The sequence below is a fragment of the Musa acuminata genome, chromosome BXJ1-1 (assembly GCF_036884655.1).
Source record: "Musa acuminata AAA Group cultivar baxijiao chromosome BXJ1-1, Cavendish_Baxijiao_AAA, whole genome shotgun sequence".
Lineage (NCBI taxonomy): Eukaryota > Viridiplantae > Streptophyta > Magnoliopsida > Zingiberales > Musaceae > Musa > Musa acuminata.
This window is the reverse complement of record NC_088327.1, coordinates 1,856,135-1,993,334: the sequence shown is the minus strand read 5'-3', so window position 1 is coordinate 1,993,334 and position 137,200 is coordinate 1,856,135. Positions and strand designations below refer to the sequence as shown.

The following is a 137,200-nucleotide window of genomic DNA, read 5'->3' as shown; positions in this document are numbered from 1 at the left end:
CAAATCATCTGCCGACTTGATAAGGGTAATAAAAGCGACAAGACGCGCATGACGTCAGTCGTCCTAAATAAAGCCTCACACCCCCAAGTCAACGCAGATCGGGGCGTCGATCGAGGCACACTGACGTCCTGCTCAAGCTCGGTTCTTCACGCCACACCAACATCAATGTCGGACGCTACCAGCCTGCCCCCAGCAAGCGGGCAAATCAGGAAACGGTAAGCTTCCCTATAAATACCCTCGCATTCTGAACGGAAAAGGGGGATTGAAACTTCTACTTCTCCATCTAAATCCCACTCCACATCGACTGACTCGATCGTCGGAGGGGTCGGGCCGAACTTCCGACCTGACCTTTGTACAGGTGCGAAAACGACGACTTCCCGCTAGGCACCCAAGCGAGGAGCCGTCTCCCGGAGGAAACGGCGACCCCGTCCCGATCGGACCATCGCCTCATACCACATCGGCGGACCCCGAGGCCACCTGCAAAAGATCTCCCGTCATCCAGACTCGAACCGAGCCACATCGGCCTCTAGGCCACGGCTCAAAGTTGTTCACCGCGACACGACTCTTGTTGGATTTGCAGTTTCGGGCTCCAGCTTTTACGCTACATTGCAGGTTGTTTATGCGTGTATCATTTGATAGTTCAGCCGTGTAATGTTGGTTTTGGTGATTGACTGCCTCTTTTGCAGCAATGTTTATATGATGCAGTCGCCCCATGCAGAATTTACTGTTTGGAGTCAATTTCACCACTAATTTGGAGTCTTCTGGTCATGTTGGGATCGATACACTCCCTATCAAGCTTAAACAACTCTAATTTCTCTTTGAAATCGATAAATCTTGCATATAGCATTTGACTTAGTCCAAGCCCACAAACTCATCGTCGTTTGTACTGGGCTTAATCGAGTTGCCTGCCGAGCTGAGCCGATCTGAACAACTTGGTTCAATCATCGAACTCTTTAGTTCCTAGTTTCAATCAATCACCCAATCAAACCCTTTTAAATTCATTTTGAATTCTCGCCATCTCTCAATTCTATTTCCTATCGGCCACCCAAACGCACATAGAGACGAAGAACTCTTTCAAGGCTCCTCGTGCCCCGTGCGGGCATCTAATTCCGAACCAGAGAAGAGAGACAGTACGAATCTCTGATGACTAAAGTAATTGCAGAACAAACCAGCGCATATTGTTTGTAAGATATGATGCGAAGGAGCTACCTGTCATGCCCGGTTGGCTTGCACACATTCCATTAGTCTAATCGTGGTTCCGCAACTCCCCGGATTTCACCGGATCCGCCTTGCATGGACAACAGACGCACTCACGCGGGATGGATGTGACTTGCAACGAATCATGAGCCAATTTGTGGCCTTCAATTTTGATGAATTGACGAATACGCATGGGCTGGCTTCTCTCGGCAAGCTCACTACTAAAAGGTTAAACAGTATGGCGTTGGTCATGCTTATCCGAGTTGGTAGAAGATTCACTCCACCGCTCGTGCGCGCCTTTGGTTTTCCTCTCTTTCTTTAATGGATTAGTTTGTTTAGTACTCTAAGCTCACCCAACCCCGCCCTCGTTTAAGAACTGCCGGCCTCCGACTCCTCTCCCTCTCATCCCTCGCTCCGCAAGATACGCAGAAGGAAAAAGAAGCTCAACTTAAAGAGATTGGAGATCAGGAAGCGTACCAGGCCAAAGGAGATGGTCTCAGGATTTCACCGTTCCTTGTCTCTGCCGGGCTCGAACCGCCTCGATGAGCCCTGCCACCTCCGCTCCACCAGCCTCCCCTGCCGCTCCCACCCGGCCCTCTCCCACCTCATCGACCAGATCCGCTCCTGCCCGGATCCCTGCACCCGCTGCTCCTCCCCCGCCGCGGGGCTCGGCCGGATCGACCGCCTCCTCGCAGCCCTCGACGACCTCCTCCGATTACCTCGGGCCCAGGACACGCTCCGAGGCGGACCCGCCTGGGCCGACCGCCTTCTCGACGGCTTCCTACGCCTCGTCGACGCCCACGGCTCCCTCCGCTCCGTCGTCACAGCCCTCGGGCAAGACCACGCGGAGGCCCGGGCCGCGATCCGGCGGCGCGACCCCGTTCGGCTCGCCTCCGCCGCGCGGTCCCACCGCCGGGCGGAGAAGGAGCTCGCCAGGCTCGCCTCGACCGTCAAGGATCTCGCCAGATCTCGGTCCCTGACCCCGGGGCTGTGGGCGGAGGAGGCCGAGGCCGAGGTTGCCGGCATCATCGCGGAAGCGGTGGCGGCAACGGCGGCCACGTCGATGGCGGTTTTCTTGGCGATCGCGGCGGTGTCATCGTCGGCCGCCTCCTCGTTGTCGAAGGGTTCTTGGACGGATCGGGTGTTGAGGAGGGCATGGAAGAAGCGAAGCGAGGAAGGGGCGATGGAGGCGATGGAGGAGAGCATGGAGGGATTGGAGGAGGGAAACGGGAGGGTGTTCAGGAGTCTGGTGAACACGCGAGTCGCGCTTCTTAATATACTAACGCCCTCTTTGTAGAGTTTGGCGCCAAATCTTAGAATTTGAAATCAAATGAGAAATGTACAGTGTGCAAAATAATCATCATATCAAACAAAAGAAAGAGAAAGAAAATGAGGTCTTCTCTTTTTTTATTTTTGGAAAATATTTGGCAGTTTTTAATTAAGGAAAATAATGCTTCCTCTTTACTAATATTTTTTTGATAATTTCCCAAGAAAAGCTCTAAGTTTTTGGATTTATTTCACGCCCCCATTTCTATATTTCTCCTAGAGAATATAAGAGGACTAATAACACGGTAGATGAGCTCAAACTACAATCATTGTGAAGCACACCATTGTGTTGCCAAGCTATGCTTGGTGGTGAAGGTAATGAAGGTGATGGTCGAAGCCGAGCTCGTGGTGGCTGTGGCCGTGCTGGGGGTGCTGCTGCTGATACTCCACTGCTTGTGCAAGCCCTGACCACCCTTGCGGATCTCGCGTCACCTCCAGCAATGAGTCCCTCACTCGATCTGCTTCCACCACTTCATCATCTCTTCTCTGCATATGGATCGTCTATGGATTTAATTAAGCTCGATTTCCATGAGACTTTAGCCTGAGAGTTTGATCATATTACCTCAACTCTGAAGACGTTCAAGACTAGGCTCCCGTACGTGGTGACACTGACATTGGTTACTTCCAGTCCCAGGGAGCTCATCGCTTCCAGCAGCCTCGAAAACCCTCCTTGCTTGTGCTCGCACAGCACCTTCAGGAAGAACTCGTTCGCCTCCAGTTGCCTCACCTCCACCTGTGGCTGCTCATGTGCATCAAGATGCAGTAAGGAGGGCTTTCTAGTGTTGCAGCGGTAGAACATGTAAAGACGATCGATCACCTCCATCTGCTGACCCTTGTCGGATGATGGCTTGTTATCGTCGGCGGCGGCTGCCGTCCTGGGATTGTTCCCAGAATCGTCGTGATCCAGCCACCCATTTGGGATCGGGACATCCATTTGGCTGTTGCTGTTGCGGAGGTTGCTTCCGATCTGCTTGTCGTGGCCGTCGTCCTCCTGATTCGTCTCCTCCAGTTCGTCCTGCAGATCCTTCACTTGCTTCTGCAAATCCATCACGTACTCGATGGCGTCTCCTAGTATCGAAGCCCTGTCCATCTACCCATCGCCAACATTTCTGTCATTAGCATCGTTCGACGAAGTAAGGCTTATGATCCTTCGGCTAGAAGATGATTTGCAACCTTTGTGATCTTTGGAACCAATGCGCGCAGAGCATAGAGCCGATCGTTGAGCTTCTTCCTTCTCTTTCGCTCCGCGAAGAGGTTCTTCGAGCAGTGTTGCTTGCCCGACCTCCTCGCCGGCCGGTGCTCCTCGTCATCGTCGCTGCCTTCCGAGCCCGACTCGATTCGGGCATTGCCTTCCATCTTCAGGGACTCCTTACCGTGACCGGCGATCTCCCGAGTCACTGACGACTCCGCACCAAAATTGTGGCAGTGCAGATTGCTCGCGGTCGTCAGGAGCGACTGCTGATACGCCAATGCGTCTTCCGGGAAGCCATTAGCGACCATGGACTCCGACAGCGGAGGTGGAAGATTGCCGAGAAGGAAGAAGTTTCTGGTAGAGCCATCGTGCAGGACGTCGTCATCCTTCGTCCTGTCGAACAAGTTCAAGTGGGAGGCGTAGAGATCCCAGGGAAGAGCTTGAGCGCCCGTCGCCATTGCCTGCGGGGCAAGCCATGGCTGGGAATCATCACCACCACCAGCACCCGAGTCCATATTGTTATCAGCCATGGGTATGTCGATGGAGCGATCGTAGGAGTCCGAGGTGCACTGGGACATCATGAACTCTCGGGTGCGTTGGCCATCCGTCATCTGTGCAGAAGATTTGCCTCAGTGAGTGCGAGACATGCAAAGCATATTTAAATCTCTTTAGAACATAAGAGTGTTCTTTAAAGAATGAACAGAATTTGGTCATTCGGATGGTGTGTGAGCTCTCAACAGATTGATCGAGGAGGAAGTTAGGAAACACTTTACGTGCTCTGAAACGAACAGCTCAACACGCCCACCGGGCATGGGAACCAAGAAGACATTTGTTCTAGCTCTCGCTCTACTCTGCGAGTCTGATTACCACAGGCTAGGAGAAGCAAAGGGTAAAGGTAAATTGCATGGAAGAAGTGACCAAGAGAAATGAAACCTGCGGAGCAGTAACAGCAGTAAAGCCTCCTCCATTCACTGCACCAACAGTCATTCCAATGTTAAGAACTTAGGACATAGGAGTGACAGATGATAGCTCAGCAGATCATACCCCAAGCTAGAAAGTCTCTTGGATTATTTGTTAGAGAGATATCCCATGCCAAAACATGTAATTTCTCTGCGTACAACTTCCAAAACCGGCTACAAACATAGGAGGATATGGCTGTCTGTCAGTGAGGGAAGAGAGAGAAAGAGAGTAAATATCAAAAGCAAAGTTGTAACTGTGGTAGCAGAATCCTTGTGAGAGAAGAGGGGGAAGATTTGTCAGGGGAATCTTACGCACCACTAGTGTAACTCTTCCCCCTTCTTTTTGACCTCTTTGACCGTCCTGAGAATGTAAAGAGAAGGTAACAGAACAGTAAGAGAACACGAAAGGAAGAAGAGAATCGTCTGAAAGCTATAGATAACTGCAGCATCCTTTGGAGGACAAGGAGGATACATATCATCTTATTCACCCTGCTTTCACTCTCTTTGCCGTCGCAAGCAGAGAATGGATTGCATTGCTTATAGAGGACGCCACTACTCTCCGTAAACTACTGCTCGGTTCCGTTGACCTGGTCAAGAAAATAAGCGTGGTTGACTTACAAGCGAAACGATGAACTGTCGATAAAAGCAGAGTCGAAGTCAACGAGGAACCACGGTAGCACTTCACCACGAATCACCAAGTCTGTCATGCTGCATGTTCGGCCGGGCAAGCCATCGTATCGGACCTGCTCGGCAACCTGCCGTCTGGTTTTGGATGACGCCGCAATCGTCGAAGTCATCGTGCCACGACACACTAAATTTTGTCCCGCGGAAAACAAGATTATTATTACAGGATAGCGGGAATTAAGAACTCGAGAACATTGTCGAGTGACAACAGGCACAGGTAATTTATCCTGGGCTGCCACACATTGTGGCGATAAGAGAGGCGGCTGCTTTATTTAGTACATCCATCATGCAGCTGAAGCCGACACACATTTAGCCTTCTCGACTCTCGGATAAGGAGGCAAATCCAAAAGGCCTCTGGCCGTAGCAGTCCAAGTTGTCTCCATAGCTCACTCCCAGGAGGTCACAATACGTCTTGTAGAATCCGATCCGGTCCGCAACCCGGGCATCGGGCCCTATCCCGCACTCCAACCCTCCGTTAATGATGTTGGTGACGACACCGTATCCCGGCAACCTCCCTGCGGACTGATCGGCGGTCGACGGGGTCCACCGCCCGGTGATCACGTCGTGGCACGACGGCTTCGGCGACTGCGGCGTCATCCAGAACCACAAGGCCGTCTTGAACGAGACGACCGGGTCGGTGGCGACCAGGTCCGGGTTGTTGAGCAGGTCGACGCCGATGGCTTGCCCCGCCGGTCCGTAGTTGTAGTTGCCGAAGCGTGAGGTAGTTGTTTAGAGGAGATATCCACTGCATGCTTACAAGAGGGGGGGAGTGCATCAACTTACAAGGAGATCTGCATGGGTCCTCGGCCATAGTACTTCTTGCCGGGAGCGCATGGCCACTCCGGCCTCCATTGGCAGTGATCCGATGTGTCGGATTGTTCCGTGACATAATAGTAGCCCGAAGCATATGGACCGTCAAGGGCCGTTGCCCACCCACCTTTCCGACATCAACAGTTTGTTTACCTTATCATGCATGATTCAGCTAGCGAAGCTTAACATGTCAAAAGCTCCTTAATTACCAGTTGTTTCGTGGGAGGTTTGGGCTAGGAAGGCGGCGATTTCCCTCGCACGAGTGGTGGCATCACCGGTCGTCCCGAACCCGCTGAAGGAGTTCGCGGCGGCTATGAAAGCGTCGTACTTGTAAAAGGGGTTCCGATGCTTCAGCATTTGGTCGAAGAGGGAAGAGCTGATGATGGAGGCCACGTTATTGTGATGTATCTCATATATAATTAATCATTTTTTCTGGTATATATCGCCGGCTCAAATGTTAGATGTGTGCAATCCAAATCATGTGATGTATAAATCCAAATCATAAGATTTTGGGGGAGAGTCAAGTTGGCATCGACTCTTCTTAGGCACATGAACTGTTCGTCGAATGAGAGTATAAATACACGCATCAAAACATAAATCAAAGACAATTACGTGAAGATTAGTAGGGGGCTATATGTTATATTGTCATTTATGATCAAGTAATTACGAGAGATTATTCATGATATGATTGCGTCAATAATGGTTGACTGGGTCAATATCCAATGGCCGGTGACCACGACAATGTGACAGCCCCGATTCCCAGACCCAAGCCCACGCGCACCGTCATCTCACGTGCTAACTAGTCGGCTATGACGCCGAGGGAACCGGAATTTATTGCATGATGTTACCACTCATCCCGCCATGGAAAGAATAACAACAATGAGTGGAACGGCCATCGAAGAAGATCCGCTGCAAAAGTGGTCTACTTCGGCGTCTGACAAAGAGGAGATCAGACGGCTGAGTCGCGTTCTGCCGATGACGTTCTCTTTTACGTATTAATCCTTGCAATGTTCACGTATTCGATAAACTTAAAATGGAAAGAAGAAAGGAAAAGATCACAAACCTTAGAGGGTTGTAAATGCGATTTTGCAAACTGCCACGTGGGGGGACATCGTAACACGCTCTCCGTCCAAGACGACCGCTGGCGGCACCGTCCATGGGGGGGCCCACGCGGGGACCACGTCGCCAGTGGCGTTGATTCCGCCGTTTCTGTCCGTCGGCGGGATTTCCCTCGGAAAGGAGGGCGTACTTGTGACGGCGTTTCGCCGCCGCTGTCTGATCCGGATTCAACGGCGGCTGATGGCGGGGATGGAGGATCTCCGCGTTTGGTTGGTAGCCCTACCTTTTTTGCGTGGGCCCCGGTGGTCCCGTTCTTTGCCAGGGAAGGCGATCAATGGGGTCACTTTATTGTTCTATTTGAATGCGGTCAAACTGGCTAATAAACAAATTCGAAAATCGTGCAATTACTGATGAACGGTTTGATTCAAACACAAGACGAATGAACGAATCTCGAAGACACTATGCTGGTCGCACGGATCTGGGAGCATGGTGGGCGGCGGGTCCGACAAGCGTCGAACCCTGATGTATCTTAATGATGAGAGCCACGTCGACGGCAGCGATCGCGGTATCAGAGGCCATCGAGTACTGAATGGAATCAGTGTACGGTGCAAAGGTTGCCACGCTTCCCGAACCGCTGGGGCCCCACGTCGACCGGCGTACGGTCACCCCTTCCTCCACCGTGTTTAAATCCTGGTCACGCGATTGGCTCCCCCGCTGGGGCCCTCGAGCGCGTCAGAATACGCGTTCTTTATACAAACACGCGAAACACAGCATAAGAATATAAATAAAATATACGAACAAAATCCCTGTTATACGACTTATACCGATTGACATGTACGTTTATAATAGGTTCGAAGTCCCGCAGACATAATTATATATTGCAGTTTTATAATGGCTAAATTGACTTGATGTGATCTTAGACGCAACCGATTCGAGCCACAAGATGAAGTTGCTTCGGAAGGAGGGAATCCGTAGAAAACCAGTGAGTCGTGGTGATACACGTCGTTCATCGGTCAGCCTTTTAATTTGTAGTATGCTCTGGTTTTGTTGATATGGCAGCCACTCATGTGAGGAGGAAGAACATTCAACGCTGAGGTATATTTATATGCATTTATCATAGCTTTCAGCTATTTTACTCCACTGTGGTACTCTGGCTTTAATTCCCATGGTATGAAAGGTCTCCAAGACTGTGTTGTTTTGTTGCAGAGATATGAAATGAGGTCAGAGATAACATGAGAACCCCCCATGCAGCCCTCCAGAGGGAGGAGATACAGAGGATGACAGCGATGGGGATGGAGAACAAAACTGAGAGTCCACTTTCCCTCTCACTGTCTCCTTCGCCAGCCCTGTGCGAGGATGTAGCAAATGAATGATTCTGCTTTATTGAATTGAACCTCCCCTGCCCTCCTCTTTCGGTAATCATCCAGCTGTTGTGTCCTGCATGCCTAGCTGACTTGCAGTCTACCATGTAGCTTCTGCTTCTGCCCAAAGAGTTAATGGAGAGACAGAGACGCGCGCACACACTGGTGCAACACATACGACAAGTGCAGTGGGAGATGTAGGCGTGCAGAGGGAAGAGAACAGTTCGGATGTGCGAGTTTCCGAGGGAAGCGGACGGCCTACACGTGCGGATGACTACGGAGGCGTGATTGCCTTGTGCTTTTGTGCTGAGAATGTCTCTCTCTCTCTCTCTCTATAATGCACATATGTACACACACACAACAACATTCGAATCTTCTGTATTCTACCGTGTATTTGAGCTTGCCATACTGTTATCTTCCGTGTTCCGAGAAGTACGCAAGAGAAAGGAGCTGAGAACGACATATGCATTTACGTGGGCTGATGAAACACCTCACTTTCGTTCTTTCTCTCTCATTTTTTTCTTCCCGTTTTGTCTTTGGTGTGCAGGGCAGTGGAAAGATCAAAAAGACAGGGCCAGGAAAGGCTTATATATACTGGTTCACATCTTATCAGAAGCTCTCTTTAAGGCAGGGGCCAGTGAAGGGATCTCGAGAAGAGAACTGCGGTTCCCAAGCCACAGCCAGGCAGAAAAGGAGGGGGTGGGGGATTCTCGAGTAAAAACCCTGTTGGCGTGGTGGGAAATGGCGGAGGTGAAGTTGGGGAATTCAAGGTTCAAGCGGGTGTGTGTCTTCTGTGGGAGCAGCACAGGGAAGAGGAACTGTTACCAAGATGCTGCCGTAGAGCTGGGAAAGGAGCTGGTAACCTTTTTATGGTGGTCTTTGTTCTACCTACTTCCTCTGCGCTGCTGCGCGCAGCTGCTGAGGCCTTCTTTTCCTTCCTGCTCAGGTGGCGAGGAAGGTCGATCTGGTGTATGGAGGCGGCAGCGTCGGGCTGATGGGTCTGGTCTCCGAAGCTGTTCATCATGGTGGTGGCCACGTGATCGGGTTAGCACAGACAACACCGTCTCTCTCTCTGTCTCTCTCTCTTCCTTCAGATGCATCGTCTCTAACCTTTCGTCTTCTTTTTCTTGCAGGATCATCCCAAGAACTCTGATGGCCAAAGAGGTTGTCGTTCGCTTCATTAGATCCTTCTCGTTAATTTCCATGTCTGTATGAATCATTTCTTGCGTTTGTATGGCGATCAGATTACGGGGGAGACGCTTGGGGAGGTGAAGCCGGTGGCCAGCATGCACCAGCGCAAGGCCGAGATGGCCCGCCACTCTGACGCCTTCATCGCGCTGCCGGGTCCGACCCCCCTCCATAAAACTACTCCTCTTTTCGTTACCCACCACCTCTCGATCTTATCTCCTGCTCTGAGTTCTCTTCAGGTGGGTACGGAACCCTGGAGGAGCTTCTGGAGGTCATCACCTGGGCGCAGCTCGGCATCCACAACAAGCCTGTAAGCATTCCCAACCCCCAATAGCTCCATGAGAGAGATGACGCTAACGCAGCAAGGTGTTTGTGAAGGTGGGCTTGCTCAACGTGGACGGCTACTACAACTCCCTGCTGGCCTTCATCGACAAGGCCGTGGAGGACGGCTTCATCCAGCCATATCAGCGCCACATCTTCGTCTCCGCCCCCACCGCCAATGACCTCGTCCAAAAGCTCGAGGTAATGACTTGGTTCTCCCCCAACCCTCTCTCTCTCTCTCTCTCTCCTCCCCTACCCTGTCTAATATAGTATTCCCTCGTACCCCTTTAGACTGTAAGCGAAAACACCACCCATTATTCAATGTCATACTGCAGGAATACGTGCCCGTGGAGGATGCTGTAGTCGCCAAACTGAGCTGGGAAATGGAGCAGGTCGGCCTAAAGTCCACCCTCCAAGCTGAGATCACTCGGTAGTAAGAAGCCATGCTGATCCCTGCTGTGGTTTGGTCCTTAGCTATTTTGTCCCCCCGACGGGGATGAGGAGAGCATGGGAATTGCATGTACTTATCCACTGTATTCCCCGCCATGGGTCGATCCTTTTTTGTTTCTGCCTCCTCTTACAACTATAATTGTACGTACTGCTAGCCTACTGCTGCAAAACTCAGTGATGTCTTTGCTTGCTGTGCTCTCCCTCCTCTCTCTCTCCCTCTGTTGCTGAGCTCGTAATGATGACCATGGGAGCAATCATGGCGAGGTAACGAACAAAGGGGTAGGGGTTTCTGCTCGTTGAATGGTCCTGGATCTGCGATGATCCAAAGAAAAGCTGGAGTCGGGTTTGCTTTATGTGGCATGCACTGTGCTGCGCCGTGTGGGACATGCAACGGGGACGACAAAGCCCCGGGCGAACCGCGTCTGAAAGCGGTGCATGACGGTGAGGTTGAAACGGAGTAGCCTTCCGCTGTGTCTCTTTGTCTGCACCACAGGATAAGCTCGAAAAGAAGAAGACTTCTTCCGTGTTCTTCCACAGCGGAAGGGCATCGATAGTACATGTGAGTGTGGCAAAGCGTGTTCTCAGGTGCCCACTTGGTGTACCAGTTGGATGTGTAGTAGCGTTCGATCCACGTGTGTTGGATTACTGGGTTACGTCTCGTGCCACAGTAGACGTCCAATGATAGGCATTTTAGGCCGTCTACGGTAGCCAGCCTGGTATTTTTATTTACTGTTTTAGGAATCCTCGTATCTACTAAAGAAAGAACACCTGATCCTATTGGATTCTGGAATCGGTGGTTTTGGTTCCGGAATCGATAATTGAGAATCCTTTTGGGGTCGATTTGGAATCGATTATATATATATCAGAAATCAAGATTATTAGTTTAGCTCGGTTTTGATTCCAATTCAATTCAGTTTCAGTACATAATAATAGTAGGAAGAAGAAGAAGAAAAAATATATTTATATAGTAATTTAAATATTTTAAATATAATTAAAGTTTATGATAGATTTGATCATGGATACTTGGATCTTACTGAACCAGACATAATGTGAATGTCCGTACGTGGATCAAAGGATAAAAAATTAAGATGTATACATCTCATATAACTCACAAGCTGATTCAAAGCCAATGATTGTTCGAGAATGTGACAAATTGTATGACAAATGATTATGTCGGTACGTGGATCAAAATGATTTTTCTCCCTCCATTTCTTTTGGTAGTCGGAAGACTTTGGTCGAAAAGGATTCTCATTTTTTAGGGAGTGGAAGGAGGGTTGATAGTCACTCTCGAAGGTGATGATCTTGATAGAGAAAGAGCTAAACTAGTAAGGATCAAATTGTCACTCGAAGGTGATGATCTTGATTGAGAAAGAGCTAAACTAGTAAGGATCAAATTGTCACTCGAAGGTGATGATCTTGATTGAGAAAGAGCTAAGCTAGTAAGGACCTAATTGTGTACTGTTTGTGGTCGCTTTGAACGATCGTAATGATCATTATTAGTTTAGTAGAGAGGCGATCGGGAGGTTGATCCAAACACAATACTCTTTAAATTAATCGGTATATATGCTTACGATTTCTTCTTCTGCTCAATTTTTTTTCATATGATATTTAATAAATTTTATGATCTCATTATTTTATGGTAGAAGATTAATTTTTTCGAAGGACTTTTTTTACGTAAATCTTATCTCTCGATTTTGTTAATAATTCAATTAACCTGCACTGTAAAATTATTTATAATATATTAAAAAAATCTCTCTGTTTTGTTGAGAAAATCCTCTATTTGTTGAGAAAAATTCATCCTCTTAATATGTATAAATAGGAGATGGACATGTTAATATATTTAAGTTTTTTTATTTATTCAATAATTATTTTTATTTTATATTATTTTCATCATGGTATCAGAACGGTGAGAAAAGCGAAACTTCGCTCTTGCCTTCGGCCAGCGAAGTTGGTTGCTGCTACAGCCAAATTTCTTCTATTATTTTCATTGGTTCTTGCATGTCCACAACAGGAGCTCTCGAACCTCAAGTGTGAACTTCCTTAGTTTAATTTCACATCGGAATTCACGAATTGAATTGACCTACAAGCAGAATTAACTTGTACAGTAGTCAGCAAGGTGGGACTGTTCTTTGTCCTATTTTAATCTGTGTCCTTCACATCATTATTATTCACCTAACACCTTCCTCCTGTTTTATATTGTTCGATCCACATCACTTGTCTTCTACTTCTTATTCTTCTTCCCCTTCCTCCACTACGAGAGTGAATGAGATTTTTCTAAGGAAACTTGACATCACTCGATTCTTTCGATTGACTGTTCTTAATTTTCTTTGAAGGAAAAGTGGACCAGTAAAGTGGTGGATTGAGACTTTATGTTGCGGAGACAGACGTGACTTGTGTTGTTCGCAGGCAGGCACGAGAATAACATGCGTGTCGTGTGAATGAATCATGGATTAGGTTGGCAATCAATTGACTTCAACTTTTTGTTTACTTGCATCTGATTTAATTCCATCTCTCAACGTTTCCAATTTCTTTGCTGACGTTTGATCTGATTCGTACTCAAAATCAACTTAATTAAATCCATTTATGTCTCGACAGGACATTTCTGATAGTTATATGCACCAATCACGAGTTTGTTTATCACATTCCATGTCCTCTTTTTCTTGATATTTTTCACACAAAAATACTATGTAAATTAACTTTTTTTTTTAATTTAAATTTTAAACATATTTTAAATGATAGGATCTCACATCACGCAATCAAATCTTAATGACATGTTTTAGAACCACAAAAATTATAGGTCTTCAGTGCTACCTAACGATAGATGATGCTCCGTTCGACACCAGAGTCAATATTAGAATACGAAAGCTACTCTAAAAACACGTTAATAACATGAATCAACAATGATGAGTAGGAACCTTGTAATCACCATCTTAAGATATATAACAAAATCAATAATAAGATATGTACAAATATTTATCGGTAAGTTATAATCGATATCAAAATATTCGATCATAAATTTCAATAACTAGTCTCGATAGTATGTTCAATCTCAAATCGTATGAAGATTTGGCATATGTCGGACTCTAGTTGAGCACTTTTTCAATAATGAATGAGGATGCTTTGTTCGTTAGATTCTATTTTCTTTAAACAGTAGATAGAGAGAAACTATATTACACTCCCGATCGTAGATACTGTAGTATGCCTCACCTGTCAATACATTCCTTCGAAAGGAACTATCTAACAATCATCTCCTACCAATATACTGGCCTTCTTGACCATGGATAAGTTCCACGACTATCGACATATCACATCAAATTCATATGCATACATTAATAATATAAGAAGTCATCTCTTAATCAAAACTTCAATTGACTTGCAACCATAGTTGATAACTTGATCTGGACTCAGATTCGACTAGGATCTAATTGAATCAATCTAAAATTCTCATAGAAGTAGTCTGGAATCTTCATATTTGATTATATCTAATTTAGGTTAAAGAGGCTTGAACCGATCAAAATCGATAAAACCGGTTTGGTTCAGCCTCAGTAAGTGGTCACTTCGGCTCTCGCTGGGCTAAAACGGTGACCACAGAAGCTGTGGGCTGAATCCTGGCGTCAACCCTGGCCGAGCCTGCAAGGGGATGAAACCGGCGGTTGTGAGCCGCACGTGCTGATCACAAGAGGGGCTGTCGGCTGGGCTCCGCTGGCGCTTAAGGTGCTGGGCCGTATCGGCCCGAACGGGGCCACACAGGACTGGGTCGACCCGCGCCGGCCTCTGAGCCAGAGGCTCCGAGATTGAGCCGAACAGCGTCGGGCCAGGATGTGGGCCGAACCCACGTCGCGCCCGTGTCCAGGCTGATTCCGGCTGGGTTTGCCTGATCAGACCGCGCTTTGGTTCGGTCCGGACCCGAACTCAAATTAATTTTTTTACGGAAACTTTTGTAATTCGAGAATAATGATTTCAATCATACAAAAATACCAGAAATAACATGTAAAATTTTGGGGAAACAATATTAGATGATCCAGTACGAAAATATAATCAATATTAATAAACTATTTTTCATTAAATTAAAATATTAATAAACTACTATTCCAATTTAAAATTTTAATAAATAATGAATATTTCAGATACAATCATATGAATAAATTTTATGTGGTAAAGGCTACATATGATCTGAGTCTTAATTTTGGTGAATTCAAGTTGGAGAATATATCAAGTCAAGTCCTCAAAGAATATACTTACGGGACTTATTTGTAATATGCGTCAACTGATCATTAATGAGTCGTGGGATTATACGTCGAATCCGGTAATCGTTAGCTAAGTTAGTTTTCCCATCAATGTTGTATAGCATACCTCATGGGTCCCATATAACACGTCGGAAAGCAAGGTGACGGATAGGTTAAAGTGGCGTGTGGGACAAGTGATATCTTGATGGTCGGTGGCTGCCTCTCCCATATCTATCAATGACTGCATAGGACTCTTACAACAAGCAAGAAATATATCGACAAGCCTGAGAACGAGGCTTACCTTGAGAACAGGTGGGAAGATGGCATCGTTTCATGCAGATGTACCTCGAGATCCAGAATTAGCCGGTGAAGCTCGAATATAATAATACCTAGGAACCATTTATGATGAGGAGACAATCCTGCTTTGAGATCACTGCAAGAGGTGCATTCCCCAACTCATACATGCAGCTCATCCTGCAAACCATGACAGAGGCTGGTTAGAGAGACTTACAAGAGCGTTGGGCAGACAAGCAGGCACACAGCACCTGTGCATCATAAACAAGTACTCACTTAAAGCAGTTCATTATGTGTACACTGCACCTGTGCATCAGATTCTCCCTGTGGTTTTCGGTTGTACCCACCAATAATAATTATTGCCAATCTTGTCTTGCTTCTTTGCTGCCAACTGATGAAACAATGAGATGCTGGGTGATGGCACAAAAATCACATTGCAAGCCAAGAACCACATTGGCATCACATGACAACTCAAGAAAGAGGGATTCTTGTTGTCCCCTTCGTCTGACCAACCTCTGGGTATCCATGCTGGTTTATAAGAAGAGGGAGTCTGAGGATGAATCCCCATCGGATACACATATTTCCTCTGATCATCTTCAGCAGTCACACAACTTGAGTGATCCCCCCTACTTTTGGCCAGGAGCAAATATGACATCCCAGCCTTGCAATCTCCGTTCCATTAGCATGCCTTCCAGACCTCACCCTGTGATATTTAGAGTTGAAGAAGATCTGTGCAAGCTTAGGACTTTTGTAGCAACATCTTCTCCTTCATCGCCACAGATGATCTCCGATGGGCTAAGAGAGCTTGCGGCTGTGTATGAATCTATCAAGGAGGTTCTTCGCTTGCCATGCAACCACTGTTCCTTGCAGAAGAAATGGCTGGAAGATGAATTGGATGGGTCCGTCAGATTGCTGGACTTGTGCAGTGATTTGAAAGATGGCTTGGCTATGATCAAAGAGCACATCAAAGACCTTCGGCTGGCGCTCCGAAGAAGAGATGTTGCTGCAGCAGAAAGAACAGTGAATGCTTACCTTCGTTTTACCAAGAAGGCAGACAAGGATGTGAAGAACTGCTTCAGATCATTGAAGGTGGAGGGAAAATGTGCGCACAAGGACTGTGGAAAACCAATAGTGAGCAGGCTCTTGATGGAACTGAAGGCGATCACATTGTCTCTCATCCATCTAGTGCCGTCTTTCTTGTCATTGCAGGCAGGACGACCAAAGACAGGAAGGTGGTCGTTTGTCTCCAAGGCATTGAGCAAGAAGCAAGTGGCATGCGAGAGGGAGCAGGAGGATGGAAATGGAATTGAAAGATCAGATTTGTTCTCACTGCATGCTTCGCTGGAGTACATATCCTGCAAAGATGTTGGTGACGGCAGGGTAGTAAAATTCCACGATCAATTGCAAATGCTAGAGGACAACACTAAAGATCTTGAGAGTGGAATAGAAAGTTTGTTCAAGCAGCTAATTCAGAGCAGAGTCCATCTTCTTAACATCCTAAGCTCATAAGTAGCTCATGAAACCTTGTATGCTATGATCAGCATCCAGATTTTAGGAGATCTGCTGATCAGTGTTAACAGTTTTGTACAGTAATCTGTATACTATTAAAATCCAATACGATCTTCTTGTTGTCTCAAGAATTCACTCAGATTTCTTATTCAAGTCACTGCTTACACTGGAAATCCTCAAGGCATCGCATTTACTTCTCTATGACTGAAATTATAACTTCAAAAACTCTGATAAAAAACAGTCCAAAGTCCAAACATCCCATTGCTTAAATTTTATGATTGCCACACATGTACTTAAAAGACACATACATGGATTCTTTTACTAATTTCTGGTTGTTGGTTATTGCCTTATTTTCTAGTTTGTAGTCACTAGGATACTTGATCAAGTGCCCTTGCTTTCTGGTTATGGACTATTGCCCTTTGCAAATGTGTCTTGTAATTAGTATACATGATTATTTTCCATTTAATCTTGACCTTGGCATCAAGATTCACCATACTGCAGAGTACCGCCCAGTATGGGCAGTATGTTCTGGTCCAACAAAGGATCGGTATAGACGGTACATACCGGTTTGTTGGTACGCTCCACCATATCATGTGTCGGTACAGTTTGGTAAATACCATACCGATGACCGATTGGTACATCGGTACGGACCGATAAGATAAACCATGCTTGGCATGAAGGTGTAGCCTAGAAAGCAGACATCAAACTCATGCAACTTAGATTAGTACAATAATCAATATCAAAACTACAACACTAACTCACAAACAATGGAATCTAACCTGTTTGAAGAAGGTGTCTAAGATCTAGACTACAATCATGTTTAAAATATAGGTGGTGAGGTGTATCATCACAAGCCTGACACGTGCATGTGGAACTAAGTAGTACTTAACAAAGGAGAAATGAACATAACCTGTTCGAAGAAGAGGCTACAAGATCCAAATTGCAAGCTTCATGTACCATATTGGCTAGTTAAATTCCACTAGCCTCACATCTGCTTCATGAAACTGGGTCTTTAAGTTGGCGAAGTTCCAAGCTCTTTCACATCTTCACATCCTTCTTTTCCGTAGTCTTCAATTAATAATTTATTCCAAAGGCCTTCCAAGAACATACTGATATGTATAGCTGGTCCTCCTACAACACCAATCGGTGTTACCATGTTTGTACCATCAGCAAGCCATCTATAGATCACCCTCTCATGCTAAAAGTAGAGGAAGAGCTGCAGAAGATCAAGTCTGAAGGTTTGTACAAGTGCATCGAGGAGCTTCTTGGCTTGCATAGCAGTAAATACTCCAACATAGAACAAAATAAATGGGTGTAAGTGGACTTGGATGGGTCTGTCAAGCTGTAGGACTTGCTCGGCTCCATGATAAATTGCATGGTGACAATAAAGGAGAAGACCAGAGATCTTCAAATAGCCCTTAGAAGACCAGGGGCAACAGTTGCCTAGAGCAAGATGCATGCTCACATTGCTAAAAAATATTGAAGTAGATGGATGACACATCTTATGTTGACACATGACATGGGCAATGATCAATGAACATTGGTGATCAGGACTTCAAGTGATGCAAAAGTGAACATCAATATTCTTCTTCTATCCATCTTTATCTTCTAGTCCACATGCCAAGGACAAAATGCATAGCTACCTGATGGTCTCTTATTGGCATTGCAAAAAGATAAAAAGAAAAAGCTTGTGAGCGAAAGCAGAAGAACATTGAAGGTAATGATGGGAGGATACATAAGGCACAATATCAGTTGCAGACATTACAAAACAGCATTGAGGTTAATGAAACAGGATTGAAATGCTTGTTTAGAACACTAATCCAAAATAGTCTCTATTCACAATATCCTACTGTTATAATAATCGGATCAGCTTTTCTGCAACGTGTGTCATTAGCAACTGTAGTTAGTATACATGATTGCCAGTGTCTTGTCCTTAGTATACAGGATTGTTCATGGATTTATTCTTGACCTTTAAAATGTGACCTAACAAGCAGACAAATGACAACAGTGCATCTTACATTATTACAATCCACATCATGGCTAGAAAGCAAAACCATAGACTTAAGAATCCAATGTGTTTAAAGTGTTAAAACTCAAATGAAAAACATGTATATAATAAAGATTATGAGGTGTTCCATCACAAGCCACCATATGCATGTGGAGATGGAATAACTTTAAAAAGGAGAAATAAGTCAGACCTGTTTAGAGAAGTGGATACAAGGTCTAAAAGCAGTGAGAAATCAAGGGTCATTCAAAGATAGCCATCCTGTTTGCTCTACTAGTCCACAGCTGATGGTACTTGCTGAAGCCTTTTGGAGATCTCATTGTACAGCAAGGAACTTCTTTTGCTAGCATAGCAGCAATCAGATCTTCTTGAAGCCACAACAAAAGAAATCAGTGGAAGTGGAGTTGGATGTCTGTCAGGCTGTTGGACTTGCTTGGCACCATGACAGAGAGCATGATAAAGGAGCAGATAAGAGACCCCAAAATGACCATTAGAAGATGAGGTGAAATAGCTGCTCAAAGCACGAAGGTGCATGCTTACATTCATTATGACAAGAAGGCAGAGAATGACCAGAACCAACGGCTGATAATAATTATGAATACACAATTTTCAAGACTGATGCAAGAGAAGGTTCATGACTCAAAAACAGGAAGAAAAAAATTGACAGAAACCTTTTTTTTCTAGATTGCCCACAAAAGGGTGCATGATCAGGTGAACTCATGTTAAATCACAGGCAGGCTTACGACATTTCATACATTTTAAATAAAAGCATACTCAAAAGCCTGTCTGACATCCCGAGATGTATGATTCATAAAAGCAGCAACCGACTGGCTTAGATATATCATTACAAGATCCATCATGAAAAGCAGTGACACACATGTACAGGTTTGATTAGCCGACTCTTATCGTCATTATTACTCTTCAGTGTACGTGTTATCTGACTATGTTGGAGAGACAGGCCAGCATATAACACTCATAATAATTATAAAATTGCTAAATTATTTGAGCCTAACAATTATAAGATTGCTAATGACGTACTTTGCAAACTACATGTGGTATTTGCTGCTATCTATTGTTTTTTCCACTCTTTTTTATATTTCCTGTCTGGTTGCTGGTTATTGCATTATTTGTCAATGTGCCAAGTGACCAGTATAGAATATTTAATAATGGATTTAGTACTGACCTTATCTTCAAGGTGTAAGCAAACAAGCAGACAGATGACTCACGCATCTCAGGGTAGTCCAATACCCAAAGTTTATCATTACAAAACTAACGTAGTTTGGAATGAGCTACAGATTCAAACACCACGCACAGTTTATCACAAGCAAACACATGCATGTTGAGCTGGAAACAGTTAAAAAAAAGAGAAATATGTCAGACCTGTCTGGACAAGAGGATAGCAGATCCAAATGCCAAGCTTCACATATCATGTTGACCTGAGCTGGGGAGATTCTATTTGCCTCCATCTGCTGTATGAAATTGGGTCTATAAGTAGATAGAGTTCAAGAATCAGTCACATCTTCCCATCCAGTTTGTGCGACTCTGCTGATAATACATACTGAAGGCCATCCAAGATCACATTGTAAAGATGGTTGATTCTCCGGCGACACCGATCCAGCCTTTCCATGCCCGATCCACCAGCATGCCTTCTAGAGATCATCCCTACATGCTCAGAGTGGCAGAAGAACTGCAGAAAGTCAAGTCTTCTGTAGTTCAATCCTCTTCAACTGCCCATGTGATATGTGAGGGATTGAGAGGAATTCAAGGTCTGTACAGGTGCATTGAAGAGCTTCTTTGCTTGCCGAGCAGCAACCAGATCTTCTCGAATCCACAACAAAGGAAATGGGTGGAAGTGGAGTTGGATGTATCTGTCAGGCTGTTGGACTTGCTTGGCACCTTGAGAGATAGCACAAACTCTATAAAGGAGCAGATTAGAGACCTTGAAACGACTCTCAGAAGACAAGGAGAAACAGTTGCCCACAGCAAGATGCAAGCTCATATTCGTCCTGAAAAGAAGGCAGAGAAAGATGTTAAGAATTGCTTCAGATTCCTGAAGCAGATGGATGACAAATATGCCTTATGTTTTACGGATGATAAGGAATCTGATTCATGGATGCTGGTCAGAACTCTGAAGGAAGCAAGAGAAATCACCATCTCTCTTCTTCAGTCCATATTTAACTTCTTGTCCATGCCAAGGCCGAAAACCAAAACTAGCAGATGGTCTCTTATGTCAAAGACATTGCACAAGAGGAAAGTGGCCTGCGAGGGTGAGCATGAGGATATTGAAGCTAATGATGGGAGGGTACAGAAGGCAAAGGCACGAGATCAGTTGCAAACGGTACAGAACAGCTTTGATGGTATTGAAGCAGGACTAGAATGCTTGTTTAGAAGCCTAGTCCGAAATAGAGTCTCTCTCCTTAACATCATAAGCTTGTAATGAATTCATCAGCCTTCTCGCCATATGCCCTCATTAGCATCCACATTTTAAAGGAATTGCTAATGCATTCATATTGTATCATTTTTGTGAAATAGTTATAACACTACACTGTTTTCTAAAGCATGGTCCACAATAATTTTGCTTTCTATTCTTATCAGAGTTTCCTTTACTTTGTTTAATTATTTTACAAGCCAGTAAAGCTAGTGCATAGATCAGAAAACTGTCGATAGTTTAACAGTTTCATTAGTAGGGAAAAAAAAAAACAAACATATGGGAAGCTTGGTAAGAATCTCTCTGCGCATATGAGCCTATTGTAAAATCTTTTTCAATGTGACACCTGTCGTAATTTGTAAAATTATCTAAATTCCACAAGTTTGGCATTCACAAAGGTGGGTAATATTGTAAACTGAAAATGAAATTTAGTACTCATTACATTCTCATAATGTATTCGAAGCAAAAACACATGGTTAAATAAACCATTTTTTTCACAATTCTTTTCAGTATCAATTAGAAAGAATGATTTCCAATTATGAATAAATATTAATCTGTTTAGATAATTAATGTGAAAAATCTTCAAAGCTAAATCCAAAACCATTGACAAATTTTATATTAAAAAAGTATTCTACAAACATTGATCAACATACTATTCAGACAATCATTGTCACATTGCAATATGGCTGAATGCATGAGGCTCTTGTTTACATGGTGTGTGGAACTGATAGATGTACGCAGTCTTATTCCTACAAGTAGCAAGATTATTTCACCTTATTCCTATAAGCTGCACATGAATCTCTTGTTAATGGGGATCCCAAGCGAATCAATGTACATAGCCTATTTCCTACAAACAGCAAGGCTATTTTGCCTTTATTTTATAAGTAATAAGAATATTTTCATGACTCAAATCCTCATAACTCAGACTACGTAGGAGTAATCTTAATGTTGTACCAAAGCTCACCCTAATTTTAACACAGTAAATAATTTATACAGATATTCATTGTATTAAATCTTGTCATCAAAAACTAGATTATTCTCCTTTCATTGCACTAAAATAAACATGGTCACCTTTGGAAGAATGTGATCAGAACTGCATAACGTGAATTAGTTAATCTAGAAAGGAATTACCAAAAAATGTTGTTTCCCAAATGTAACCCATACAAGAATACATCTTGTTTTCTTACTTCTCATTTGTTAAACAATGTGATAACACAGCCACCATCATAAGCTTGTTTCATCCAGTTGTTGATTATTGAGTACAACAATATTTCATGCAAAAGGGTGGATAATCATTCAAACTCATGTTAGATCACAGGTGGACTTATGGCATTTTATACATTTTAAATAAAAGCATACCTAAAAGCCTGTCTCAGATCCCAAGATGTATGATTTCTATAAGCAGAAACTAACTTGCTTATATATGTCATTCATTACAAGATCCATCATGAAAGGCAATGATGCACACGTACAGGTTTAGCTTAGCTGACTATCATTGTCATTATAACTCATTTTCAGTGTACCTGTTGCCAGATTGTGTTGGAGAGACAAGCCAGCATATAACACTCATGTAATAATTATAACACTGCTAAATCGAATCAGCCTAATAATAATTCTAACTCCATTTGATATCTCCTGTTATCTATTGTTTTTTGTACCCATGTATTGTGTTCCTGTCTGGTTGCTGGCTATTGCATTACTTGCCAATGTGTATAGCGACCAATATAGAATATTTAATAATGGATCTTATCTTCAAGTTGTGAGCTAACAAGCAGACATGACACTCGTGCATCTCAGGGTAGTTCAATACCTTTACCCAAAGTTCATCATTACAAAACTAACGTAGTTTGGAAATGAGCTATAGATCAAAACTACAAGCATGTGTATAATAAAGATTATGAGGTGTTCTATCACAAACAAACACATGCATGTGGAGCTGGGAAAACAGTTAAAGAAAAAGAGAAAGTCAGACCTGTTTGGACAAGAGGATACCGGATCCAAATACCAAGCTTCACATATCATGTTCAGCTGAGCTGGTAAGATTCTATTTGCCTCCATCTGCAATATGCAATTGGGTCTATAAGTAGGGAGAGTTCAAGGGTCAGTCACATCTTCCCATCCTGTTTGCAACAGTCAGAAGCCGAAGGCTTTCCAAGATTGCATTGTAAACATGGTTGACACTCCTACGAAAACAATCCAGCCTTTCCATGCCCGATCCACCAGCATGCCTTCTGGAGACCATCCCTTCATGCTCAAAGTGGAAGAAGAGTTGAAGAAAGTCAAGTCTTCTGTAGTTCAATCCTCTTCAACGGCCCATATGATATCCGAGGGATTGAGAGGGATCCAAGGTCTGTACAGGTGCATTGAAGAGCTTCTTTGCTTGCCTAGCAGCAACCAGATCTTTGTGAATCCACAACAAAACAAATGGGTGGAAGTGGAGTTGGAAATGTCTGTCAGGCTGTTGGACTTGCTTGGCAAATTGAGAGATAACATGATCTTGATAAAGGAGCAGATTTGAGACCTCGAAATGACCCTTAGAAGACGAGGAGAAGTAGTTGCCCAAAGCAAGATGCAAGCTTATCTTCATCCTGACAAGAAGGCAGAGAAAGATGTCAAGAATTGCTTCAGATTCCTGAAGCAGATGGATGACAAATATGCCTTATGTTGTACTGATGATAAGGAATCTAATTCATGGACAGTGGTCAGAACTTTGAAAGCAGCAAGAGAAATCACCGTCTCTCTTCTTCAGTCCATTCTTCAGTTTTTGTGCATGCCAAGGCCAAAAACCAAAACTAGCAGATGGTCTCTTATCTCAAAGGCATTGCACAAAAGGAAAGTGGCCTGTGAGGGGGAGCACGAGGATATTGAAGCTAATGATGATGGGAGGGTACAGAAGGCACGAGATCAGTTGCAAATATTACAGAACAGCATTGATGAAATTGAAGCAGGACTAGAATGCTTGTTTAGAAGCCTAGTCCAAAATAGAGTCTCTCTCCTTAACATCCTAAGCTTGTAATAAACTCATCAGCCTTCTTGCCCATACGCCCTCATTAGCATCTGCATTTTAAAGGGACTGCTAATGCGTGTATGTTGTCTCATTTTTGTCACACTATACTGTTCACCGTAAAGTGGTCCACAATGATTTTGCATTCTATTTTTAGCAATGTTGCTTTTTTTAAAAATTATTTTAGAAAATGAAAAAGCTAATGCATTGATTAGAAAACAGTAGATTGTTTAAATATTTCATCAATAATGTCAGATAAAAGATAACAGATGAGAAGCCTGGTAACAATCTCTTTGAACATGGTGCTCCTTGGTATATGAACCTATTGCAAAATCATTTTCAATGTGACACCTCTTATAATTTGTAAAATTGTTTAAATTCCATACAATGTGGCTTTCATGAATGTGATTAATATAATAAATTGAATTTGGAATTCAGTAGTTATTATATTTTCATGTCCTCAAAGCAGATAAACATGGTTAAATAAAATCCTTCTTCATATTAGTTTTTCAATACTGATAAAAAAGATCAATTTTCAATTACAAGTACTCCTATTAATCCATTTAATATGATTGATGTAAAAATGCCTTCAAAAGTAAATTCAAATCCTTTGACAAATGTCTTGCTAAAAAAGATGTATTTCCGAAGAACCTCATCATGTAGATTTTGCTACCATATGCACACCAAACACACAGATATATATATTCACATATGTAATTTTTCTTCTTCTGATTCCTTGTCTGATTGTTGCTTATCGATATATTCACCAGTGTGACTTGCAGTTAGCATACACAATTGATCATGGATTTATTCATAAACCTTATGGTCAAGGTGTGACCTAAAAAGCAGACATATGACACCCATGTATGTTAGATTAGTAAAATGATCCAACAAGGCTAGGAAACTAGCTCACAGACTTCAGAATCCAATCTGTTTAAAGTAAGATTTAAAAATTCAAAAAACAAACATGTATATAATAAAGACTATGTTCAAGGTTTGACCTAAAAAGCAGACATATAACACCCATGTATGTTAGATTAGTACAATGATCAACAAGGCTAGGAAACCAGCTCACAGACTTCAGAATCCAAATCTGTTTAAAGGACGTGTTAAAGATTCAAAAAACAAACATGTATATAATAAAGATTGAGGTGTTCTGTCACAATCTAACACATGCATGTGGAGCTGGAATATAGTAAAAAAGAACAGAGATATAAGTCAGACTTGCCTAGCAAAAAGGATACCAAATCCAAATACCAAGTTTCACATATCAGGTTGAGCTGAGCTGGTAAGATTCCATTTGCCTCCCATCTGCTCCAAGTAATTGAGTCTACAAGTAGGATGAGTTCAAGGGTCAGTCACATCTTCCCATCCTATTTGTTCAGCTGATAATAAATGGCAAAGGTTTTCCAAGATCACATCGTAAATATGGTTGATTCCCCTGCGGCATCAGTTCAGCTTTTCCATGTCCCGATCCACTAGCATGCCTCTGAGAGATCATCCCCTCATGCTCAGAGTGGAAGAGGAGCTGCAGCCGGTCAAGTCTTCTGTAGTTAAATCTTATTCAGCAACCTATATGATATGGAAGGGATTGAGAGGGCTCCAAGGTCTGTACAGGTGCATCAAGGAGCTTCTTTGCTTGCCTAGCAGCAACCAGATCTTCTTGAATCCAAAACAAAAGAAAATGGTGGAAGTGGAGTTGGATGTGTCCATCAGGCTGTTGGACTTGCTTAGCACCATGAGAGACAGCATGATCTCAAAAAAGGATCAGATTAAAGGCCTCAAAATGATTTTTAGAAGACAAGGAGAAACAGTTGCCCAGAGCAAGATGCAAGCTTACGTTCATCCTGACAAGGCAGAGAAAGATGTAAAGAATTGCTTCAGATTCCTGAAGCAGATGGATGATAAATACGCCTTATGTTGTATTGATGATAAGGAATCTGATTCATGGATGGTGATAACAACTTTGAAGGAAGCAAGAGATCTCACCATCTCTCTTCTTTAATCAATCTTTAACTCTTGTCCGTGCCAAGGCCAAAACCCAAAACTAGCATATGTTCTCTTATCTCAAAGGCATTTCAAAAGAGGAAAGTGGCCTAAGAGGGTGAACATGAGGATATTGAAGCTAATGATGGGAGGGTAAAGAAGGCACAAGAGTGGTTCCAAACATGGTTTGCAGTACCGGTACGTACCGCCCTGTAACGGACAAACTTCTAAACAAGATGTTGGATGTAATGCTTATGTCTGTCCGTTGTCTTTTGGCATGTTCATGCCTTGTACAGCAGATAGAGGGGCGGCGAAGGCTAAATAGTCCCATGTTAGTTGGGTTGGTGGCCTTTTTAGGCTTGTAAATAAAGGTTGTGTCAAGTGGACACGAGCGAGAGCTTTTCGGTCTGTAATGGACCATTTTACCCTTTGTTGTGCAACTATTCAGAGCTTGTAAAGTCTGTTTGTAATTTGCATTGTCTATGAAGTGTTTTTCGGACATGTTTGCTTGTGGATCCCGATTGAGGCGTTCTTTTTAACCCGTTCTCTCTTTTGTTGGTCCTAAGGGACAATGGGAGGCTTCGGGGAGGCTGACCTTTGCGGACGGACGCGCGAGGGTGCCGCACGCCTTAGGCAAAACCAGCTAAGGTCGTGACATTATGGTATCAGAGCGGGACAAGCACTTATAGAAACACTTGACATGCAAACGTGGGGGACCTAGCGGGGCTGCGTTGAGGGCAGTCAGCACACGCGCGACCGTTTGAGGGAAAACGGGCATGGAGATGTAGGGAAAAGAGTCGCTCAAAGGAGCGAGCATCCGAGATTGGCATTCAGAGGAATGGCCAACCCTTCGCGCAAGAGGCACCACGAGAACAGACAAGCTTGGTTGAATTTGGAGCGCACAAAGGTTGGGATGGTTGAGTTTGAGCTACGACTCAACGTTGACAACTATACTTGATGGTGCTCTAGGCAAGCGAGGAGCTTGGCAAGAATGAGACCATCCAAGGTGGAATGAGTTGCTCAACGACCAAAAGAGTTATGCAAAGCTCACAGAGGTGAGGGGAATTGCTAACTCGAAGAATTTGGTACTCATGCATGGGCTTGTATGCGGACGATGGAATGTTCGTGGCCATCCCAAGGCGACCGAGACTCGGCACCATGGAGCATTGAAACTTTCTCTTCGGCATACGAAGGATACGTCCGGAGGAGGCTGAAGTGTGCAACGAGTTCAGCATGTTGCTAGACCTTGAGGGGTGCAGCGGTGGTTGTATTGACGTGGAGGCGCAATCTAGCAAGTGCGTCTGCAGGAGGCAGAACAATGCACAGTTTGTTCAGCAGATCGGAGTAGTCCAAGGGGATGGTGGTCTCCGAAACGAAGAGAGATGTTGCTCCAACGGGACGGTTACCAGGAGGGATAAGTCTCGGCACTCCAGAGGGAGAATCATGTGAGACAGACTTCACATGTTGAGGAGGAGTACCTCACAAATAACAACTCCACGAAGCTCAATGGACCGAGCAAGCAGCGAGGAGTTGCCGCATGATCTCGCTCGAGAGAATGCATTGGTGGATGCATTGCGAGATCAAGTGGGGGAGCGACCTGAAACAACTTTAATGAAGGCACACTTAGAGCTGATATGGAGATCGGACTCAAGGGAGGGTTGACCCGTGGAATGGTGGGCGCGAGGGCCACCATCGACTCAATGCAAAAAAGAGGAGCGGAGCAACTCGGGTGTAACTTGGCGAAGTACCCAAGCCGCCTGAATGGAGCCAGCAGAGAAGTTGGAACATGGAGCAGAAGCACAGTGCTTTCCTTAGACAGAGGTCAAAGACATGAACTCTTGCAGAGGCAAGGGTAGGATCATGTTGTTCCATGGGTCCTTCATTCTGACGGAGCGGACTCATCTTGCATGGTGCCAAAGACGAAGGGAGCTTCTGGGCACATGCACCTTATCTCGGAGGAGCATTTGATGGAGGAACTAAGGCGGCTCAATTTGCGGAGGCGAAGTTGGGTTCAGGAGGCCTTAGCACGGGGCAAGAGGACGCAGAGGCGGCTACTCTTGAAGAATATGCCACAGTGTTTCCATTCAAGTTGCCATGAAGGAAGCAGTGCGCAGCGGAGATTGTGCTGGTAGGGGCAGAGGCCCATCCAGACAATGGTGCACAAACTATAGTGAAGTCGGTGGACTTCGGGAGCTACTAGGCGACGGACTGTCCTAGAGCGGTGCTTCATCTAGGTGTGACCCAAGAGTGGGTGGATGAAGGTCGATTGCCAAAGGAGCGAACAAATTCGAAAGTGGAGGAGACCCTGCGATGTATTGGCAGAGGCCACACATGGAGGGTTCACAATTCAAGTTTATTCCACAAGGATCAGAATGCAATGGAGATGTCACCAGGAGGCGACATGGTGCAGCGGATCGTGGTGGAACAGTTTGTGGCAATGCGACGCACACGACATTGTCCCGTGAGGGATGAGATCATATGGAGGTATGATCGGGAGTTACTGGAAGCTCCACTTCGATGAACAACACGACGGCAAGAAGGGCTATGGATTCAAGGAGTGAAGGCCATGGTACCGCAGAGGCGGGTCTTCCGGGCGTGCATCGAATTTTGCATCGGATGAAAACCTTGGTCATCAGCATATGGGGGCTTAGTTCCACCAAGGGAAAAGTTCGAATGCAAGTACCAGTGAGTTCCATGGGAGGGACTTGATCATGCAGAGGTATGATCGAAGCAACTGGAGAGTTGGATTGCTCCAAAGCTCATATTCGCTTAAGGGAGCCCGACAAGTCAGAGGACAAGGTCGAGTAAGCGAACGTTGCTACCAAGGAAGCTAAGGAGAACAGAATCGGTGCAAACTCTACAACGTGATGGCAGAGGCCATGCATGGGAGTTGCAGTCTGTCTTTCCATCGACCAAACGGACTGCTTGGAGAACACAGAGGTGTTGAAGCAGGGGGTCGAAAGGGGCGAGGAAGCGACGATGAGTCCAAAGGGACTTAGCTACCCAAAATCAAGCATCAGTTAGAATGGAGGTGGACTCAGAGGAGTGCCACGGAGACATCTCTACTGATTGTGAAGAAAAGGGATACAGAGGCGAGGCGACGGATAGTAGGGCCATGGGCATGGCAGCGCCATGGTACCGCAGAGGCGGGACTTCCGTGCAAGTCATTGATCCCTTGCTCTCATGGAGGGAGAACGCTTGGTCGTGAAAGGGGCAGAGGAGGTGGAGCATGCAGAGGCAATCTCCAAGTACCGAGACAAGGCTGAAGGGCAGAGGCCAAGAAACTTCGTAAGACCGGTGTCAACAAGTTTCTCATCAAGATAGCCGTAAGTGAAGGACTTCGGGTCATGCAAGAGTGCACGACCAAGGAACGAAGCAGGCAGTACGCGGTGCTGTACCTTTGCTACTCAGTGGAGTAGGCGGCAGGGTTGATGGAGAAGACGGTACAATCCCAGAGGCGACCTCATCTATCAGAGAATTACTCCAAGTTGGGGTGAAAACTTCTTGCATTCCAGAAGTTCAATGGCATTGAGAAGGTGAATCACAGTAGCTAACTCAACGCAAGGAGTGCAAACACTTCAAGTGCTTCAGAAGTGTGAGCAAAGAGCAGGCGAAGGCCAGTAACCAGCTCGATGCATGAAGTACAACCTCGAGGAGGCGGGCGAAGTCAAGTAACTTTTGCCTTCTCAACTCTTAAGAGAATGGGCGAAACTGAGTACCCCAATTCTCTTATCTATCCAGCAGAGGAGCGCTGCACAAGTTCAAAGACCCTTCGAAGATAATGGAAGACAATAGTTGTCAAATCCTCACCAACGGTGATCAATGCTACTGAGAGTAGATTGTCCGCCTCATTTCCCTACGAAATGCCAATCGAAAGCGGAAGTGATGCGAACCTACTTGGATGTGACAACTAACTGAAAGAAGAGTCAATGAGCAGATTTTGTGGAGGAAGGACCCAAAACTTCAGAAGTTTGCGAGGCGATGCTCGTTAAAGCTCCAACAAGCATCCACCAGTTCAAGCAGCATGTGGAAATTTTGAGAGACTGGCGCAGTAAGGATGGTCTTTTCCTTCATTTGGTGGATCCGTAGGAATCAACAAGGATCAACACAACTTAGCCAACCCCCCACACCAGAGTCAGAGTCATTGGTGAGTTGAAGCAGCATGGCGGATCAAAGGTTCGACTACTCAGATACAGCAGCGGAGAGCAGCTGGGAGCTAGGAGGCGCATTGCAGCTGGAGCGGAAGATTGAAGACTCAGCAAAGGCGAAGAGTTGCAGTGTTCACAAAGGCTTCGACGAGGACGTCGAAGGGATAAGTGGGGGAGAATGTAACGGACAAACTTCTAAACAAGATGTTGGATGTAATGCTTATGTCTGTCCGTTGTCTTTTGGCATGTTCATGCCTTGTACAGCAGATAGAGGGGCGGCCGAAGGCTAAATAGTCCCATGTTAGTTGGGTTGGTGGCCTTTTTAGGCTTGTAAATAAAGGTTGTGTCAAGTGGACACGAGCGAGAGCTTTTCGGTCTGTAATGGACCATTTTACCCTTTGTTGTGCAACTATTCAGAGCTTGTAAAGTCTGTTTGTAATTTGCATTGTCTATGAAGTGTTTTTCGGACATGTTTGCTTGTGGATCCCGATTGAGGCGTTCTTTTTAACCCGTTCTCTCTTTTGTTGGTCCTAAGGGACAATGGGAGGCTTCGGGGAGGCTGACCTTTGCGGACGGACGCGCGAGGGTGCCGCACGCCTTAGGCAAAACCAGCTAAGGTCGTGACAGCCCGGTCCGACAGACTTTCGGTACGCGGACCATATGTTACCGTTCCGACACTGTAGCAGTACTGTAGAACTGTAGAACTGCTACAGTGCTCGGCACGCCTGAATATACCGCTCGGTACACCCAGGTGTACCGAGCGGTATACCGTACCATACCAGTATCGAGCCCAGATCGAAACTCCGGTACGGTACGGTATTGCGAACCTTGGTTCCAAACATTACAGAACAACATCAAAGATATTGAAGCAGGACTAGAATTCTTGTTAAGATGACTAGTCCAAAATAGAGTCTCTCTCCTTAACATCTTAAGCTTGTAGTGGATTCATTAGCCTTCTTGCCCTCATTAGCATCCACATTTTAAAGGAATTGCTAATGTGTGCATCTTTGTATCGTTTTTGTGAAATATTTAGAACATACTATATTGTTTACAGCAACATGGTTTACAAGAATTTTGGTTTTTTTATTTTTATCAGTGTTGATAAGAAGAGTCTACTACAAACCATATTCATTGAGCATAGTGTTCTAATACAAAAAGAAATGGCTTCTAACAGTATGAATTTCCACATAATATTTGGAATATCATATAGATTGAATATGGATGTCGGACTCAAATTAATAAAGATTTAAATAAGGGTTAAGGTCCATTTTAGCCTCTATGGTTTTGGCCACGGACCACTTAAGTCCTTATGGTTTACTCGTGTCTAAAATAACCTATATATTTTCATAAACGTAGTATATAAGCCCCTCCCATCAAGTCTGAGTTAACAAATGTTAAGAGTATGCTTACATGACATGTTGACTCATAATAAATAATTAATATAATGACACATTTAATTTAAGTTTAAAAAAGGGTTGAGGTCCATTTTAGCTTATATGATTTTGGCCATGGACCACTTAAGCACTTATAGTTTACTCGTGTTTAAAATAATCCATACATTTTAAAAAACGTAGCATATAGGCCTCTCTCGTCAAGTTTGAGTTAACAGACGTTAGAGTTTGCTTACGTAACATGCTGACTCATAATAAACCATTAATAAAATGACACGTTTAGTTTAAGTTTTAAAAAAAGTTAAGGTCTATCTTGTCGAAGAAGAGGAAGTGGCGGAGGTCGTAGTGGTGGATAAAGGCGGAGAGGCAGAGGTAGGAGAGGTCGGAGGCGGAGGTGACGGAGAGCTGGACCAATATGTTGTAGGCACGACGGGTGGGGGCGTAGGAGAGGACGAAGTGGGAGGCGGTGAGGACGAAGACGCCCAAGAGGAGGAAGAGGGGCTAGGAGACCACTACGTGCCTAGTGTCGGACTGGTCGACTCACATCCACTTGAGGCAGGACTATAAGCTCCTAAGCTCGTTGTCAGCGTGGGAGAGGCTGCATGCGTACAATGCCCTACTAGGTAGCAATGACTTGGTGCTGCTGCTAGTGGTCATTTCCACGACGATGCCTCCTCTCGCCACTGATGGTGATCTCAGTTTTTAAACTCAAATTACATATATCATTATATTAATGATTTATTGTGAGTTAGTATGCTACGTAAGCAGATTCTAATGTTTGTTCACTTAGACTTGACGGGAGGGGCTTATATGCTGCGTTTTTTAAAATATATGGGTTAATTTAAACACGAATAAACCATAAGGGCTTAAGTGGTCCATGACCAAAATTACAAGAGCTAAAATGAACTTTAATACTTTTTTAAATTGAAATCACATGTGTCATTATATTAATAGTTTATTGTGAGTCATCATGCCACGTAAGTATACTCTAACGTCTGTTAACTCAAACTTGATGGGAAGGACTTATATGCTACGTTTTTTAAAATGTAGGGTTATTTTAGATAAAAGTAAATCATAGGGGCTTAAGTGGTCCATGGCTAAAACCACAGGGGCTAAAATGGACCTTAACTCTTTAAATAAATATTTTTATTTTGTTTAGTTAAATTAATATAGAAATATCAAAAATTAAATCTTAATCAATCTATAAATGTTTGTTAATATATTTTTCAGTTGATGTTTGTTAGTGTTATTAGGGGTTCTCATTCACGGAACATCTTAGAATTCAACCCAGTAAATAATTTAAAGAGAATGGTTTCTCTCTAGAGAGAAAGAGTGATTCATGTCACTGATTTGTGTAGTAACTGCCAATGTAGCAATACATAAACTTACAAAAGAATACCTTACAATTTCATGTTTCTACGAGTTCCTCCAATAGCTTTATAAAAAAATAGACCAATCTTGTTCGAAAGCTCCAAAGTAAATATACTCAACTGGAACCATAATGCCAAACTACTTAACAGAAATCAGTCAATCTCGGATAATATTGAAACTGTAGCTTCTTAAAGAACATCTTCCTCACTTACCTCTGACAAAATCTCTCATTCGTTTCTTCATGACTTGAGATTTGACCACAACTGTGGTTTGAACAACTCTGATAGCAATTCAGAATTACCTACTTCAATTTTATAGGACTTGAATTATCTACTTCAATTTTATATGGTTCTTGAATTACCTTCTAACAATACCCCTCAATATACCTCAATGATGAGAGATCCCATTGACGTTGTTTTCCGGTAGAACTTCGATCTTCAATCTTCGATGAGAAACATAGATTTGTATCAAGATCATTTACTATAAACGAATCACAGACGAATTAGAAGAGCTTCCTTGTCATCATCCAACGTTGACAGATATGTAACAGATGGAGGAGGTTTCTTGCCTGGGGACGGAGAAGCGGAGAGGAGACGGAGCTCCGATGGCGTCGACGTTCGGCACCAGGAGACGGAGGGAAACTGGCGGCAGCGACGGTGGTGGCGGTGGTGCAGGGGAGGGGATCCGAGTTGGGAAGGGAGAGAGCCGAGCCTCGAGGCCATTGGAGATCCTCTCTGCCTTTGCTGTCCCTTATTAGAGGAGCAACTCGTTGTTCGAGTTTGCTCGTTGCTTTCGCTTCTCCGAGTCCTGCATGTAACGGAGCGGAGGCGAGCGTGGAGAGTGGTCTGTGGCAGAGGGAAGCAACTCTTTGATCTCAATAAAGCCGCGTCGAACTCGATCAGATCCTCTCCTTAACTGTGTTTGATATAATGTGTGTGGGAGCTGTTATTGTTCGGTGCCAACACGAGGCAAAAGGTTGGTAAAAGAAGACTCTGCTCATCTCATCCGAAGTGGGCTTTGAACTATATTATTTACACGGACTGCCCTCAAAAACCGCTGATCCAACGGGCGAGATCTGAGCCTCTAACTTCTCTTTACTGAGGCAAAAGAGTGAGCACCTCGTAGACACCGTCAGAGGGAAGAGCGAGCAAGGGAGCTCTCATGTCATCCCTCCTTGCCTCCAAGCTTCTTTCTGAGCCGTCGCCTTCCTCCTCCTCTCGCTCGTCCCTCTGCTTCTCCTCCCACTCTCCTCCCTCTCTTCTCCCGCGCTCCGTCGCCTTTCCTTTTCCTAAGCGGAGCAGATGCCGCTTGAAGCTCGTCCGGGCCCAAGATTCCGACACCGTCGCTTCCGGCGGCGACCCCAAGCCCCAAAATGGCAACCTGGTACGCTCTCGCTTTTAACTTGGAAATGATGACTTCTCGAGGTGATTCTTATAGTATTTCTTGGTCTTTCCCTCTCCTTTAAGGTCGTCTTGCATGCAATTTTCCGTCTCTCCCACTGGGGACCGGTGTTGTCATTTCATCCGCAGTTGTTAGCGTTTGAGATCGAAAAGGAGGAAATTATCATGCTTCTGTTCGTTGTTTGCTTTGGACGACATTTGAAGCTGTTTGGGCATGTTTACTAGAAAAAGACAAATATGCATCTAGGATTGTGTGATTGCATAGAAAACATTAGGGAAAACTGTTTTCCTTTGTAAATATTTACCTCGATGTTTGTTTGCTAGGAAATTGAGAAAATCTTGAAATTTATTTTCATGTTTTCTAGTAAAATTTAAATCATTGCCTTGTTTTCCATGTTTATGTTGGAAGAAGAAAAGAGATGTTCTCCAAATCATTTATTTTCAGTATTGCTTACCATTTTTCACTTAAGTGGGAAGAATTGTTCCTTAATGCTGAGCTTATTCCAGGTGGTTCGGTCATGTACTTTTGTCCCGGTCCATTTATTAGTAGTAAATCATGTTCAGCAATTTTCTTGCAAATGGGAGTAAAGGTTTCTTCATACCCAGCTTATTGTAGGATATTCAATATTGTATTTGCGTGCTAGTCTCGATATTTTGTTCAACTGGAGTCATTTCATTGATTTCTGGGGTTTCATCTGTGACCTGTTTGTGGCAACTGATGTTGATTACCAGAATTCTTGTCATTTTTTTGTAGGCTACCTTGTGATCACCATGACTTTAACATAGCATACCTAAAGGTTGCATTCTTCGGTGATTTCTGGGTTTAGAAGAGTGATTGTGTATTTCCTTATTTTGTGTAGGATTCAAGAATAGTGCATCTTTCTAGAAAGTTAGAAGTGACTGGACTGCCTACGACATTCCATCTGATCAAGTTATTAGTTGCAGATGTCATGAAAATATACTGTAAAAAAATAATAAGATAGTACTCACTTTGCATAAATGACCCAAGAGGACTAAATTAGGATCAATATGCAATATTTGAAAGGTGGGGTGGGTGGGGTGGTGAAGGAAGAAGGAAGAGGAAGGAGGAGAAGAAACAGAAAGGTCTTAGTGAGTCACTGTCATGCTTGTCTATATTTTTCATGGCAGTTGCATTGGTTTCCTGCCACTATTTATGTGTTTTTATTAGGAGACCATTCTGTTAGTCAAGAGCAATCATGTGGATGTATTACATGTATGCTTAATCACACCTGCATTGTTCTGATCTTGAATATTATCAGCCCAAGAACAGGAGGGATGTTCTTTTGGAATATGTGAAAAATGTTCAGCCAGAGTTCATGGACTTATTTACAAAAAGAGCACCACAACAGGTAAGTTATGATCTGATATATTATAGTTATTATTTTCCTTTGTCGTAATTTAGGAAGCCATCCTTCATTTGTAACCTGCTCTGAAAGATTCAAATATATTATTGGTTATTGTGGATCTTGTTTCGCTCTTTGTGACCACTGGAATTGGAAAAAGAACCTGTGCTTATTTAGAATTATATTTCCTTAAATTAATGTCCTGTTTTCTTTTTTGCTCTTGGAGGTTGTCGATGCCATGCGCCAGACTGTCACAAATATGATCGGAACACTTCCACCTCAATTCTTTGCAATTACTGTTACTACGGTATGGTACTTTGACTCTAAATTCTTCTATCTGTTTCATTGGTAAAATGGTAGTGAGATCATCACATATATGGTATAGCCATAATTTTGAAAGATTTCCCTTGCAACCATGAGTTTGATGTTTTGATTCTGATTTTCATGTGTATTTTGCTTTGGATTCAGGTTGCAGAAAACCTGGCACAACTTATGTATAGTGTTATGATGACTGGTTACATGTTTAGGAATGCACAATACCGTTTGGAATTGCAGCTAAGTCTAGATCAGATAGCTCTCCCTGATCCAGAAGAGAAGAATGTATGTCTTCTTAAACATTATGATCTAGATGAAGTGTGTAAGGTTTTGACACCTCTGGTGCCCGGTCTTCTTGATATCTGCTTGGAAATTTAAGCATTTTTTATCTGGATAAAGCGTAGGGTATTGATACCTGTGGTGGCTTTGTCATAATATCTGCTTGAAGATTTGATTCTTATATGTTCTTATTTTAAAGAAATGGTTGCACCATTTCTTTTCATTTTGGTAAAACATACCATTTTGAGTTGTGTATAACTTTTTCAGTAGCTTAATTTTGACATCAATTTTAACTGGTTGGCTTTGTTATGTAATATAGGAATTTTTTTCAATGGTACTAGCATGGTAGTCTTATCAGTCTGTACCGGTATATCGATCGACTATCGATATGGTATGTACCGAATCGTACCAATGTACTGACACATGGTACTATGGGGCATACTGACAAACTGGTATATACCGCCCATACCTGTCTCCTGTTGGACCAATACATACCGCTCACATCGAGCGGTATGCTATGGTACAACAAACCTTGAATAATAGTAGCCCTGAAAACCTTTATTTAACATGATTATGCTAAATAGCTGCCTTTTTATCTAGCTGTGTTAACATATGAAACAAAGACTTAAACGACACCTAACAAATTGAGTTGAGAGTAGACAACATAAACTGAATACATTTAGATCCTCTAGTATAGGTTGGAAATTTCAGGTGTCTCGTTTATAGTTTGCAAAAACAGAGCACAGATATTTTTAAATGTTTTGAAGCTCCATTAAGTTGCTAAAACACATGAAAAACACAAAATAGTTTTGAAGAGTTGATATAGTCAATTTTGAAGCATCGAGTGTATTTCGCCAAGAATGGTGCCTTTGTTGTCATGTTAAATAACTATTGTTTTTACTTTGTTTTTTAAAGGATCATTTTCGCTATCACATATTTTGCGAGTGGCATCTTGGTAGCCTCATAGACTGTGTTTCTTCTGAGTTTCGATTGGCGGAGATGACTAATGAGCTCCAAGTAACACAATCCCAGGGCCCTTGCTGAGGCTCCCATCCTAACTATGCTAGGAACAGGGTGGATTTAGTCAGAAGTTAAAATTATCCTTTAGCTCGGACCAACCAAGATTGGACTCTCTTTTATGTAGGAGAAAATTTATTCACTGTTGAAGATGATCACAAAAGATCTACTTTCTTTTGTACCAACTTCAATTGCAAAATATTTTTTATTGAGTTTAAATCTATATTTCTCAACTCTCCTGGAAGGCTGGAACAAATAGAGTAAATATATTGTCTTAATTTAATTTTTCAGCGAACACTAGTTTGTTTGGAAAACTTTCTCACAAATGGATCAGAACTGATGTAATTTCTGAAGCTTTATGGTTTTTAACTTAAATTGCAAATTATGTTGTGAAGCTAGTTTACATGAAGGCTTCTCTTTGGTGAACTAAGTGTACATAATGGTGCAAGGATCTCAAGCTAGCAATTTGTTTTCATGTTTTTTCTTGATCATGTGGTAGTCGTCGAACAGATATAAATCTTTTAATTGCATATTTGATCATCATCCTTCGAAGTCAACCGATATTGCGTTTTATATGTTATCCGGGACTAGTCTATGCTGCTACTAAACAACGCCAGAGTCAGATTTAGCTTCATGAGCATTTCCCAGTGCTGTTTAAAGAAAGTGTGATTAGAAAACGGATATCCTTGTTTTGTAGCAAGCAAAGAATTATTTATGTTTTTGTAAAATTATATAATGATTACCCTCCTCATGGCTGCATCCCAAGATCTATTGCACCTTTTATATGGAGTCATTTTGACTATAAATTTTGCTTAATTTGCCCTCTTAAATGGTGTAGGCAGTTCCAAAATATGCACCTGGTTCACAGAAAAAGGTGACTGGAGAAATTATTAGGTGGAACAAGATTACTGGCCCTGAAAAAATGGATGCCATGAAGTACATTGAATATCTTGAAAGAGAAATTGAAGAACTAAATCGTCAAGTTGCAAGGAAATCTGCAAATGGACAGAATGAACTTTTGGAATATCTAAAATCACTCGAACCTCAAAATTTAAAGGTGATGACTATTTTTTGCTTGCTTAAATTATTAGTCTTGTGAAACTTTTCATGCAAGTATTTTTCTTTTCAAGTACCTTCTATCTAAAGCATTTGTTTCCAGTGATATAGAATTATTGGTGAAGCTACTTGTAGCAGTAGTTTTCTGTTTCTGGAATTACTGCCTATCTTTTCTATCTTAAAGGTATATAATATTTGTGGGCTGCAGGATGAGCTATCTGAGCTTCGGCATGGTAGTGACCTTCAAACTATAAGATGTCATGCTGTTTCAGTACCCAGTATTTTCCCTCTTAGTGTGTGGCAGAGGCACAAATAGATGTTTTTTAAACATTTGACAAGCTTTATTCAGCCAGTAAGAATGCCCTTGTCCTGGTTCAACGAATGCTAGTAGAAAGAATCTTTCAAAACATTCCAATATGGCTCGGGTTACAAGGTTCATCATGTTTCTCAAACTACAAATCTGTGCCTATCATATTTGTGGTTGAGACTAAGAAGGTTTGTAGCATATAGAGTATGGCTATGTTAGTAAAGGGGACTTGCAGTTCTGAGGTTGGTTGAACTTGAACATACTGTTCTGATACAACCTATCACTTTTTATACAAACCCAAAAACACAAGTTGCCGTTCATGTTAATGGAATTATGAACCAAAAGGTAGCACAAAACTTTTATGCTTCTAAAATTATCAAAGGAAATTATTCTTTATCATACAGTACTGGATCTCAAGGAGTCATTTCCTCTTCATGGAGTGCAAAAGATAGTTTTCTTTGATCTGTAAGATTATTTTTTATACTAAAAGATTCAAAATCTGTTCAGTTGAACATCGTGATATTGGATAAAGATTGGTTTCATAATGAAGGTATACCAACTTTTAATTGAGGTAATTATTACTATGTCCTTCAACTGGATAGTTACCTTGGAACATGCTATTGTCTGTATTATCAACTACAAGATTATGTGTAAATGCATCGAAGTGAGTTTGTGTGTCATATTTCAGGCCAGGGTTTGTCGTACCGAGCCGTACCGCTCGGTACGGGCGGTATGTATCGGTCCGACAGATTTTCGGTACGCGGACCGATGGTTACCGGTCCGAGGGACTGTAGTAGTTACTGCTACAGTGCTACAGTACTCGGTACACTCAGGTGTACCGCTCTGTAACGGACAAACTTCTAAACAAGATGTTGGATGTAATGCTTATGTCTGTCCGTTGTCTTTTGGCATGTTCATGCCTTGTATAGCAGGTAGAGGGGCGGCCGAAGGCTTATAAGTCCCATTTTAGTTGGGTTGGTGGCCTCTTAAGGCTTGTAAATAAAGGTTGTGTCATGTGGACACGTTCGAGAACTTTTCGGTCTGTAATGGACCATTTTACCCTTTGTTGTGCAACTATTCAGAGCTTGTAAAGTCTGTTTGTAATTTGCATTGTCTATGAAGTGTTTTTCGGACATGTTTGCTTGTGGATCCCGATTGAGGTGTTCTTTTTAACCCGTTCTCTCTTTTGTTGGTCCTAAGGGACAATGGGAGGCTTCGGGGAGGCTGACCTTTGCGGACGGACGCGCGAGGGTGCCGCACGCCTTAGGCAAAACCAGCTAAGGTCGTGACATTATGGTATCAGAGTGGGACAAGCACTCATAGAAACACTTGACATGCAAACGTGGGGGACCTAGCGGGGCTGCGTCGAGGGCAGTCAGCACACGCGCGACCGTTTGAGGGAAAACGGGCATGGAGATGTAGGGAAAAGAGTCGCTCAGAGGAGCAGGCATCTAACATTGGCATTCAGTGGAATGGCCAACCCTTCGCGCAAGAGGCACCACGAGAACAGACAAGCTTGGAAGAATTTGGAGCGCACAAAGGTTGGGATGGCTGAGTTTGAGCTACGGCTCAACGTTGACAACCATACTTGATGGTGCTCTAGGCAGGCGAGGCGCTTGGCAAGAATGAGACCATCCAAGGTGGAATGAGTTGCTCAACGACCAAAATAGTTATGCAAAGCTCACAGAGGTGAGGGGAATTGCTAACTCGAAGAATTTGGTACTCATGCATGGGCTTGTATGCGGACGATGGAATGTTCGTGGCCATCCCAAGGCGGCCGAGACTCGGCGCCAATGGAGCATTAAAACTTTCTCTTCGGCATGCAAAGGATACGTCCGTAGAAGGCTGAAGTGTGCAACGAGTTCAGCATGTTGCCAGGCCTTGAGGGGTGCAGTGGTGGCTGTATTGACGTGGAGGCGCAATCTAGCAAGTGCGTTTGCAAGAGGCAGAACAATGCACAGTTTGTTCAGCAGATCAGAGTAGTCCAAGGGGATGGTGGTCTCCGAAACGAAGAGAGATGTTGCTCCAACGGGACAGTTATCTAGGAGGGATAAGTCTCGGCACTCCAGAGGGAGAATCATGTGAGACGGACTTCACATGTTGAGGAGATGGAGCTCACAAACAACAACTTCACGAAGCTCGATGGACCGAGCAAGCGGCGAGGAGTTGTCGCTTGATCTCGCTCGAGAGAATGCATTGGTGGATGCATTGCGAGATCAAGTGGGGGAGCGACCTGAAACAACTTAAATGAAGGTACACTTAGAGTCGATATGGAGATCGGACTCAAAGGAGGGCTGACCCGTGAAATGGTGGGCGCGAGGGCCACCATCGACTCAATGCAAAAACGAGGAGCGGAGCAACTTGGGTGTAACTTGGCGAAGTACCCAAGTCGCCCGAAGGGAGCCAGCAGAGAAGTTGGAACATGGAGCAGAAGCACAGTGCTTTCCTTAGACAGAGGCCAAAGACATGAACTCTTGCAGAGGCAAGGGTAGGATCATGTTGTTCCATGGGTCCTTCATCCTGACGGAGCGGACTCATCTTGCATGGTGCCAAAGACGAAGGGAGCTTCGCGGCACATGCACCTTAACTCGGAAGAGCATTTGATGGAGGAACTAAGGCGACTCAACTTGCGGAGGCGAAGTTGGGTTCAGAAGGCCTTAGCACGGGGCAAGAGGACGCAGAGACGGGTACTCTTGAAGAATATGCCATAGTGTTGCCATTCAAGTTGCTATGAAGGAAGCAGTGCGCAGCGGTGATTGTGCTGGTAGGGGCAGAGGCCCAGGATCCAGACAATGGTGCACAGATTACAAATGAAGTCGGTGGACTTCGAGAGCTACTAGGCGACGGACTGTCCTAGAGCGGTGCTTCATCTAGGTGTGACCCAGGAGTGGGTGGATGAAGGTCGATTGCCAGAGGAGCGAACAAAATCGAAGGTGGAAGGGACCCTACGATGTATTGGCAGAGGCCACACATGGAGGGTTCACAATTCGAGTTTATTCCACAAGGATCAGAATGCAATGGAGATGTCACCAGGAGGCGACATGGTGCAGCGGATCGTGGTGGAACAGTTCGTGGCAATGCGATACACACAATCAGTCCCGTGAGGGATGAGATCATATGGAGGTATGATCAGGAGCTACTGGGAGCTCCGCTTTGGTGAACAACACGACGGCAAGAAGGGCTATGGATTCAAGGAGTGAAGGCCATGGTACCGCAGAGGCGGGTCTTCCGGGCGTGCCCCGAATTTTGCATCGGATGAAAACCTTGGTCATCAGCATATGGGGCTGGGTTCCACCAAGGGAAGAGTTCGAATGCAAGTACCAGTGAGTTCCATGGGAGGGACTTGATCATGCAGAGGTATGATAGAAGCAGCTGGAGAGTTGGACTGCTCCAGAGCTCATATTCGCTTAAGGGAGCCCGACAAGTCAGAGGACAAGGTCGAGTAAGCGAACGTTGCTACCAAGGAAGCTAAGGAGAACAGAATCGCTGCAAACTCTACAACGTGATGGCAGAGGCCATGCATGGGAGTTGCAGTCTGTCTTTCCATCGACCAAACAGACTGCTTGGAGAACACAGTGGTGTTGAAGCAGGGGGTCGAAAGGGGCGAGGAAGCGACGACGAGTCCAGAGGGACTTAGCTGCCCAAAATCAAGCATCAGTTAGAATGGAGGTGGACTCAGAGGAGTGCCACGGAGACATCTCTACTGATTGTGAAGAAAAGGGATACAGAGGCGAGGCGACGGATAGTAGGGCCATGGGCATGGCAGCGCCATGGTACCGCAGAGGCGGGACTTCCGTGCAAGTCATTGATCCCTTGCTCTCATGGGGGGAGAGCGCTTGGTCGTGAAAGGGGCCGAGGAGGTGGAGCATGCAGAGGCAATCTCCAAGTACCGAGACAAGGCTGAAGGGCAGAGGCCAAGAAACTTCGTAAGACCGGTGTCAACAAGTTTCTCATCAAGATAGCCGTAAGTGAAGGACTTCGGGTCATGCAAGAGTGCACGACCAAGGAACGAAGCAAGCAGTACACGGTGCTGTACCTTTGCTACTCAGTGGAGTAGGCGGCAGGGTTGATGGAGAAGACGGTACAATCCCAGAGGCGACCTCATCTATCAGAGAATTACTCCAAGTTGGGGTGAAAACTTCCTGCATTCCAGAAGTTCAATGGCTTTGAGAAGGTGAATCACAGTAGCTAACTCAATGCAAGGAGTGCAAACACTTCAAGTGCTTCAGAAGTGTGAGCAAAGAGCAGGCGAAGGCCAGTAACCAGCTCGATGCATGAAGTACAACCTCGAGGAGGCGGGCGAAGTCAAGTAACTTTTGCCTTCTCAACTCTTAAGAGAATGGGCGAAACTGAGTACCCCAATTCTCTTATCTATCCAGCAGAGGAGCGCTGCACAAGTTCAAAGACCCTTCGAAGATAATGGAAGACAATAGTTGTCAAATCCTCACCAACGGTGATCAGTGCTACTGAGAGTAGATCGTCCGCTTCATTTCCCAACGAAATGCCAATCGAAAGCGGAAGTGATGCGAACCTACTTGGATGTGACAACTAACTGAAAGAAGAGTCAATGAGCAAATTTTGTGGAGGAAGGACCCAAAACTTCAGAAGTTTGCGAGGCGATGCTCGTTAAAGCTCCAACAAGCATCCACCCAGTTCAAGTAGCATGTGGAAATTTTGAGAGACTGGCGCAGAAAAGATGGTCTTTCCTTCATTTGGTGGATCCGCAAGAATCAACAAGGATCAACACAACTCAGCCAACCCCCCCAACAGAGTCAGAGTCATTGGTGAGTTGTAGCAGCATGGCGGATTAAAGGGTCGACTACTCAAAAACAGCAGTGTAGAGCAACTGGGAGCCAGGAGGCGCATTGCAGCTGGAGCGGAAGATTGAAGACTCAGCAAAGGCGAAGAGTTGCAGTGTTCACAAAGGCTTCGACGAGGACGTCGAAGGGATAAGTGGGGGAGAATGTAACGGACAAACTTCTAAACAAGATGTTGGATGTAATGCTTATGTCTGTCCGTTGTCTTTTGGCATGTTCATGCCTTGTATAGCAGGTAGAGGGGCGGCCGAAGGCTTATAAGTCCCATTTTAGTTGGGTTGGTGACCTCTTAAGGCTTGTAAATAAAGGTTGTGTCATGTGGACACGTTCGAGAGCTTTTCGGTCTGTAATGGACCATTTTACCCTTTGTTGTGCAACTATTCAGAGCTTGTAAAGTCTGTTTGTAATTTGCATTGTCTATGAAGTGTTTTTCGGACATGTTTGCTTGTGGATCCCGATTGAGGTGTTCTTTTTAACCCGTTCTCTCTTTTGTTGGTCCTAAGGGACAATGGGAGGCTTCGGGGAGGCTGACCTTTGCGGACGGACGCGCGAGGGTGCCGCACGCCTTAGGCAAAACCAGCTAAGGTCGTGACAGCTCGGTATACCGTACCGTACCGGTACCGAGCTCAGGTCGAAATACCGGTACGGTACGGTATTGCGAACCTTGTTTCAGGCTGTCTTTTTCAGACAATTTGAATCATCGTATTACATGTATCAAATTGTATTATTTAGCAATCATCACTTAGTGTTCTGAAGACTGAACTTTGATGTACTCTTTTTAAGTATCTGCGACATAGATATCTGCATTATAATTAGGTTGTATGGTAAATCTATGCAGGAACTGACAAGTAGTGCTGGAGAAGATGTTGTTTTTGCTATGAACACCTTTATAAAGCGTCTTCTGTCAGTTTCAGATCCTGAACAAATGAAGGTTTGATTTCATTTCTAACTACTTTTCCATTTTCCATGTTATTCTATTGATTAGGTTCAGATGCATCTTTAAAGATAATGTTTCATCAGTAATTATGTTATGCAGAATTAATTTCATTCATAGTCATTTTTTCATATACGAAGGTGTTGAAATTCAAGTCTCATGTTAACATATTGCTTTTCCACTTACAGCAAGTGGAAGACAAGACCTACTGTGGGTTTTAGAAAATAGTAACATATGCTTTTGTTATCCTTGGATCTGCTAATGCTGGTATCCTGGTGCCTGCATAATGCATAATATAAAGGTAATGATAACTATGTAGCGGGGATGGGATTCTAGGAAGGGCTTTATCCTGGTATCCTCTTTCTTATCCATGTGTAGCTCTTTATGAAGGCCAATCTGTCTCCTTCTCAACAGAGCCAATTTCAAACTTCTCTAGTTAAAAAAGCTTTTTCTCATGATTAATTGGACATCTAGGATGTATGCAACAAAAAATCAAGGTAATAGAGCTTTGTAGGACTTGTCATACAGGTGCAAGGGCTGTAAAGAGATTTGATCTTGGATGCAGTTTTTGGTTATCTTCTCTTGGTTAATTTCATAAGTAAAGATATAAACTTCATACTAATCATGGAAAAGATGGAATTCCACTTATACCTATCGAAACAATAGAAGCATCAAACTATAGAAGTTTTCATGTGGTCCTCGAAACGTCAACAATGTGCATCTATGTCTTAGAAGTCTCACCGTGCCTCAAAAAGGGCATATATCCAGAGGTTTTGTATGAAATATGGAACTTTGCAGAGCAAATGTGGAATTTGAATCTTGAACTAACAACTAATTTTGAATTGTCAGGATCAAGCATTATAAGTCATGATAAGTGTTTAAATTATTTCTAATATTAGGATTAGAAAATAACTTTTTTATAGTTGAAATAAAGATCATTGTATTGTATTTTGATCTGTTTCATCAATTCCTTCTTGATTTCTTTCACTGTTGTAAATGGATTGGTTATTTTTTTTTAAAGTTGTGCATTAATCAGGTTTTTTTTCTTTGAAGTATCTACCAAATATGTTTTTGTAATTCCGGTCTTTTATCATCATGTTGAAATCAACTTAATAATGAAATCCAATAATTCTTGTATGATATAAGCATGTTTTAAGGTCTTATCATCATGATGATGAATCTTATGTCAGTAACTTCAGTGATGTTTTATAGAGTGATACTCAAGTAACTGCTTATTATTGCCGTAGACGTCGATGACAGAAACAAGCGCTTCTCAACTTGCCAATCTGCTTTTTTGGATGATGGTAGTTGGCTATAGCATTCGCAATATCGAAGTCCGCTTCGACATGGAAAGGGTGCTTGGAACTTCTCCTAAGCTTCCAGAATTACCACCCGGAGAGAACATCTGAGGGCGCAGCTCAACTCTTGCAGTAGTGAATCCCAGACCTTTGAGGTTGCAGCACATTGACCTATCATCATCTTATGCGCACTGATAGTAGTCGAGATGCCTCCATATTTGTTGGCCTGTACAAGACTCAGCATTAGAAGTAAAAAAATTGTTGTGATGCAAACGAGTAACGGAATACGAATTACATTAGTGTTAAATGGTTCTTTTTTCCTTCGAGTTATTTTTTGTTAAATGGTATCCACGATCATTGCGATCATTGCGAAATGGTGGTTTTATTACAGCATATTTCCTGTGTAGCTTAATGGCAAGTATGCAATGAGTTGCTTGCTTATTTGTTTGGTTTGAGATGTTCAGCAACTGTGAAGTGGCACATCCCAAGCTTCTCCTTCGGCTGTTGTGATGGAGTGAGTGCAAATGTGCATGAGATGCGATTAGTGCTGAACCAGAAGCCTGCAGAGACAAATGCCCATGGAAGGTATAGCTTTCGAGCCCTCTTTTCTTTTCTTTTCATCAACATGGATATCTACTGTCTCATCCAAAGTATTTATCAGTGCTGTCCAATACATTCTCTGTCACAAGCTAAGATTGTTCGCACCATTCATGATTGTTGACACAACAATTCGGCAGCATGCCGGCCTTGCTGAAAGGATTACAAATCTAGCATGTTGATCTTGCTAAATTATATGAAATAGGACAAGAGTTGTTTCATTTTACTCGCATCTTCAACACACAAGTCATAGCTCCCAGCAGCTAGGCTCTTGGCTCTCTTGTTGGCACCAAGAAGCAGCATCAAGGATACATGGGCACCAAGAAGCAGCTAGGCTCTTGTTGATCCTTTGCCCTCAATGAAGAAGTAATCATAATCATGTAACTTAAGAATTTAAGGAGGAAAACAAGAAGACTATGATAGGCAACACCTATCTCACTCTAATTCTCGCATCAAGACGCTTGAACATTGGCGCATTCTTCAGCACCATAAACCTGTGCTAACACAACCACAAACAAAGTGATCCCACGCAGACTGCATTCAATGGATACAAGCATGCGATAACAAGTTGGGTACCATCAATTTACCTTACTTAGCTTCGTCGGACAAAAACATACTCCAGTCGCGACACTTTCCCTTCCCATCACAACTCAACCAACAAAAAAGAACATTTACAGTAACTCCTAACGTATTGAAGCCATAGAAACACATGAACTATTTGAGATCAATTACTGTCATCACATGGAGACATGCGTCTTAAAACATGAACATTGCGATCTTGGAGTCGAACGACGACAGTAGATCAAAACCAAAGAGGGAAAGAGAAGATCTACAGGGGTAGCAGAGTTAAAAAAAGAGGACCTTGGCGGTGCAAATGATATTCCAGAGCTGGCAGTTCCAGTCGTCCTCGCCCTCGATCATGATTCCCCAATAGAGCACGCCGCTCTTGAGCTCCACCCTCACCACGTGCCTGGCCGTCTCGTGCAGAGGCTTCACCGGGAGTCCCTGGCTCCGGCTCATTCTCACCTCGTCCCCTCGCCTTCTGCTCTCTCTCTCTCTCTCTCTCTCTCTCCCCTCCCTCGGCTATCCAGTGGTCCTGCTGATCCGCTCCCCCGCCCAATAGTCGCTCGGCCTTTTGTCTTAACCCTAATCAGGCAATCAGGCCCGGTCCAATTCTATTTGATTCAAACTCGGGCCGGTTAGCGTGATGGTTATATGGCTTAAGCTTAGTCGCAACTTAATATCATCACCTAAGTCGCTGCAGAAGCAAAGCTCGAAAGAGTTTTACATGTAGCGTTGTCACGTCCCGACATAAGAAACTACAAAATATGACCTGCTGATGTGGCCTGAGTCGTTTGCCCTTCTCTTCTTAACCCGCGACACGGAGCACTTCCTTTTTTCCTAACTAAAGCTCCTATTTCCCGTATCTCTTCTCGCTACTCTTCCCGTTCCCAAAGCCAATAGCTCCGTCGTTTCCGTATCCCATTTAGATGCGATTAGATGAAGGTCTTGAAGCGGGCCGTGCACATGTTACCCAGGCGAATCAGTGGGTTGATAAAGCAGCGTCGCTCCGAAGGTGTTCGACGAAATGTCTCAGCGAGTTTAGTGCCAGCATTCTACACGGATCCCGCTCGGTCGACCGAGCACGTTGAGCTTCCGAGGAGGCGACAGAGATCAGAAAGGAAGCCGCTCGTGACGGCCGTCAACGAGCTCAAACGGAGTGCAAGATCCGAGAGGCAATCGAGGCAGGTGGTGAGAGAGATCACGCTGCGGCCGCCCGAGAATGGGCTTTTGGTCAAGAGATTAGTTCCCGTGGCACATGAGGTTTATAACGCAAGGCAGGTGCTCTTCGGCTGCGCTTCGAGGGTGTTGGGCAATGTCCCCGTTCATGTGTGCAGGTAACATTTGATTCTTACACTTACGATTTGCTGTGCACCTATGAATTAAGAGGTCAGTGTTGGCTTAAATTGTTGATTTGGTTTTCTGCAAATCGGTGGTAAACGTTGCAGAGTGTGTGGAGAAGTTCATGTAGGAACAGTTCCTCATCTTATACGCACATGTGATGTTGCTGGAAGCCTGGCAAGCAAAGAGCACAGCTGGGCAAGAGGAGGAATCGAGCATGTTCTTCCTCTGGTTGAGTCCTTTCATCTCTATGATAGATTGGGCAGGGCAGTCTCACACGAGGAACGGCTGCTGGTCGATAGGATTCCAGCTGTCGTAGAGCTCTGCATCCAAGCAGGCGTGGATGTTCCCGAGTACCCTACAAAGAGAAGGATCTTTCCAGTCTATAATGTTGCAGGAAAGATGATTGATTTTGAAAGGAAGTTTCCTCGAGATTATTCCAATGGAAAAGATATCCAAACACATGGTTTTTGGGAGAAAAAGAACAGCCAAAGATGCAGTGTTTCTCAACCATTCCCATATGCTGATAGTGCACAAGGTTTGTTCTACATTGATACAGTGTTTCATCTAACTATTGGTAGCTGTCTTGTTAACTACATTATATGAAGAAGACTATTCCGGTCTGCAAATTGAAGAAATATTGTTTTATAACTCTTGAATTGCTTGAAAAGTATATTTTACTTTATCGATGAAGAACGAAATATTGATCATCATTTTCTTTTCTCTTTTCGTTGAATTCACAAAGGCTCGGTGCAGGTGGTTTCTACCAAGGATAAATGTATCTCCCAGTCTTTTCAAGTTATACAACTCTAGAAAACTCAAGGACTTGTTTTTTTGGTTGAACCTATATTGAGCCCCTTTAAAACATGCTTAATCTTTTGTGCTCATTGCAACCAGAATTGATAGGTATTATCTGTTTCATAAATAATAAGTATTTCATCATCAAGAATGTAGCTGTACCAATATGATGCTGGTAATAATATAGTAAAATCAGTTAATCTTCGAATCCGATTCCGATCGAACAATGTATATAGTGGTGTCTGCAGTTGATGTTGCTTAACCTTGTTTCTGCTTTCTGTATGATTCTTAAATTGAAAATTTGTGGCAACTTTAGTAGATAGAGGTTTTGACCAAGTAATCATTTGTTTCCATAAAGTGATACCATGTTTAGGCCTAGAATCTGGTTGGTACAGCCTGTTCATACGATCCGAAAGCCAAAGTATTTGTGGAATTTGTGTTGAACTCATTGTGGCTTCTGATATTTAGTGCATAGTGGGTGATCTGTTGGTCAATTTTTAGTCTCGCATTCCATTTAATCTTTTGTTAATTTTCTTGGACATGTAACACACCATGGTGCATCCTTGTTGCAGGTATAGCTACACAGGGAATGGAAGCATGGGAGAAGTTGCGGTCAGGTGTTTCGAAGCTAATGACAGAGTACATTGCTCAAACATGTGGATTTTGCCCTGAGGTCCAGGTGGGTATCAAGGGCCATCGGGCGAGGATCTGCCAAGCTTACAAGCACCAAATGCGAGATGGACAACACGCTTGGCAGGAGGCCACTTTGGACGATCTCGTGCCACCGGTGTATGTATGGCATGTGCCCGACGCATGCAGTGGCAAGCCACTGATGAATGAGCTGAGGAGGTACTATGGAAAGTTACCTGCTGTGGTTGAGTTGTTTTCTCAGGCCGGTGCCAGTATCGACGAGGCCTATCGCGGCATGATGAGGGGAGATGTGAGCGTGCCAGAGTTGGATGAAGAGAAGTTGGTCATATGAAATGTGAAGCTGCAGCTGAATCTTCTACTCGGATTGTTGGAAGATGGCATGTATCCTTAATGCTGCTTCTTGGTGCCAACAAGAGCCAAGAGCCAAGAGCCTAGCTGGGAGATATGACTTGTGTGTCGAAGATGTGAGGAAAATGAAACAACTCTTGTCCTATTTCATATGAATTAGCAAGATCAACATGCTAGATTTGTAATCCTTTTAGCAAGGCCGGCATGCTGCCAATTGTTGTGTGTTTGGAACTTTCGATCGAGTCAAATCGTATCACCGTTCACATATACATATAGGTTTGAGTATTCAATGTCCATATAAACTATATGAATTTAAAAGAAAAATACAGAACGAATTAAAAAACTCATCTTTATAAAAAAAAAGGAAGAAAATTCTAGTGTTGCCAGACCATTCGGTGAACCACTTGTGAGTCGCGTCTCTGACGAGGGTGTCGTTCACCTCGCAGAACATCCCGGCCTAACCCCTGGGTTCAATTGGCTCCGACCCAAGGTCGGGCGCCCGATCCCTCGACCCTAGGTTGGTCGTCTCCTTCCAGTCGGCGACGTAGGTCGACGCCCGTCGGCGGAACTTGGCCTCGAACTCTGATGAGGGCAATAATGACGATGGGACGGGGGTTAACGTCAACTGCGCCCGGATGACGCATCGCGCCTCGATTGACCTAACAGCGCCTGGCCAAAACATACTGGAACGCCGACCGAGGCACATTAACATCCTGCACGAGCCCGGTCTTTCACGCCACACTAACACCGGTGTCAGACGTTACTAGGAGTACGATCTTGCTCCCTACAAGTGAGCACATCAAGTAATGGTAACCTTGCCTATAAAAACCCTCGCGCTTAGAAAGAGGAGAGAGGATCATGTAGAAAAAACCCCCTAAGACTATCCACTGACTTGATCGTCGGAGGGGTTGGGTCGAGCCTCCCGACCCGACCTATGTGCAGGGACGAAGGCGGAGCGCCTCTCACCGCGTGCCCAGGCGAGGAGTTCCCCTCCAGAGGAAACGATTGTCTCGTCGCGATCGGACCACCGCAGTCGGCCACCTCAATAGTCTCAAGGGTCGCTCAGGAAGATCCTCAATCATTCGGACCCGAACCCAACCGTGTTGGCCCGAGGCCACGGCTTAAGGTTATTGACACCAACATTTTGGTGCTAGAAGGAGGGCTTGAATGTCGAGGGATCGACAGATCAACTTAGACGAACCCGCAGCTGAGGGGTCACACCCGATCAGGGCTCCGGGGGAACACTCCCCGCATGGAGAACCTCGAGATGAACTCCCTGCCACGACCGCATAGCGTTATTGGCGGATATTCAATGACCCGGGCTTGTCGCCACCCGACGGTGCCCCAGCCGACCCGTCGCCTATGTCGTCCGAGGCCTTTCAGGGCCTCGCTCATTAAGTCCGAGCTCTGACGGGTATGGTGCAATCCATTATCCCACTTGTTTCTCGTCCGATGCACCCGCCTGCGATCCAACCGCTGCGGCAACAGGAGCCGCCCGTTCAGGCTCACACGCCACCTTCGGAGCTCCCCACTTCGCCTCGGGTCCGATCGGCCCCACTTGGGGATCGGGTGATGGCAAACCCGAGCGGGCGCCCGGAACTCGAGGCATTATCTTCGGATTCAGCGGACTCCTTGCGAGCCCAATTACGCTTTATTAGTCAGCGGCTCGACGAAGTGCAGAAGGAGGTTCACAGGTCAAAAGGAGAGCTCGGGGAGGACGCGCACCAAGGGTCTTCGTTCGCGCCTGAGATACAAGATCAGGCAGTCCCCCCGAACTTCCGCCTCCCCTCTCTCGACGCGTACAATGGCGCCACCGACCCAACGGACCATGTAGTCGCCTTCCGTGCCCAAATGACGCTTTACGGAACCTCAGACACCCTGATGTGCAAGGCGTTCCCCACGGCTCTGAGGGGGCCAGCCCGCGCATGGTATAGTAGTCTGAAGCCCGGGGCGATCACTTCCTTCGATCAGCTCGCCAGGGACTTTGAGCTTAACTTCCTAGCCTATGCCCGGCCGAAGCCATCCATTGCACTGCTCCTCGGACTCAACCAAAGGGAGGACGAGCCCCTCTCATGTTTTGTGGATCGCTTTGCCACGCAAATCCGGGGTTTGCCGGATGCTCATCCATCTCTGTTAATGCAAGCGTTTATGATAGGCCCGCGACCTTCCAGATTTTCTTGGTCCCTCACAGAGCGACCCCCCACTACGGTACCAGAGATGCTCCAGAAGGCTAGCCAGTACATTGCGGTCGAGGCCTGGATGGTCGTGAGGAGGTGGAGAGACTTTTAGCAGCGGGCTTCATAGAAGAGGAGGGCGCCCGAGGACCAAGAGCACACGGCCTTCCTCACCGAACAGACTCCCCGAGACCACCTCTGCGCGGCCTGCCCGCTTGAGTCGTGCTCCTCGGCTGCATGTTGCCCGAGACCACCTCTGCTTGGGCTGCCCGCCGGAGTCGTGCTCCTCGGCTGCATGTTTCCCGAGACCACCTCTGCGCGGCCTGCCCACCCGAGTCGTGCTCCTCGGTTCCAAGCTGCCCGAGACCACCTCTACGTGACCTGCTCGCCTGAATTGTGCTCCTCGGTTACATGTTGCCCGAGACCACCTCTGCGCGGCCTCCCCGCCTGAGTCGTGCTCCTCGGTTGCATGCTTCCAGAGACCACCTATGCGCGGCCTGCCCGCCCGAGTTGTGCTCCTCGGCTGCATGTTGCCCAAGACCACCTCTGCTCGGCCTGCCCGACTAAGTCGTGCTCCTCGGTTGCGTGTTGCCCGAGACGACCTCTACTTGGCCTGCTCGACTGAGTTGTGCTCCTTGGTTGCACGTTGCCCGAGACCGCCACTGCAGCCTCAGCCCTCCTCGATTGCTAAACTCCACGATTCCCACACCCTTGGTAACGGATCGGCTACCGCCCGACAGGGACAATTTCTTAAAGCTGAAGCCATGCCTCGGACCCCCCCTTACAATAACCGACGCATAGCTTCCTTCGGGGGGAGGGGGGAATATTATGAGGGCAATAATGGCGATGGGACGCGGGTTAACGTCAGTTGCGCCCGGATAACGCCTCGCGCCTTGGTTGACCTGACAGCGCTTGGCCAAAACAGACTGGAACGCCGACCGAGGCACATTAACATCCTACGCGAGCCCGGTCCTTCATACCACGCCACCACAGGTGTTCGACATTACCAGGAGTATGATCCTGCTCCCTGCAAGCGGGCACATCAAGCAACGGTAACCTTCCCTATAAAAACCATCGCGCTCAGAAAGAGGAGAAAAGATCAGGTAGAAAAAACCCCCCAAGGCTATCCATTGACTTGATCATCGGAGGGGTCGGGTCGAGCCTCTCAACCCAACCTGTGTGCAGGGACGAAGGCGGAGCGCCTCCCACCGCGTGCCCAGGCGAGGAGTTCCCTTCCAGAGGAAACGATAGTCCCGTCGCGATCGGACCACCGTAGTCGACCACCTCAACAGTCTCAAGGGTCGCTCAGGAAGATCCCCAATCATTCGGACCCGAACCCAGTCGTGTTGGCCCGAGGCCACGGCTTAAGGTTGTTGACACAAACAGGCCGGCGGGGAGGGCTGGGGAGGTGGCGCCCATATGGAAGAGGCAAAAGAGCTAGGCGCCACCGGCTGCGGCAGAGGAACTATTAAGAGGGAGGAGGGGAAGCACCTCCCAGTCAGGGAGGAGGACGGAATCCATGGGAAGAGGCGATTGGAGGCGGCGAAGGGATGCGGGGAGCTCGTGGACGGCATGGTTCATTAGGCGGTCGATGGGCTGCGTCAGGGTGGCGGGGTTAAGTGCGGCTGGGGGGAGGAAGTCGCGGGAGACATGGAAGGAGAAGGAGGCAGCGAGGAGGACGAAGACGCCGATTGATAGCAGCGACGTCGTGAGCTTCCGTCGAATCGTTGCGCTAACGGAATCAGAAGGCGAGGAAGAGGGGCCGAGTAGACATACCATCGAGGTTTCCATGCCACAACATTACTAATAGAAATACGATTAGAAGACTGGTGATACTCGTGGGTCCCCCGGTGGACCCACTCACGACGTTCTTTAAGGAAGCTAATTAGGGAGCTTAACGGCGATTAGTGGTGAATTAGGGTGCTTAATGTCTAATTTCGGTCAACGATCAACAGAAGTAGAATCATATTTCATATTCGAAAGATGACATTATAACTCTTACTTGGGAAGGCGAGCGCCATCCTAAGAGTTCAAGTAACCAAAAGACAAGGAGAACATAGTACGAGTACTGTGCATGTTGTTATTCTTATTACACCAGGATAACAATGTCATGCTCATTTGAGGCCGACGGCCAACCCAAAGGAATAGAAGTTGGGCTCGCTCCCGGCAACCATTACAGTAACTAGGGAGCACTGTTGCCAGCAGAAGACGAGCTTGCGCTGCCGGTGTCGGACGATGACACTGGCGGCAAATTCAAATCCACCCGATGCTCCCGCCGTCTCCTCTTACTACTTCTCGAAGTCCCCTCGACCGCTCCCCCTGAGGCCGTAGGTGCCTCCGCTGCACCTTCTTCTCCCTCCGCCTCGTCCGCCTGTTCCTCGGCCCAAGACGTCTCCCCGCCGCTTCTCCCTGGATGTTGCTCTTTCCTCTTGGAGCCGCCCCTTGTTACTTCCTTGGCTCTTGCGTAGCAGCCTTTCCGGTTCCTGTGGCTCGCACGGTGGCCGCCGAGTGCCTGCCGGGTGTCGAACTCTTGCTTGCACCCGTCGCAAACGTACTTCCTCTGCTGCGCTATCCCCGTGCCGGATAGCAGGAGCAAGGAGTCCGCGGCCTCTTGCTCGAACCCCGGACGCATAGACGGCGGGACGGCCCCGCGCCACTTCCGTGCCGGGTGAGATCTCATGTGGCCGTGCAGGGACTTGGAGGACCTAAATGTCCTGCCGCAGACGTGGCATTGGTGCGGAGCGAGGGCGGGGGCAGTGTCCCTCTGCCACCCGCTCAGGTGGGGGGGAGGACGAAGAATATCCAAAGGGGGCAACCGGTCAGGTGGGATATCAAGGCCATCTTTTTCCTCCTCTTCTTCTGCCTCCTCCTCCGAGAATACGGGGTCGGCGTCGACAGTGTGAGTCCGCTTGAGGCGGGACGGGTCGTTGCCGTCATCATCACCGCCTGCGCCACCATCATCAGCGGCAGCGAGGCCGCCGCCACCAGAACGGTGGGGTGGTGGAACAGGGGCATGCGCAGCGCTCATCGGAGTTGTACGGGCCGATGGAGTTGGTGTCAGACGAGGGAGTAAACATAGCGCACCGAACCGAGACGTCGCACGGGGAAGCGCTGCGTTCCGTTGGCGGTTGGTTTGCACGGTTTCAGAGAAAGACAATTGCGATGATACATGCCCTTTTTCAGGCACGGTGAATTCTTGTCATCTTATTGTAGGCTACCTTGTGATAACCATGACTTTAACATAGCATACCCAAAGGCGGAAGCGGAGAAGAGGCGGAGCTGCGATGGCGCTGACGTGCGGCACCAGGAGAGGGAGGCGAACTGGCGGCAGCGAAGGTGGTGCAGGGGAGGGGATCCGAGTTGGGAAGGGAGAGAGCCGAGCCTCGAGGCCATTGGAGATCCTCTCTGCCTTTGCTCTCTCTTATTAGAGGAGCAACTCGTTGTTCGAGTTTGCTCGTTGCTTTCGCTTCTCGGAGTCCCGCATGTAACGGAACGGAGGCGAGCGCGGAGAGTGGAATGTGGCAGAGGAAAGTAACTCTTTGATCTCAATACCGCCACGCCGAACTCGATCAGATCCTCTCCTTAACAGTGTTTGATATAATGTGCGTGTGAACTGTTATTGTTCGGCGGTAACGTGGGCAAAAGGTTGGTAAAAGAAGACTCGGGTCATCTCATTCGAAGTGGGCTTTGAATTATTTATTTACGTTGACTGCCGTCAAAAACCGCTGATCCAACGGGCGAGATCCGAGCCGCCGACTTCTCTTTACTGAGGCAAAAGAGTGAGCACCTCGTGGACACCGTCTGAGGGAAGAGCGAGCAAGGGAGCTCTCATGTCATCCCTCCTTGCCTCCAAGCTTCTTTCCGAGCCGTCGCCTTCCTCCTCCTCTCGGTCGTCCCTCTGCTTCTCCTCCCCCTCTCCTCCCTCTCTTCTCCCGCGCTCCGTCGCCTTTCCTTTTCCTAAGCGGAGAAGATGCCGCTTGAGGCTCGTCCGGGCCCAAGATTCCGACACCGTCGCTTCCGGCGGCGACCCCAAGCCCCAATATGGCAATCTGGGCCGCTCTCGCTTTTAACTTGGACATGATGACTTCTCGAGGTGATTCTTATAGTATTTCTTGGTCTTACCCTCTCCTTTAAGGTCGTCTTGCATGCAATTTCCCGTCTCTCCCACTGGGGACCGGTGTTGTCATTTCATCCGCAGTTGTTAGGGTTTGAGATCGAAAAGGAGGAAACAATCATGCTTCTGTTCGTTGTTTGCATTGGACGACATTTGGAGATGTTTGGGCATGTTTGCTAGAAAAAGACAAATTTGCATCTAGGACTGTGTGATTGCATCGAAAACATTAGGGAAAACTGTTTTCCTTTGTAAATATTTACCTCGATGTTCGTTTGCTAGGAAATTGAGAAAATCTTGAAATTTATTTTCATGTTTTCTAGTAAAATTAAAATCATTGCCTTGTTTTCCATGTTTATGTTGAAAGAAGAAAACGGATGTTCTCCAAATCATTTATTTTTAGTATTGCTTACGATTTTTCACTCAAGTGGGAAGAACTGTTCCTTAATGCTGAGCTTATTCCAGGTGACTCGTTCATGTACTTTTGTCCCGGCCCATTTATTAGTAGTAAATCATGTTAAGCAATTTTCTTGCAAATGGGAGTAAAGGTTTCTTCATACCCAGCTTATTGTAGGATATTCAATATTGTATTTGCGTGCTAGTCTCGATATTTTATTCAACTGGAGTCATTTCATTGATTTCAGGGGTTTCATCTGTGACCTGTTCGTGGCAACTGAAGTTGATTACCAGAATTCTTGTCATTTTTTTCTTGGCTACCTTGTGATCACCATGACTTTAACATAGCATACCTAAAGGTTGCATTCTTCGGTGATTTCTGGGTTTAGAAGAGTGATTGTGTATTTCCTTATTTTGTGTAGGATTCAAGAATAGTGCATCCTTGTAGAAAGTTTGAAGTGACTGGACTGCCTACGACATTCCATCTGATCAAGTTATTAGTTGCAGATGTCATGAAACTATACTGTAAAAAAATAATAAGAGAGTACTCACTTTGCATAAATGACCCAAGAGGACTAAATTAGGATCAATATGCAATATTTGAAAGGTGGGGTGGGTGGGGTGGTGAAGGAAGAAGGAAGAGGTAGGCGGAGAAGAAACAGAAAGGTATTAGTGAGTCACTGCCATGCTTGTCTATATTTTTCATGGCAATTGCATTGGTTTCCTGCCACTATTTATGTGTTTTTATTAGGAGACCATTCTGTTAGCCAAGGGCAATCATGTGGATGTATTACATGTATGCTTAATCACACCTGCATTGTTCTGATCTTGAATATTATCTGCCCAAGAACAGGAGGGATGTTCTTTTGGAATATGTGAAAAATGTTCAGCCAGAGTTCATGGACTTATTTATGAAAAAAACACCACAACAGGTAAGTTATGATCTGATATATTATAGTTATTATTTTCCTTTGTCGTAATTTAGGAAGCCATCCTTCATTTGTGACCTGCTCTGAAAGATTCAAGTATATTATCGGTTATTGTGGATCATATTTCGCTCCTTGTGACCACTGGAATTGGAAAAGGAACCTGTGCTTATTCAGAATTCTATTTCCTTAAATTAATGTCCTGTTTTCCTTTTTGCTCTTGGAGTTTGTCGATGCCATGCGCCAGACTGTCACAAATATGATTGGAACACTTCCACCTCAATTCTTTGCAATTACTTTTACTACGTTATGGTACTTTGACTCTAAATTCTTCTATCTGTTTCATTGGTAAAATGGTGTAGCCATAATTTTGAAAGATTTCCCTTGCAACCATGAGTTTGATGTTTTGATTCTGATTTTCATGTGTATTTTGCTTTGGATTCAGGTTGCAGAAAACCTGGCACAACTTATGTATAGTGTTATGATGACTGGTTACATGTTTAGGAATGCACAATACCGTTTGAAATTGTAGCTAAGTCTAGATCAGATAGCTCTTCCTGATCCAGAAGAGAAGAATGTATGTCTTCTTAAACATTATGATCTACATGAAGTGCGTAAGGTTTTGACACCTCTGGTGGCACCGTTTTTCTTGATATCTGTTTGGAAATTTAAGCATTTTTTATCTGGATGAAGCATAGGGTATTGATACCTATGGTGGCTTTGTCATAATATCTGCTTGAAGATTTGATTCTTATATGTTCTTATTTTTAAGAAATGGTTACACTTTTTCTTTTCATTTTCGTAAAACATACAATTTCGAGTTGTGTATAACTTTTTCAGTAGCTTAATTTTGACATCAATTTTAACTGGTTGGCTTTGTTTTGCAATATAGGAATTTTTTTCAATGATAATAGCATGGTAGTCTTACCGGTCTGTACCGGTATATCGATCGACCGTCGATATGGTATGTATCGAATCGTACCAATGTACTGACACATGGTACCGTGGGGCATACTGACAAACTGGTATGTACCGCTCATATCGGTCTCTTGTTAGACTAATACATATCGCTTACATCGAGCGGTATGCTACGGTACAATAAATCTTGAGTAATAGTAGCCCTGGAAACCTTTATTTAACATGATTATGCTAAATAGCTGCCTTTTTATCTAGCTGTGTTAACATATGAAATAAAGACTTAAATGACACGTAACAAATTGAGTTGAGAGTAGACAACATAAACTGAGTACATTTAGATCCTCTAGTATAGGTTGGAAATTTCAGGTGTATCGTTTATAGTTTGCAAAAACAGAGCACAAACATTTTTAAATGTTTTGAAGCTCCATTAAGTTGCTAAAACACATGCAAAACACAAAATAGTTTTGAAGAGTTGATATAGTCAATTTTGAAGCATCCAGTGTATTTCACCAAGAATGGCGCCTTTGTTGTCATGTTAAATAACTATTGTTTTTACTTTGTTTTTTAAAGGATCATTTTCCCTATCACATATTTTGTGAGTGGCATCTTGGTAGAGAATCTTTGCAGCAAGCTCTACAATCATAACGGTGTTGATCTGCAGTCTAAGATATTTTCCTATTATATCCATTTTGTGAGACCTAGAATTCTCAGATCTATCCTATATGATGATGATTGGTTATTCTTAGACCAAGATCTATGTTCTTAATGTTATTATGATCCTTTTATTATTTTAGAGAAGATTTACTGTAAATCTGTTATCATTACTATTGATAGTGGAAGTTTGAGGTGGACTACGGTCTCGTGATTTTTTTCGCATTAGGTTATATTATACAAGAACTCATTTTGATACACAAAAGTGAAAAGAATAAATGATTACTTGAGTATCACTCTATAAATCATTACTGAAATTACTGACATAAAATTCATCAAGATGATAAGACCTTAAAACATATGCTTATATTATACAAGAATTATTGGATTTCATTATTAAGTTGATTTTAACATGTAATACTTGATCCTGACAATTCAAAAGTTAGTTGCTAGTTCAAGAATCAAATTCCACATTTGCCTTGCAAAGTTCCATATTTTATACAAAGTTCCATATTCCAATTACGGGTCATTGTCGTCATCATCACCACCTGCGCCACCGTCGCCGCCACCAGAAACGGCGGAGGCGGTGGAACAGGGGCATGTGCAGCGTTCATCGGAGTTGTACGGGGCGATGGAGTTGGTGTCATAGGAGGGAGTAAACATAGCTCCGAACAGAGACGTCGCACGGGGAAGTGCTGCGTTCCGTTGGCGGTTTGTTTGCACGGTTTTAGAGAAAGACTATTGTGATGATATATGCCCTTTTTTGAGGCACGGTGAAACTTCTGAGACATAGATGCACATTGTTGACTTTTCAAGGACCACATGAAAACTTCCATAGTTTGATATTTATATTGTTCCGATAGGCATAAGTGGAATATCATCTTTGCAACGATTAGTATGAAGTTTATATCTTATGAAATTACCCAAGAAAAGATAACCAAAAGCTGCATCCAAGATCAAATCTCTTTACGGCCCTTACACCCGTCCTACAAAGCTCTGTTACCTTGATTTTTTATTTTTTATTTTGTTGCATACATCCTATAAGTCCATCTATCCCAGGACATCGTATTCCTACCAGAAGTTCCCGACGTCGTGAGCCTAACCATACTAACTCATTGTACCTTTATTACCCCATACTAAAAATAAATGATTTGGAGAACATCCGTTTTCTTCTTTCAACATAAACATGGAAAACAAGACAATGATTTTAATTTTACTAGAAAACATGAAAATAAATTTCAAGATTTTCTCCATTTCCTAGCGAACGAACATCGAGGTAAATATTTACAAAGGAAAACAGTTTTCCGTAATGTTTTCTATGCGATCACACAGTCCTAGATGCATATTTGTCTTTTTCTAGCAAACATGCCCAAACATCTCCAAATGTCGTCCAATGCAAACAACGAACAGAAGCATGATGGTTTCCTCCTTTTCGATCTCAAACCCTAACAACTGCGGATGAAATGACAACACCGGTCCCCAGTGGGAGAGACGGGAAATTGCATGCAAGACGACCTTAAAGGAGAGGGTAAGACCAAGAAATACTATAAGAATCACCACGAGAAGTCATCATGTCCAAGTTAAAAGCGAGAGCGGCCCAGATTGCCATACTGGGGCTTGGGGTCGCCGCCGGAAGCGACGGTGTCGGAATCTTGGGCCCGGACGAGCCTCAAGCGGCATCTTCTCCGCTTAGGAAAAGGAAAGGCGACGGAGCGCGGGAGAAGAGAGGGAGGAGAGGGGGAGGAGAAGCAGAGGGACGACCGAGAGGAGGAGGAAGGCGACGGCTCGGAAAGAAGCTTGGAGGCAAGGAGGGATGACATGAGAGCTCCCTTGCTCGCTCTTCCCTCAGACGGTGTCCACGAGGTGCTCACTCTTTTGCCTCAGTAAAGAGAAGTCGGAGGCTCGGATCTCGCCCGTTGGATCAGCGGTTTTTGACGGCAGTCAACGTAAATAAATAATTCAAAGCCCACTTCGAATGAGATGACCCGAGTCTTCTTTTACCAACCTTTTGCCCACGTTACCGCCGAACAATAACAGTTCACACGCACATTATATCAAACACTGTTAAGGAGAGGATCTGATCGAGTTCGGCGTGGCGGTATTGAGATCAAAGAGTTACTTTCCTCTGCCACATTCCACTCTCCGCGCTCGCCTCCGTTCCGTTACATGCGGGACTCCGAGAAGCGAAAGCAACGAGCAAACTCGAACAACGAGTTGCTCCTCTAATAAGAGAGAGCAAAGGCAGAGAGGATCTCCAATGGCCTCGAGGCTCGGCTCTCTCCCTTCCCAACTCGGATCCCCTCCCCTGCACCACCGCCACCACCTTCGCTGCCGCCAGTTCGCCTCCCTCTCCTGGTGCCGAACGTCAGCGCCATCGCAGCTCCGCCTCTTCTCCGCTTCGGCCTTTGGGTATGCTATGTTAAAGTCATGGTTATCACAAGGTAGCCTACAATAAGATGACAAGAATTCACCGGGCATGTATCATCACAATTGTCTTTCTCTGAAACCGTGCAAACCAACCGCCAACTGAACGCAGCGCTTCCCCGTGCGACGCCTCGGTTCGGTGCGCTATGTTTACTCCCTCGTCTGACACCAACTCCATCGGCCCGTACAACTCCGATGAGCGCTGCGCATGCCCCTGTTCCACCACCCCACCGTTCTGGTGGCGGCGGCCTCGCTGCCGCTGATGATGGTGGCGCAGGCGGTGATGATGACGGCAACGACCCGTCCCGCCTCAAGCGGACTCACACTGTCGACGCCGACCCCGTATTCTCGGAGGAGGAGGCAGAAGAAGAGGAGGAGGAAAAAGATGGCCTTGATATCCCACCTGACCGGTTGCCCCCTTTGGATATCCTTCGTCCTCCCCCCCACCTGAGCGGGTGGCAGAGGGACACTGCCCCCGCTCTCGCTCCGCACCAATGCCACGTCTGCGGCAGGACATTTAGGTCCGCCAAGTCCCTGCACGGCCACATGAGATCTCACCCGGCACGGAAGTGGCGCGGGGCCGTCCCGCCGTCTATGCGTCCGGGGTTCGAGCAAGAGGCCGCGGACTCCTTGCTCCTGCTATCCGGCGCGGGGATAGCGCAGCAGAGGAAGTACGTTTGCGACGGGTGCAAGCAAGAGTTCGACACCCGGCAGGCACTCGGCGGCCACCGTGCGAGCCACAGGAACCGGAAAGGCTGCTACGCAAGAGCCAAGGAAGTAACAAGGGGCGGCTCCAAGAGGAAAGAGCAACATCCAGGGAGAAGCGGCGGGGAGACGTCTTGGGCCGAGGAACAGGCGGACGAGGCGGAGGGAGAAGAAGGTGCAGCGGAGGCACCTACGGCGTCAGGGGGAGCGGTCGAGGGGACTTCTAGAAGTAGTAAGAGGAGACGGCGGGAGCATCGGGTGGATTTGAATTTGCCGCCAGTGTCATCGTCCGACACCGGCAGCGCAAGCTCGTCTTCTGCTGTCAACAGTGCTCCCTAGTTACTGTAATGGTTGCCGGGAGCGAACCCAACTTCTATTCCTTTGGGTTGGCCGTCGTCCTCAAGTGAGCATGACATTGGTATCCTGGTGTAATAAGAATAACAACATGCACAGTACTCGTACTATGTTCTCCTTGTCTTTTGGTTACTTGGAACTCTTAGGATGGCGCTCGCCTTCCCAAGTAAGAGTTATAATGTCATCTTTCGAATATGAAATATGATTCTACTTCTGTTGATCGTTGACCGAAATTAGACATTAAGCACCCTAATTCACCACTAATCGCCGTTAAGCTCCCTAATTAGCTTCCTTAAAGAACGTCGTGAGTGGGTCCACCGAGGGACCCACGAGTATCACCAGTCTTCTAATCGTATTTCTATTAGTAATGTTGTGGCATGGAAACCTCGATGGTATGTCTACCCGGCCCCTCTTCCTCGCCTTCTGATTCCGTTAGCGCAACGATGCGGCGGAAGCTCACGACGTCGCTGCTATCAATCGGCGTCTTCGTCCTCCTCGCTGCCTCCTTCTCCTTCCATGTCTCCCGCGACTTCCTTCCCCCCGCCGCACTTAACCCCGCCACCCTGACGCAGCCCATCGACCGCCTAATGAACCATGCCGTCCACGAGCTACCCGCATCCCTTCGCCGCTTCCAATCGCCTCTTCCCATGGATTCCGTCCTCCTCCCTGACTGGGAGGTGCTTCTCCTCCTCCCTCTTAATAGTTCCTCTGCCGCAGCCGGTGGCGCCAAGCTCTTTTGCCTCTTCCATACGGGCGCCACCTCCCCAGCCCTCCCCGCCGGCCCTTCCTCCTTCCGCTGCTCCCTCCCGAATAGTGTTCGCCGCGTCCGTCCCTTCTACACCCCGCGCCTCTCCGGAGCCACCTCCGCGGCCGCTCCGTCTCGCGGCCAGGAGGACCCACCGCGAGAGATGATCCGTTGGTCAACACGGCTCACCTACGAGTCGCTCTCCACGGCCCACGACGTCATCGTGTTCGCCAAGAGCGTCAACCACCGGCAGGGAATCGGCAGCCCCGCCGCGGACCTCCGCTGCGTCTTCTCCCCCGTCTCTGGAGGAGGTCCCGTTGCCTGGACCATCGCCACTTCCTCCGCCCAGGAGGTCTTCCGCTGCCCCCACCCACCCGCCGCTGACTTGTCAAGTGCCGTGCCTATGCGGGTGTCCCTCGCGACCGAACCCGAGGCGGCGCCGATCCCGACTGTGGCCAGCTACCGCACGCCACGCGTCCAAGAGACCGACAGCAAGGCATTGCCGGGCCGCGCACGAGTCTGCGCCTGCACGATGGTCTACAACGTCGCCAAGTTCCTCCCGGAGTGGGTGGCGTACCACGCCGGTGTCGGCGTCGGGCGCTTCTTCCTGTACGACAACGGGAGCGAGGACGAGTTGGACGCGGCGGTGAGTCGACTCGGCTCGGAAGGGTTCAACGTGACCACTCGCTACTGGCCGTGGCCGAAGACGCAGGAGGCCGGGCTCTCCCACTGCGCGGCGGCAAACCGGGACGCCTGCGAGTGGATGGTATTCCTCGACGTTGACGAGTTCGTCTTCTCCCCGGCCTGGGCTGACTCCGATCGCCCCGACCGATCCATGATGGGCTCGCTCCTGGCAGTCGAGCCGGAGGTGGGGCAGGTCTCCATCCGATGCCTGGAGTTCGGGCCATCGGGCCACCGAGCCCACCCCCGCCTCGGGGTCACCCAGGGGTACACGTGCCGGCGGCGGAAGGAGCAGCGGCACAAGTCGGTGGTGCGGCTCGACGCGGTCGCCCACTCGCTGGTCAACATGGTCCACCACTTCAGGCTGAGGGAGGGGTTCAGGACGCGGTGGGCGGCGGCAGGGCAGGCCCGGGTGAACCACTACAAGTACCAAGCGTGGGACGAGTTCAAGGCCAAGTTCCGCCGGCGGGTGTCGACCTACGTCGCCGACTGGAAGGAGACGACCAACCTGGGGTCGAGGGATCGGGCGCCCGGCCTTGGGTCGGAGCCGATCGAACCCAGGGGTTGGGCCGGGATGTTCTGCGAGGTGAACGACACCCTCGTCAGAGATGCGACTCACAAGTGGTTCAGCGCAGCGGGCCCCGGTGGGGCACACCGAATGGTCTGGCAACCCTAGAATTTTCTTTTCTTTTATAAATATGATTTTTTTAATTCGTTCTGTGTTTTTCTTTTAAATTCATATAGTTTATATGGACATTGGATACTCAAACCTATATGTATATGTGGCCGGTGATATGATTTGACTCGATCGAAAGTTCCACGGAAAGGAGACGGATGTTTCTACAATGTCAAGATCGGCAGCATCAAGAGCCGCTTAAAGAATGCCATTAGGTGAAACGTAGACATTGGGACACGTCTGATTCCCGCATCGGACAAGCTGGCTTGCCGCTTTAGGTCTGACCGAAGACTTGTGGGAGCCTAAACGTGCACGCGTTGACCATCTGTTCCTTGTGACGTGCATCGCTTTGGTCAATTTTGATTCCCCGATTCTCCATTCTTTTTTATTTTCTACCGTCTATTCACATCACCGTCTTACGCGGGTCCCACGCTGGTTTCCCAGCCACCTAACGGGTGGGAAAGCTGGTACCGCACGGATAGGTAACTTTTCCTAGAAAAAATAACAAGCTTTTTCTCACCATTCTAATACATTGGCTATCTTTCATACATTTTAATAAAATTGGCCAGCTATACACACAGACACAATATATATATATATATATATATATATATATATATATATATATATATATATATATATATATATATATATATATATATATAACACCTCCACCACCTCCACCTTCACCGTAAGAACCATGTGAGTTGAGGATCTTCCATGAGTAGGTGAGGCTCTATATTTTTCATCTCAAACAATAAATTGCATGGGTGAACTCCTTGTTTCCACCTTATTCAAGTCCAAGCTATTACTTGAATTGTAAAGTAGAGGGAGACAACGCCTTGTTCTAAGCATTTCAATTTTTAATGATAAAAATAGAAAATTCTAGTTAGTAAAGACAAGGATCACAATTTTTTTTAACTTGATTTATTGCAGTCAACTTAGATTATTATGATAAATCTAATATTATGATAAATCTAATAATATAGACACCATGACAAGAGTTGAAATATCGGATAATATTATAAAAGTCATAACGTTGAGATGGCCGAGTTGGTCTAAGGCGCCAGATTAAGGTTCTGGTCCGAAAGGGCGTGGGTTCAAATCCCACTATCAACATTGAAGACATTTTACATTGAGATATTTACGTCAAATTAACTAAAACATGAATCACCCAATAAAATTAGATGAAGTTAAATCGTTCAGTTTCTCAATTGCAGAAGGCAATATTCCGAACTTACTATCAAAACACATCTTCTTCAGAAATCCAACCAGAAGAGGAACCCTAACCCTAGCTAGCCCACGGCCCCAAACCCCGCCGCCGACGTCGACGGCGGCACTCGAAAAGGGACAGTTCAACCACCGAACCCGTAGAGAGTACGGCCCTGGCGCTTAAGAGCGTAGACGACGTCCATGGCGGTGACGGTCTTCCGGCGGGCGTGCTCCGTGTACGTGACGGCATCTCGGATGACGTTCTCGAGGAAGATCTTGAGGACGCCGCGGGTCTCCTCGTAGATAAGACCACTGATGCGCTTGACACCACCACGGCGGGCAAGGCGGCGGATGGCCGGCTTGGTGATGCCCTGGATGTTGTCGCGGAGAACTTTTCGGTGACGCTTCGCCCCGCCCTTGCCGAGACCCTTGCCTCCCTTTCCGCGGCCTGACATTGCGCACACAATCGATCGATCCAAAAGAGAACGCTTGGAGAAGAGGTAAACGCGACGGAGGACGGAAGTCTTTGACCCGATTGCGGCAAAGGTGGACGGTATTTATAGAAGAGGGAGTTTGGGGCGCGGGCAGGGGTCGATCCGTGGGAGTGTATCGTTCCGCTGTTGGATATCACATTGACGGCTGCGATGGGTTCTATTCGTTTGTCTAGGATGGGTGACGTGGCAGGTGAGCGGAACTGGTGTGCTTCCATGGTTCGCACGTGCGGAAGGTGTGGCTCCCTTGATCTCGTTCGAAGCCCATAAAAGGCCTATAGCCACGTCTTCTTGGGCCGGCCCAATATGACGATGCCTTAAGAGGAAGCGGAGGGAGAGGCGAAGACGAAGAAGACGGCGGAGACATGAATAGCTATGGCGTGTGGAGAGGAGGCTTCTACCCTGCATATCCACCTCCACGAATCCGAGGTACCACCCACCCTCCTGATCTCCTCGTTTTATCCTCCGAATACGAGGAAACACGTCCGCCAATCCACAAGTACAGCTTTGCTCGTCTGTATGTAGTTTCGTCCATCGTTGCTTTCTAATCTCCATGTAGTTTATAGCCCTAAATTTGAAGCCGTCGATTGCCTTTGCTTCGCGTTCCGATCTCATATATGGTCGATATGGTTCCATAGATTGTTTCTTGTAATGTGAACCTTTAATTTATTGATATGAGCGCTCTAGTCGTGTCCATGTCCGACACCAAAACTTGCAGGATTGGTACTTCAGCATATATTAGGATTCATGTATCACCTGCAATTTCTTTATGTTGATGTCAGATACGAAGCCCTTCGTATCATTTGCATAAGGTTTCTAAACACATTGAATAGTGGAAATATATATGTTCTTTTGATTTCTAACTTACTGTGACTTGAATGATCTATGTAACTTTTATAAATATCTTTTGCCAATGGTTGATAAAAGTTAGATTTGTGATGATCATAGAGTATCTAAATTGGCCTGATTTATATTAATAGACAAAATTATAGCAACGTATGAAAATTATGTATTGGTAATTGTTGCATCACGAACTTAGCTAATTTTGTTGAAGTCGGTGCCATTGCATGTCCATCCGCAAAGAGTCAGCCTATCCGAAACCTTTTAGGGTCCCGGACGAGTTAGCAGAAGCGTTTAATTCGGGATTCCATAAGTAGTCATTTTAATAAACACTTGATAAACAAAACAAATTATAAACATAAACTTCACAAGCACTGAACGATTGCGCGATAAAAGATCCAACATTGATGCAGACAGAAACAAAAAGAAGAAATTACTACTAGAAAAGATTCTAACAACTGACCTCATGAGGAAAATCAACTCCTTATGGTGGAGAAACCTTCACAATAGTTGAAAATATTTCTTTTTTATGATTTCATAGGCTTAGAAGAGGCATTTATTTATATTAGTTCTAGGCCTTCAAAACTAACTAACTAACAATGTGGGACTATTGAAAGAAATATAAAACATAAAAATTAACAATGTGGGATAAATAACATTGATAAGTGGGTAGCTTGTTCTTTGAAAATAGTCTTCTTCTGCTTGTTCTGCATTCATCCTCGCCACTTGTGAAAAAACTTGTCCTCGAGTTTATGTTTGGATAAAATGGATTCTCATTTGAAAAGTAGCTATGTAAGTCTGCAACATTGAAGGTCTTTGAGATCCCCCAATCATCAGGTAAATCAATTACATAAGCATTGTTATTGATTCTCTTTAAGACGACCATATATCTTCGGATTCAATTTGTTGTAAGTGCATATAGGAAATCTCTCTTTTCGCAAATACACCAAAACCATATCTTCTTTCTTGAATATATTCTCTCTCCTATGCTTATCAATTGCTTTCTTGTACTTGGCATTACTAGCTTCCAACTTCTTAGGTGTCAACAAAGTTAGGACTGCACTTTGGCTCATACTTTTTTGAATGTCTCTTTTGTATCAACTTTTCTACCTTTTCCTTCAGCATCTCATTCTCTTTTGGGTTCATCCGGTAGTGAGGTAAATTTAGTAGACTTGCTCCTAGAGTCAAATCAATTTGGTACTGAATATCTCTTATGGGTGGTAGTTCATCCGGTAACTCTTCGGGGGTGATCTCTTTGAATTCTTCCAATATTGATCTTAGTTCGTTTAAAATCTTTGCTTCGGGTGGCTTTTCTTCCTTTACAATAAGAGCATAGCATACTCTTGTTTCTTTAGAATTGGCAATGAAATTCTTGCACAGAGTTGGAAATAAATAAGAGAGACCTCCCCTCTACTTTAGAAGTGTTGGTTTCATCTTCCTTTTTGTTAGTCGATAGAATGACAATCTTCTTTCCATTCCACCAGAACACATAAACATTCTTTCTTCTAACGTGGGTTGCATTCACATCATATTACCATGGTCTTCCAAGTAGTACATGGCACGCATCCATGTCAACTACCTCATGTATAACTTCCTCCTTGTAACTTTTCCCAATTGAGAAAAGAACTCTACAATTCTACGGTGGCAATTGGGCCTTCTTTAATCTACCCTAGCTTGTATAGTGTTGGATGAGTCCCTGTCTGTAATTTTAGGTGCCTCGCCAGTGATTTGGATATAATGTTGTCATAACTTTCATTGTCTATAATCAATGCACAAACTTTGTTATTAACACTGCATTGAGAATGAAAGGTTTTCTTACACTGAGATAGAACTAATTGCCTTGGGGTAAGTAATAATCTTTTCACAACACATGCGACGTATTCCCTTTCTTCCGATAAGGTCCCTTTGATGCCTAAGGTAGTAGTTGATTCAGATGATTCAACTAGCTTTCCAACAGAAAAGATTGTGTCCTTGGGAATGTACTTGAGGTGCCTTTTATAGTGGGCTTCGAGTGTCGTTATCTCCAAATAGTAAATAGCTGTGCTTCTTCTGGCGATTGGTTAGCATTTGAAGTTTGTGTATGCTTTAGTTTCTCCTCTAATGCTGCGAATTTTTAGAGTTATTTCAGTGAAATTAACAACTGAATGATGCAGGCTATCACACGACGATGAAGAATGCCATCAGAAGTAGTCTTTGGTCATCAACTCCTAATAAATATCATGAACTCTTGAATGAAAGCACATAGCTGATTCCAGTTTGAAGATTCAAACCCATCAACACAGCAAGAAACTTTGTCAAAGAAACATCATCCAGAAGCCAGCAGTCAAGCAAACCTAAGCTGATTTACATTCAAGGGATTGAGCCTGATCTGGACATTCCATTCTGTTGGATGGATAATAGCCTGCAGAATCCTGACTCCTTTCTCCATGTCTCCTTGTCATAACATCATCTGTCAGGCCCAATGCAACATGATTTGGGGACTGACAACAATCATATCGATGGGTACAGTTGTACTGACTGATAGTACTGAGCATACTAATTGTGGTATAAGAACTAGCAAAATTTCAATGACATATGTCATATATTCTCTTTTGAGTAATCAATTGAACCATCAGCACTGTGCAAATGTAAAAAGAAGAATGATGTTGCTGCTGTTAGAGATGACAAGTTCAGGTTTTGGTTCAAAAATTGTGATTGTGGCAGAATTCACAATCCTTAAATACTGCTTTGTGTTGATAAACATATAAGTGTGCACTAGTTCTTTTGAGTTCCTTCTTCAACACCTGTGGCTGGCTGCAAATGAGATGGTGGTAATGCGTGGTAAGCTTAGAATTGAGACAAATGATTTCCTATTCTTTACATGGATCATGGACTCAGGAAAAATGTGAACAACAAGCTTATTTGTTCCAGCAGATGATGAAGAGTGAGAACAACTGTCTCACACTGACTGCATGTATGCTTTATTCAACAGATTCTTACTAGTGGATCTCAGTCTGACTTGACAAAACACAGGATAAAGAGTTCATGAATTTGCCTGCACAAGAATGACAGCCTATGAAAGAAATGATAAAAATTACAGGATAAATTTTCCAACAGAAATTACCTGATATTAGATACAAAAAGGAAGCTGAGATTGTATCTTACAGCATCTGTCAGCCTATCTATGAGAGTATATATGAGATACAATTCACGTGATGTTTACAAACATCTGTGCAGACTGCCCAAGACGGATACAAGGTTAAAGGTCTCTACAAGCACATCCTTAGCTCAACTGTCTCCATTGTTCATCTCCGAGTAATCCTGTGCTTATTTTCCAATCTTACATCTTTCATAGGGCACAAAGCCCCTCGTGGACTTGATCTTGCTTGCTTTGACGCTAATGAAAGCTGAGTTCTCGCTCGGCTTTAGCTTGAAGGCACGCATGTGCTCCTTTGGAAATCCTGAACCTTCATAGCCTACCGCAGTGTGGTTACCGTCATCCATTATGCTCTCATTCCAAGCAGAAGGTGAATTGGAACCAACTGAGGAACCTTCTTCTATGGCAATTGTTTGAGAAGGGGCTTCAGTACTGGTTTGAGGCAGATCCTGTTTCAACCTCGTGTTCAGTTGGTCGGTGAATGAGATAGGTAGACTTCCATAGAATGTCGGCCAGAAAGGCATTGGAGCAACCATTTCATCAGCTGAGTTCTTTTGAACGCCATTTGGGGCCAAAAAGTAGTACATAGACAGTGCAGCAACATCGCACGGAATTCTGCCCGTTTTCTCACTTGTATATTCATGTGGCAGAAAGTGTCCCAATCCTGGAGCTTGATTCTGCATATCTGTGTCAATTTTCTCTTCATGAGAGCCAACATCAGCACTTGGCAACGACATGAAACATCGTGTGGCATTTCCATCATCAGAAGAGCATGTTTTCTGAGAATTGGCTACCAAGACTGTTCTTCCAAAGAGTTTCAGACTAGTCAGTTGTGGTTCCACCGGTGAACATTCTTTAGGATGGATCTGATCTTGCAAACCCAAATATAACTCCTGCAACATGGAATACAGCAATTCAATACTAATGATTTTAATTTATCTTCATAAATAAATAATTAAGGATTAAAGAATGTACCAGTGGAGATTTATCTAGTTTATTTGAATCATTAGATGCTGGATCTTTGGACAAAATTCTTTCCTCTCCTTCCACAGATGAGGTAGGCGAGCAACATCTATTATCTGGTTCACTCAGTGACAATTCTACTGGATCTGATCCAACCACAGATGACAATGGTGATGTTTCTGATCCAACTGCAGACAAGACTGATACAGGTGATCCACTCTCTTGTTCAGAGAAGGATGGAATTGGTGAAGAAGATTGTTCTGGTCGCTTCGTATCTGGAACTCTGGTTGTGCATAAATTCTCCAGCTTACGAGGATACGGGTGCAACGGCTTTCGCTTTGGTCGAGGAGGAGGAATCTCAATCGCATTTCCTGTACCCCAGTTGCGGTCAACCTATATTACAAGGCAACTGAAATCAGAAATGTTGTTCACTAATTCTGTGGGAAAAAAGGCACATAGGAATAGTCTTGATACCCATTGTAATGAATAAATAATTACTGGAGGAACAGATAATGGAAGAGAAATAATAACTGGAGGAAAAATAAGTTCACCTTTGAGAAAAACTTCTGTGCATGACTTCTGATCTGAATGGCAGATTTGGTACCAATATGTTCTGCAGGAAGACTCTTAATCAGAACAAGAACAAAGGTTTAGAGCCTAATGTCAAGATAAGTGATTACTGCCGATGAAGCACCTTGTATTCGATGCCAAACACGGCCATGGAGTTTTATAGCATCCAGAAACTTTTCATGCTCTTCTTCTGTCCACCTTTCTCTCTGCTTTGTTATCGTGTAAGGTTTCCTCACCTAGTGAACGAGGATCACTTTCCATTAAGAATCTCGCTAAACAGAAGAATATTATAACAGTATTAAAGTTTTTTATGGGAGAAAAATACCCTAATAGGCAGCTCCTTTGTTGATGAAGCAAACTCCTTCAACTGAGCTTGATCAATGGATGGTCTAATGTGAACATATAGCCGCTTATTTCGCTTGTTTGGCATACAGATGCCATTGACAGACGGAACGCGCTTGTCCTGGTATTCAACAAAAAAAGAATTATAGCTGTAAGTTCTTTGCAATCTTGGAACCACCATATTATCTATCTAACTCCTCATGTATCATTTAGTATCACTAGAAGATTAGATTATCATGAGGCATCGATATAGCGGCAAAGTTGATTCACTGAGAATAAAGCATCACTGTATCCAAAAGCAAAATCTGTCATGCATGATTAGTGTTGCATGCCATCTTGACCTTCCCAAACCTCATGGTTGTTAGATGCTTGTTCACTTGTCCTCCACTGCCTACCAATTCTTAGAGAATTGTTCTCAGTTGTTATAACAAACAAAAGAAATCTCTTCCCAATAACCAATTTCAAGATCAAATAAAGTTACAATTGGTCAAATACACCTCAATAGTCACTCTTACATATTCCTCCTCCATATATGTGCAAAAAAGCAGGGTTGGTGTTCAATTCCATAAAGTTCTTCACATCAATGACTATGACAACCAATCACAACAACACAAAAAAAAAAAAAAAAAAAAATCGCAGCTTTTTATTTTTCTTGAAGGGAAACCTCCCCTGAAAATCATATCTTGCTCTTAATGTGATTTGATAAACTAAAAATGGCAAGAAACTGGTTACCAAAAGTTGGAAGCCACCAAAATCTTTTTGGACAGACAAAGCTATCTCTTTGGTAGATTATGCTTTATAATCTTCCAACCAAAATCTTTTTGGACAGACAAAGCTATCTCTTTGGTAGATTATGCTTTATAATCAGTGAGTGTGCTATGTCAAAGCATCAAAAGGCAACTAATACAAATAACAAAGACCCCAAGCAGAAACCAACATATTTCAATTCTATAAACAGAAATTGGATAGAGGAAACAACTAGATCAAGAAATCAGAGACACATACCTTCATGTCCATTGAGATCAAGTGCTGCAGAAGTCCCTCCAGGAAATTTCCTCCACCCCTTTTCTCCCTTCTCTGGTTACTCTCCTTTTCTTTGAGACAACAACTTGGATGACTCCCTACCTCCAACTCACCAAGAGTCGCTTACAAACAACATAGTCCTCAAGAAACAGCTAATCACTTCCTTTCCCCTTTGAACTCTTTGAGAGGGGCGAGGGGGAAGAAAAGAAACAAACAGGAGACAAATCAAGAACCAGACCGTCTACTGCACCAGAACTCCATGAGGCACCAACCCGATCAGCAACAGAAAAGAAGGGAAGGAAGGGAGATTCCTGCGAAAGTTGGAGCCTACGATCGAGAAGCCCTCGAAAGAAAGAGAGAACACCGACGGGAGCTTCAACCGAGGAACAAGCACCGCGGGAGTCCGAGCTAGAAGAGACCTTCGGCCATGGAGAACGGATCTGGAGCAAGGGAACAGCAGGGCATAGAACGCCGAGCTCGATCGGGATCGAAGGGAATGAAGGAGGAAGATGGGGGAGAAGTCGCTCCCTAAATATCCAGAGGAGATTGCCACGTCGGCGTGGGGCAGAGCTTGCCCTTTCCGCCGTGGGAAATACCAGAAACCACCCCGTTCTTGTGGTTGTGGACGCACAAAGCCACCGACACGTGGCGGACTTCCGTTCGCCTTCTTTTTATTCCCTTCTTTTTTTTTATTTCTACGGATATTAGTTTAATATTATGGGCGACTTCCCGAAAATACCCCTCTGTTTCTCCTTAATGCATAGAACACCCCCTCACATTCAAATTTCTAGTAGAGCACCATTTTTTTCTTTCAGGAATACCAAAATAATCTTAAATTTTCAGATTATGCTCCAAACATATATAAGTATTTCTGTAAATCAAATAAAGGCAAGCAGGAAAAAATAAAAAAGGAGGGGTTTTTCTGATGAATTCATCCTAATATTATTTATTATCTCAAAATTACATATATATATATATATATATATGTATTTTATCCTTTTAAATTTAAATTTAAAATGTAAAATTATATACATCAATTAGCTATTGTTTGATGATTGTTAACTAATATTAATACACTAATCATGATTAAACAGAATAGTAGTGTATATTATATATATATATGTGCTATATCAAAATTTATAATAGCAAATATATTATTATCAAAATTTGAAAGGATTGGTATGGAAAATCTCAAATTAAAATTTTGTGAAATTTTTGTCATATTATTATTATTATTATATGGTGAGGTTGAAATATGGCTGAAAAATTGATTAGGAGTGTGGATAAATACCAAAAAAATGGAGTGTATAAATCGGAAGGCTCACAATGGAAGAGTAAAGATGTGGGTGGAGAGTGGGACACCTTTCACTCCCAATTAGAGTTAGTCTCTGTTTGGGGCCAACCAGAATGTCACACGTACGAAAAGCGAAGAGAGAGAGAGAGAGAGAGAGAGAGAGAAGCGAAGAAGAAAAGGTGGACATAATAATAATTTATGGCCGCGAGGGATTCAAAGAGAGGTGGAGAGACGATGAAAAGCGAGGCGCTTTATCTGCGCTTTATGCCACGTCACCGGCACCCCTCCACTGCGCTAACCGCCACCTGTCGGAGTCGAAGCGGATTAAAAGCTTCGGCTGTCTCCACCACTCGAAATCGGGCCACACCTGACCTGGAGGAAAAATCCTCGGCCACATGTTTGTTGGTGTGGATCCGCGGCCAGGGTTCGGCAAACGCCTCTCTTCCATTGGTTCACGTCAGGAAAAACACAACAGGAGCTGCCCTTCTATAGGCCCGGTATGGGGGTTTCCTGCGACGAGTCTAACAGGAAATAAATACGTGGTTGAGGTGATCGTAAGGACTCCGGCCACGAAACGTGGATCAGAACCGAGCGGCGGGGAGCGGGTCCCGGAGCGCTTTTCCGCCGCGTCAGCGTCACCGATGACTCCTCTCGACGCCACGTGTCACGATGCCTTAGGGGCTCTCTGCGCCACAGACTGTCGTCTTCTCGTTCCTTTCTCTGTGGCCAATTGGTTCAAACAAGGGATCAAAGGAACCGTGTTCTTCTGAAATGGTTGATTTGGGTGAGAAGGAGATTAAGCAATCAATGGGGCAGATATGATTGACTAAGTAATCATCCACCTCTATGTGGATCATATTGCATCATCAAACTAAAAACAAAAGATAAAAAAATAATTTTATTATTTTAATTGGTTGTGATGGATAGTGTTGGTGATAGTGGACAAAGATATTATTAGATCCCGTGGATAACTATTGTAGATGAGGAGAGTGACAATGAGATATAAGAATCGCTTTGTATCTGTGTCGACATCGACACAATTATCGAGCGATCCTTTCATCGTTCTGCATCTACGTCAGTATCAACACAATTGTTGAACGATGATAAGATCGCACGTATCGACGCTGATGCAGATGCAAAAGCAAAGCAACATTGCTCAACAATTTCATCGACGTCAATATAGATGCAAAACGATCCTCACCTCTTGTTACCGCTCTCCTCATCCACAACACTCACCTACGAGATTCAACGATGTTGTTGTCCACTACTACTAACATCATCCGTCACCACCGATTGGATTGTTAAAATTATCTTTTTATCTTTTATTTTCTTATTTTCGTTGATAAAATCGATGATGTTAGGATAAGTGAATTTATATATTTGACTTTCGTAACTACAAGAAAATAATATAATTTTTTAAAATATAAAAATCAATATATATATATATATATATATATATATATATATATATATATATATATATATTGCATCATCAGACTTGAGCAAGATAAGAGATGCAAATATTTTTTTTCATAAAACAAGATACAAAATAAAATAAATATTTTCTTACGAGATGAGTTTTTACTGCCCTCAAACGGAACTCTCCCACAACTAAAACCTTTTTCTCTATTCTAATTGTAACTTAAAAAAAAAATAGATCGCTTCAAATCAATTTGAGATGAAAACCAAAATTGATCATATGAAATAATAGATGAATTATTTACTATGAAATAATGGCACAGAACAAATGCCAAAACAAGCAGATCTCAAGTCTCCCAAGGAAGGAAACTTTAGAGGGACAATAATATCTGCAGATATATATGGAGCCACTAAAAATGACACAGATGGAGAAAGGATTCTGACCACAAGATGTGAGTTGACAAAGGTGTCTGCACTTTATGCCATGTCAACACCATCCATTGGCTTCTGCAGTGGCTGCCACCTTTCATCCACAGAATACATATGAAAAAGACAATCTCTCTCTCTCTCTCTCTCTCTCTCTCTCTCTCTCTCTCTCTCTAAGGCAGAACATGTGAGCTGAAAACACCAGAAAAAGCTGACCACATGTTTTAGACTTGGATTATTTTTGTGTTTCTAAAGCAGCCAGGGACTGTGTTGACATTCATCAGTATGCTTAGATATGTGGCCACCAACATTAGATGAAAGGAAACAGGTTTTTGAGGGCATTTAGTTCAGTAGGGGAGTGCTAATCTTTGACTGAGTGAAAGTGATCCTTTTCCTCCTTCAATGCTGTCCATCTTCTTCTTCTTTGGTGCTTTTAATGCCATTTGATTGACTTCTCAATGCTGTGTGCACAAGATTCAAACATTCATTTTGCTATGAGTAATGGATGAATGGAACTAAAACCAGATTTCTTTTACTATGATGTCAACATGTGACAGTGGACACAATGACAAGTAGAGGCAAACTTGGTGTTTGTTTCTTATGGTGCTGCAACCATGACTTTTCTTCGTGGCTGTGAAGATGCAAGAGAAAAAAAGTTCAGATAAAGAGCAAAATAAACAACATTTCTCATGTGTGGACAAAAGATGAGACACCAAATCATTCTTTTGTCTCTCTTTCTGTTTATTGGGTTTTGTTAACAGTGACTTCTGATGAATAACAAATATCCAGAAACAAGAATAAAAATATCTGATGGGCATTATAAAATTGGCTCACTTGTGGAAATGATTCTGACCATATAAAAGAAGTGGTGCAACAGTGAAGGGATCGAGCTTTATCTGCTCCTTTTTTTTGGGGTGGGGGGGTGGGAGGGCATATCAGAGTAGGCCTCAAACAAGAAAAAGAGAGCCAAAGAATTAATACCAATCCATGACATTAAGTGCAGAGAGAACTTGGCCACATATTAGGGACATTGTTTCTCCTCCTTTTTTTTTTTCTTTTTTTTTTGCTATGTTTGGTCCCCTCTCATTGGTACATTTCTTTTTATCGGAATATCAACAGAAAACTCAATCTTTTTACCCCCATCTCTCTATCCATTATATATAATATTGGGTTATTGGGATATAGTAATGCTGGCGCATGTTATCCTCCGAGACTCAACAATGTGCAATCGAAACGGGAATTCCTGTTGTACGCGTACACTTGCATGTTCTCGTAGAAGTGATTCCTAGAGTGATGTGGTATCTTTTGTTAGAAACAAATAACACTATAAAAACCTCAAGTAAGGATTATGAGCCGACTTAGTCAAGACCCGAAAGGCCCATATGGGTCGGCCTTGGACCGGTTTAGACGTGGTCCAGTTAAAAAGGGCTCGAGTTACCATGATGCTCGAACAAAAGACTTAAGTGTTCGTTAAATTAATTTTTTTAAAAAATTAAAAATGATGACGAACACCCGAATACATTAAAATCATAGTTATAAAACTATGACCAAACCAGTCAGTTGGATCATAAAAAGTTCACTAATTAGATGATTTAAACTTTGAAAATATTAAAATACTTCATTTTTTTATTCATTATCAAAATATCATATTATAAGAAGTAATTTTATAATATTATCTAAATAATTTTTATGTTTCACAAAACATTTTATTTTTCTAACAAATTATTAAACTTATGATTTGATTCATCCAATCAGATTTTTCTTTTTCTAAGACATCATTTCATGTGCTACATATCATTACACAAAACAACACTGAGTTCAGTATAATGTGTCCCATTTTGAAACCTATTAAACAGTATTATTACTTTAAAAAAGGAACAACATGCCAGAAGGGCCCACGTGGCAAAGAGAGGCCCCATCTGTGGCACCCACACGCACAATGGGCCCAGGCCCAGCCCATTGAGCCCAACAATGTGACATGACTGGGCTTAAGGGCCTTGTGGCCCACCCGTTGGCTGATTCAAATAAGCTTCATCGAAGCCTAGAGTTCGGCTCGACTCGGTTGACTTCTCAAATAAGCTTCATCGAACTCTTGAGTTCCGCTCGACTCGGTTGACTCGTTCCGAAGAGTGCCTCCATTCCATCGTCTAAACCCAACCCTTCCTCGACCATTTACCCGATATCACCATAGATTTGACTACCTCAAACCACAGACAACGATCAATGTATGATCTGACCAACTTTGACAATCTTGAGATCATCATATGAAATTTCACATTCAATGATCATAAAAATAGATTCATAATCAATCAAGAACAAGTAATTCAAAGCATCCAATAAAATGAAGCGCCAAAGATAAGAAGAGCACACAAGTACCTAAATACACACATATATATATATATACTTCTTATCATGCAATTCTACAACATTATTAACCTACTCCATGAATTCAAAGGAGTCAAAACACATGGGTTAGAGAGACTATACCCATAGCACAGCAGCGGCAGTGTAATCTGATCTCCTTCGCCTTCTGCTGCTTCTCGGGTCACTCCAGCATCGGGTTGCCGCTGCTCTCGCCCGAGCACTCCTCCGCATCATCTTCGTTCTCTGGGGCTGCCTCCCCATTGTTGTTCTTGTTGCTGCCGTCGCTATTGTGATCGTTATCCTCCCTCGCGGGGCACCGAGTCTCAAGCAACTGCAGCCGCCTCCGGAAGTCCCCCATCTCCCTCTCCATCAGGAAAATACGCTCCTTTAGCGTCAAGTTCTCCTCCTCCAGCCTCGCGATGTGCGCGTCCTGGTCGTCGACCCTGCTCTCAAGCAGGTCCGCCGCGGACTCCAGGCCGTGCTCCTCCCCTGGATACAACATCTCGAACCGGCTCACGTCGTGGTCCAGCCGCCGCTCCACCTCCAGGTGCTCCTCCACGTCGCTCTCGCTCGACCCCTCTTCGTCCTCGACGTCATCCTCGCCACCGCCGGTGGCGGCGGCGGGCCGGATCTCGTGGCCGCTCGGCGATCGGAGGCGGATCAGGCCCTTCATCGAGCCGTAGCCGTCGACGCCCCACTCCTCCTTAACCATGTCGGCGAGGTCCTCGCGGGTCGGGGAGAACCTGGGGGTCGGGAGGACCGCCGGCGTAACGGGGCACGGCGACACCAGCGACGCAATCCCGCCAGACTTCTTGGCGCGGATGATGAAGGAGGTCGTGTTTCGGGGGGCGAAGGGGGCGGAGCGCGGAAACTTCTTCTTGGGGTAGAACCTGCGAGCCTTGACGCGGTTCTGGAACTGGAGCTCGTGGAGAGTCGGAGGCCTGTAGCCGGAGACGCCAGCGCCGGCTCCGCCACCGCCGCCAAGGGGGACACCCGCTCCTACTCCACCAGAGATTGTCGCCGCCTTCTTCCGCATGTCGGCGGCCTTCTTAGCCTTCCAGTTCGTCCGACCCGGTTTGACCCCGCCAGGGGCAGCAAAGGGCGGAGGCGGCGGAACGGGGTTCGGAAACCCCATGGACTCCTCCGCCACCGGCGGCGGCCAGATCCCGAAGCTCCGGTTCATCAACTGCGACGGATCGTTCATCGATTCTCCGGCCACAAATCAAGAAACCCCTAAAATCCTCTACCACACACAAGCGTAGATCGTCCCGCAGTCGAAGCCAATGAGGCGTACGATCTAATCAGCGAGAACGAGACATCGTAACCCTAACCCTAGATTTCGAGATCGAAATCGAAATCGAAAGGCATCGGGGAAGGAAAGGGAAGGGAACGGGAACCGATTCCTCCGATGACACTCCCTCTGCTAGGATAATATATAGAGATGGACCGGTGACATGGACGGCTAAGATGGTTATGGACGGATGTGATATGGTTTTCCAGCTTCGGGGTACGATTTGAGTCTCCAACCCGAGTGACGACTTCGTTCACGAATCACAGATGGGATATATTTTTCCGAATTATTAGAATCAAAGCTGTCCTAATATTTCGTCGAAAGATAAAGACAACAATACGGGAGGCAAAAATCGTTGACATGGGATGAAATGCCTAATAATGTCGAAAATATTAAGAAAAGAAATAATAGTAATAGTAGTAGTAATAATAATGATGATTATAATAATAATATAGTATTACTATTAATAATAATTATCCTCTAAAATTTTATATATTTAATTAAATTTTTTTTGACAAATGGTAAGTGACGAAGAAGATGAGATTATCTTACAACAATGTTTCGTACATTATCATCATATCAATGTTTTAGATATAAAAATATATTAAATGAGATTTCAAAACCATCATCATCCTATAAATTTGAATATACTAATTAACTTAGCTAGTAAAAACTTAATCGTTGCATCAAATCTCAATTTATACAAAAAAAAGAGATAAAATTATTTATATAAAAAAAATTTCTACCCTTCAGATTAGCATTAGAGCAGGAGATCACAAAATAAAATTTCATCAAAAGATGAAGAGCCAAAGTTAAGAGTGGCAGTCTTAGGACCATTCTATATGATTTATCTTTATTTTATTTACATTTTTATGGGTAATAATTACTAACATCATCTAACTGGCACAGTAAAATTTACATCTTTTATGGAACAAAATCCACAGACTGCTTGTTTGTATCCACAAAAGAGTTGGTTGCCCAAATATCAGGTAGAAGTAAATATTCCATGCATATATGACTACACCATGTAGTTTGTGCATTTCATATGGCACAGGACAATCTAAACAACCTTTGCACCTGAAGTAAATGAAGCACAAGAATAAGTGTTTCTTTGGTAATTTGTTTCCAGCAACAATTATATGCAATATTAGCATATCATATCCAATCATTAAAAACAACTAAAGCATCAGTGAAGCTCAACTCATTGCCATGTCATATGCTATTCTACCATGTCATATGCATTGCACATTCTGAAGATATTGACTGCTCCCACTCTTCAATCTTTTTTGTGCTTGTGCACTACTGCCTGGCACTGTCATCTGGCCCTATGGACCAACCATCATTCTGTTTTCTTGTTTGAAATGCTCAAAGATCATAATTACAATGACAACTTCAGCTATCTATCAATTGTCATTACTGAGGCTGTAGGACAATTTTAAAGCATGGTAACATTTCGAATTATGATATACTTTACCAAAGAAGTGTGTACATGTGTATAGCGAAAACTTGTAGAAAATACTATCATCATTAGTACATGACATTATTCTGTGTAAAGAAGTGTGGAGTGCGCTAGTCAATAAAAAACAACTCATAAAAAAATTCTGTCCAAAGCACAAATCGTTCATACTGCAAAGAGAAATGTGTTGCCTTGATTTTTTCGCTTAGTTGCAGAACCTTTTACTCCAAGAAAAAATCAGCTTTGCTGGAATTAGAAGGTGTTGGTCATAGCCATTAAGAAGGTAGAAGCCATCTCCCGTACCATACAGGAGTATGGTAGAATGTCAATCATTTCTCATTCACTGCACAATCTATCAGCATCAATTCCAAGCATCTCATCAGGTTATGCTATTAACTTCATCAAAATCACGGGCAATACCACCACTTGTCGGCCTGAAACATTTCAATGCAAAAATTACATGTTGTGTTCTTTCAATCAATGTAGATATCTCAACAACATTTTGAATATACACCTTTTTCTTTCTTAACTCCTTAGGCAATAGGCAGTATTAATTTTGTTAGGTAGGAGCATATGTTGATGGATGCTGTTAGCCTGGTTCAGACTTAAGGCCAGTTTTTTTTTTTTTTCCATTTTAGCTCAAAAATAGAAAAAGAAGATGCTAAAATATGGAGGGAATGGAGGTTATATATTAATGATCACGATTGAGGTTTCAACATCTAGTGCAACAGCCTAAGTCTATTAACCCAATCTATATGCACATATTCTTTTCATTTCACATAATGTTTATTCTGCACATCTGACCTATCATGAATCGGAGGAACTGATTTTTAAAGGCAACTCCCTTTTGCTCAATGACATTAATCTGTTCCATAGTTCCAGTCCTTACAGAATGCAGAACAGGTTTAAGTGAAAATGGTATTTAAAGAGAATCTACAAATGGCAAGTGTTCTAAAGCTAGGAAATGTTTAAGTGTTTCATGTGAAGTAGAAATAGTGCAACTGAAATAGTTTAGTAAATGTAGTTTAACTAACCACTATGGAACATTGTAGATTTTGTGCAACTTCCAGAGATTTAAGATACTTACAATCCAGTTAACACTTTAATAGTATCATAGAAGAACCACTGCAAGGTTATAACAGGTCCAACAAGTGTAAATCGAACAGGAAGGCTTCTTGTAAACAAATTGGGAAATCCTATGTTCTTCGCAGCCTGCATATATGTAAGACAAGTTTCTTGTTGGAGTAGCTTAAGCATCTATAGTAGGGTGAAGAAACAATCCAAGAAAAACAGGGGAGATAATAATAACCTGCAAGATATTGTCAGCTTTTTTATTGTAAAGTGAAGAAACAATATTATCTGCAGGATTTGACACAACAGTACCGATAGCTCCGGATGCATAACCAGCTATACAAGTCACCCCAAGTTGTTGAGCTCTTGAACAGTCCTCCTTTTTCTTTTGGATAACATTATGGTATAGTATATCCACAGTATGCTCAAATGTGGAGAACATGAGAATAGAAACTGCATAAATGGTGGTTTGTCAAACTTGAGTTGTATTATTTTACAGAGATATGATAATAGAAAGAGCCTAACAGATTTACAAGACAGAAACTTAATTACAAACACACCATAAAAACCATGATAAAGCTAGGCGATGTTGATTATCTAAATAAGGGTATAGAGAAGTGTACTCTGTTTGTTCATCTGTCTAAGTATATTTCTGAAAGCGTTCAACTTACTAGATGTCAAAGCTAAACACAATAAGCAAATGTTGCTAACAGGGATACTCCGATAAAGTTAACAGGGTTATATTCACATCAGTTAATAGATGTTTCAAGTTTCTACAAGAAATACTTAGATATAGAAAAAGAATACAGCATAGAAACTGTTCCTAGATCATTAAATTCTAGGGGAAAATTAGGCATGTTCTCTTTTTAGAACTGCTTTAAGAAGCAACCTCAACAGTACCTAAAGCACCTGTACAGTAGCACAGCACTAGAGCACACAAAAGGAAATGCAATCACTGGGAAATTGAATAACTTGAACACAAATTATGATAATCATGCATGCAAATAAAGTAAACGAAGGGAGAGAAGGAAAAAGTTACATGGTAGATTCCGGCCCCAGAGTGGTAAAAGTCCCTTGTAGAAGCTGCATTGGGAATGAAAACAAAATACTTGTTCACATACAAACGATTGAAAGTTAGGGAGGATCATTTCAGGATCTTAATGCAGACTAGGTTCCAGATTAAACTATGTTACAAGACAAAGAAAGACCATCTCTCTAAGATGATTACCCAGACAGGCCTTCAGATGCATATAACTTTGGGAAGCCATCAATCAAGCCCTTAGCAAAATTGGGTTGTGTTTGAACACGAACTTTCACAGCCTCAAATGGGCAAAGGGCAACATCTGCTATTACTTGTGCAGATGCACTGCTTGCAAAGAAGATTGTGCTCCTATTATATCCTGTCAATACATCAGAATACATCTTTTTGAAATACTCATAGAGCCCAAACTTGCAGCCGCCTTGAGCACCATATCCAAACAGTTTGCCAGCCCAGCCTCTCCAAAGGGAAGACGGCCCTTGTTCTTTGACAAGGATATGCAAACCCGAAAAGATGCTGTTGTATTTAAGGGGGTTCACCTGTCATTAGCAGCAATTACAAACAACGATAGACTTAAGAAAAACATAAAAAACATACTCTCACTAGTATGTTGCTTTATGAGCATAAATTTGAAAACAACCTAACCCATTAAAGATACAAGTCATAGGTATGAGATATTGACCTAGCAATTAAATTTATGATTGAAAGGAAAGCAGATTTAAGTGCCAAATCCGTCATTCCTGTATATTGATTAGGTGCTATATATATTTTTGAATTTTTTTTCTGGTTAAAATAACTGTTTAACCAAATAATACCGAATGCAAAGTCATTTTCCAAAGAATCTAAAGATCAAATATTTATAGAGGAAAATGGATCCTAAGTACGGTAAGCAGATATTCTTCCAAGTATATCCACAAAGAACAAGCTCCAGTTATACCTCAGGTATACAATCTAGATAAATTAGTGCCACCATGGTTAGTGTGCAACCCTAGACATAATTCTAGAGCAAGAACATAAACCCGCACTAAAGTTGCAATGACAAGCATTGATTCTACTCCCACTTCTGTGGAAATTCCTACCACATAGAATTCAAAGCGTAGAGTTCCTTTTGATACTCTCGCAATATCCAACGGCATCAGATTCCTAGAGAATCAATAAAGCCGCTTTTATTCCCAATTCAAACCATGCCCGCACGAATCCAATTTCCTTTAGATTCCCCATCTCATATATACCCCATTAAAGCCGGAATCCGAATGATCTTATCATGGACATCAAGAATCCACTTTCCTTAAAGAAAAAGGAACAACTTTGATCCAAACGAAGGGCAGGTAAGTGCAAAACGATGGAAAAACGAGCTCTTGTTAAGGGATCAACCACAACTCACCTGCATGTTGACCTTCAAAACATCGAGGGGGGTGATGGCGAGGTGGGTTGTGCCGGCGCTGAGCATCCCACCGACGGCGCACACAGCATAGTACTCCGGCGAGAAGACCCGCATCCCCTTCCACCATCCGTTGCCCTTCCCAGCTTCACCTGCGCCCATCGCTACTCCTGGCCCTCCCACTCCACCTCCGCGGCGTCACGTCTCCCTCCTCCAATACGACCTGCGAGATCGGGGAAACGGAGTTCCCGTGCTGAATGCCACAGTCGCTCGAAGGAAAACGAACCACGTTGCTCCAACCGGCGGCGGTCTTAAGCCCTGAACCCTCGGAGACACAAAGTTACCATAAACCCCCTAACAATATAAAAAATTCCTCCGACGGTCCCAACACTCAAGGGGATCTCTAGTCATAATAGAAGGGTAGTTTCGGAAGCAGGGGCACGGTTACGCTTCTTCCACGTGGCGACATGAATCCTTCACCTCTTCCGTTGCGGTGACGGTCGACTCCGTAATTAACATCAAGACACGCCCGATTCGGGAGCAATCGGATCCAAATATGTTACGTCATAAGATCCCCAAAGATCCGAAGACTGGCAATTTTTGGATTTGGATCCGAAATCAAACGAGAAAAGATGAGGACATCAGTGTGCTACGATATTCCAACAAATAGCATTTAATGGAGTTCACTCCACATGACAAAACCAATCAATTAGAAGAGGTTTATGCCGTCTCAGACAATCTCGGTTTGACCTATGGAGGAATTCGATGGCATAATGTGACATCTCTTTTCTTGGATCATAAATCAAATCTGACATTCCATTTACCACGGATATCTGCACCGAGGGTCCAATTATTTTCCCTGATCTGCAAGTACGGCACCTGCATTACGAAGACAAAAAAAAAGAACATAAATCATATCAGAAAGACCTAAATTGTATTCATATATAGATAGACTATGCATGTCCCTCTTACTGCTTCCTCAAGATTAATTATTGTTGTCAAATTGATTTCCTCTTATCGGCTAGTCACATTTCTTAGAAGCATCTTTAAAATGTCAAATTCCAAATCATACAAGCAGATGTAAACAATTTGGTCAGCTAAATGTCAATTTCCTAAGTTTTGATTTACTCCTTATATTATTTAGGAAGTATGCATAAAAAGTAAAAGCACTGACTAAATAAAGTAAATTATGTGCTTAAAATTTCAGAAGATCCCTGCAACTGCTCTACATGCAGCAAATGCTCATCTTTTTCAGCACACATGGATGTGATTGAAATCAAATTTTATGTATGACTAGCAATTGTTGAGTAGGCTAAACATATAAGCTGCCATGAGCCAATGCACTGAGATGGAGACACCTATACCTGGTCGCAAATTTCGTATCCTATTTTAATCCTCACGTCTTGGTCCTTTTGGAAATTGAATATGCTCCACGCCAACTCAACTGCTCCTCTTGGCTTCCTCTACAAAGAGAAATGACAATCGTCAATATTAAACAAGAAATTTCAAGCATATCATTAGGGCTTTCCAGTCCTCTACAGAGAGAAATAACAATTGTCAATATTAAACAAGAAATTTCCAGCATAACATTAGGGCTTTCCGGGTGAAACAGTAGAGGTTGCCAATCAGTACGAGAATCAATTGGATGGTGAGAAAGCCCAATGGTTGTTTTCCTGATTTTCAAATTATTATGATGAATTGAATGGAATGAAGGTTTTAAAATAAAAAATGTACAAAGAATGGCATACTCACTTTAGATATAAAGATATAACAATCACAGTCAAAGTGCAAAAACAGGTGCAGTGTTCCTCAAAGAAAAAGCAACTAAAAGGATTGCATGCGGTAGAACTCTTATCAACAAAATTTTGGGTGGATGTCCAATCAACCTTATTAAATTATGCCAGAGATGCATGGAGAAAATATAAACATTTTATTAGAATATAGTCAATTATCACATCTGCAGGTTTACCTACTATCGCAATGCTAACCGAGTAACATAATTATTTCAGATCTAACACTGTAAGAAGGTTCTCGCCAATAGTGAAGATACCTCAATTAATTTTCCTTGGTGCTGCTATTGTTCAATTATTAGGTCTGCAGTTTTACCTACTATTGTACTGTTCATCCAATCAACATGATGTTTCAGATCAACCACTGCAAGAAGGTACTTCCTGACAACGATGACACCTTTAATTTTCCCTCAACCGCTACTTTTGGCCCAGGCCCAAATGACAACCTGGTCCCTGGTTCAAATCCAAATCTTAAATCAACATCCAAGCCTAAAGCTCCCACAGGATGTAATCTTATATTGTGACTAACCCATGGGACCACAGGTTTTGGATGGATCTGGTTCAACAACATGTAATGTGGCGCTAATCCAACTCTGACCAGAAGCAAATAAATCTCTGCTTAGAGGTAGCACCACCATATTTATGCCAATAATGACAATAATAAGAAAATAGAAATCTACAACATTTATAAGAAATCAAACTTTTCGCATCTCAACATGTTGCCAATTACGATGAATTTGATTTTGCACAATGTTTCGGTGACATGCATAGACGATACATCTAATCTTTTAATGCAAGGCTCACAAGATCAAATCAGGTATAGATCAATTGTATGATTTTAGTTAAGGATCAGTTTCAGCTAATCATGGCTCCTACTACTGCTCTTATAATATTGCAATGATTGGAACTTGACCAGGAAAATTAGAAATTTTGATGTTTCCTTGACCCACCAACAAATGACTAAACTTCCTGATTTAACACAAAATTTGGTCAAGATCAGGAGGATCGCCAAAATCCACTGTTCTTGGTGATCCCTCGAAAAATCAAGGATTTTTTAATAACTGATCCTTTACAAACCATGATTTATGATATCCTCCTAACATTTGTATTTTAATTACCCACTACTTCAAAATGGAAGGCATCTTCAAAGCTCCAATTTTTAATTCTGCAGCCAACACAAGGATCATCAAAAGACAGGCTGCGATAATGATCGGATATATTTTGCCCCTTTTAACCTCAAATGGCATGTATTAATCGCAAACACCATATAAAACCAAACCTAGATTGCTTGGGAACCACCTAACAGCGACCTACAAAATTTTATTTCTAAAATTATAAGATAGGTCCCTACCTAAAAATGGCAAGTTAAAACTATAAGAAGATGACAAAAAATGCAAAATGAGATGAACAATGTGACTGATGAAAATAGAAATTGCAAAAAGATATAAGAAATTTGGCATCTTTGAAGGGGTAAATATGTACAGTCTTGACTCTAAAAATATTTTTACAAATGTTGTTTCCAAGACTTGAACTTCCGTCTCCCATGTCACTAGGGAGCAATCGGCTCACCCTCAATTACATGGCATGCATAAACAAATCAATTAATCAAATTCTATGAAAAGTCTTATGATGTCCGACCCTACTAAGCTCCTATTTTACTTCATTGTCTTCAATTCAGTACTTCAAGTTGGAAGTTACTTAAGGTTCAAATGTTTAATACCAGAGCCAACAATAGATATGAGGGCCAAAGTTCAACAAAAAGAATTGAGACCAAGAATGGCAATCAAATCGTAACTTGAGATTAAATAAGTTCTATCATCGGGAAGTCATTTTGATAAAAAAAAATCAACTTTGAAAACTGACCATAAAACGACCAGGCATTAACCCAAAATTTTGATGAGAACATTGCATTCAACCCAAACCCTTTTTGAAAATAACAAAATTTTGCACAAAACAACTTGAACTCATCACAGCTGGAATAGAGCTGAACCAGAGAAACATTAGGACGTTTGTGATAATCATGACATGCTTATGCTTAATGTGAACTGAACTGGTCTTCAGCCAAAATCGGATCCAAAAGCCCAGACCCATTAAAAAAAATCTTGCACTACACCCATTTACCCAAGACCAAACACAAAAAATAACATTCATTTTGCTGAAGAAAATTCACTAAAGCTTAGTCATTCTATGAATTGGAAGACCACAATAAAATTAGACAAGAAACGCGGGATGGAACATGGGACATATTTATCTTTACTATATCTAGGTAAGTATGAAAAACAGATAATCTATAAGCAAAATAGAATATGCATGCACAGTTGAACCTTCATAAAAGAGATAGTGCAGCATCAATAATACAAACCTCTTTAAATTCTTTGTCAAAATAGCACATTCCTTTCAAGTTTATGCCCACTAGACCGTTGGCTGTGATTGGAAATGACTTCTTTCCCCTAACACTGTAACTGAGTTTTTCTTCTTTGTTGAGCTGAACACCTATACCCATGCTAGCTGATAACTACATGATAAGAACAAAGGCATTTCGCATCCCAATGTTTGGTTAGACGCTTTAAATTCAAGATCGTTGTTATGTTGCTAGCCAGGACCCGAGCATGAGAATTACCTCGGGATAGAAATGCCGAACAAACAGGGCAAGAAAACTAGGAGTCCCAGCCCCCGTGTCTAATTCTCCATGAGCCTGGCAGGACACATTTATAATAAATTATCAGTCTGCTCATTCCTGACATATTAATCATCTTACAAGCAAGGAACACCGTTCTAAGCATTGAACAGGGCACATAGAGTAGAAGATTTACTGTAATGCTTTAACCAAACCAAAAAATATCAACATTCTTGAACGAAAAGCACAAGCTGAAAGGGTACTTAAAACTGATGCGATAAATTATTAAACGATAACCTCTAATGGACTGTTCCAAGAAATGCACGCGAGACATTTTTACCATCAATTTCCGCTTTAGACGGACAAAGTTCGACTTTCATTTCGAACATTAAGACCGGAACTTTGCAGAACACACAAGAAAACGCTCACCAAAAGAAGATTCCAAATTTACACTAATCCCTCATCCACACGAACAAAAACTTGCGATCTGCATCAAAGCTTTCACAGGAACTGTGCGGCGCACATCGCAGCAGGGTAGAATGCAAAAGAGGGGAGAAAGGAATGAGGGGGGGGGGCAAACCTGCAGTAGGGTTTTGGAGGCGAGGGGAATCTTCTCCTTGGCGTGGATCCTAAGAGATTCGGAATCGCCATCGAACCTGAGCGAGCTCTCCATCCCCTCTCCTCTTTCGAACCCTAGCGGACGAGGAGCCGACGGGACACGGCAGGGGCTTCTTGTGACGCCCCCACCTCCCGCCCTTGCTTTTATACCCTGCAAAGCCACGCGAGAAAACTTGCAACAGTGAGTCATGCTACTTAGCATCGGTGGTCAACTCATGACATGACTGCATGAGTGCAATTAAAGAGTATAAATCTCGACAAAAGCCTATGAAAAGAAGCAAAAGAAATTTCAAGTTTTAATGATATTAATCAAAATAAACCAACTTTAACTTGATTTTTAAAGGATAAATTTATCTGTGTCACAAAAAAAGAAAATAAATGAAATAATTATATTATCCTAAGTTAAATTAATAACGACAAGAATATATGATTATTTGCTCTTTGTTAATTTGGATAAAAGGAAAAGAAAAAGAAGATGATTCTATCTTTCATTTAGATAAAGAAGATTAAGGGTTTGATAATTAGATCTCTTGCATATATTTATGAAATATATGTACACAAGTAGATCTTAGAGGAATGTCTTGGCATAACGACAAACATTTGATTAGGATTCGAGTCATGAAAATAGTTTTGACGGGAGTTTGATGTATTGAGTTCATCACATCGCTAAGTATGATTTTTTGGTTAACTTTGGTTGTGATCAAAGAAAGTCAATCAAATTATTATGTGGTAAAGTTAAATTACTTTGATAACTCCTTAATTTTGTTTTCATATATGAGAGAAATGTTTATTTTCTTAACTCTATTTCCGATGGATTAAATATTTAAATATTTAATTTTTTTAACTAGAAATTAAATATTTTTATAGAAATAGATAATTGTAGAGTTAGAGATATGATATGGGGAATATTCACTCTTGCTTGGGCTTGACAAATGGAAGTCTCAACCCAACCAAAAATATGTCATGTCAATCGATCAGAATGAAATATTTTTTAAATATCTTTTATTTCAAATCTTATCTTTCTAACCACTAATAGATAAAAGGGGTGTGATTAGGTCAAACTCAATCAATTTCAATCCTCTCTAATTCATCTCGATTTTATTAAGTAACGAAAGAAACCTAAGTTTACTGTCACATTGAAAGCCCTTATATATCCTATCTTATTCATCTCGATATTATTAACTTGAGTATCAAAAGAAACCTAAGTTTATCGTTACATTGAAAGCCCTCATATCTTGAGCAACATCAACTCCCGTAGTGTAAGTTAGATCTAAATCAAGTTAAATTAAACATCAAGCGATAACAAGATGTTTGTCAACTTACTTGCATTAATGGAGTGTATCATTAGAATGTGCTAAAAAGATCAAAATGGTGTGGAACATGTCTATCATCAAAGTCAATTGTGATGTTACACAGATATGGTGGCAGATGACAAGGTTTAAGCACAAAAACAAAAAACAAAAAAAGCTCCTTCAGTTCTTAGCACATACTTTATACCCAGTGGGATTCTGGTTTTGAGTTCAGCTACTAATCACATTTCCAGTCTAATAACTGCAAACAACATTGAAGTAGCTCAACTTGAAATGTATTGTCATAGAAACCAAAATTTCTGATTTCTTGTTGAAGTACAACATTGAAGTAGCTCAACTTGCTAGCAAAAATTTCAACATTCTAGTTTGCAGGGTTAACAAAAAAGATCTATTGACCTTTCTCTTGCTTAAGAATAGGTTTACTAACACAGAATGATGCTCTTTATTTCCACTGAAAGAGGAAATTAGTACTGAAGAAATCATAAAATATACATATATGGAAAAACATAGAAGAAACAGTGCTCTTTTCAGAACATGGTTTACTTTTCTCCTGGAGGTATCACTTCCAAAAGCTCCACATTCATTTCAAAATCAGCTCCAGGCTGCAAAGCAAATGAGAAGATCAAGCAAATATAGGAACTCATGCAGCCCAACTGAAAAACCACATTAGAAACAAAGTGTAATTTCTTAACAAAACTCATAAGATTCAACAAAAAAATATCAGAGATTAGTATCGACATTTACTGGTATTTCATTCATTCCTTTTTTTCCATAACCGAGCTCGGGAGGAACGACCACAGTCCTCTGCATAAATAAAGATGGAACATGGACACGAGAAACTCAGATAACCGCATTAAGTTAGTTGCACATAAGCTACAAAAATCTGTTTGAATTATGTCGTTAAGAAAAAGCAGAAAGCTACTTTTCAGGAATACTTGCCTTCCCTCCTACTTTCATTCCTTCGGTTATTGAATACAGAGCTGGAGGGGGTTTTGGTGCAGCCTGGGCTGAATAGAGGCCATTTGCATTTTCCACAAACTCACGCTTTCTTTCCTTACCAGGTAGCGACCCGACAGTAAATTCATAAGGCTACTAAAAGACGAGAAGCTCTGTCAGTACTAGAATTGCAAGCCAACTGGATATGAGGAGATACTAAGACGAGCAATGACATTCTCTTGACAATTGTTGAGTAATCCTGGAACATTCCTCAACTCACTGAGAACAGATAGTTATAAGAACTTATGAACTAATTAGAAATAAATCCCTATCAAGACATTAGTTCATAATAGAGATAGGTCTGAAAAAAACATAATGATCTTCTTTTGCAACTGTGAACAATCACCAGCAAAAGAGTAGGAATTACACTATGGTAATTGCCCAAGAAGCTGGTACCATGTATCATTGGACTAGTAACCTTGCTCAAGTTGATTGATGATACCATGTATTAAAAGCTTTTATGTTTTTCCACCAGTCCTGCTGGTCAAACAATACTTGATGAGAGGACTGAAAACAGTATATTAAAAGTTTGTCTCCATTATACAAGCTCAATAGAGTAGTCAATGACGAACAAAACATCAGTTAAAGACAATATCAAAACCCTGTCAAGATGGGCTTATTGAAAGAACCTGTGCAATAACGCGATTGCCAGCTAGAAGTTTAGATTCACGACTTGAGATGGCTGTAATTCCTCGATAGATGCAGTCAAAATGTACCTATAAAAACACAGGTCACCAAAACTTGAAGTGGTTTCCGATATTCATTTTTGCCCAGAAAAACTTTTTCAGGTGGATCAAGATATTGTCTAGTTGATTTCATAACCAACCTGAACTGTGGAACCTTTCTCAGCTTTCGGGCCCTTCCCCTCAATAAGATCATAATACTTCAGACCATTAGCTGTTTTCAACATTTAGATTTCAGGCAAACAGAAAAGCAGGACAAAATTAGGGATAAAATTGCATGGAAGAAACATAACAGAGAACCGGTGATGGGCAATATCTAGCGAGGCCAAGATGATAACTCATGCAACCTTGATTCAGTGACGCAAAGTTTGTTGAATGCATTTCAATGCCACAAAGTCGACCTTTTCTTTACAAAATTTATTGCAGTTCTCAAATTTCTAAAGGTGATTGGACATAAACTTATAACAGGATGGAGCCATAAGGTCTCAAATAACATCATGTCAAAGAACATCTTATGTTAAATAAGTAAACAAGATTATTTTTTCTTCTTTTTGAAAAATAAGATTCCTTTCAATTGAAGGTGCTCTTTTATTGCTAAAGTTGGTATATAGCTAAAGAAGATGCTAAGATAACAAACAGATCCATCTCAAAAAAAGGACTTTTAGCATCTCACAGTGGTTAATAAATTGAACAATATGATTATGCGCTTGTCAAAAAGAATGGAATTGCTTTTGTTTGGTTTTTCTGGAACCGAAGCAATGATGGCTATATATCTTTCTCTCTCTAAATTTTTGTGATTAATTGGACTAAATACTCTACCTTATATATTATCAATGCTGCCAATTTATTTTCTTTATTTTCAGAAATGTTAATTATCTTAAGGAGAAACTGCCTAATTCATAGCTACTCTAACAGATCTGTTTCAGGACACATAAAAAGCAACCAGGTTCAGACCTCGGGGTTGGTTGTCTCAGTCATTGCACACAAATTGATAAAGTTGGTGAAGGTTGAACACTCTCAAGGGGCTAAACCCTTCCTATAAGTAACAATTAAGTGCAGACATACAAGGTCCAATTAACATAGCAAAAGAAAAATCGACTCTTGAATCTGGCCATGCTGCCTACATCCAATTTTATATGCTGCAAAAAAGTGTGTAGTAAAAGATAAACAAACATAATATGAAAGCATAATTATCACCAGAGTCACAGAAACCAAACTGATGAAAGTAACCACAATGCTACCAGTGCACAATTCTAGCAGCTAAGGACTTCATTCATGGTGAAAAAGACAAGAACCGGAAGGGAACTCACGGCTGGTGGAGTACTCCTCGGGAGCGATGGCCTTCCTTCCTCTTCTCTCCCTGGCTTGCGAAGGAAGGGGGAGCGCAATGAAGCTGAGGGGCAGAACAGATATCAGAAGCGCATCCCTTCTCGAAATGGGGAGTGAAGTGCGAGAAGGACATGGATAGTGGAATAGCTGCTTCGGTGCTGCTGCTGCTGCAGCGGAGGAGGAGGAGAGGAGGGGAGCAGGACGAAGCGACCTCAGACAGCCATGCGTTGCAGCCATCGTCCTCGGAATGGACAGAAGCCACCTGTTATCTATCTCACTATATCCGGTCGATTGTGTAATTACTCAAACACCCTCCTCGATCCGTACCACAAAAGAAGAGTTCTGCGCATGAGTTCATTCACATCGGACTTGCAATGCCACTGCCATGAATTGATGCCAGCTGCTCTGCGCCTACTTGCGCATGATGCCACAAGGAAGCCACAAGCAGCTCTTTTCTCGCTCAGGTTCGCAAACATTTCATCGAACATGTAAAAGAAAGCGACAGTGACCAAACATTTCTAAATTGCAACCGCATCAAAAGTGTTGATTTCTGAGCCGTAGTTGGTGGGAATGTATTGATCAGACCTGTCGAAGCATTCTGGCGTCTGGTATAATTTCCCACGCTTCCCATCCATCAGGCACCAGATCAGCATTGCTCCCCTCGCTCCGAACACGTCCAGTGCCTCCTGACGAATCACCTACCTCGTATTACCCACCAAAATCGAATCCCAAGAGACAACATGTCTGCTACGAATTTCATCAAACACCTTAAGATCGAAAGCCTTCCGCCCAGGAGACGAACGTTCCGACCCCATCCTGACCATCAAAGCACGAACACTCAATTCTCCCACGAAAGCCGATGCAATAGCATGACATTTGATAGGAATGGCAGAGGAATTTGGGCCGGCGAAAGGCGTCGCATGCGGCGGCGGCGGCGGACGACGAAGGCCACAGGGCTGCTAACGAACGTTGGAGTACCTCATACGGAGCAACAAGAGCAAAGGATAAAGAATAAATGGAGTTCAAGAGCAATAATATAGGATATTAAGACCTCAAATCCATGAAAGCCTCACTGTCCTTAACAAGAAAACTGTGTCACCATGAACAAAATTGCTTACAATGCGATAGATTTCGGGCATCATAGAGATCATGTTCTACCCATTATTTATGCCAACAAGCCATGTAATTAGTGCTCTTTGAGATCAAAAGAGGTTGATCAGACTTCGGTATCAGAAACTTAGTAAACATTGCCCAAAAAAATCAGGCAATCATTTAACCGTGTGATCTTGTGGAGACAACACATCAACGTGAAAGTTACAACGTGTATGGCTTCCTCCTCCTCGACCAAAGCGAAAGCCGGTGCACCCGTATCCTCGTAAGCTGGAGAATTTATGCACAACCAGAGTTCCAGATACGAAGCGACCAGAACAATCTTCTTCACCGATTCCATCTTTCTCTGAACAAGAGAGTGGATCACCTGTATCAGTCTTGTCTGCGGTTGGATCAGAAACATCACCATTGTCATCTGTGGTTGGATCAGATCCAGTAGAATTGTCAGTGAGTGAACCAGAGAATAGATGTTGCTCGCCTGCCTCATCTGTGGAAGGAGAGGAAAGAATTTTGTCCAAAGATCCAGCATCTAATGGTTCAAATAAGAATTGTGGTAGCCAATTCTCAGAAAACATGCTCTTCTGATGATGGAAATGCCACACGATGTTTCATGTCGTTGCCAAGTGCTGATGTTGGCTCTCACGAAGAGAAAATTGAATCAAGCTCCAGGATTGGGACACTTTCTGCCACATGAATATAAGTGGGAAAATGGGCAGAATTCCGTGCGATGGTGCTGCACTATGTGTTAGGTTTCTGTTGCCCATTTATAATTGGATAAGATAATTAATTGGGTTCCGTTCAGATATTTTAGCTAACAGACTAAGTTCACGAAACGATTCATCGGGAGAGGGGAGGAAATCTCTAACATCTTATCGTAGACCCTCTGCTCTCGCCTATAAAACGACAGGAATTTCAGTTTTAGCAGATCTTGGATCGAAGACAGTGTTTAGCAGATCAAACGAGATCTCTGAACAGATGACATCAAAAGATACGCATCGTATTAAATTAGATCTATGCAGTTGATTTCAATCCTGATATATAGGTTATTTTTATATTTTTGATATAGCATAATTATAGATTTTATGTTTACATTTGATATCAGAGCCTACATCAAATGCATTAGATCTGTAAATTTATTTACGATGCATAAATTACCTTTATTTTCCAAGAGAACTGCTAAGCAGTAATGGTCACCGTCGATCTTGGTGCGAATCTGCGGCTATGCCGGGCATCACAGAACTGCGGGCATCACAGAACCCGTCCATGCGACGACATCAATTGCCAGTGCTTTGAGGCCACAAATCAAGTTTTATGGCTGCGAAATTTCATCTTAGGACTTGGTGTGGTCGACTCAATTACCAAGCCGCTAAAGATATTTTGTGATAACACCGCAGTAGTTTTATTCTCTAAGAATGACAAGTACTCTAGTGGTTCCAAGCACATTGAGATAAAGTACTTGATGGTTAGAGAAAAAGTCCAGCAAGTGTCAATTGAGAACTTGAGCACCACTATGATGATTGCTGATCCATTGACAAAAATCTTATAATGCAAAATATTCAAAGAACATGTTCTTAGAATAGGGCTTGTGAGCAAATCATAAAGGATATGGTGATGCATATTTATGTGGATGCTATTATTGACATTCTTCTTGCTTAATTAAAGTTATGTATCATGTTTACAATTATGTTTATGTATATTATGGATTATGCATGTTATGGTTGAATGTAATAACAGGAAAGACTAACAATGTTATGGTACATAGAAGAGAGTATGACATTGATGAAATATAACCGTAATGACTCTTATTGATAGTTGGACTTAATATAGTATTATTATGTTTATCGGACTTATTGATTTATTTTAAAAAACATGGCCATGTATAAAATACTATTTTCAAAATTCTTTGGAATCCAATTAGGTAAAATTGTTTTCAAACAAATTTTATTTTATTTATTTTGATTTTGAATATCTCTTTTATATCTTATCAATTAATGGGTCAAGGGGGAGAATGTTATGTTTTTGTGGCCCTTTTATAATTGGATAAGATAACTAATTGGGTTTCACTCACTCTAAGGGGTTGAGTGAGCGTTGGCACGTTACGTACAAACGCACCTCTCTGCTGAGGGATTTCAGTTTTCTCCTCAACTCTCTCCCCAAAAATCCATCAATCTGTGTGGATCCTGTGAAAGGATAGAAAGAGAGGAGAAATGATCTACTCCTTTGCACTCCTTGTAGATTTCGCCAGCGATCTTGGATTAGAAGACGGACGGTGCCTACAGCAATCTTGGATCGAAGACGATACTTAGCAAATCAAATGAGATCTTTGAACAGATGACATCAAAAGGTACGCATCGTATTAAATTAGATCTATGCAGTTGATTTGAATCCTGACATATAGATTATTTTCATATTTTTGATATAACATAATTATAGATTTTATACTTACATTATTGTGTACTACTTTTTGGCCCCTAACGGCGTTCAAAAGAACTCAGCTGATGAAATGGTTGCTCCAATGCCTTTCTGGCCGACATTCTATGGAAGTCTACCTATCTCATTCACCAACCAATCGAACACGAGGTTGAAACAGGATCTGCCTCAAACCAGTACTGAAGCCCCTTCTCAAACAATTGCCGTGGAAGAAGGTTCCTCAGTTGGTTCCAATTCAGCTTCTGCTTGGAATGAGAGCATAATGGATGACGGTAACCACACTGCAGTAGGCTCTGAAGGTTCAGCATTTCCAAAGGAGCCCATGCGTGCCTTCAAGCTAAGGCCGAGCGAGAACTCAGCTTTCATTAGCGTCAAAGCAAGCAAGATCAAGTCCACGAGGGGCTTTGTGCCCTATGAAAGATGTAAAATTGGAAAATAAGCACAGGATTACTCGGAGATGAACAATGGAGACAGTTGAGCTATGAATGTGCTCGTAGAGACCTTTAACCTTGTATGCTTCTCGTGCAGTCTGCACAGATGTTTGTACATCACGTGAATTGTATCTCATATATACTCTCGTAGATAGGCTGACAGATGCTGTAAGATACAATCTCAGCTTCCTTTTTGTATCTAATATCAGGTAATTTCTGTTGGAAACTTTATCCTTTAATTTTTATCATTTCTTTCATAGGCTGTCATTCTTGTGCAGGCAAATTCATGAACTCTTTATCCTGTGTTTTGTCAAGTCAGACTGAGATCCACTAGTAAGAATCTGTTGAATAAAGCATACATGCAGTCAGTGTGAGACAGTTGTTCTCACTCTTCATCATCTGCTGGAACAAATAAGCTTGTTGTTCACATTTTTCCGAGTCCATGATCCATGTAAAGAATAGGAAATCATTTGTCTCAATTCTAAGCTTACCACACATTACCACCATCTCATTTGCAGCCAGCCACAGGTGTTGAAGAAGGAACTCAAAAGAACTAGTGCACACTTATATGTTTATCAACACAAAGCAGTATTTAAGAATTGTGAATTCTGCCACAATCACAATTTTTGAACCAAAACCTGAACTTGTCATCTCTAACAGCAGCAACATCATTCTTTCTTTTTAACATTTGTACAGTGCTGATGGTTCAATTGACTACTCAAAAGAGAATATATGACATATGTCATTGAAATTTTGCTAGTTCTTATACCACAATTAGCATGCTCAGTACTATCAGTCAGTACAACTGTACCCATCAGTATGATTGTTGTCAGTCCCCAAATCATGTTGCATTGGGCCTGACAGATGATGTTATGACAAGGAGACATGGAGAAAGGAGTCAGGATTCTACAGGCTATTATCCATCCAACAGAATGGCTTCTGTAAATCAGCTCAATCCCTTGAATGTAAATCAGCTCAATCCCTTGAATGTAAATCAGCTTAGGTTTACTTGACTGCTGGCTTCTGGATGATGTTTCTTTGTCAAAGTTTCTTGCTGTGTTGATGGGTTTGAATCTTCAAACTGGAATCAGCTATGTGCTTTCATTCAAGAGTTCATGATATTTATTAGGAGTTGATGACCAAAGACTACTTCTGATGGCATTCTTCATCGTCGTGTGATAGCCTGCATCATTCAGTTGTTAATTTCACTGAAATAACTCTAAAAATTTGCAGCATTAGAGGAGAAACTAAAGCATACACAAACTTCAAATGCTAACCAATTGCCAAAGAAGCACAGCTATTTACTATTTGGAGATAAGGACACTCGAAACCCACTATAAAAGGCACCTCAAGTACATTCCCAAGGACACAATCTTTTCTGTTGGAAAGCTAGTTGAATCATCTGAATCAACTACTACCTTAGGCATCAAAGGGACCTTATCGGAAGAAAGGGAATATGAAAAGATTATTACTTACCCCAAGGCAATTAGTTCTATCGTAAGAAAATCTTTTATTCTCAATGCAGTGTTAATAACAAAATTTGTGCATTGATTATAGACAATGAAAGTTATGACAACATTATATCCAAATCACTGGCGAGGCACCTAAAATTACAGATAGAGACTCATCTAACAATATACAAGCTATGGTGGATTAAAGAAGGCCCAATTGTCACCGTAACTAATAATTGTATAGTTCTTTTCTCAATTGGGAAAAGTTACAAGGAGGAAGTTATACATGAGGTAGTTGACATGGATGCGTGTCATGTACTACTTGGAAGACCATGGTAGTATGATGTGAATGCAACCCACGTTAGAAGAAAGAATGTTTATGTGTTCTGGTGGAATGGAAAGAAGATTGTCATTCTATCGACTAACAAAAAGGAAGATGAAACCAACACTTCTAAAGTAGAGGGGAAGTCTCTCTTATCTATTTCCAACTCTGTGCAAGAATTTCATTGCCAATTCTAAAGAAACAAGAGTATGCTACGTTCTTATTGTAAAGGAAGAAAAGCCACTCGAAGCAAAGATTTCAAATGAACTAAGATCGATATTGGAAGAATTCAAAGAGATCACCCTTGAAGAGTTACCGGATGAACTTCCACCCATAAGAGATATTCAGTACCAAATTGATTTGACTCTAGGAGCAAGTCTACTAAATTTACCTCACTACCGGATGAACCTAAAAGAGAATGAGATGCTGAGGGAGAAGGTAGAAAAGTTGATACAAAAGAGATATTCAAAAAAGTATAAGCCAAAGTGCAGCCCTAACTTTGTTGACACGTAAGAAGTTGCAAGCTAGTAATGCCAAGTACAAGAAAGCAATTGATAAGCATAGGAGAGAGAATATATTCAAGAAAGAAGATATGATTTTGGTGTATTTGCGAAAAGAGAGATTTACCATATGCACTTACAACAAATTGAATCCAAAGATATATGGTCTCAACAAGGTCTTAAAGAGAATCAATAATAATGCTTATGTAATTGATTTACCGGATGGTTGGGGGATCTCAAAGACCTTCAATGTTGCAGACTTACATAGCTACTTTTCAAATGAGAATCCAGTTTATCCAAATATAAACTCGAGGACGAGTTTTTTCACAAGTGGAGGGGTTGAATGCAAAACAAGCAGAAGAAGACTATTTTCAAAGAACAAGCTACCCACTTATCACTTTTATTTATCCCACATTGTTAATTTTTATGTTTTATGTTTCTTTCAATAGTCCCACATTGTTAGTTAGTTAGTTTTGAAGGCCTAGAACTAATATAAATAAATGCCTCTTCTAAGCCTATGAAATCATAAAAAAGAAATATTTTCAAGTATTGTGAAGGTTTCTCCACCATAAGGAATTGATTTTTCTCATCAGGTCAGTTGTTAGAATCTTTTATAGTAGTAATTTCTTATTTTTGTTTCTGTCCTGCATCAACCTTGGATCTTTTGTCACGTAAGCGTTCAGTGCTTGCGAAGTTTATGCTTGTAATTTACATTTTTTATCAAGTGTTTATTAAAATGACTACTTATGGGATCCCGAATTAAACGCTTCTGCTAACTCGTCCTTTTTTTTTTTTTTGTTCTTAAGAGGACCCTAAAAGGTTTTTGGATAGGCTGACTCTTTACGGATGGACATGCAAGGGCACCGACTTAAACAAAATTATCTAAGTTCGTGATACAACAATTACCGATACATAATTTTCATACGTTGCTATAATTTTGTCTATTAATATAAATCAAGCCAATTTAGATACTCTATGATCATCACAAATCTAACTTTTATCAACCATTGGCAAAAGATACTTATTTATAAAAGTTACATAGATCATTCAAGTCACAGTAAGTTAAAAATCAAAAGAACATATATATTTCCACTATTCAATGTGTTTAGAAACCTTATGCAAATGATACGAAGGGCTTCGTATCTGACATCAACATAAAGAAATTGCAGGTGATACATGAATCCTAATATATGCTGAAGTACCAATCCTGCAAGTTTTGGTGTCGGACATGGACACGACTAGAGCGCTCATATCAATAAATTAAAGGTTCACATTACAAGAAACAATCTATGGAACCATATCGACCATATATGAGATCGGAACGCGAAGCAAAGGCAATCGACGGCTTCAAATTTAGGGCTATAAACTACATGGAGATTAGAAAGCAACGACGGACGAAACTACATACAGACGAGCAAAGTTGTACTTGTGGATTGGCGGACGTGTTTCCTCGTATTCGGAGGATAAAACGAGGAGATCAGGAGGGTGGGTGGTACCTCGGATTCGTGGAGGTGGATTTGCAGGGTAGATAGGCTCCTCTCCACACGCCATTGCTATTCATGTCTCCGCCGTCTTCTTCTTCGTATTCGCCTCTCCCTCCGCTTCCTCTTAAGGCTTCGTCATATTGGGCCGGCCCACGAAGACGAAGCTATAGGCCTTTTATGGGCTTCGAACGAGATCAAGGGAGCCACACCTTCCGCACGTGCGAACCATGGAACCACACCAGTTCCGCTAACCTGCCCCGTCACGCATCCGAAACAAATGAATAGAACCCATCGTAGCCGTCAATACGAGATCCAACAGCAGAACGATACACTCCCACGGATCGACCGCTGCCGCCGCCCAATACTCCCTCTTCTATAAATACCGTCCTCCTTTGCAGTAGTAGGGTCTTTCACCTTTTCCTCTTCTCCCACCGTTCTCTTTTGGATCGATCGACTGTGGGCGCAATGTCCGGCCGCGGAAAGGGAGGCAAGGGTCTCGGCAAGGGCGGGGCGAAGCGTCACCGAAAGGTTCTCCGCGACAACATCCAGGGCATCACCAAGCCGGCCATCCGCCGCCTTGCCCGCCGTGGTGGTGTCAAGCGCATCAGTGGCCTTATCTACGAGGAGACCCGCGGCGTCCTCAAGATCTTCCTCGAGAACGTCATCCGAGATGCCGTCACGTACACGGAGCACGCCCGCCGCAAGACCGTCACCGCCATGGACGTCGTCTACGCTCTTAAGCGCCAGGGCCGTACTCTCTACGGGTTCGGTGGTTGAGCTGTCCCTTTTCGAGTGCCGCCGTCGACGTCGGCGGCGGGGTTTGGGGCCCTAGGCTAGCTAGGGTTAGGGTTAGGGTTCCTCTTTTGGTTAGATTTCTGAAGAAGATGTGTTGAGATAGTAAGTTCGGAAAATGAGATGAGCAATGTCACTGATGAAAATAGAAATTGCAAAAAGATACAAGAAATTTGGCATCTTTGAAGGGGTAAATATGTACAGTCTTGATTCTAAAAATATTTTAACGGATGTTGTTTCCAAGAGTTGTAATCGGCTCACCCTCAATTACATGCCATGCATAAACAAATCAATTCATCAAATTCTATGAAAAGTCTTGTGATGCCCAATCCTACTTACTAGGCTTCTATTTTACTTCATCGTCTTCAATTCAGTACTTCAAGTTGGAAGTTACTTAAGGTTCAAATGTGAAATACCAGAGCCAACAATAGATATGAGGGCCAAAGTTCAACAAAAAGAATTGAGACCAAGAATGGCAATCAAGAAAGCCGCTTTTATTCCCACTTCAAATCATGTCCGCACGAATCCAATTTCCTTTAGATTCCCCATCTCATATATCCCCCATTAAAGCCGGAATCCGAATGATCTCATCATGGACATCAAGAATCCACTTTCCTTAAAGAAAAAGGTATATATATATATATATATATATATATATATATATGAGGTACTCCAACGTTCGTTAGCAGCCCTGTGGCCTTCGTCGTCCGCCGCCGCCGCCGCATGCGACGCCTTTCGCCGGCCCAAATTCCTCTGCCATTCCTATCAAATGGCATGCTATTGCATCGGCTTCAAAGGTGTTTGATGAAATTCGTAGCAGACATGTTGTCTCTTGGGATTCGATTTTGGTGGGTAATACGAGGTAGGTGATTCGTCAGGAGGCACTGGACGTGTTCGGAGCGAGGGGAGCAATGCTGATCTGGTGCCTGATGGATGGGAAGCGTGGGAAATTATACCAGACGCCAGAATGCTTCGACAGGTCTGATCAATACATTACCCACCAACTACGGCTCAGAAATCAACACTTTTGATGCGGTTGCAATAGCATGCCATTTGATAGGAATGGCAGAGGAATTTGAGCCGCCGTCCTATGCGACGACGGCGGATGACGAAGGCCACAGGGCTGCTAACGAACGTTGGAGTACCTCATACGGAGCAACAAGAGAAAAGAAGGATAAAGAATAAATGATGGAGTTCAAGAGCAAGAATATAGGATATTAAGACCTCAAATCGATGAAAGCCTCACTGTCCTTAACAAGAAAACTGTGTCACCATGAACAAAATTGCTTACAATGCGATAAATTTCGGGCATCATAGAGATCATGTTCTACCCATTATTTATGCCAACAAGCCATGTAATTAGTGCTCTTTGAGATCAAAAGAGGTTTATCAGACTTAGGTATCAGAAACTTAGTAAACATTGCCCAAAAATATCAGGCAATCATTTAACTGTGTGATCTTGTGGCGACAACACATCAACGTGAAAGTTACTAACGTGTGTGGCATCAGCATTAGGCAAATTCCATATTCACAAGAAGAAGGAACAACAAAACTTAGAAGAAAAGAAGGCCAGTGTTATAGGACTCTAAGCTGAGCAAGTAAGGCAGCACATAAGTCGAGAAAGAGGAGATGCGGCCCACTGACCCTCTGCAAGTCAAGGAGATACTTGTCTTCCCTGGTCTTGTAGAGCTGCAATCCAACAAAGGTCAAGGAGAAAAGGGAAGCATTACCCACATGATCTAAACATAAATTCGATTAATAATGTTATCTGAAGAATAGGTAGAACATCAAGTAGATCCACATTGCTTGTTGTTTCCGCATGCTAAACACAAAACATTTTGCTTAACACTTTCGACAAACATTTCGGATTAAACCTGAAAAATAAGAGAGAAGTGTGATACCTGAATCTCAAACTTGACTGTGCTGGATTCTTTCCCAGCAACATCGTCGCTTTCAACAATGGCGGAATCATCACTAAAGCTATGGTTAGCATGCCGAGAATTATCAAGCATGCTTTCAGCATGATCAGAAATGCCAGGAATAAAACGGCATTTCAGGTTATAATGTCCAATCTTTTTCCAACAGACATTTAGTTCTTGTAGAGCTTTAAGGACCTCTGTCATTATCTCACGAGGATGAGCTCGAGACTGTAGATAAAAATTAAATATTCAAGACAGGAGGAGGATTAACTAGACAGTAATGCAAAGATAAACAAGATAAACGAGTGATGACCTGAAGTCCAAGAGCCCATTTTCTTTCAACAGGAAAATGTGGCCTCAAACCAATACCCTGTTGATCCATATATACCGAAAACCGATGTGCAATAGCTGGAGTTTCACTTGAACCCATACGTGAGAAACCACCATCCTAGAGAAACAAGCATTTACACAACACACACATTTGGTATTGCATGTTATGCAAGCAAGAACACAGTTAACACCATCAGTAAGAACTATATGTTAGACCTGGAGAAATGCATCACATACCATAGTTTCTTGAAAATCATCCCCAAGGTAGCCACTCGTAGCACGGAAACGATTGTCCAGAAGTAGGTAATATGATACAGTTGCCTGATTATAGAACAGAAGAAGTTATGGTGACAGGAAAGAATGGTTATGACTCGAAGAAGATACAAATCACATGAAATACCTCATTCTGGATTCTGCTATGAAGAGACTCAACCAACTGGTTCTTGTCAAAGCCCATTTTGATTACCTCCTGAAGAATGTCTTCGTCGATCTGCAAGAATGCAAATTCTTTGAGACACGTTGTAGGATTTTCCATGGCATTTACTGAAGAACAGCTAGAACTGTGACATTGCAAAGACAGGAATCATTGATTAACCTACTTCAGATACAGAACTGGCATGCGCACTTGGGAACAACATATGAGGTACACAACAAAGAAAGGCACAAAAAATAGAGTGAAAATACATTTATTTACTGCTTATACAGTATGATGACTGGCAACTGTGTGAAATAAATAGAAAAAACAATGAACACATATTACATAAAATGCTCTTTTATCTTGAATGTCGAGCATTTTCTCACCACCAAAAAAAAGGTATACTATAAAGTTCTGTCCGAAACCATTTATCACAAGGTATACTATAAATCATCGCCATCACATATTATGCAAAATAATGCTAATTTAATATATTTTCTTTCTGAAAGCAACAAACCCTATTATTTCTTCTCATCCCTTGCATTTAATTGGCAAATGGACTGAAACATCTAGTATTAGCCAATAACAGAAACAAAATTACACATACTGTTATTAGCAAAACCAACATAAGTCATCCAGAAGATTAGAACTTGCATCTAAAAATAGAACATGACTTCAGCCATTCCAAATGGAACTTACCTTTTTAGCTTGCTGCATAGTATCTGGTGGTGGTACAGCCAAATAGCGAGGAAGATGAGTCTGGAACCATGGATGTTCACGAATCTCACGAATGGTTATTCGCTTCATAGGATCAACAATTAGCATTCTGGGAATCAAATCCCGTGCAAGAGGAGACAAATGGCTAGGAAGGGTATATATCCCGCCCTAAGGTTTTGGTAAGAAAGAATATATGTCAGAGTATTATGTTTGTATGGAAAGCTGGGGTAACAAAATCTAAGATGTTCAAAGATTGCTTGCCTTTATTTTCTTAAATAAGTTGGGTATGTTCTCATCATCAAAGGGAAGGGTGCCACAAAGAAGAGCATAAAGAATGACACCACAACTCCATACATCAACCTCAGGTCCAGCATATAGTTTTCCAGAAATTACCTACAAAGGATGGATATGACAACACGGTAACAGGCCAAAGGAAACAGAAAAAATATATATTAGTATAATGGAACATTTACATACCTCAGGAGCAGCATAATTTGGGCTCCCACAACTAGTCTTCAGAAAATGGCCATCACGCATAACATTACTTAAGCCGAAGTCAGCAATTTTAACATTCCATTTCGAATCTAGCAACACATTCTCTGGTTTCAAATCCCGATGAACAACCATGTTTCTATGACAATATTCAACACCAGATATGATCTTTACCAAAAATAAAGAAAAAAAAAAGTTAGGAATGTTTCAATGAATAGATTGTTACATGACATGTAATATAATATATTGATAAACTTATTAAGGAAAAAAGACTGTTAAAGCAGAGATCAAACCAGTATAACACAGAAAACTAAATATATTATTGTATATATTAGTAAATTGTATTTATCAAAGAAAAACACCACAACTATGATATTCATATGCACCTCAGAAAAGGTGATGCAAGACAAGAAATTTATTTAAAGTACCTGTTGAAAAAAACGGCGAGCTTCATCCTCTTGCAATCTTCCCTTTTCAACTATATAATCAAATAGCTCGCCTGACTTAACATACTCCATCACCACATAAATATCTGACTGAGTCTCTATTACCTCATAAAGACGGATAATATGGGGATGCATAAATAATCTCAATATTTTGATCTCTCGTCTAACTGCAGTACAGAGAATAGTCATATAGCATCACATTAACCGATCAAAGAGAACATGAGAATGTTAGAAGCTGTTTACAAATCCAATATTTGGTTCCCACCAAAGCGTAGACATGACAAATTTCAAAGCCATGGCCATGTTGGGCACATCATATTTGTCTGAAATGGATATGCCATGGCCGTGATGGAGAAGTGATATATTTATCACATGGATATGCATCAGCCAAAGTGCTAACAACCCAAAGCTTGTGTACACCAAAACAAGTAAGAAAAAGTAACGATGACATGATAACTTCAAAGCAGTCTTTCAGAATATAACCATGAGTATCTTAGACTGTTTTTAGCCATCGAGGGTTATCATGAATTTACCCTCGTGATTCTACCAATTTCAATTGAGGAGGTGAAGCTCCCCACTCAATGACAGGAATACCAAGAAATTCAAGGAGTTTAGGCACCTATAAGCATGTGCCTGCTTTACCAGGCTTGCACCTTTTTCTTAGTTCATTTTCCTGCCTCAGGACATCTTTTATATGTTTAGCTTCTTAGCCTTCTGCTTAACAGAATTTTTAAACAATATCTGGATTTTGGGACAGTTGGGACTCTAATTGTTTTGCAAACAACAGATCTATCTGTGATTATTTCCAAATCAAATCTTCAACATTGCCTTCCATTGAAGAAGAAATGAGCAAATGATTTATTTGATTTGATGTAATTATAATTTTTTCTTATTTATCTATTTTCCTTTTTAATTATATTTGGGGTCGGGAAATGAAATGTAATAAGACATCAGAAAATGAATCAACGGGTTTACTTCCCATATCATGTGTGTTTTGCAAGACCACGCTAGTTTTTCCTATGGTAGAAATTCATCATCCATGCGTGAAACATACAGAAGTGCGAGATTTCATCGTGAGAGTATTTTTTTGAGATTCCATCCTAGGAGTTTTCTTCTTAAACCAAAGCGAGTTTGGTAGTTATACATTTCTTTTTCTATTATCATTCAATGTTTCTCTTCACTCTCATTCTCATAATTAATTCATCCTACACCAAATCTGATCATCTGATGTATGACGATCAAAGGACGAGAAAGAGAGAGAAGGGATGGACTGAAAGATAATAAAAAACAAAGAAGGAATACCTACCAGACTCGCTATGAGTCTATAGCTCAAGGAGAAAACTCTCAGAATGAAGACTCCACACCTTCCCATGTCTCACACGTGGATAATAAATTCAATTCATCAGAAAAATAAATAAATCTGATCTCATACCACCTAAACATAATGTGAAAAATAAACCCAATTTATATATCCAATTTTTTCTTATTATTTTTTCATCCTCTCTTATCTTCCTTTATTCTAAATAAAAACTTCATCAACTCATATGAGTCCTACATTAGATTTAGCATCATAGCTTGTTCTCCTACCTCAAATATGGTATGGAATCAGAGTCTTTGATTTAACCAAATATTCCATAATCAAAGCTGGTCCAAATTTTGATAATTAGAACTCGTGATGAGTTCCTATTTAATAGAAACATGATGCAACACTAATTTATTTTTTTATTTTAAAAATATTGATTAGTTTAGGGGGTATTTAGCATATTTTATAAGTTGTCACACGCCAACATCTTGATAATTTCCTAGATTACTCAAGGAGAAGAAAAATAAAACAAATATGAAAAAAGAAATAAATTAAAATTTTATTTTGATTGAAGATTAAAAATATTGATTGAATATTTTATTTCTACGAAGTAGATTCATTTTTAGAAAAATAAAAGTATGTTAATGAACAATATCATCAAAAGGGAAATATTATTTTCTAAGTCAAATCTCGAATGTTATCTGTGAAGAAGAATTAAACATAAAAATATTATTCTCAAAGAGCTCAGTTAGATTCTCATATTTTTAAGATTCATTTTTACTTCACCCATACTGTGTTGCTACATAAAATTTTGCAAGTAAATTTGGACAATGAAATGTACAAATCATCCTATTCAATTAGTAGTTCATGTGTTAAAACTTAGTATCGCTTGTTGCAATTTAATAGAATAAGATATTGCATTAGCTCATTCGTGCATCTAATAGGACCAAATCGCAAATTTGCAACTCTCTCACAGAAAAAATATAAGGATATGAATTAAGTGAAATTTCTAAAAGATCATCGCCAAATTCGAGGGCAATTAGTGTGATCCTTTGCGTGAAGCCCACCACTCATTTGTGAATTCAGACAGTTAGGTTGCAGATGATACATCAATATGTTTATATGGATGTTAGAATTTGACTATATTACAAATGGAGAATAAAAAAGGCAAGCATGAATAACATAATTCAGCTAAGAAAATAACAAAAACTATAACATCCATCTAACTTTCTGAAATAATGCTTATGGCATACCTTTTTCTTCCATTTCCATGTTTTTTATTTTACGACGATTTAGGATCTTGATAGCAACCTTGTGTCCTGTCAGTAAATGCTCTGCAATCTTAACCTTGCCAAACGAGCCAATGCCAAGAGTTTTTCCTAGCTTATAATTTTGTAGAACGACATCAGCACTGCCCCCTCTGCCAGATCCTTCCATTGTGACTGTGATATAATGATTAAAAGGAAACTCAGTACGATGTGCTTCCCATATATATTGTAACAGAATATGTATCTTCTTGAGCAGTTTATTTCTCAACTTACAACAGTCAATATGTATTTCCATAGGCTGTAAACTAGAAAAGTTTACCTGATGATTTTTTTTTTCGGTTTACAGCTCTTGAAGAGTCAATAATTGGATAACAAAAAATTAAATAAACAAAAAATATAACATCCTAACATGTTTAGAAGACACTTTTAACCAGATGATGTCTCGTCATGCATTACTACTGAATTGACATGTAGACCAGAGTAGTTCATATTGAAAAAGGAATAGGGAACTCCTACAAAATTACTTGTTGTACATGATGAGATATGACTTCAATTCATCTCCGTGTCACAATCAATTTAACAACGTACAATAAGCTTGATTGTATAAACTATGAGATCTTGTTAACCATATAATAAATCCATGAACATACTAGAAAAAGAACATGTTGGCATCATAACATGCTTCATGTATTCATAAATCTTTGTCCTAAATGCTTCATGAAGGTTAATCTACTAATTCTATAAAATCATATGCTATCAAAAGCTTAAAGAATAACTGCTTGTCCAGGTCCGATGGCTGACCTGTGCGATAACAAGACTATTTCACCTGGTTTAGTCCGGTATGGGCTTAACATGCAGTATGCTTAAAATGTCAAACTTATCCAGCGGTAGTGTTGCCCTAGACCACCCAGTAGTGGGACTTAGGTCCCTTCTTGTCCTCTCTTCTCACCCTCAATCTTTACCTTTCCTGCCCTCTTGTCATCCCTATTCGTTGAAGCTCCCTGCTCTCGCAGACTCTCCGCTACCATCACTGCTTCTGCTCCACTCCGCTCCCCTGCCCTCCATCACTACTCCTCCCTCTATTATACCACCATTCTACTCATCTGCCCTTCAAAGGACAAAGATCTCCATCCCTATATCTTTGCTTGCAGAGGTCCAACTAGTACTAACCCAAACCATCACTCACCGTATTAGTCCTGCTGTGACATTGGTACTGGATCAAAATTTCGATCATTAATCAAGTTTCATTTCAGATGTTAAGACCTAATTATCAACAAGTCTTATCCAACATACACAACTAAACATGTATTACTTAATCACTCTTGCTAAATTGTCAAAAACCATGATATTCATTCAACATAAGAAAACCAATCTTACATAACAAAGTCCTAGAACACGCTTTGTTATGTTATAGACTGATAAAAATCCTCTTTGAAATGTTTGATGTCACAAAAAATTTACTTTCAGGAGAACACATGCTAAGCTCCCAGACACATCACCAAGAGAGATGTCTTGTATATTATCCCAAACTGAAAATCTAGCTACACTAACTACAATCAGATATTTAGCCGATCTGGCTGGTAAAAGCTCACAAAGAGACATGCAGATAATGCAAAACAGTCACCAACTTTTTAAAATGAAGAAAAATATTCCACTGGCTAAAATATCAAACCGATATAGCATGTCCGAGTAACAGAACTTCTACAATATCTAAAACAAGCCCAAGAATAAAGATCAATTTTGGAAGAAAAAAAAAATTCAATATAAATGTCTGAAATAACTGGACACTCATACACCATGTATAATAAATAACCAACCACAAGCAGGAAACATGAGGCTCCTTTACTCCGCCAACATTCTTTAGAAGCCCAATAATTCCAAAGCAGACCAAAATTCATCAAAACCACAAACTCAATGAATCCCTAAATTCATCCATAATCCCATCACCAAAGCAGAAAGAGAACTACCATCTCGGGCACACAAATAGTAAATCCAAGCAAGACTGTACAACCACTAAAGGTCATCACAGAAAAAAGATAAGCAGATCCAAGATTTATCAAGAAACCGAAAGAAAATCACGAATTCGCTTGAAAATCTCACGATTAAGCAGAAACCAAAGCCAGCCTAATTCGCCGGCTTCCTCTCCACGCAGTACAATCAAAATCCGATTTTTGCTCAGCTCTTCTCCCGACCAACGATTCATCTTCCCAACCGCAAACATCGAAAGCTACGGACACAAATCAGGAAAAGGACTGACCTGAATCCACCCAAGGTCGCTGCGTGCCTGCGTCGAAGAGGGCGGAGAGGGGCAAGGTCGGACTTAGGGTTTGGGATTCGGTAGAGAGAGAGAGAGAGAGAAGGGAGAGACGAGATCGAGCTGGGGAAAGAGGGGAATCCGATCGCGGAGGGTTGGAATTAGAAGGGAAGGAGGAGGCGATCGTCGTGACCTGTCATCGTCATCGAAATCTTTCCTTTCCGATGTATTGCCAAATACTCGGCCGGCCCAAAGGAGGATTCTTGGTTTTATTTTATTTTATTTTATGTTATGTAGTGAGATGCCAACGTGGCGCTGACAAAGAGGAGGACAACATCACTTGGCATGATTGGTGGAATCATAGAATTTTTAAATAGTTGACGTGACAATTATATATTAAAAAAATGAAAAATAAATTTTATGAGAAAAAACCCCCTTAACCTTATATTTCACTTCTGAAAAATCACTACTGACCGTGTGAAAAATATTATTTTTCCTTAGGTAATTTTAGAAATTTTTGTTAATTCCATCGACACGTAATTGCCCGACCCATTGGCCGTCTATTGTAAATCTCACTTAAAAATATAAGTGGCTAGGAGAGGAGGGCGATTAGCAAAGCCTACCCATAACATAAACAACATGGGAAGGGGAGAAGGCGATCAACGTTACCAAGGGAGAGAGGAGTGGCCAATATTGCTCGTTAACCCATATGAGGATGATTTATGAGGCCTATCTGCGTACGAAGACATATACAATAAAAAGAGGAGAGGGAGACGATTAACGTTGCCAACCTACACTTAGGTGCAAGCAACCAGAGAGGTAACCAACATTGCTTGCCAGCTCACGTATGGAAGTATAGACGACCAAGAGAGAGGAGAGGCGATGATCGACGTTACCTACCAACTCGCACACATCAACGCAAGTGACTAGGGGAGAAGAGGAGGGTAGTCGATGAGAGTCGCGGTCGACCACGATGAGTAAGGCTACCAAATATAGGAGTACGATGGGAAATGATGATCGATAAAAGTAAAATAGTCATTTTAAAAAAAAAATTCAAAAAAAAAATTAAAACTTGGGCACTGTACGAGAAAAAAAAAACCAAAGTTACGAGTTTTTTTTTTCAAAAATTCATAATATATATATATATATATATATATATATATATTAAAATATCTTTATTTTAATAAATCTATAGCTTCCCTCTATTGACCGAATCCATAAAAAAAGGAAAGAAAAAAGATATTTTAGATATCAGGTAAAAAATATTAGGGATTCTATAAGAAGCTTACTGTTTGGAACCCCAAATTATTATTCACAATCCTTAAAAAGTAATAATATAATATAATATAATATTTTTCGTTTTCTTTTTTATTTTTATTTTTATTTTTCCTCCACAACCCGTCCTGCGCACCCTGCTGCCGCCGCCGACGCTTCCCCAGCATGCGCTCACTATCGCCCCGTGCTTCGCTGATGCTCTCTCCACCAACGATTGCCGCCTCGTGCTTTGTCAATGCTCCCCCTCTCCGGACGTCGAAGAGGAACTACGAGCTGTTATACGCGTCCGTAGGGAAGGTCTATGACATCGAGTTCCCACTTGCTAATAGGTAAGGAGGTGATTGCCCGAGCGAGGGTTGTTGGACAAGGAGGTGGCGGTTCCCAGTCGGCTTCGGTGTGCCTCAACCCGTGCACGAAAGTATCCGAGCGGGCGGCTGCTTGTGGAATAGCGCAAGCACTGTCCATTGGATAAGAAGGTGGTGGTCGTCGACGTGCACATCGAGCGGGACGCGTTCTGGTCACTTTTTGCAGCGAGGGTTGCGATGGGAGGAAGACGGGAAGGTCCAACGGCGACAACAAAGGCAGTGGTTCCCCTCCCACGCTACCACAGCCATCTTCCTCCAGCACGGTGCAGGCGAGCTCGATAGTGCAGAGCCGGTGCGTGGCGAATGCGTTGGTGGGAAGAGTGGACTACGGACGTCTCCGACCGGAGGCGGCTTGGCACAAACTTAGAAGAGGAGGAAGAAATATAGTGTTTACGTCAATTTATGGAATATTAGTTTTAAAATATAAAAAATTTAAAATAAAATTATAAATAGTAAAAATAAGATAAAAAAATAATACTTTCCATTCTGAAAATAAGAACACTTCATGGGAAAAATAATAAAATCTTTTTTTAGAAACTTACCTTTAGAAAAGTTCTCTTTGAAAATAAAAAAAAATATTTCAACAATAATAACACAGTTTCATCTTAAGAAAATTATTAGGATAGGTATTAAAACCCTTTTTTCTAGATTATTATTTGTAACCCTCTCTTTATTATTTATAATCTAATTTTAAAAATTTTAGAGTAGTATTTGTAATAATCTAATTTTAGATTGTTATTTGTAACCATCTCTTCACAAATAGATATAAATATTCTTTTCTCCTCTTTTTTTCTTATCGAAAGACTACATCAAGAGAGTCGTAAACGACAAGCAAGCGACAATGGCAACATCAGTAGGGTTACCGAAAAAAATTTGATAAAATCGATAATACTACGATTATAAAATAATAAAATAATATTTTATTAATTTTTAAGGGATTACGAATCTATTTTTTATCTGTTAAATTGCAAGTTCAGAAAAAAAATATTTGCTAAGGTGACTTCAAATTTGTGTTGTGGATTTAGTCATGAAAAAGCTACATGATATGATCATGATTTAAAAAATGATTTTTTTTCAGCATACCATATTTAAACATGAACCTTAGCCAGCTATGTTCAACTCTACAGTTTTAAGTATGAAATGTTTTTTTGTTTTTATATACTCTTATTATATGTTACATTTATATTTGAAAAGTATTCCTTTTGTATTTACAATATCATATAGTTATGTCATAATTTTTTTATCATTTTATATGATATTCTTAATGTTATGTTGTGATTACATTGCAATGAATTCATGATCAAATGCATCAAGTTGCCATTGTTTTCACATTTGCTACTCTATGTTTGCTTTTAGAATTCAAGTTATTTGATATTTTTATATTTTTATGTTTATTTGAATATGTATCTTTTTGTGGGAATCTCAAATGATTCCTTAGTAGGTGAAATAATTATATTTTTGGGTTCAAAAGGTAATACCACTTATTAATGACAATAAGAATAGGATTATTTTGTTTCCAATATTTAGTTAATTATTGGAACTAACCATCTCAATGTTTATATCTTACCCAATCTCATTGTTATCATCCCTAAGATCTAAATCCCCACAAGACATATATATATATATATATATATATATATATATATATATATATATATATATATATATATACACACATATGTATTTATATATGAACTATTATGTGTAATCCACCATGGTGTTTATCTTATATTAGGACTTGTTGGGTGGCAAACCCACTACAGAATCAACACACTGCTGGCTGAGTCACACTCTTTGTGTTCATCATAATTTATGTAAGCATAGTTTTAAATCATAGAAATAATTCTTTATTCAAGCAATTTTTTCGTAATACTCCTTGAAATGTTGAAATGCTATTTAGATATCAACTTTTTTGATAATGAAAAATAGAATTTTAATGGGTAAATCCAAAATCAAATGCTTTTTGGAACACATGAAAACAATCCTGATTGAAACATAGGTTCTTCTAAATAGCATGAGAATAATGAAAAGTGACCTAAATGTAATTGTTTTAGCTGTTCTAAATCATACCTAAAATGGGCCAATGGGTAGAGTCTACCAACAAAATTGATTTTTTACCTATTTAGTTTCTTTATAATTGTGTGTAATAATGCTATAATAATCATAAACAAAATCAGACATATATTGATCCTCCTCAAATACTGCATTATAAATCTCGGATATTGAGTGAATACTTACTTCAATATTAAAATAATATATTATAAGCATTTTAAATGGGTATTTTTAAAATTATATACATTTGAAAAAAAAAAACATGTATGAATAATTTCTAAACTAAAACAAACATTTCTCATAAATACAAATCCTTTTTATTAAGTAAAATTTATTAGATAATTCAATAATGACAAAATACTTTAATATTTTTTTAATATTTTTATATTATTTGAATAAAAATATATAATTATGTTCAAAAGACGTAACACAAAGATACGATCGGATATGCCATTGCCCCCAATAACTTTGTAGCAATTATGCATCGATTTTCTTAGAACTCTACATCTAATAGAATTCTCATACATTATGTGTCATCACTCGATCTAATATACATAGATTGATATTAGAGTAATCAAAACTTTCGATTATTAGCGAACCCTAAATATGACGATTAGCAATACCTTTCTAAATTGTTATCCTCCCAACAATTCTTGCCATGATCTCAGGATTGGGTGCGCCAATCCATATTCTAATTAGTAGATTCAGTGGTAGATTAGCAATCCCTGTGGCCAAATCATCAATCTAATCTCCGTATTAATCTATGATCATATATGAACTCGAGTGTGGATCTAATCAGCCATCACATTTGTCCTCTGTCTCAATTACACGTTCGACGCATGCAATCGGATCCCTTACAACGTACTAATCCTAAAACATTACGCGAAACGAACCGATACATCTTCGCCACGTCTCGTTTGCAATTGCGAGTGAGCGCTGGGCCCCAGATTTTGAACCACGTGTCGAACCGTGAGGTGAGTCTCGGAAGACTCCCGGTCTCTGACAACGGCCACCGCCGTTTTCGCTCCTGCTTCCACGTGGCCCACTGACGTTTCCCATGTGGGTGACACGTAGGAAGAAATGGATGGATTTGACAGAAGAGAAAACCCTCCGATCACAAGTAGCGGCGCATGCAGCGGGCTGTAGCGTCGGCCAACCACACTGGTTGAAATTTCGGGGCCACCGAGGGACCCGCAAGAAAAATTCACCTGAAAGCTGAAACGTGGCTGACGTCGCGCCGTCACCAACACCACACCGTGCAACTCGGTCCCCGACTCGCCCCGACGTGGCTTTAAATACCGGGTCCAACCGAGTTCGTCGACTCATCGCCTGCGTTGTCTCGTCTGAAGGCGTGTGAGTTCCTCCTGTTCTTTACTCCCCTCTCTGCTTTTACCCACTCCTCCGGCTCTCAGTAGAGAACAAAGGGAGAGAGGAGGGCTTCCCGAGGCGACAAGCGGATTCCCGACCGATCAACCGGTTTTCCGATCACGGTAAGGCGGGTTTCGCAGCCCCCCTCCCGTATTCCTCGTCGACAAGCGGTCCCCGACTCGCCCCGACGTGGCTTTAAATACCGGGTCCAACCGAGTTCGTCGACTCATCGCCTGCGTTGTCTCGTCTGAAGGCGTGTGAGTTCCTCCTGTTCTTTACTCCCCTCTCTGCTTTTACCCACTCCTCCGGCTCTCAGTAGAGAACAAAGGGAGAGAGGAGGGCTTCCCGAGGCGACAAGCGGATTCCCGACCGATCAACCGGTTTTCCGATCACGGTAAGGCGGGTTTCGCAGCCCCCCTCCCGTATTCCTCGTCGATTCCCCTCGAGACCCGAATGATTCGGTCTGTTACGTGGTTGCTTCCCTTGATGTCGCTGCATGTAGTACCAAATTCGTGAGGTTTTCTTGCTTTTTGTTCGATCGCTGCGGTCTTCTTTTGGTTCTGGGTATCGATCTTTGGTGGTGTCGTTAGTTCGGGTGTTAAGGATCCGAGATCGAACTCCTTCATGGTGGTTCTTAAAGCTTTAGTACTAAGATCTTTAGAGCACGATCGTGTACTGTGCTCTGTCTATGTTTGCCTTGTGACTTTGGGTTTTGGCTTCAGAGGCAACCGATCTGTGGGGTTCTTCTCTCGTAGCTGCCGACTTCCATTCCACGTTTTTGTTCATGATTTCGAGGATTTATTACCTAATAGTTGCAGTGAATCGTTTCCCAGTCATGGATCGACGATCTTATACTTCCTTCTCAACATGATTTGTGGTTCCTTGAGTTGATCGTTGGCTTGTTTTAGTTGTAGTATAGATTGTTCTCGATACCGTTCTCAGTTTTAAGTGTAATAACTGGAATATAATCGTGGCGTTTTCTGAAGTTTGTCTAGCGTGCTCTATAGATGTATTTTTTGTTGCTCTTCGTTCCTTTTTTCCATTCACGGAGTAGTTTGCATATGTTCTAGTAGTGTTGCCGGTTCGTGCTTGATTAATAGTTTCAACTTGGGAGTCTTTCTTTATTTTAGAGCTGGTTAATGATTGTCCTTTAAGTCATAGTTTATTATTTCCCCTTTTTGAACTGTGAATTACATAATCCATAATTGTATTTAAGCGAACTGAGTTGACCTTTATACGATCAAGGTGCATTGACAATGGAAAAAAAATCATTTTGTTCATGGATTTTGCTACTATTTTATCAGCAATGGCGTTATGTCATTTTGCTGCAAGCATAGTGTGGTTTGATTCACAATTCTTTTACAAATCTTATAATATCTTCACCTAGCGTAAAGATATCTATGGTTCATGAAATATGATTTTTTGGGTACTCAAGATTTCTTTGAATAGAAGACTTTTCTTGTTCGATCTGCTGTTTTATTTTGTAAATATTATGACATAGTATTTGAGCATAAACATTTGATCTCCACGTTTGGAAGCACTGTGTCGAGATGATGTTGGTCCTTCACTGATTTTGATAATATCGTGTTTGCCCATCGACATAATTGTTTCTTGTTGTTGCTCAATATTTTTTAACAATGCATTATCAGATTCTATACCGTGGAATTGTTCTATGGGTATGTTCTGTGATATGCTTCAGTTTGGCTCTCACATTCACTATTTTATACTGCAGATTTTTGTATGTTTCTTATTCTGAGAAGCAAATTAAAGGAATTTTTCTGCTTATATATTCTAAGTTATGATGGATAAATGAGTAAGTATAGATGATTCCTCCTTGATTGTTCATAATTTGTTGGCTGCAAGATTTCTTTATTCTATTTCTTTCTCTGAATTTTAAATTAAGTTTTGTACTTCACATTTTTATGCAGTTGGCAACATGGTAAGGAATCACAGAATTGAACTTCCTGCTGCTGGGGATAGTTCAATTTTCCACGAGACCAGTGGTGGAAGTGGGCGAGTTTTTCGCCAGCATCTGCCTGAAAGGGCTACTGCTTCACAACAACGGGTCCGTGGTTCAGGACGTGATTGGGGTCCAGCCAACCCTCAGCATTCCCAGCAAGGTCATGGTTTTGGGAGTTATCATCGTCGGAGAGGAAGCGAACAGCCCCATGGGGCTTCAGTACCGCAGCAGCCATGTGGACCATCTCCAGGATATGATGGCCTAGGTTTGCTTCTACGAAGAAGAGGAATGCCACCTCAGCAACAATATGGACACCGAGGCGGTGCCAGTTTGTCAAGTGGACATGTGGCTGACCCCTCAGCTGCAGGTCCATTGAGGCTACCAGCTCCCGATCTGCACCAAGCATCATCACAAGCTAGTTCATCATGGCATTCAGACGATTCCTCTACTGAAAAATTTCAGCAATGCTTTGTTGAGGATGGAGCTACTAAAGCAATACAAACTGTGATTCCTGTAGCTCCATCTAGCAAGTCTTTGAGGTTTCCATTACGGCCTGGAAAAGGAAGCTGTGGGGTTAAATGTGTGGTGAAGGCAAATCATTTCATTGCTGAATTACCTGATAAAGACCTTCATCAATATGATGTTAGTCTCATCTCTCATAAGTGCTTCAAATTCATGTGCATTTCCTATGTATCTTATTATCTCACTATATTTGTTACATATACTTGATCACAGGTGTCAATCACTCCGGAAGTTATATCACGTGGTGTCAATCGTGCTGTGATGGAACAGCTAGTCAGACAGCATAGAAAGTCTTGTTTAGGAGGACGGCTTCCAGTCTATGATGGCAGGAAGAGTCTCTACACTGCTGGGCCTCTTCCCTTCACTTTTAGAGAGTTTCAAATAATCCTAGTTGATGAAGATGATGGTTCAGGCAAAGAAAGGTTAGGGACAGAAAGGTCCATTAGGTGGAGATCTGTACCTTTTTGTGGTGCAATAATATATTGATTTCATTTTTCTGCAAATGAAATTCTTGATGTGTATACCTGTCCCGCAGGAAGCAGAGGCCATTTAAAGTTGTTATAAAGTTTGCTGCCCGTGTGGATCTCCACCACCTTGAAATGTTTTTATCTGGGCGACAGGCTGATGCTCCCCAGGAAGCTCTACAAGTTCTAGACATTGTGCTACGTGAACGCCCTACCACAAGGTAACAGCTAATATCTGTATGCTGAGCTATTTTTTATTTGTTTTGTCAAATTTTATCTGAGCATTATCTCCTTTGATTCTGTGTAGGTATTTTCCTGTTGGTCGGTCCTTCTATTCACCTGATCTGGGGAGAAGGCAACCACTTGGGGATGGATTAGAAAGCTGGCGGGGCTTTTATCAGAGTATTCGCCCAACACAAATGGGACTCTCACTAAACATTGGTAGTGACATCTCTATATCTCCCTCTGTTTTATGGCTGCCACTCTAGATCCTTTTTGGTTTTTAGATGGTGGTACCTTCGTTAGACAAACCAACGGAATTGCAGCTAAACAAACTGGAGAAAATCAACAAATTTTATTTCGTTAGAAGTAACCTGGATTTTAGTGTTTATTTTTTTTTCCTTCAAAACAAGACTTGGATTTCAGCTTGATGTCAAATGGGAGGGTCACATGACTCATGTTGTGTGTATATGCTAAAATTCTCTCTTTGTGCAGACATGTCTTCTTCCGCCTTCATTGAGCCCCTGCCTGTCATTGACTTTGTCACCCAACTCATAAATAGGGATGTTCGAGCAAGACAGCTCTCTGATGCTGATCGAGTGAAGGTATATTTCTACTATCTTGTTTATTCTCATCACATGTCTTTCCCTTACTATTATTTTGAAAATCTCTTTTGTTTGTTTCTTTGTATTTGTAATCTAATTTGAGTTTGCTCTTTCCAATGTTCTGTAAACTTCTACATGGTTAGTTTTACTTTAGAAAATATAAGAGAAAGCTGTCACCTTTCTGTTATATATTCACATGGATAGGTGTGAAGAACCGCATGGCATTTTTGTTTCATTATGTGGGTGTTCTATCTCATATATATGTATGTGTATATACATGTACTCTAGATCAAGAAGGCTCTTAGAGGAGTAAAGGTTGAGGTCACCCATCGTGGGAATATGCGCAGAAAGTATCGCATATCTGGTTTAACATCTCAAGCAACTAGGGAGCTGACGTATGTGTCTACTAATTTTTTAATCTATTGATTTTCTTTTTATTTTACTACTATGGTTCTTGATGCTAACATGATTTTGGTACATTAAAATTTGGAATATTAGTTTCCCAGTTGATGAAAGAGGAACGATGAAATTTGTAGTGGAATATTTTCAAGAAACATACGGTTTTACTATCAAACACACCAATTTGCCTTGTCTACAAGTTGGCAGTCAGCAGAGGTCAAACTATTTGCCTTTGGAGGTGAGGTCACCTGTATCATTATCTGTTTTATGGATCCTGAAGTACTTGTTTGAGTTCCCTTTTCTAGGTTTATGACTACAAAAGCAGTTAGGACCTCATAATGAAGAATACATGTTCTGATTTTTTTTATATGATTTTAGGTCTGCAAGATTGTGGAAGGACAGAGATATTCCAAAAGATTGAATGAGAAACAAATAACAGCTCTTCTGAAGGTGACATGCCAGCGTCCTCACGATCGAGCGCTTGACATTTTGCAGGTATATTTGGCTCAACCTCATTAATTAATAGTCTCTGATCCTGTCAGTGATCTCTTTTTAAGGTTTTTGGCAGTTTTAGTTGTTGAATCTTCTGTATCCTTGTTTTTTAGTTCATGCATTGAGTTGATTCTTCCTTACAAGTGAGATAACCATTTCAATTATGGATTATTGTTGTGATGTCAATTTTATATCCCAGCCTTATGATGGAAACAATCGGCAGGCTTTTTTTTTGTTTATTTCTATTTTTCAATAGAGTATCTAGTGCCAGTTTGTTTCTACTTCATGCATGATTATGTCAGAATTGAGATGATAAGGTGTTAAAAGGATCATGGTGGATATGAAAAATGTTAACGAAGGTCCTCATAAACCTTTTAAAATCTTTTTATACAATGCCTAAGTAATGGAAAGTTAGAATTTTGAGATGTTTGACTTGCCAATTTTTGAATCTTGAAATAGGTTATGGGGAAATTTAGAGTCCTGCATGTGAAGTATAAAATTTCATAATCCATGTGGCAAAGACACCTCACGAGTCACGTTTTTGTTTCCTTCACATGTCCTAGTATCTCTGCTCTCTTTTTAGAAAATTTGTCTTTTTTGTTCTCAGTTCTAGTCGCAGGAGAAAGAATGCATATGGTGTTTTGACTGTCAACTATTGCAGCAAGTTCTTGTTTGCTCTCTCTACTTTTTAGTTGTCTTTGAATCTACAAAATTTGCTGTAATTCATGCTATCAAGACAGTTTAAAATTATGGATTGCATGTCCAGTTATGCCTTTGTTTGAGTAGAAGTAATCCTCATGTGGGATTGGAAGAAGATACAATCTGATGATCTCCAGTTAGGTGGATTCACTTGAACTAGTGACTGGATCAATGAAACACAACCATTAGTTTGTTTCGATGCAGGTCTATCTTCCTAATATATTTATTTTGCTCTTCAGACGGTTCATCACAATGCTTACCATGAAGACCCTTATGCCAGAGAATTTGGTATCAAAATCAGTGATAGACTAGCATCAGTTGAGGCACGTGTTTTACCTGCACCATGGGTACGTAAGCAGAGATCAATTTTATTTTGATATTGTTGTTGCTTTCATAAGTAAAAACATTGAATATGCTGCAGTATCATTGATCTGGACTTTTGCTTTTGCAGCTTAAATACCATGACAATGGCAGAGAGAGGGACTGCTTGCCAAGAATCGGCCAGTGGAATATGATGAATAAGGTACCACCCGAGACATTAAAAGTATTTATTTTAGTTATCATGATAACTTTGTGAAAATGCACTTTTGGTATCGTAAATAGGTTGTCTTTTTATGCTTCGGCTCGAGCTTTATGTTGAATTTTTCTCAAACTTGTACACATCAAAATTTTTATTTGTGTCACAAAAATTTGAGCTGGACTGCCATATAACCTATTGTAAAACATCTGGATCAAATTATGCTACTCACTGGGCATATCTCTGATGGGTAATCTTTGTCTCGAATTAGGGACCATGCTCAAGTGAAAACTTGGTTATCTTTAGCTATTATCACCACCGTGTCCGTGTCAAAGTGGCTGTGGATTCAATAAACTCTTGATGTGTTTTGAATCTGTGTACAATATTGAAGCTTAAGCTTATCCAATTTTATCAATTATGCTTAAGGAACTTAGGTTTATGGAACCTGATGGTAGGAATTATCTACACAGCCTTCACGGGAAAAGGAGTGGAAGAGCCCCATTTGATTGTACTTGATTAAATTAGATTGTGGAGAATGGAGATAATGGCACTCAGGCAAAGATTGCTGAGGTCATCAACTCCTATAGGCCTATTGTCATTTTCTTCCCATTGCTGTCTTGTCCTGCTCTTTTAGTGGCTGGCTTATAGATTTGATTAGGATAGTAGTTCTTGATGGTGTTTTCAGCAGTTTTTTAGTGATTGTGTAATATGAAGTGCAAACAACTGTCTTCTTGATCGACTACGACACTGTAGGATTTCCGTAATATAATGTTTTTGCTTGGAAGTGATGTCTTGAGTGATCTCACATGCGTCAATTCTTATTAGAAGCACACTGTAGGCTGAGTGGAAAATTGTTTTTGCTTGGAAGCGATGTCTTGAGTGATCTCACATGCGTCAATTCTTATTAGAAGCACACTGTAGGCTGAGTGGAGCTTCAAGTCAGTAATGTGAAATGTAAACAATTTTCCAAATTGTGTTGTTAGCACCACACCCAATTCAGGCTGCACTCTTGCAGTCTGCTTCAAGTGGTTTCAAGAATATGTTATTGTGTTGAAACATAGTAATAATCATATTGAGTGTTTGGAAAGTTGGATTTGTGCATGCTATATTTGTGCTTATCAACAATCAAAGTGTAATCAGAGACCAGAGTGAGATTTGTGCCCATGCAGCACTGAATAATTTTGCAAACCATATTGAGTTGTCCTATTTTGTACGACTCACATTCCCATGAATTTCTATCTTGGATTTTGTTTCAGTTGGTTGTACTTAAAAGTTTCTTTATCTAAAATTTAAGTTATTCTTATAAGGCTCATCCTCACTTTCATGCCTCTAATTGCTCATCCATAATCCATTATTACCACTGCTGTACTGAAAACTTTTCATCTTTTGATGGTTTGTTCACTTCAACGAATGATCTCATGCTGCATTTATAGTTTTGCAATGTGTTATGTGTCACTGCAGTTATAAAAACTATCATCGAGCGATTTGAGCATACTATGGTACTTCCCTGATATCTTCTCATTATTGTGTCATCTTCCATTTTGTTTAACATATAGAAAGTGGTGAATGGTGGGATAGTAAACAACTGGACTTGCATCAATTTTGCACGGAATGTCCAAGAAAGTGTTGCTCGTGACTTCTGTCATGAGCTTGCACTGATGTGCCAGACATCTGGAATGGTACGGTGTTTTATCTTTTTTTTTTCCTTAATTTGTGCATGATTTATCTTGTTCCTTTGATTCTGATATTACGTGAGCATAACAATGTGACTCTTAACTATTGCAGGTATTTTCACTTGAACCAGTGCTTCATCCGTTAAGTGCAAGGCCAGACCAAGTGGTTCGAGCTTTAAAAGCACTCTGTCATGATGCAAGGAGAATACTACAACCCCAGGGAAAAGAACTTGATTTGCTTATTGTGATCTTGCCTGATAATAATGGTTCTCTTTATGGTGCGATTCCTCTTAAGCATGCAATTCCTCATATTTTTCAGCCTATGTTGCCTGAATGCTTGCTCACTATCAGTATTTAATTCCATTATGCTTGAGCTCTTTAACTTTACTTTTCCTTTGGTCCCTCCTAGAAACTGTTATCATTTATTTATGTAGGTGATCTAAAGCGGATATGTGAGACAGAGCTTGGACTGATTTCACAGTGCTGCTTGACTAAACATGTTTCCAGAATGAACAAGCAGCAGTATCTCGCTAATGTTGCTCTCAAGATAAATGTGAAGGTTGGTTAAGACTGTATGAAAATTGATCCGTTTTCATTTTCTCTCTTTTTTTTTTTAGCTTGATAAGAGCGTTAAATCGGACAGGTTGGGGGAAGAAATACAGTTCTTGTGGATGCTTTGAGTGGGCGCATACCATTAGTTAGTGACCGACCTACAATTATATTTGGTGCTGACGTAACACATCCTCATCCTGGGGAAGATACGAGCCCCTCTATTGCGGCTGTAAGATATTCCTAATGTGAATGATAAATGACATTCTTCTTCTTTAGGCTGTGATTTTGACTTTGATAGATGCCTAATCTATCTTTTTTTCAGGTCGTTGCTTCTCAAGACTGGCCAGAGATAACAAAGTATGCTGGTTTGGTTTCTGCTCAGGCCCATCGCCAGGAGTTGATACAAGATCTATTTAAAGTCTGGCAAGATCCTCAGCGTGGAACAGTAACTGGTGGAATGATAAAGTATGCTTATGGTCATTTTTCACCATTGAGAACTAGCTGAATGTAACCTTTTTTGCTTTATCTTTGTACCAAGAAATCCATCTGACTTCGCCAAATTTGCAGGGAACTTCTTATTTCTTTCAAAAGAGCCACTGGACAAAAGCCGCAGCAAATAATATTTTATAGGTATGACCACAGAGAGTTGTTTGGGTTGATTAATTTCCTTTGGTGAAGATTAATGATGGTCTCTCGAGTCTCGATGCAGGGATGGAGTTAGCGAGGGCCAATTTTATCAAGTTTTACTTTACGAACTTGATGCAATCAGAAAGGTACAATGATTGGTCTTTGCCATGTTCAGATTTTCAACCTTTGCTTGTTTATTGACTCAGTCTTTAATCAAATGTTTTTGATTTTATATTTCTTTTACTTCAATATTCTTCAGGCATGCGCCTCACTCGAACCAAATTATCAGCCACCTGTAACTTTCATAGTGGTTCAAAAACGTCATCACACTAGATTGTTTGCCAGTAACCACAAGGATCAGCGTTCATTTGACAAGAACGAAAATATTCTGCCCGGTTAGTTTTCTCGAATGCTAGATGCATATAATAAGAGTCCTGCATGATAACACATCATTCTTGGATGTCAAAAATTAACCATGATCTGGTTCGATGTTGGAATTTGTAGGTACTGTGGTTGACTCTAAGATCTGTCACCCTACTGAGTTTGACTTTTACTTGTGCAGTCATGCTGGCATCCAGGTAAACTTCCTTTCCCTATTCCTCTTTGTTGAAAGCACACATTTTTTGAAAATAAAAGATATGCTTGGTAATTATATTTGATCTTGTCATGGTGCACATAAAAGGGCACAAGCCGACCTGCTCACTACCATGTCTTGTGGGACGAGAACAAATTCACAGCTGATACACTACAAACACTGACCAACAACCTTTGTTACACGTAAGATTTTCTCTTCTTTTTGTTCGTTCTTGCGAGCTGCTATCATCGCCCTGTCTATTAAAGACATACTAATGTTTTTGCAGCTACGCAAGGTGCACGCGATCCGTGTCTATAGGTATGCCGTCTCTCTCTCTCTCTCTCTCTCTCTCTATCTCTCTCTCTCTCTCACTCTCTCTCTCACGCATCTTACGAAGTGATACATGAGAACTTTTCATCAACTTTCACCATTTGGACAATTGAAACCCCAAACGAAACTATTTCATGGTTTTGACAGTGCCACCTGCATACTATGCGCATCTGGCTGCATTCCGAGCACGATTTTATATGGAACCAGAGACGTCGGACAATGGTTCGATGGCAAGTGGGGCAGTTGGACGTGCTCAACGCGGCGGTCGCCTCCTGGGTGGTGGTGCACCAGTTAGACCCCTTCCGGCCTTGAAAGAAAACATCAAGAAAGTCATGTTCTACTGTTGAGCCGATCCATCTGTGTCACCGTGGCGTCTCCCATTTCTTGGAACTCGACTGTTGCCAATGTTTGTTCTTTGCAGTCTCTTGGTCAAAGGGACATTGATCGTCCCGCATGATGATGACCTGTAACCGATGTACATGACGCAGATATCTTTGGCAGACATGAAACTTGTTTAGCAAATCCTTTCTCTTTGTAGATGAAAGAAGCCATGATTGGAGTTAAGATGAGAAAATTGAATCGTTCGTATTCCTTGATCTTCATTTTTCCAGTAAAGTTCAGCTTCACACAATTAATGCCTTCAAAATGCTCGAGCATGTTAATCTTTTATAGAACTCTGTAGTTCGATGCTGTTGGATTACATTCATTCACAAGGCATGCTAATCTTTTAAATCCATGACAATTACTCTCCATATGTTGGATTACAATCACAAGACCTATCAATGTAAATTCTATGTTGTAAGAATCATTTCTATGGTTTACATCAATCACTATGGCCTTATTATGTTAAACTCCCATCGAGCCAACAGAAGTAAGATTAAAACTTCACATCGACGCTCTACGTGGTCTAATTTCTCGGAGATAACAAAGCTCGTACGTAGATTTTTCTGGCTGGATCTCAATCTGCAGTCTCCCATCTCAAAACGGGAGCCAGCCAAACTCTGTAGTGACCTTCGATGCATGCGTAGATGTCAGTAAATAAATGCTTCATACCCCGTAATTCGACACAACAGGGACAAGACATGAGACAAAACTCATGTTACTTTGCAGCTGGATCAACATAATATAATAATTCGTCTAAGCTAAATAGGATCTCAATTGCTCTTTGTATATTGGTCCTTAAACATCACAAGGCATTCTTAAGCATTGGATTTAGAGTCCCAAAGGAATGTGCCATCAACGTTATCATCATCATCATCATTATTATTATTATTTCACGGCGAAAAAAGAAAAAAGAAACCATGTCACCTCTTCAAAGCTATAATTATGTACATTATTATTATTATTATTATTATCTAAGATTTATGCAATCATCAGGTGTACAAAGCATGTGAACCGAGCCAGCTTGCAGTATGTATGTGTTCCAATGAAGTACGTGAAGTGAGAGTACACTGTTCTTCACGTGATCATACAGGCAGCCTCACGTGAACGATATCGGACGAAAACGCATCCAATATGCGGAGCTCTACATGTATGTATGTATAGATACATACATATATGTCGGTGGATTCGTTATGATATCACTCAAATATAATATAGAAACATAAGAGACATTCTTCACGTAACAGCTGCATGCCATATCAAGTCAAACTCCATCTCTCTCTCTCTCTCTCGTCTCTCATTGACTCAACACATGCATGCATGCATGCATGAGCACAAAGAACCACGTCGACAAGCGCGTGGTGCATGCAGCAGCATATCGATATGTTTGATTACCATGTTCAGAAAAAAGAGCAGACTTATTATTAGAAGAACGGAAGAAGTAAAGCGGTCAACAGCAGAAGAAAGAAAGAAAGAAAGGAAGGAAGATATCCTCGACTGAGTCGTCGTCTTCAACTAATACATGCATGCGACTACAAGACAAAGCTTGATAGATCCTACTATATTATCGCACCTAACAAGCTCAATTGGCTACATACCTCTACTGAGTTCTCCTACATCGATCTCTCGCAGGCTCTTACTGCAGTCTTCCACCACCAAAGGATCGAGTAGAGGATCCCGATTTCATCTCCGAGTGATCCATAGAGCTCGTCGTGTCGATGCCGAGATGGTGCTGTTCCCTCTGCGGAATTCCTCCCACCATGCTTCTCATCATGCCGCCAACCCCGAGAAAGTCTCTCGTGAGTCTGTCGGATCCTCCGAAGCCGCCCATCGACAGGTTGCGGTGCAGCTTGTTCTCCCCCATGCCGTCCAATCCTTGGTTGAAGCCACCGAACACCCCGCCGTTCCCGTTGGCAAGCGAGTTCATGATGTCTTGGAAGTGGTTCTCGTTTCCTACGCCAGTTCTGGAGATCTCTCTACCACCTCCACCACCACCACCGGAGAAGGAGGCGGTGAGACCTCTGAGCATCGAGCTTCCGCTGCCACCACTGGATGTGGCACCCATTTGGGCAGCCTTCTGAAGCAGTGCGGTGGCTGACATCTGAGGTACTACTGATTCAGCGTGCACAGAGGGGTTATACAGAGAAGACATGGTGGTGTCAGTGTGATTGCTCATTAGGTCTCCAGCGAACAGCGACATGGCCTCAGTACCTCCACCTGCGTTGCTGAATTGGTCGGGGCCCAGGAGATGGCCGCTTTGGCCGCCAGCGTCGCTGCCATTGTTCATGGTACTCGAGCTACCGGTGTTAGAGAAGAAGCCAAGATTGAAAAGATTCGCGGCGGCAGCAGCAGAGGAGGAGGAGGAGGCGTTGGCGTTTGTTTGGAGATCTGGGAGCTGCATCATCCCGTGGAAGGGCTTGAGCAACTGCGGGTGTTCGCCGAAGCCTTGGTTCGGCCCACCACCGAGGAAGAAAGGGGATGAGTGGGCCAGCTGATGGGGCTGCCGGAAGGAGGCGGCGTTGAGGTGATCAAACTGGCCGGTGCCGCTGCTTCCCCTCAGTTGGAGGAGGTCGGCGGAAGGCTGAGCTTGGTCCTGCAAGGAGGAGAGCTGCGGGAGCCCCAGGTTCATGCCTCTGCCTCCATACAAGTGGCTGCCGATGGTGTTTATGCCGCCTGGAAGCCTCGCGCTTTCCTGTGCCAATGCATCGCAGAAGGCTCTGTGGGTGATGAAGCTGTCTCTCCTGCATCCATTTTGAGCATTAACCCGTCAAGATTTCAGTTTCATTGAATCGAAGAAGACAACAATACTCGGAAGAACACTGTGTTCTGACAGAATAACAGAGGGCGACGCAGATTATGAGCTTTCTCAGCAAGAAATAAAGGGAATCAAGATTAGTACTTGGGTTCTATGAATGTTCATCTAAAGTTTATTCTGATAAAGCATACAGACAAGCTTCTTCACCACGTCCGATGCAGGTGCCGGTCAGTTCTTTTACCAAACCATCCATGATATTAAAAGGTACAGAGGCAAGAGAGTTCAATTCCTGTGAGGCATTAAAATAAGGGCCGAAGAATGAAGCCTCCTTGAAGCTGGAAAAGGTCAGTGTATGACCATCCATTATTAGGACTGACTCATCAATCAATGCAACGAGGGAGATTTTGCAGCGAATACGAATACCAACAAGAGCATGCATGAATGAGCTCTCCTCTTGCATCAATGCAAGTCCCAGACTTCATGCACTCCCTCATGGATTCCGAGGCAAGAATGTTACCAGAAGAATGAAAGCTACAAATCATCAGTAAACCATCTCTACCAACTCATTTAAACACAGGTTGAGAGCACTCGGTTTCCAATCGCTATGCATCACAACCCAAAGGAATGCTTGTGAATCGGTGTGGACCTGCAATGCCGAGAGGATGCCCAGTTGCCCACATATCTCCAAATCGCAAGGCAACAAACTATCCTGCTCGGCCTTGCCTTCAAGTCACCACGTGAACACAATGGAGACGGAGAGAGAGAGAGAGAGAGAGAGAGAGAGAGAGAGAGAGAGGCGTTGGTTTCAATGAGAAATTAGATGAGTGTGTTGCTTGGCTGTGATTCACGTGAGAGCAGTTCTGAATCCGAAAACATGTCTAACCCTAACCCTAACTCCACCAACAAGAGGGTGTGTTTGATACCAGTGCAATGTGAAGCAGCAGGCTGCAGTGTGATGACAGCCCAATCATGGGTGGATTGGATGGGTGTAGTGCATCAGAAGGAGATGGGAGATGGGTGCATGCAGGCGGCAGTACCTGGAGAAGAGGGTGCCGCAGTCGCAGCGGTACTCGCGAGTGCCGCAGATCTTGGAATGCGCCTTCCAGTCGGACTGGACGGCGTAGCGCTTGGAGCACTTGTCGCACTTCCACTTCTTCTCGCCGTGCTTGCGGCAGAAGTGCTTCTTGATGCCGGTGAGGTCGCCGAGGGCCCGCGACGGGTCGTGGTGGACGCAGGTCGGCTCGGGGCAGAGGTACACCCGGCGGCGGACCTCGTTGGGGTTCTTCTGCTTCAGCTTCCACGGCAGGTTGTGGCCGCGCCGGTGCAGCTGCAGGTTCTGCTCCCGCTGGAACCCTTTGTTGCACACCTCGCAGATGAAACGGTTGGTGGCCATCAGCGTCTTCGGCGACAGAGCTATCACCTCCGCATCTGGATCTGTAATCATGATGGAACGCATATAAAGGCCGAGGTTTAAAGAAAGTGAGCACTCGCAGAGATGCTGTGCACGAGAACGCATGCTTTTGACTATGGGTTGACTTGGTAACATCAAGAAAAGGGAAGAGGGGAGACCTTTTTCTCGAAACCTAGGTCACCAAATCGAGTTGAGATCCATCATGCATGGATTCTTACCTTTCTTGAAGAAATTAAGAGTTGAAAGAGAGGATAAGGACGCAAGAAAGCATACGTTGATGTTCCAGAAGATGCTTGCTCGATCATACGGAGGTATGATCAAGTCAGCGTCGCTACCAAGAAGGATGTAAAGGAGAAGAGGCTTAGATACTTGCTTGGGTTTCCAGGGAGGTTCCTCTTCTTCTTCGGAGGAGCAGCAGAGTGTGGAGTATTGGCCGAGGAGGCTGTCGCTGTTAGTTCCTGTGGCGGCGGCGGCTGCGGCGGCTGCTGTGGCTGTTGGTGGCTGTGCTGGCCGTCCTCCCTGATTCCGAAGAAATGCGTGGACGACGAAGCGGCTTTCATCTTCTAAACCGGATCAGATGCTAGTCTCGCTCGCTCTTCTTTGTCTGGTATCTGCGAAGGATCAGTAACCAGTCCAAATCAGTGCTGCAGATGGAACACTCACTACCCAACATGGAACAATGGGATTTTGTTGTGTCTACCGCTAAGAATCAATCCGGCCAAGCTCGCCTCAAACCTCAGGCCTCCTTCAGATCTACAGACAAGGAAACAACCAAAGAAGAGGAAGATGAGAGAAAAAACCCAAATAATGGTACAAGAGGAGTGGATCCAGGCACCCACCAGACGACCCTCAATCTCTTGGCTACTGCTCCCCCAAGTCTACTAGAGAACAAAGAAAGCTGGCAAAGTAAACCAACACTTGGCTCAGAAACAAAGCATAAAGAGACATGTAGTGTCTGAGAGAAAGAGAGAGAGGAAGATGAAGACAGCAGAGGAGGAGAAACAACTGCAGCAGGCCCAAACCCAGAAGATGTGATCTATCTTCTCTTTCTCACTCTAGCTTGGGAGGGGAGGAAAGCGCAAGGAAATGAAGGGAGACGGCAGGCAAAGGGCGGCAGCACAGCTAGCCAAGCCGGGAATTCTTTCTTCAGCTGTGTGATATATCTCCGAGTTACTTGTCATACTTTTCCTTCTCTCATCTCGATTCTCATTCTTTTCTGTTCCACTTTTCTCCCTCCCTTCCTCCTCTTATTCCTCACCTCTTTACGCCACAAATAAAAACTCCACCAATAATCTATATCGACAAGGAGAGAGAGAGAGAGAGAGAGAGGGTGTGTGTGTGTGTGTGCGTGTGTGTGTGTGTTGCTGCTGTAGATGGCGTCTGGCTCAGGCAAGTGTGTCGGTATGCGGCAAGGATTGGGGCCCATAGACCCCCATAGCCCTTACCCTCTCCATTTGGTCTCTTCCTCTCGGCACGAGACAAAAGCCAACCGCTCGTCTCAACCTTCTTTTACCCCAACGGCGGTGACTGGAAACACTCGAGTGACGTCCTCTCATCTCCATCACCGACTGTAATGGTGGTGGAGTAGGACGCTTGAATTGAATCACACCACACCCCCCCCCCCCTCTCTCTCTCTCTCTCTCTCTCTGTGTTGCTGCTTGCTAGGTTTGTGTTGCTTCAGTGTAAGAATAATCAAGACAACACACGGTTGGGAGTACGAGAACTATCCATGGAAAAGTGACATCAAGTTTGGACTAAAAGAAGATAAAGATGTGCATGAAATCTCTGAAATATGATGGATGACTTGGCATCTGACGCGTGAGATGATATGCTGTCTTCCAATTTGCAGTATAGAATATGCACTACAGAGAGACTGGCATACGCAAGTGCATAGACTATGCAGCAAGCCACACTTCATTTACTCTGCAGTGTGAGCTGAAGAACTGTTCTAGTGATGAACTGAAGGCATATATATATATATATGTGTGTGTGTGATGTGAGATAAAAGAAATCTTACAGCATTTCCAATTTTTATTCCAGTAGATTCTATGCTTGAATACAATTCCAAGTGTTAGGCAAGAAGGATAGATATATGCCTGTTAAGATGTTAACAATTATATATTAATGTTGACTTTGACTTATCTTGAGGCCACAAGCCAAGGTATACAACTTACTAAACAAGCTCAAAGTATTGCAACTTAGGATTAAAAGAGAGCACAGTTGCTATCACTTATTGCAAATCTCCTCTCAATCAAAGAAAACATGTAGATCATTGGAAAAAGCTTTCTTGCTTACATGCCTAATAAACCTATCCATGTTAATGTAGGATGATTGAAATGAATAGCTAACACAAGATTCATTGGCTCACCCTCAATTATCTAACAAGAATCCATATGTATGGCTGACTAGACTTGATTGATACATAAGATTTTTTTTTGGGGGTATATTTTCTTTCCATCTTTGAATGAGTCTCACATGAGAGAGCATCTGGTCACAATCTAAACCCTAAATAGTTGATAGCAAATATGATGTTGAATAACTAGCAAGACCACAAAGAGATGTGGAAAATTCAGTGTGTGGATGTTACCAACAACACCTTCTCCGGAGAAGCTTTTCTGTAGGACTGATTGCATTTCAATGCATAAATATGAAAAAAAAGAAAGAAGAAAAATGTTTCTTGTAAGATAATAGAAAATGGAATTCTAGAGCTGCTTGGGAGTACTACTGTCTACAAAACCCTAATTTTGCAAGAACATGTTTCTGGTCCCAACATGTAAATATTCCCTGATGGAGAAGTATCACCAGCCTATGCCAACACCTTGCTACAGGGTTGCAAGGCATATATATATAAGCTGTGTGCATGAGTTCCTCACATATCTAGGAAAACACATCATGGAAAGCCGACAACAGTGACTTGTACCAAACACATCATCGATTGGGTTAGGCTCTCAAACTGAACTGAAGAAGAAGAAGAAGAAGAAGAAGAAGAAGGAAGAGGAGGAAAACATTTCTGGTGCCCTGATAAGAGGAGAGAGTAACACTGAAGGTACGGAAATCCATGCAGTATGAAAATGGAGAATATACTGAGCAAGAGATTGTGTGCTGACACCAAACCAACAATGTTTGGTGCTGTGTGTGTGTATGATAGCGAGTAGAAGGCAGGCATACATCTGTCGTCACAGCTACTGCCATGTACTGTATGCAAAACAGCAACAAAGCTGGAAGGATGACAAGAAGAAGAAAGTGACTACATAGGTTTGGGTCTCGATGCAAAGTTACTTTGTGGGTTCTCTTTCCTAAATTGTCAACCTCATGGGGTGTTCCTTTAGCTTCTGCTGCAGGAGCTGCCCTCGTCCATGGTGGATCAGCCACAGAGAAAGGTACCAAAACGAAAATAAATATATGTGGAAGCATGATTAAAAGATGAAGGATGCTTCCATCACATCCTTATCACGCATGAGAAAGTTAGGTGGAGGTGACCATCAAGTTTTAAGAATGTAATTTGTAGATGGTTCAATGTCGAGAAAAGATCCATGTAATTCACGATTAATATGTTGTTATTATTGTTGTTATTGTTATTGTATCTAATCTGACTAAAAAGACCAATAATTCTTATGCTTTTCAACCAAATAGTACTTTTTTTTTTGTCATGTATTTTAGATAGAAATACTAATAAGAAATATAAATTTTGTGTGATTCAAAGAAAAAGGCAGAAGCAAAAGAGTTACTTTCGAGTCGTCGAATAATATATATATATATATATATATATATATATATATATATATATATATATATATATATATATATATCTCGTAACGAAAGAATCTTTGGCTCTAATACCATGTCATTTTTTATTTGTCGAAAGCGAGATTTGGATGGAGAAAGGCAAGAAATGCTTGGCAAGTGTAGAACAATGCGGGCCTTGATTTGTTCTTCTCTCTGCAACTCATGCATCAAAATGTTAGGACAGGAGAAGCTCATCCCGCAGCTAAAGTTGGTGCCGACAAGGACTCAACAGCCCTCCTTTGTCTCCAACTTGTGTTCTTCTCGTTCTATATATATTTTTTTTTGTTAGAATATATTTATTTCAATAGATAAAAAATAAATATACATCGATTCCGCAACTTCAAACAATCATTCACCAAAAAAGAATCAGATTTCACGATCAAAGATGCTCCAAAATGTATATGATGACTATCTATTTACGACAAGTTTAATCGAAAAAAAATACTTTTAGTGTTTTTAAGTACATTTATTGCGAAATACAAAATATCTTTTTTTTTTCTCCAAAATTTAAAGCTTAAACATCGAAAAAATTACATGACATGGTTACTAAACCAATAATAAAATAGCTAAAAGGAAAAAAAGGAGAAAAATAACTGTTAATTCCATCATTAAGCAAACCTTTGGGTTTTCTCAAGAAGAAGAAAAAGGAAGAGTCTTTTCTTGTGGGGTCTCAATGGGACATAGAGATGCCGTAGAGATAAAGACACATCAATTGGCGATACTTGGCATTATTTAGCTCGTAGAATCGTGCCTCGTGTGAATCAAGATTCGCTTACAAAGTTGTCTTTTTTATTTTTATTATTTTATTTTCTCCACATGTGTCAATAATTACACCAAACATCATGTTCTCATGTTCATGTATGAAATATATATTTTTTCCCCCCACCCTTAATTTATGGTGTCATTGTAACATATTTGGAATAATTCGCATCCACATATTAAGTCCACATTAGATTCCTAATTCATATCTAAAATATGGGTCTCATGATAATATATCAAATTCTTTTATCAAAGGTTAAGGATTCGAAAACTCGTTCGGTGTTGACTAATTGATAATTTATCGTAATGTTTTGAGCTCAAATCTCACTTTCCTCACTTACCCTTTGTAAAAAAAAAAATTATTTATTATTATTATTATTAAAAGGAAAGGAAAATTTGTGAAAAAGGAAATCGATTTATAAAATGAAAAGGGAAAAAAGTGATTTTGCAACTTTAGAAAAGAAAAAGAAGGGATATTAATAAAAGAAAATGAAAATAATAGTATGATAACTAAATATAGAATCATTATCTCATGCACTTTCTTTTTATTTGGTTTAAGTTTTTTTAAGATTAATAATCATATAATTAATTTTTAGGTTATGATCTTGTCATCTCATCATCAGCCATTAACCTGTCTAGCATTTAACCAAATCTTGGCAATACAATAAAGAAAACATGATTAATTTGTCCAAAAACTTACAAACCTAAAAATCCAAATTAATCGAATAAATTATAGATAAGACGTCCACAACTATCCAAAAATGATGTGAATTTAAGATTAATGACGAGGAGTCCGAGTCAAAATAATAATTTAGTCTAAAAATTTAAAATTATTATATCTTCACATGATATGATACATCTTATTTCATGTCGTGATCTTTAAGTCATAAATAAATCTCATATATATATCATCCGAGTCTTTCGATACGTAACTATTAATCTTCACTCTTTCACCACTTATCGTGAAATCTGTCTAATCTTTCATATCATAGTCAAATTTTGATCGATTTTGTGAAGATATGGTCAATGTGAGGCATCCGATGATTCAAAGCAATGCAATCGGCACATCATAATTTGAGGTGACGTTGATGATGTGAATCTCCATCTACTTGACCAACTTAGATCTTCTATAAGCATGTCGATTAGTTTTTGTTCTCTCTCTCTCTCTCTCTCTCTCTCTCTCTCTCTCTCCCTATATATAAATATATATATATATATATGGGTACAAAAGACATTTTACTTGGTGTAATTTCATGATTCGTCTAATGGCTGCTAATGAAAGCCATCGAAAGTTGAATGTGTACAAAATATTCATCAAATTTGTCGGTGATAGAGCG

At 42.2% G+C, this 137,200-nt stretch overlaps 20 protein-coding genes, 2 long non-coding RNA genes and 1 other non-coding gene across 34 annotated transcripts in view; 12 read left to right on the top strand and 11 right to left on the bottom strand.

Moving 5' to 3' along the window:
- The window catches only part of LOC135596459 (NADH dehydrogenase [ubiquinone] 1 beta subcomplex subunit 2-like), a 3,089-nt gene extending 2,323 nt beyond the window's left edge, over positions 1 to 766 (top strand). The window contains exons 4-5 of the mRNA XM_065088562.1: positions 1 to 215; positions 359 to 766. The exon at positions 1 to 215 is cut by the window's left edge and continues 143 nt beyond it. The gene's annotated coding sequence lies outside the window, so the exon portion shown is untranslated. The remainder of the gene's footprint in view (positions 216 to 358) is intronic.
- Positions 767 to 1,687: 921 nt separating this feature from the next.
- On the top strand, positions 1,688 to 2,494 carry LOC135587857 (uncharacterized). The gene has a single exon (XM_065079675.1). The coding sequence runs from the start codon at positions 1,688 to 1,690 to the stop codon at positions 2,492 to 2,494; it is 807 nt and encodes a 268-aa protein (XP_064935747.1).
- Positions 2,495 to 2,718: 224 nt separating this feature from the next.
- LOC135587849 (transcription factor ABORTED MICROSPORES-like) lies at positions 2,719 to 4,326 on the bottom strand. Its single transcript, XM_065079665.1, has 4 exons — positions 3,697 to 4,326; positions 3,341 to 3,613; positions 3,086 to 3,262; positions 2,719 to 3,009 (listed from the first exon to the last, which is right to left on the bottom strand). Exons 1-4 carry the CDS (start codon positions 4,324 to 4,326, stop codon positions 2,821 to 2,823), a joined length of 1,269 nt encoding a protein of 422 aa, XP_064935737.1. The 3' UTR covers positions 2,719 to 2,820.
- Positions 4,058 to 6,540, bottom strand: LOC103979613 (endochitinase). The gene is made up of 6 exons (XM_065088630.1): positions 6,378 to 6,540; positions 6,142 to 6,295; positions 4,991 to 6,067; positions 4,760 to 4,825; positions 4,649 to 4,686; positions 4,058 to 4,326 (listed from the first exon to the last, which is right to left on the bottom strand). Exons 1-3 carry the CDS (start codon positions 6,523 to 6,525, stop codon positions 5,668 to 5,670), a joined length of 702 nt encoding a protein of 233 aa, XP_064944702.1. The 5' UTR covers positions 6,526 to 6,540; the 3' UTR covers positions 4,058 to 4,326; positions 4,649 to 4,686; positions 4,760 to 4,825; positions 4,991 to 5,667.
- A 2,542-nt stretch (positions 6,541 to 9,082) lies between these two features.
- Positions 9,083 to 10,738, top strand: LOC103979623 (cytokinin riboside 5'-monophosphate phosphoribohydrolase LOG1). Its single transcript, XM_065088292.1, has 7 exons — positions 9,083 to 9,446; positions 9,535 to 9,632; positions 9,722 to 9,752; positions 9,833 to 9,932; positions 10,016 to 10,086; positions 10,155 to 10,298; positions 10,433 to 10,738. Exons 1-7 carry the CDS (start codon positions 9,330 to 9,332, stop codon positions 10,529 to 10,531), a joined length of 660 nt encoding a protein of 219 aa, XP_064944364.1. The 5' UTR covers positions 9,083 to 9,329; the 3' UTR covers positions 10,532 to 10,738.
- A 4,610-nt stretch (positions 10,739 to 15,348) lies between these two features.
- LOC103980822 (uncharacterized) lies at positions 15,349 to 17,060 on the top strand. The gene has a single exon (XM_018827518.2). It carries the CDS (start codon positions 15,359 to 15,361, stop codon positions 16,574 to 16,576), a length of 1,218 nt encoding a protein of 405 aa, XP_018683063.2. The 5' UTR covers positions 15,349 to 15,358; the 3' UTR covers positions 16,577 to 17,060.
- Positions 17,061 to 18,637: 1,577 nt separating this feature from the next.
- LOC108952572 (uncharacterized) lies at positions 18,638 to 33,617 on the bottom strand. The gene is made up of 5 exons (XR_010480951.1): positions 33,478 to 33,617; positions 33,122 to 33,351; positions 25,242 to 25,343; positions 22,982 to 23,597; positions 18,638 to 20,587 (listed from the first exon to the last, which is right to left on the bottom strand). It is a non-coding gene; the product is annotated as an uncharacterized LOC108952572 (long non-coding RNA).
- Positions 33,618 to 33,905: 288 nt separating this feature from the next.
- On the top strand, positions 33,906 to 46,022 carry LOC135585996 (uncharacterized). Of its 3 annotated transcripts, none has more exons than XM_065088414.1 (7): positions 33,906 to 34,292; positions 35,590 to 35,679; positions 35,900 to 35,980; positions 36,142 to 36,273; positions 38,123 to 38,341; positions 44,303 to 44,395; positions 45,646 to 46,022. In XM_065088414.1, exons 1-7 carry the CDS (start codon positions 34,071 to 34,073, stop codon positions 45,805 to 45,807), a joined length of 999 nt encoding a protein of 332 aa, XP_064944486.1. In that variant the 5' UTR covers positions 33,906 to 34,070; the 3' UTR covers positions 45,808 to 46,022. The 3 variants fall into 3 exon arrangements, with proteins under 3 accessions (XP_064944486.1, XP_064944441.1, XP_064944500.1); XM_065088369.1 differs by having other exon boundaries at positions 36,142 to 36,315; XM_065088428.1 differs by lacking the exon at positions 36,142 to 36,273.
- Positions 46,023 to 47,643: 1,621 nt separating this feature from the next.
- LOC135596178 (APO protein 3, mitochondrial-like) lies at positions 47,644 to 50,185 on the top strand. Its single transcript, XM_065088150.1, has 3 exons — positions 47,644 to 48,191; positions 48,303 to 48,733; positions 49,566 to 50,185. Exons 1-3 carry the CDS (start codon positions 47,794 to 47,796, stop codon positions 49,973 to 49,975), a joined length of 1,239 nt encoding a protein of 412 aa, XP_064944222.1. The 5' UTR covers positions 47,644 to 47,793; the 3' UTR covers positions 49,976 to 50,185.
- Positions 50,186 to 55,500: 5,315 nt separating this feature from the next.
- On the top strand, positions 55,501 to 57,621 carry LOC135679869 (uncharacterized). Its single transcript, XR_010515352.1, has 2 exons — positions 55,501 to 56,259; positions 56,922 to 57,621. It is a non-coding gene; the product is annotated as an uncharacterized LOC135679869 (long non-coding RNA).
- A 2,815-nt stretch (positions 57,622 to 60,436) lies between these two features.
- On the top strand, positions 60,437 to 62,636 carry LOC135587843 (zinc finger protein ZAT2-like). Its single transcript, XM_065079656.1, has one exon. The coding sequence runs from the start codon at positions 61,788 to 61,790 to the stop codon at positions 62,634 to 62,636; it is 849 nt and encodes a 282-aa protein (XP_064935728.1). The 5' UTR covers positions 60,437 to 61,787.
- A 395-nt stretch (positions 62,637 to 63,031) lies between these two features.
- On the top strand, positions 63,032 to 64,870 carry LOC135595849 (glycosyltransferase family 92 protein RCOM_0530710-like). The gene has a single exon (XM_065087306.1). The coding sequence runs from the start codon at positions 63,041 to 63,043 to the stop codon at positions 64,751 to 64,753; it is 1,713 nt and encodes a 570-aa protein (XP_064943378.1). The 5' UTR covers positions 63,032 to 63,040; the 3' UTR covers positions 64,754 to 64,870.
- Positions 64,871 to 65,791: 921 nt separating this feature from the next.
- On the top strand, positions 65,792 to 65,872 carry TRNAL-AAG (transfer RNA leucine (anticodon AAG)). Its single transcript has one exon. It is a non-coding gene; the product is annotated as a tRNA-Leu (tRNA).
- Positions 65,873 to 65,941: 69 nt separating this feature from the next.
- LOC135596125 (histone H4) lies at positions 65,942 to 66,481 on the bottom strand. The gene has a single exon (XM_065087973.1). The coding sequence runs from the start codon at positions 66,418 to 66,420 to the stop codon at positions 66,109 to 66,111; it is 312 nt and encodes a 103-aa protein (XP_064944045.1). The 5' UTR covers positions 66,421 to 66,481; the 3' UTR covers positions 65,942 to 66,108.
- Positions 66,482 to 70,321: 3,840 nt separating this feature from the next.
- On the bottom strand, positions 70,322 to 73,866 carry LOC135595894 (protein REVEILLE 1-like). The gene is made up of 6 exons (XM_065087402.1): positions 73,313 to 73,866; positions 72,291 to 72,428; positions 72,090 to 72,201; positions 71,947 to 72,008; positions 71,408 to 71,788; positions 70,322 to 71,325 (listed from the first exon to the last, which is right to left on the bottom strand). Exons 1-6 carry the CDS (start codon positions 73,322 to 73,324, stop codon positions 70,603 to 70,605), a joined length of 1,428 nt encoding a protein of 475 aa, XP_064943474.1. The 5' UTR covers positions 73,325 to 73,866; the 3' UTR covers positions 70,322 to 70,602.
- Positions 73,867 to 76,537: 2,671 nt separating this feature from the next.
- On the bottom strand, positions 76,538 to 80,248 carry LOC135595932 (uncharacterized). Of its 2 annotated transcripts, none has more exons than XM_065087551.1 (2): positions 78,957 to 80,248; positions 76,538 to 76,930 (listed from the first exon to the last, which is right to left on the bottom strand). In XM_065087551.1, the coding sequence occupies exon 1, from the start codon at positions 80,035 to 80,037 to the stop codon at positions 79,015 to 79,017; it is 1,023 nt and encodes a 340-aa protein (XP_064943623.1). In that variant the 5' UTR covers positions 80,038 to 80,248; the 3' UTR covers positions 76,538 to 76,930; positions 78,957 to 79,014. The 2 variants fall into 2 exon arrangements, with proteins under 2 accessions (XP_064943623.1, XP_064943565.1); XM_065087493.1 differs by lacking the exon at positions 76,538 to 76,930 and adding an exon at positions 78,287 to 78,666.
- A 1,299-nt stretch (positions 80,249 to 81,547) lies between these two features.
- Positions 81,548 to 85,568, bottom strand: LOC103979695 (mitochondrial phosphate carrier protein 1, mitochondrial). Of its 2 annotated transcripts, none has more exons than XM_009395876.3 (6): positions 85,075 to 85,568; positions 83,880 to 84,229; positions 83,691 to 83,734; positions 82,890 to 83,104; positions 82,668 to 82,792; positions 81,548 to 82,014 (listed from the first exon to the last, which is right to left on the bottom strand). In XM_009395876.3, exons 1-6 carry the CDS (start codon positions 85,231 to 85,233, stop codon positions 81,960 to 81,962), a joined length of 948 nt encoding a protein of 315 aa, XP_009394151.2. In that variant the 5' UTR covers positions 85,234 to 85,568; the 3' UTR covers positions 81,548 to 81,959. The 2 variants fall into 2 exon arrangements, with proteins under 2 accessions (XP_009394151.2, XP_064943785.1); XM_065087713.1 differs by having other exon boundaries at positions 82,964 to 83,104.
- A 150-nt stretch (positions 85,569 to 85,718) lies between these two features.
- LOC135596104 (outer envelope pore protein 21B, chloroplastic-like) lies at positions 85,719 to 90,221 on the bottom strand. Its single transcript, XM_065087894.1, has 5 exons — positions 90,059 to 90,221; positions 89,482 to 89,556; positions 89,224 to 89,376; positions 86,436 to 86,534; positions 85,719 to 85,950 (listed from the first exon to the last, which is right to left on the bottom strand). Exons 1-5 carry the CDS (start codon positions 90,149 to 90,151, stop codon positions 85,867 to 85,869), a joined length of 504 nt encoding a protein of 167 aa, XP_064943966.1. The 5' UTR covers positions 90,152 to 90,221; the 3' UTR covers positions 85,719 to 85,866.
- Positions 90,222 to 91,665: 1,444 nt separating this feature from the next.
- LOC135596073 (peptidyl-prolyl cis-trans isomerase FKBP18, chloroplastic-like) lies at positions 91,666 to 94,675 on the bottom strand. Its single transcript, XM_065087807.1, has 6 exons — positions 94,396 to 94,675; positions 93,229 to 93,299; positions 93,032 to 93,118; positions 92,346 to 92,495; positions 92,151 to 92,210; positions 91,666 to 92,008 (listed from the first exon to the last, which is right to left on the bottom strand). The coding sequence occupies exons 1-6, from the start codon at positions 94,649 to 94,651 to the stop codon at positions 91,946 to 91,948; spliced, it is 687 nt and encodes a 228-aa protein (XP_064943879.1). The 5' UTR covers positions 94,652 to 94,675; the 3' UTR covers positions 91,666 to 91,945.
- A 7,878-nt stretch (positions 94,676 to 102,553) lies between these two features.
- Positions 102,554 to 103,194, top strand: LOC135596150 (histone H4). The gene has a single exon (XM_065088057.1). The coding sequence runs from the start codon at positions 102,608 to 102,610 to the stop codon at positions 102,917 to 102,919; it is 312 nt and encodes a 103-aa protein (XP_064944129.1). The 5' UTR covers positions 102,554 to 102,607; the 3' UTR covers positions 102,920 to 103,194.
- A 1,221-nt stretch (positions 103,195 to 104,415) lies between these two features.
- Positions 104,416 to 112,339, bottom strand: LOC135595814 (SNF1-related protein kinase catalytic subunit alpha KIN10-like). The gene is made up of 11 exons (XM_065087228.1): positions 112,082 to 112,339; positions 109,810 to 109,998; positions 107,236 to 107,420; positions 106,793 to 106,975; positions 106,577 to 106,708; positions 106,298 to 106,483; positions 105,584 to 105,673; positions 105,421 to 105,504; positions 105,167 to 105,301; positions 104,836 to 105,081; positions 104,416 to 104,623 (listed from the first exon to the last, which is right to left on the bottom strand). The coding sequence occupies exons 2-11, from the start codon at positions 109,991 to 109,993 to the stop codon at positions 104,510 to 104,512; spliced, it is 1,539 nt and encodes a 512-aa protein (XP_064943300.1). The 5' UTR covers positions 109,994 to 109,998; positions 112,082 to 112,339; the 3' UTR covers positions 104,416 to 104,509.
- A 4,738-nt stretch (positions 112,340 to 117,077) lies between these two features.
- Positions 117,078 to 127,367, top strand: LOC103979734 (protein argonaute 1A). Of its 5 annotated transcripts, none has more exons than XM_065086959.1 (24): positions 117,078 to 117,395; positions 118,871 to 118,951; positions 119,067 to 119,740; positions 119,834 to 120,066; positions 120,156 to 120,305; positions 120,392 to 120,525; positions 120,799 to 120,908; positions 121,197 to 121,303; positions 121,407 to 121,545; positions 121,686 to 121,802; positions 122,738 to 122,845; positions 122,950 to 123,021; positions 124,572 to 124,694; positions 124,801 to 124,966; positions 125,123 to 125,247; positions 125,332 to 125,469; positions 125,563 to 125,705; positions 125,808 to 125,870; positions 125,950 to 126,013; positions 126,127 to 126,262; positions 126,372 to 126,445; positions 126,550 to 126,644; positions 126,728 to 126,759; positions 126,919 to 127,367. In XM_065086959.1, exons 2-24 carry the CDS (start codon positions 118,948 to 118,950, stop codon positions 127,116 to 127,118), a joined length of 3,207 nt encoding a protein of 1,068 aa, XP_064943031.1. In that variant the 5' UTR covers positions 117,078 to 117,395; positions 118,871 to 118,947; the 3' UTR covers positions 127,119 to 127,367. The 5 variants fall into 5 exon arrangements, with proteins under 5 accessions (XP_064943031.1, XP_064942968.1, XP_064943154.1 ...); XM_065086896.1 differs by having other exon boundaries at positions 117,078 to 117,532; XM_065087148.1 differs by having other exon boundaries at positions 117,079 to 117,532; positions 119,834 to 120,042.
- A 1,184-nt stretch (positions 127,368 to 128,551) lies between these two features.
- LOC103979750 (protein indeterminate-domain 5, chloroplastic) lies at positions 128,552 to 132,543 on the bottom strand. 4 transcript variants are annotated; one of them, XM_065086812.1, is made up of 6 exons: positions 132,305 to 132,543; positions 132,158 to 132,216; positions 132,019 to 132,071; positions 131,692 to 131,929; positions 130,945 to 131,341; positions 128,552 to 129,893 (listed from the first exon to the last, which is right to left on the bottom strand). In XM_065086812.1, the coding sequence occupies exons 4-6, from the start codon at positions 131,876 to 131,878 to the stop codon at positions 128,789 to 128,791; spliced, it is 1,689 nt and encodes a 562-aa protein (XP_064942884.1). In that variant the 5' UTR covers positions 131,879 to 131,929; positions 132,019 to 132,071; positions 132,158 to 132,216; positions 132,305 to 132,543; the 3' UTR covers positions 128,552 to 128,788. The 4 variants fall into 4 exon arrangements, with proteins under 4 accessions (XP_064942884.1, XP_064942825.1, XP_064942784.1 ...); XM_065086753.1 differs by having other exon boundaries at positions 132,325 to 132,543; XM_065086712.1 differs by having other exon boundaries at positions 132,341 to 132,543.
- Between the last annotated feature and the right edge of the window lie 4,657 nt (positions 132,544 to 137,200).

Coding starts and splice junctions, on each gene's coding strand:
- LOC135587857 (XM_065079675.1), top strand. CDS start 1,688: ATGGTCTCAGGATTTCACCGTTCCTTGTCTCTGCCGGGCTCGAACCGC.
- LOC135587849 (XM_065079665.1), bottom strand. CDS start 4,326: ATGACGGATGGCCAACGCACCCGAGAGTTCATGATGTCCCAGTGCACC. Junction 3,614..3,696: donor TGGTTCCAAAGATCACAAAG/GTTGCAAATCAT, acceptor GGCGATGGGTAG/ATGGACAGGGCTTCGATACT. Junction 3,263..3,340: donor ACAAGGGTCAGCAGATGGAG/GTGATCGATCGT, acceptor GCACATGAGCAG/CCACAGGTGGAGGTGAGGCA.
- LOC103979613 (XM_065088630.1), bottom strand. CDS start 6,525: ATGCTGAAGCATCGGAACCCCTTTTACAAGTACGACGCTTTCATAGCC. Junction 6,296..6,377: donor AACCTCCCACGAAACAACTG/GTAATTAAGGAG, acceptor GATGTCGGAAAG/GTGGGTGGGCAACGGCCCTT. Junction 6,068..6,141: donor GGACCCATGCAGATCTCCTT/GTAAGTTGATGC, acceptor CTCACGCTTCGG/CAACTACAACTACGGACCGG.
- LOC103979623 (XM_065088292.1), top strand. CDS start 9,330: ATGGCGGAGGTGAAGTTGGGGAATTCAAGGTTCAAGCGGGTGTGTGTC. Junction 9,633..9,721: donor GGTGGTGGCCACGTGATCGG/GTTAGCACAGAC, acceptor TTTTTCTTGCAG/GATCATCCCAAGAACTCTGA. Junction 10,087..10,154: donor TCGGCATCCACAACAAGCCT/GTAAGCATTCCC, acceptor GTGTTTGTGAAG/GTGGGCTTGCTCAACGTGGA.
- LOC103980822 (XM_018827518.2), top strand. CDS start 15,359: ATGTGTACACTGCACCTGTGCATCAGATTCTCCCTGTGGTTTTCGGTT.
- LOC135585996 (XM_065088369.1), top strand. CDS start 34,071: ATGTCATCCCTCCTTGCCTCCAAGCTTCTTTCTGAGCCGTCGCCTTCC. Junction 35,981..36,141: donor TTGCAATTACTGTTACTACG/GTATGGTACTTT, acceptor CTTTGGATTCAG/GTTGCAGAAAACCTGGCACA. Junction 38,342..44,302: donor TCGAACCTCAAAATTTAAAG/GTGATGACTATT, acceptor AAATCTATGCAG/GAACTGACAAGTAGTGCTGG.
- LOC135596178 (XM_065088150.1), top strand. CDS start 47,794: ATGAAGGTCTTGAAGCGGGCCGTGCACATGTTACCCAGGCGAATCAGT. Junction 48,192..48,302: donor GTCCCCGTTCATGTGTGCAG/GTAACATTTGAT, acceptor TAAACGTTGCAG/AGTGTGTGGAGAAGTTCATG. Junction 48,734..49,565: donor ATATGCTGATAGTGCACAAG/GTTTGTTCTACA, acceptor TCCTTGTTGCAG/GTATAGCTACACAGGGAATG.
- LOC135587843 (XM_065079656.1), top strand. CDS start 61,788: ATGAGCGCTGCGCATGCCCCTGTTCCACCACCCCACCGTTCTGGTGGC.
- LOC135595849 (XM_065087306.1), top strand. CDS start 63,041: ATGGTATGTCTACCCGGCCCCTCTTCCTCGCCTTCTGATTCCGTTAGC.
- LOC135596125 (XM_065087973.1), bottom strand. CDS start 66,420: ATGTCAGGCCGCGGAAAGGGAGGCAAGGGTCTCGGCAAGGGCGGGGCG.
- LOC135595894 (XM_065087402.1), bottom strand. Junction 72,202..72,290: donor CAAAGGAGCTGCCTATTAGG/GTATTTTTCTCC, acceptor CTCGTTCACTAG/GTGAGGAAACCTTACACGAT. Junction 71,789..71,946: donor CACAGAAGTTTTTCTCAAAG/GTGAACTTATTT, acceptor CTTGTAATATAG/GTTGACCGCAACTGGGGTAC.
- LOC135595932 (XM_065087551.1), bottom strand. CDS start 80,037: ATGAACGATCCGTCGCAGTTGATGAACCGGAGCTTCGGGATCTGGCCG.
- LOC103979695 (XM_009395876.3), bottom strand. CDS start 85,233: ATGGGCGCAGGTGAAGCTGGGAAGGGCAACGGATGGTGGAAGGGGATG. Junction 83,735..83,879: donor GCATCTGAAGGCCTGTCTGG/GTAATCATCTTA, acceptor TTCCCAATGCAG/CTTCTACAAGGGACTTTTAC. Junction 82,793..82,889: donor AAGCTGACAATATCTTGCAG/GTTATTATTATC, acceptor ACATATATGCAG/GCTGCGAAGAACATAGGATT.
- LOC135596104 (XM_065087894.1), bottom strand. CDS start 90,151: ATGGAGAGCTCGCTCAGGTTCGATGGCGATTCCGAATCTCTTAGGATC. Junction 89,557..90,058: donor CCTCCAAAACCCTACTGCAG/GTTTGCCCCCCC, acceptor GTGTCCTGCCAG/GCTCATGGAGAATTAGACAC. Junction 89,377..89,481: donor TTCGGCATTTCTATCCCGAG/GTAATTCTCATG, acceptor CTTATCATGTAG/TTATCAGCTAGCATGGGTAT.
- LOC135596073 (XM_065087807.1), bottom strand. CDS start 94,651: ATGGCTGCAACGCATGGCTGTCTGAGGTCGCTTCGTCCTGCTCCCCTC. Junction 93,119..93,228: donor AGAAAGGTTCCACAGTTCAG/GTTGGTTATGAA, acceptor GTGTTTTTATAG/GTACATTTTGACTGCATCTA. Junction 92,496..93,031: donor GCAATCGCGTTATTGCACAG/GTTCTTTCAATA, acceptor GTCTTTTAGTAG/CCTTATGAATTTACTGTCGG.
- LOC135596150 (XM_065088057.1), top strand. CDS start 102,608: ATGTCCGGCCGCGGAAAGGGAGGCAAGGGTCTCGGCAAGGGCGGGGCG.
- LOC135595814 (XM_065087228.1), bottom strand. CDS start 109,993: ATGGAAGGATCTGGCAGAGGGGGCAGTGCTGATGTCGTTCTACAAAAT. Junction 105,505..105,583: donor ATAGCAGAATCCAGAATGAG/GTATTTCATGTG, acceptor TTCTATAATCAG/GCAACTGTATCATATTACCT. Junction 104,624..104,835: donor CAGTCAAGTTTGAGATTCAG/GTATCACACTTC, acceptor GTTGGATTGCAG/CTCTACAAGACCAGGGAAGA.
- LOC103979734 (XM_065086959.1), top strand. Junction 125,706..125,807: donor GTAACTGGTGGAATGATAAA/GTATGCTTATGG, acceptor CCAAATTTGCAG/GGAACTTCTTATTTCTTTCA. Junction 126,645..126,727: donor ACCAACAACCTTTGTTACAC/GTAAGATTTTCT, acceptor ATGTTTTTGCAG/CTACGCAAGGTGCACGCGAT.
- LOC103979750 (XM_065086650.1), bottom strand. CDS start 131,878: ATGAAAGCCGCTTCGTCGTCCACGCATTTCTTCGGAATCAGGGAGGAC. Junction 131,342..131,691: donor GAACCTCCCTGGAAACCCAA/GCAAGTATCTAA, acceptor TCATGATTACAG/ATCCAGATGCGGAGGTGATA. Junction 129,894..130,944: donor TGCGGCACCCTCTTCTCCAG/GTACTGCCGCCT, acceptor AAATGGATGCAG/GAGAGACAGCTTCATCACCC.